Source organism: Panthera tigris, chromosome A3, assembly GCF_018350195.1.
Source record: "Panthera tigris isolate Pti1 chromosome A3, P.tigris_Pti1_mat1.1, whole genome shotgun sequence".
Classification (NCBI taxonomy): Eukaryota; Metazoa; Chordata; class Mammalia; order Carnivora; family Felidae; genus Panthera; species Panthera tigris.
Genome location: NC_056662.1, coordinates 42,644,764 through 42,788,942, shown reverse-complemented (window position 1 = coordinate 42,788,942; position 144,179 = coordinate 42,644,764). Strand labels below are relative to the sequence as shown.

Genomic DNA, 144,179 nt, shown 5'->3' with positions numbered 1-144,179 from the left:
AAAAGCACAGTCAGGTAGGCAGCCCCGGGCTCCGACCAGGGATGAAGGTGGTCCAGGCTGGGGAAAGAGAAAGGAAGGAGGGGTGGAGCAGGGGTGCAGGGAAGCCCACATGTCCAAGAAGAAGAAACGGAAGGGAGAGTCTTGGAGACAAAGGGAGCGCGGGGGTGGGGGTCAGGGGACCAGCTGATTCTGCGCTGAAGGAGCGCCTGTGTTTCTCCTTCTAATTGTGCCAGGTGCCAGGATACCTAGTCCCCACTGCCGGCTCCTCTGGGCTCTGGAGGGCTGCCTTTGGCAGCGCAGTGTATTTTTAGCCCTCCAGTAAGTGGAACAAAGCGCTCTGAGAGGCAGTGCTGCGCTCTTGGCTCTGGGCTCCAGGCAACACTCAGCAGCTTTCTGAGGAAGCGCAGGACACCCTCTCCAGCTGCAGTGGGGATGTGGGTCCAGCTCCCTCCAAGTCTCTTTCCCTCGGGGGTGGGGGGGCCTGGGAGAGGGACGTCCTCACCAGAAGGAGGACAGTCAGGGCTGTGTGGCTGGGCAGCTTAGGGGAGAGCAGGTGAGTGGGCCTTTCACTGGGAAGGACACAGCCTGGCGCCAAATGCTGGTCTCTTCTGGCCGCTGGCCCTGGGGGAGATGACTGGTCCTGGGACTACCAGGGTTAGGTGGGCAAAGCAGGGCACGCTAGGCTCGGGGCGGGGATGGTGGGCGAGCCCCTGGCCCACGCCAGAGCAGCCTGTCCCTGAAGGCGGCGAAGACCGCGGTGAAGGGAAGTGTGGGGGAGAGTCTCTGGAAGCCACTTTCTGACATCCCAGGTGGTGAACTGTCAAGGTCAACCTTGAGCATCGATCTGCCAAATATTTGCTTGGATCGCTGACGCAGCAGACCTCTCACCCCAACCTGCTCCCTGCTTGTACCGGGGCCTTGTCTCAACCAGACTGCCTTACCCCTTGACCCTCGAGGAGATGGGACTGTTTCCCAAAGAGTCCTTTCCAGACAGATGTGTCTGGTCTAGTCCTCTCACGGGGGCATAGGCTGTGGGTGAAGGTGGGCAGACTAGAGGCTGGAGGCTGGGGCCAGGCGTCCCCACGGACGCTTTGTTTGAAATGGCTACCTCTGACAAACTAGACTGAAGTGATCAAGGTTCAGCACAGCTGCCCACGTAGAACCAAACTCCACAAGGCCGGGCCCTTAGGGCCTTGTCCCCACCACAGCCTTCCCACCCACCAAGCCCGGGAAGAAGAGAGACCTCACTTCCTAGGCCAGACAGAGAGAAGCCGAGAGCAGGGCTTGGCTGAAGCCAAACCTAGTCTCCACCTCCCCGGGGGACTCTGAGTCCCTTTCGCTCCAAGCCCCCAGCCTCTCAGTTTGCTTCCTGTACGGCACTCATCGCATGCTGACTCGTGTGTTCTAATCCTCCTTTGCTGCGTATCCACCCACCTGACTCATGAGATCGGAAGAGAGTGGGTTTGTTTGGTGTAGATATGGCAGCTCCCTGGGAAGAATAGTGCTCCGATTTGTGGGGCGTACCTATTCCTGTGCTGTCGAAATACTCCCATTATGGCCAACTTCAAGCTATGATTGTTTCACAATGGGCTCATGTTTCTAAATATCTAGCAGTTGGCTGTGGTGAACCAGTCTTCATGGGTATGAGCTCACCACTGCTGGAGGGTGCCCCACTGCCGAAACTTAAGGCTTGCACTCAGCAGGTGCACCCAAGGCTGATGCCACAGAATCCTTGCTTGGATGGACTGTTCTAGTCAGTACATGTTTTGTTTTTGTTTTGTTTTGTTTTGCTTTCTTCTGGAGCACCTACTCTGTTCCAAAAGAGTGTAGAATGAATTCCTGGGGGGAGGATCACTTGTGAACAAGGTAACAGTCCTTCTCTCCTCCCTATATCTTGGCCCCTTTGCAATGTGACCTTGCAGTTTCTACCATCAAGAGCTAGCACCAGTTTCTTAACCCTTGATTCAGGCCTATCCTTGTGACTTGACTTAGCCACTGGAATATGGTGAAAATGACTTCGACGATTCTAAGCTTGGGTCTCAAGAGGCCTTGAGTACCTCCTCTCTTGTCTTGGGATCCTGCCAGCCAGCACATATAAAGCCCAGGCTATTCTGCTGAGCAGTCGAGAGGTCATATGGAGCAGACACCCACCATCTCAGCCAAACCATCCTTGATCAGCCAGGCTCAGCAAACCCAGCAGCTGGCCAAAGGTGTAGGAACAAGCCCAGCTGAGACCAAAGGTGTCAGCCAGCTGAGCCCAGCCTAGATGGCTAAACTGCAGACTCATGAGCTGAATAATGGTTGTTGTTTTAAACCACTAAGCTTTGGAGTGGTTTGTTATCCGCCAAAAGCTAACCAACAGAACACCATGCTTGCGTTCAGAAGTAGCTTGGCTCGGGGCACCTGGGTGGCTAAGTCGCTTAAGCATCTGACTTCGGCTCAGGTCATGATCTCACAGTTTGTGGGTTCGAGCTCTGCAATGGGCTCTGTGCTGACAGCTCAGAGCCTGGAGCCTGCTTCGGATTCTGTGTCTCCCTCTTTCTCTATCCCTCCCCTGCTTGTGCTCTCTCTCTCTCTCTTTCTCTCTCAAAAATAAAATAAACATTAAAAATTTTTAAAAAGTAGAAAAACAAAAGCAAAAATGAACTACTGGGACCTCATCAAAATAAAAACCTTCTGCACAGCGAAGGAAACAATCAGCAAAACTAAAAGGCAACCAACAGAATGGGAGAAGACATTTGCAAATGACATATCAGATAAAGGATTAGTATCCAAAACCTATAAAGAACTTATCAAACTCAACACCCAAAAAACAAATAATCCAGTGAAGAAATGGGCAAAAGACATGAATAGACACTTCTTCAAGGAAGACACCCAGATGGCCAACCGACACATGAAAAAATGCTCAACGTCACTCATCATCAGGGAAATACAAATCAAAACCACAATGAGATACCACCTCACACCTGTCAGAGTGGCTAACATTAACAACTCAGGCAACAACAGATGGTGGCAAGGATGCGGAGAAAGAGGATCTCTTTTGCATTGTTGGTGGCAATGTAGGCAGGTGTAGCCACTCTGGAAAACAGTATGGAGGTTCCTCAAAAAACTAAAAATAGAACTACCCTACGACCCAGCAATTGCACTACTAGGCATTTATCCACAGGATACAGCTGTGCTGTTTTGAAGGGACACATGCACCCCCATGTTTATAGCAGAACTATCAACAATAGCCAAAGCATGGAAAGAGCCCAAATGTCCATCGGTGGATGAATGGATAAAGAAGATGTGGTATATATACACAATGGAGTATTACTCGGCAATCAAAAGAATGAAATCTTGCCATTTGCAACTACATGGATGGAACTGGAGGGTATTATGCTAAGTGAAATTAGTCAGTCAGAGAAAGACAAAAATCATATGACTTCACTCATATAAGGACTTTAGGAGATAAAACAGATGAACATAAGGGAAGGGAAACAACAATAATAGAAAAACAGGGAGGGGGACAAAACAGAAGAGACTCATGTTCTCAGTTTGGAGAACAAACTGAGGGTTGCTGGAGGGGTTGTGGGACGGGGGATGGGTTAAATTGGTAAGGGGCCCTAAGGAATCTACTCCTGAAATCATGGCTTCACTATATGCTGACTAATTTGGATGTAATTTTAAAAAAATAAAAAATAAAATTAAAAAAAATTTTTTTTAAAGTAGAAGTAGCTTAGCTCTCGGCTGGATTGTCCATCTCTGAATGAGGTAGAATTAGTCTCCTGTCCCCTACAGCTCATTAGCTATGAGCCAGAACTCTAGGTATCAGCACCACTGACCACTGCGGTACCTGAGTTGTGGCAGAGTATTAATAGTATTAATCCTCCCCTAACACAGCCTATTCCTATAGGCTGTGGGAAGGAGTCCCACAGCTCCCTGATGGGAGAGCCCGAAAAGAGGCCTACAGTAGGAGACCGCAGACCCCAACTGGGATGAGCCCTTCTCCGCTTTGACTTTGCCTGGCCCATGCAGCCCCACGGCTGGAGCTGCCCTTTTCCCCCTGAGCAGTGAAGACTTCACTGCCCTTCCCAGGAAATGTCTCACCAGGGATGGGGACACTCGCAAATTCCTGTCTTCTGGCCATAGAATATAAACATATTTTGGGGGAGGTGAAAAAGAAGAAATCCACATATTTGGAGTGGGGAGGAGGGAGAGAGCCAGGTCTTAAAACTTAATCGATTTCTTTTTTAAACTGAAAACTTTCAGTTCACAAGTAAAAGCTTGCTTGTAACCTACGAAGGAGTATGTGAAGAACCAGACCTTGCCCTCTGGGCCCTCTAGGTTTGACTGTCAAAACTCGGTAGTAGCAAAGAGGCTTTCTGGAGAAAGAGAGAGGAAGCAGGCCCTGAAACAGATTTGCAGCTGTGTGCGGTGGCGTTCTGTGGTTTTCCTCTCCCCAGCTGTGTGACCTTGGGCCTGTGTATAACCAGGGAGACTGGAGAGCTCCACGGTTCCTTTATGAGGTGGTCTTTTTCTTGGTTTAAAGGGAAAAGCCAGGGAGAGCTGGAGAGGTTTCTGACAGTTGACTGTTCACTATACCACCGGAGGTATATACTCACCCTGTTTTGTTAGCACACGGCATACTTCTTGTGCTGACGTGAGCGCGTTGATGTCACCACACTCTCCCAGTTTGTATCTGGCTCAGGATGCTGCCAGAACATACACATCCAACATCGTCCCCCTTCCCCACCCACCTCAGCTCAGGGAGCAGGAGCTTTGAACCTGACTGGTCAGGTGGGGAAATGTCAATGATAGGTAGAGAGTTAATTAGCAATCACTCCGCCGAGGGATATGATGTCTCTCACTGACAAGCTGTGTGACCCTGGGCAGGTTACTCTACCTGTCTCCGATCTTCCATTTCTTCCTCCATATTTTCCATTTCCTTCTCCATATTTTATATTGTGTCATGTGAAACTTTTCCAATGGTGAATCACATTCAATATTAACTAACTATTCAATGAAAACATATAGAGTGACAACGGATGCTTTATTGTATAGAACATACCCATGGAGCGCCTGGGTGGCTCAGTTGGTTGAGCAACCAACTTCAGCTCAGGTCATGAACTCACAACTTGTGAGTTCGAGCCCCAGGTCGGGCTCTGTGCTCGGAGCCTGGAGCCTGCTTCAGATTCTGTGTCTCCCTCTCTCTGACCCAACCCACTCACATTCTGTCTCTGTCTCTCTCAAAAATAAATAACCATGAAAAAAAAATTTTTTTTTTAAAGAAAGAAAGAAGAAAAAAAGAACATACCCAGAAGTTAAGTTTTTTCTTTGTACTTAATAAAAAACTATGTTGACCTGAAGGTCTCATTTGGTCTCAAGCAGCCACACTGCATACTCAGAACTTCTGGGATGTTCTCATTTTTCAGTTTCAGGACTTTGACTTTGTTCAGTTATTCGTGGACACCTGGGACACATTTTTTTTCTATAATTTTTTTCAGTGTTTTATGGGGACACCCTTGTTGCTTATCTTAAAGGGTTGTTAAAAGAATAAAAGGAGGGGTGCCTGGGTGGCTCGGTCGGTTAAGCGTCCAACTCTTGATTTCAGCTTAGGTTATGATCTCACGGTTTGCGCATTTGAACACACATTAGGTTCTGTGCTGGCAGCATGGAGCCTGCTTGGGATTCTCTGTCTCTCTCTCTCTGCCCCTCCCCTGTTCTTTTTCTCTCAAAAGAAATAAAGAAAGAAAAAGCATTAATAAAAAAAAAGAATTAAACAAAATAATCCACCTATGGCATGAAGCTTAGCACCTAGACTAATAGATTCTTCATCAAGAGCAACTGCTGCCGTTATTTGCCCCAAATGCTGGCTATCCACTCCTGCTGATGTGGAGCTAGAGTTTCAGCCCTGATGGCAGGGCCATTCAAGAACCACTGTGCAAGGAACGTCAAGTGTTAGGAGTCCATATATCCTTGTTCTCCAGGCCACAGATTGAGTGACTTCCAATTCTCCCTCCTGCTTACCCTCTCTGTTGCTGTATGGCTCAAAAGAGACTCAAAGATGTCAGCTGAGGCAATCTCCTGCCCTCGAGTAAGGCCTGAGAGACTTTTTCACCCCCATCATAAAATGAAGGCAGTAGAGCCTGTCATTTTCCCATATGCCACTCTATCCATTCCTTATCTTTTCCTGCTCTGTGTTGCAGAAGCCTGGCCCTGTGGACTACATTTCCCAGGCTCCCTTGCACCCCAATGTCCTGTAGGTTCAGCCAATGGGAGGTCGTGGTGAGATACTGGTGGTCGGAAGATGGGAGAGGGGTAAAGCTCCCTTCAGCCCTCTCTGCTTCCGGGGGTGTCTCCAGTAATGGCTGTGTTTTCTCCACAGTTCTAGCTCCTGCTGGACATGGTTCCAGCTCCTGCAGGTCATGGTTCCAGCCTCTAATAATCCTCTCCCTTCCTTTGTCCCTTGAGCCCTGGGAAAGTAGCATTTTCTTGCTACTTCTAATCTCTGGGTTGCTTTGCCCTTCCCTGTTTAGGTTTTCAGCTCTTTTGTCACTTTTGTAACTCTCCCCCCACACACCCTTTTTTTTTTTTTTAAGTTTATTTATTTATTTTGGAGAGAGGGGAGAGGCAGAGAAAGAGGGAGAGAGAGAATCCCAAGCAGGCTCCGCACTATGTGGGGCTCAATCCCATGAACCTGGGAGATCATGATCTGAGCCAAAATCGAATCTGGGGCTCAACTCACTGAGCCACCCTGACCTGACACTCCTGTAACTCCTTTCTTGTGTTAATTCACTTTTTTAAAAAGTTTATTTTAATTCATTTTGGGAGAGAGAACAAGCAGGGGAGGTACACAGAGAGAGGGAGACAGAATCCCAAGCAGGCTCCACACTGTCAGCTCAGAGCCCAATGAGAGACTCGAACCCATGAAACGTGAGATCATGACTTGAGCCGAAATCAAGAGTTGGACACTTAACTGACTGAGCCACTCAGGCACCTCTGTATTAATTCACGATTAAACCCCTTGGCCTGGGCTCTGTTTTCCTAGTGGACCCTGACTACTGCAGCTACCATGGTAAACATCTTGCAGACATTCCACTCCTCAGGCCTACAGATGCTCCCTGAGGAGAAGGAGGTATGTGAGATCATCCAGCTGTACGTGTCCTCTTGGCCTAACCGATTCTTTACCCTGTGGGGAGGAACGTGGCCTTGGAGAACCAGCATGGCTCTCAGAGCCCACTCCTTACTCCTTAGACTGTAGGGGGTTCATTCTCCACTTCTAGGGGATGCCAAGTTCAGGTCATTTCAAGCTGATTTCCTGTCCTCACTCATCCTGTAATGTAATGGACAAGGTCTTTGTCTAAGGACCAAAACTTCTAAATTCAATCTTTGCTCTGGAATCCCCTTTGGAAGGTTACCTTGCTACAGAGGAGCATCTTAGCCCGCCCTGAGTGGGTCCCTCACCTTGGTGCTCAGGAGCTTCAGGCCCATGACTCACACATGGGACCCTGTCCCAACACCTGCAGGTGCAATGCCTACCACCCTCTTCCTGTTCTAGATCACCCTGGAGGCCCTTACCTTGCAGCTGTCCCTTCCCGTCCTGGGCCCTTTGCCGCTCAATATTTCATCCAGGAAACATGTGGGCAGATGTTTTTGGCAAGCCACTTGGTGGTGGTTAACCTGTGGGGTGCCAGAAGGGGTAAATGCCCTGTTTGGGGGATTCCCCACCCCCTGTCCTGCCCCCAGGCCATCTGGGCTTTCTGGTGGAGTAAGCTACATACATATTTATAGTGGCAGTGACTGTGGGAGCCTGGGGAATACATAATGGCAGCTGCAGCTTTGGGTGTGCTCCATCCTCTGAATTAAATCCCTCTCCCACTGCCTGTAAGTCAGGAGGCCCAGCCTGTAGCATGAGCTACAAGCCCGTGATGAAGCACCCAAGGAGCATGCCGTGTTGGGGCGTCAGAGCTGAGAAGCCCTTTCCACTACAGATGAGCAAACTGAAACCCTTGACCCATGCGTTCTGACTCGTAGGGTCTTTCTGTAGACCCAGGTGGGTCTGGCCTCATAGGCTTCTCCCGGGCAAGTGTGGACTCTTCAAACTTTAGCCACTCCTTAGAGTGTGGGGCTGCCTAGGAAGCCGGGGGTCGAGGGCAGCCCTTCTGGGTGTGAGCACCCAGGTCCTGATGGGCTGCTCCACGCTCAAGGGCACAGGCAGAGCCTCCAGCCGTGGTCACGGAGGGAAGTGCTCTCTGGAGCCCATCCTTGAGATTGCACCTGTTCTGGGCCTGAAATGTGAAGGCATCCCCACTCCTGGGACGTGTCACCAGGAGCTGCTTGGAAGAATCCTGAGAAGCCTTGTGAGATGGTTGTGCCGGGAAAATTTTGCCAACCACAGTTTAAAAGTGAAACAGAATGAGCATATGGGTGTGTGATGTGTATACATGTGTGATGGGCATACATGTACATGTGTGATATACGAGAGACTACTGGTTGGCATATGTACATGGACACGTGTGTGTATGCATGTGTGGGTATTATATGTGCATGTGCGAGAAAACGCATGTATGCACATGTGTATATAAGATCATGTGCGTGCATGTACATTTATGTGTGTCACATATGTAAGTGTTGTGTGTGTGTTTGTGAAGAACGGTCTAGACCGCGGCATGTTACTGGCTCCTGGTTTTGTCCCCTCCTAGGGGAGGAGGCTGCAGGATGGTGACAAGCCATCTGTGCTGGGCAGTCTGCCCTCCCATGACCATCTTTTGCCCCAAACTTTTTACCTGTTTAAGGCTTCAACTGGAGCCTGCTACCAGTTTGGTGTCGTCTGAAGATTTTCTGTCCTTTCCATTGATGAAGATGTGCATGTCCCTTGAGGAATTGGAAAATATAGAAGAGCACGAAGAAGAAGATAAAAATCACCCTTAGTCCCAACACCAGAGTCCTGGCTGTGGCTTCATCTGACTTTCCTGTCCAGCTACAACTGGGACTTGGTGGGCAGAAAGGGAAGCAGACATGAGTGACACTGTCACCCCAGTGCCCTTGATCCCTGACCACACACTGGTCAAGGCTTTGGAAGCTCCTAAACTGCCATATTTTGTTGTTGAATTCATCATGGTTTGCAAAGTTCCTAAGGTGACTGGTTTGACCTGAGCTATGAAGACAGACATACTGACCTGGGTTTCAACAAGGGTTTCACTGACCTAAAAGTTGCTTCATTCTGCTTGGGTCAGTTTTTTGCTTCTTCATCTCTAAAATGGGGTGAAGGTAAGTACCTTGAGGGGTAGTTGTCAGGGTTAGAAATCTGGTGGTGTCTCTGGCAGTGGCTACATCTCCTGCTGGGTGGCCCAAACTATGGGCTCCAGTAACCCTACCTTCTCCTTTTGTCCCTTCCTGTCATGGCCCTAGTGGTGGCAGCAACAATGTCCTGCTGTTACTAACCTCTGGGTCACCTTGCCGCCCATTTGGCTCTTAAGCAAGTCAAAGCTGCAAAATAAATCCCCTATATTAAATTCCCTTGGTTTAAACACCTCATGAGGCTTTGGTTTTGTGCTGGAATTGTAAGTGATACAGATATGACACAGGGCAGTGTCTGGTGCTTGGATGATGCTCAATGTGTGACAGGTCTGTGGCTGTGGCCCCTTATGGGCTTGTGACAGCCTCACCAGCTAACCCCTTTCCCACATGATGACATCAGGAACTGTGCCTTCTCTGTACTCTTGATCCAAACCCTCGCTAGGCTTATTTAGCTTCTTAAATCGCATGGCCCAGTGGTACCAGCATGAGTTCTGGAGTAAGGTGGCCCTGGGTTTGAATCTCAGATTCACCATTACTAGCTGGGTGGCCTTGAGCAAATCACTTTCACTCAGCTTCATTATCTAAAATGAGTGGACAGGAACAGTATTTTGTAGCAATGGTGTATGCAAAGTGCTTGAGGGAGAGGAAGCTATCATATTTGTTAGCTTGTATTATTAATATGGTCACCACAGCCCCTTCTTTCAAGAACTTGGGAAGTTTTTCACTTGGATTTGCATCAGTGGACATAACAATGGCTCACCCCTATTCCTCCCAGCATCTCTTGATATAAAGAGCTCCAAGGTTGCTGTGACAGGTATGGGCAAATTTGTAATAGGCTGAGAATCATTGCAGGAAGAAAAAGGTAAAGACTTGGAACCTTCCTTTTTGATATTGGCCTCAAAGCATCCCGCATGGACTGAGGAGGTCACCAAAAGGATGCGGGCCTCACCACGACTGGAGGGTGCCCCTGGCGGGGTCTTAAGTGTGCCAAGCCAAGGTCTAGATGGTCACAGCATGTGGGCCAGCCTGTGACTGAGGACAGGTGTGCAGAAGTAAAGAGTGGCAATCCCGGACACTACTCTGATTCTCCACAAGACACTTAGAAGAAGTCCTTCCTATAATTCACCCTGCCCCTTCTCTCCTCCCCTCCTGGCCCACCTGTGTGTTTGCACCTACCTGGAATGCCTTTTCCCCTCTTGTCCATCCAGCAAACCTCTACACATCCTTCAAGACCCAGCTAAGCGAGCACCTTGGGGGTCTGCAGGCAGAACGAGACACAACATTCTCTGTTCTCAGAGCTTGCACATACTTCTTTTGTGGCACTTAGCGCCTTCTCGTCTGTGCACCCCTAATAGCTTATGTGTTCTTTTATTACAGGACTTAGCACGACCTCCTCCACGATTGTATTATGGTTTGTACATTCTTCTATTATGGCACCGGTCACATTTCTGCAGTAACAGCAACAACAACAGCTGTAACTGTTGAGAGCTTTAGCGACCTGCCAGGCACCGTGCCACTGGCCTCACGTGCATTGCCTGATTGATTCCTCACTTTCCCGAGGCGGCACCACAGATGAGGGGACACACCCGTGTTCAAACCCACTGTTACCTGGTTGGGGAGTCCGTGCTCCGAAGTGCCATCATTTTGCCTGAGAACCCGGGGAGAATGGGTGGGGGGATGGACCGACTTAGACCCACCTCGGTTTACCTAGTAGCTGTCAGGGCACCTGTCGCCTAGTGAGCACTTAATGAATGTTGGAAGAAATTTTTAAAAATTCCGTTGTGCCGATGTACCAAGATTTTTTTTTTTTTTTTTTTTTGAACCCTTTCCCTATGCTGCTGTGAATATATCCGGACACATCCCTCTTTCTTGGTCTGGATTATTTTCTTCCAGGCAGCTCCTGGGACTGAAAGTCTGGGCGCGAGGATGTGCCGCTTCAAGCGCTGCTAGGTCACCTTCCACGTCCCCGCGACGCCAGCCTCTCAGAAGCGCACCCAGTTCTTGGCAGCCCCGCCGGGGCTCTTCTCACTTTGACGTGGCTGTAAACGTGACCTTGGCTGCCGCGCGGGTGCAGGCTGAGCCGCTGGAGTTTCCAGCTGCACGCTCCGCGCCCTGCCCGCCGCCCCTCGGCAGCCGGGTCCCCCTGGAAGAGGGGAGCCGCCGCACGGCAAGCACCCGTCTAACCACTCCTCTGCCTCCAGCTTCCGATCTGGGGCGGGGAAGGGGGGGGCGGGCAACAGGAGGTGGGGAGACAGAAGGGTGGATGGAGGCAGCACTGGGGGAAAGTGTAGGGCACTGGGTGGGAGGGGGCAGGGACATGGAGAAGGGGTGGTCCTGAGGGTAGGGGGGCGGCGTGAGGGGGGAGTGGTTGAGCCCTCTTCCCACCGCTGCAGGGCTGGGGTGCTGCAGCTCCCCGATTTCTTGGCTTACAGAAGGAAGGCAAATTCTCACCCTGCACAGGGACGGAGCTCTTCTCAGTCTTGTGCAGCACGAGGTGGTGTGGGGGGAGACCTGGGGTGGGCGAGGGAGCAGGCACAGGGAAGCTGGCAGCATCGCTCCCAACTTGGACGCCCTCCTTTCTTTCCATCGCTTTTCAGCTATTTCCGCACCTTTCCCTCCACCTACAGGTAGGTGGAACTTCTTTCACTGCTACAGATAGAAGGCCAGAGACACCCGGGTGAGACCAGAGACATAGTTAAGCACAGAGATACTCAGTTTAACTCAGACATCGAAGTTAAGGGTGCCCTAGCCAGTTGAGATCAGTCTATTTGTGAGTTTTGGGGTTGCCAAATAAAACCCAGGGTGCCCACTTCAATTTGAATTTCAGATAGACAATGAATAATATTTTTGGTGTAAGCATGCCCCCGTGCAATATTTAATGTAAGTATGCCCCGAATATTGCACGGGGCACACCATACAGTAAGAAAAAAATTTAAAAAAATCATTGTTCATCCGAAATTCAAGCTGAACTAGTTATCCTGGGCTTTTATTTGCTAAATCTGGCAACCCTAGTGTATTTCCCTTCTTTTCCCGAATTTTAAACTCCGAATTCTGCCCCGCCCCCAACAAGCTTCCCTCTTTCACTTTCCTGGAAGAAGTTTGGCTTCTCCAAGACCCGTGTTTTATTTACTTTAGCAGAGTCACACTGGGTCTCAGTTTCAAAGTCTTTGATGTTATTACCAGAGACTGGGGTTGAGGAAGGTTTCTTCAGGACACTGGAAGGAAATTAAACCTCGGAAAATATGCCTGACATTTTTTTTTTTTTTCTTTCTGCAAAGAAAATCTGCGGGTCGGGCTTCGTTATGGTCACGGGAGCAGGAACAGAGGAGTTAAGGCCAAAAACCTCATTTCTCAAGCCACCACCAGCTGCAACCCCAGCCAACAAGTGATTTATCTCCAGCTGCACTGGTGACCTTCTCAGGGTTTCCATCCTCAGCTGAACTTGTTCAGGGAGGCCCCAAACTTGTAGGCTCAGAGGAATCTGGGAGGTCAGCTGGAGCAGGGCTTCTGGAACTACACAAGTTCATCCCCTTGGGAGATTTTACCAGTCTCAGAGCTCAGGCCCTAGCCCCAGTCCCTTAACTCAGGATCTGTGGAGGGGGGACCCGGGCATCACCATTTAACAAAAACCTCCCAGATGATTCTAGTTGGAGTTGCAGTAAATCACAGTAATGCTTCTCAGTGGCTGGCAGGAGCTGGTGGGTAGATACCCAGCTCCCTCTCCCTTGGTCAGGCGAACTCTGAGGCATGTGACCCTCTCCTGTTGGGCATCTCTATCCTTGGTTGCCCAGTTGCCCACAGAAGTAACTGGCTTGATAAAACACCCTCTGTTGGTTACCTTCACCTCCTGGGAAGTACCAGGAGGCTTTTGTTTGCAACCAACAGAAACCACGTCTGGGCTCTGGCTTCCTTTCCCTTCGATCTGCAGACCAACTTTTTTTTCTCAGTGGCTTCCTTCGTACTCCAAGCCTGCACGTTGTCTAGATGGTATCTGTGTTCCAGAATTTCTAGCTTCCAGATAACTGGATCGCCTCTGCACCACTCCCTGCAGCATTCCTTGGGAATTCCTTTCACTAGGTGACTGGTGGCCTGGGTTCCTCTTCCCAGCGGCCATGCAAACTACCCGATACTGGTCAAATCTTACCCTGGGCCTAGGGCAGGGTCAGATACACAGTATCTGCACAGTTGCTCTGTGGTGGGGGAGGGGGGTGTTTGGGAGCAACCACGAGTCTAAAGAGTGATAAGCAGAGGAAGGGGTGGGGTGGGAGAGCAGGGAGGCTGTAGGAGGGGCTGAACTTCCTACGTTAATTCTCAGACAAGACAATATCCTTTTACAGCCAAGACCTCTGAGCCTCTCAAACTGTTGTAATAGCCCCTGGCAAAGGTATTCTTTCTCCACCACAGGAGGGGGAGTGGCGGGGGGGGGGGGGGGGGGGGGGGGGGGGGGGGGGGGGGGGGGAGGGGGTGGAGAGGGGGGTGGGTGGTTCCTTTGGAATAGATCCTGGGGCCAGGGCTCCTGTGCCTGCGATTTATTAAGGAAGTTCTCTCAGGAGAAACTGAAGGTCAGGGTAGGAAGGAGGTCGAGCCAGGGAGGGTCTCAGGCAAAGCCCTGCAAAGGGTAGCTTCCGCCTGCTCCTTGATCAGTGTTATCTTGATCCAAGAGAGGAGAGCTGGACTCCCACCCTCTTGGTGCCATTAGTCCTTCAACTCTGTTGGTGGGCAGGCGTGGGAGGAGCATGGAAAATTCTAGGCACCTCTGGCTCAAGGTCTGGCAAGGAGGCTCCAGTAGCCTGAGGGAAGCCTTCAAGGAGGAGCACCGGGTACACACTTCAGAGCTGAGAAGGGTCAGGGTCGTAAATAGGTAGAAGGAGACCTGAGGGAAGGGTGGAGTGCTGATGTTGCCCACTCCAGGATGCCACGGTCTGGGGTCCCCACGTGTAAGTACACACCCATAACCCAGAGATCCCAAGCTCTGACCTGCAGGCCAGGCTCCACCCACAGATTCATTCTGCTTAATGATATGCTGCCTCGCCAGTGCCTTGAATTCTTCCGAATTAGTTGCCAACGTTTGAATCGCAGGCTATTTTTACACAAACATCCAGATCTCTAGGTCAGATTTGGTATCAGAGGCCCACATCTCCACATGGCCGCCATTGGTGGGTGTCATAGAGTCTGCCCAGCCTGAGCAATTTTACCTGGTAGCCTTGATGCCACAGTCCCCACCACTCTCTATTGTGTCCCAAACATATGCACGATTTTCCTCATCAGAGAGCTAAGAGGAATGAAGTATTTTTTGGCCCACCTCTCTGAAGTGGAGGAAAATCCATGGCCCGAGGATGACTAATATGGATACAGGATGTGTCTGTGTATGAAGAATGAAGCCCAAGACGCCATTAGGAGCCTCCCTGGTGGTGCCCACTGGGACCACTGGGCATCTGAGTTTGCCCCCTCCTGCTTCGAGCTTTGTGCCCCCACTAGACTCTTGCTCTTCCACCGAGATCCAGTGGCTCTGCTTCCCCTCCCCCATCCCATTTTGTTAAAAGCAGCTGTTTTTCCCCTTCCAGGTCTCCAAGTGCTGATTTCATTTCTTTCCCGACAAAAGTTTGAAGCCAGGAGGGAAATGGTTTGGCAGGAAATCAACACGCAAGGGGAGGAAGTAGGCAGTGGAGACAGCAGATGCTGTGTCGGGGTCTGAGACGGGGTGTCCGCACCAAGACTGGACCCAGGCCCTGAAGACCCCAAGAGGCAGGACGACCCCAGAGGCCTGGTGGGGCATCGGCCCCTGTGGTATTTGCTCAGTGCCTCAGAGTTTTCTCTCAACAACTATAGCTGGGGTGGACTGCAGGGAGTTCTCCCTCCCGGTCATTCTCTCCAGTGTAGGTAGGGAGAGGCTGGGACCAGGAGAAATGGAGGGGAGACGGCAGAGGCCCACCGCAGAGGCCTCAACTCCTGTCCCCTCAGCTTTAGGGGGGACTTTTGAGCACTTCCGTTGCCCAGAGGTGGGGGGTGGGGAAGGAGATCTGACGGATAATGAGATGCTTAGCACGTGACCAAAGATGAAAGCGGGACAGCAGGCAACCCTGGCTCAGGACCCATGGGCCCTGGGCAGGGTGGCCCGGGGCAGGAGCCCTGTCCGCTCCCCGGGGCTCTCACAGCAGCTCCCCTCGTTCTTCTCCCTGAAATCACCCTCCCCTCCCGACCCAGCTACGCCAACATCTTTGACAGAGCTCTGGAAAAATTCTTCTCCTTAATGATGCCAAGGAAGGGCTGCAGATTTCCAAGAGGAACACTTCACTGAGACCCGGAGGGAAAAACCCAGGGGCAGAGAAACGGGCGGGTTTACAGAGTGCAGACAATCTGACCACACGTCTGGTGGCGGAGCACTTGGTGGGCACGGTGGAGGAGGCAGCCGTTCCTTGGAATTCCTTGGCTCAGCCGGGCCTGGCGGGAGGCTTGCTTCCAGCCTGGCGGGGCCGGCCCGTCGTCCCGAAGAACTGGGATCTTTTGAATGATCCATCTTTCCTCCACGGCTATGAATTATGAAACTCCTTTCTCTGGCGTATATTTAGCAGGGAGGCTGAGGGGAGGCGGGCCGCTGGTGCTGACTTTGCCTCAGTTCTGTTTTCTCAAATAGTTCAGTTCAGGATCCAAACTTGTAAATTCCACACAGGGAAGCAGAAGCTTTGCAGTTAATGAGGCTTCTCTACCTGGGGCGCAGCGATGCCCAGCACTGCTCAGTCCCACCTCCCGGGTCCCTCCCCAGGCACCACGTGCACCTTCTGGTTGCCCCCTGTGCCCCTCCCCCTCTGGGAATGTGGTTTTTTCCATCTCTCCGTGCTTCCAGGTCACCACCCAGGTCCACGACCCTGATCCACTCTGACCTGAGCCCCATGGGCTGCCGCGTGTGGGATTCCCACTCGGTGCTCATCGGCGCTGAGGGTTTAAGGGGCTTCAGCGCATTTCATCATCAGATCACACTTTAAGGCGGGTTCTCACACTACCTCCCCCATTTTAGGGATGAAGAAAAGGAGACTTGGAGAGATTCAGCCACTTATGGATGGCAGGACTTGAACCCAGCTCTGACTCCAGAGTCTGAACTCTTAGCTATTTAGGACGTTGCCACGAGAGAGCTGTAACCTGCAGGCCGCAAAGATGCTCTGGCTGCATGAAGGGTGGTCCAGGCCGTCCTGAGGGAGTGGGGTCAAGCTCAAGAGCGTTGTCTTTGACATCCCCGGGATTCCCCACCGCAGGCCCCGCCCAGCCAACCAGAACTTCATTCCCCGGGATTCTCAGCGGTACCGTCGAAACTCGCCAGAGACTCGCCAGCCGGGCCCGCTGGCTGCTGGCAGCCATGGATGGTAATGAATTTGATCGATCACTATCTCCAGCTTTTATGGTACAGACAGCACAGTGGCCAGTCCAGGCTCTGGATTCCCTGGCGACATCCACCACTACCTTCGTGTGAGGGGAGGGGCCTCACTGGGGCTCATCTGCCCCAAGCCACCAGCCCTCACCCCCGCCCTCCTGCACCACCAGGACTGGGAATTCCCATCACAACATTCACTCGCCAAAGGCCACCTGGATAAGTGTTTCTCTTTCTAAATCTGAGCTTATTCAAAGAAAAATGACTTGAGCTTGGCACGGGAAAAAGGTCAGGACGTTGTGCTGTTGGAAATGTTTACGAGCTTGAAGAGAACTGAGAATTCTTTCGATATGTAGCATCCTCACCCCCTGCACGGTGAGGTGTTTCACCCATTTGGTGGCAATCGGAAGCAAGGGTTTCCTAAAGGGTGTCGGGAAGCATGGGCGTTTTAACTGGGGGTGTCATCCAGAGGATGACGTAGCAAATGGCCACCACCATGGGGAGGAGGGACTCATTTCGGATTGAAATATGAAAGCGGCAACACTCATTCCGTGTGTGTCTTTTTAAAGTTTATTTATTTATTTTGAGGGAGACAGAAACAACATGAGTGGGGAGGGGTGGAGAGAGGGGGAGAGACAATCCGAAGCAGGCTCCCTACTGCCGGCACAGGGCCCAACACAGAACCGTGAGATCATGACCTGAGCCGAAACCAAGAGTTGGACCCTCAACTGACTGAGCCACCCAGGCTCCCCTGTTGTTGTTGTTTTTAAATCAACAATCATTTCAGTGTATTTTCAATTTCATGTTCACCTTAATTTTCCCTGACTTTTCATTAGAAAAATTTTATATCATAGAAATCTGTAAGAATAATAACTATGAGATTTGCCAACAAGTTAATGTTTTGCTGCATTTGCTTTCTCCCTCTCAAAACAGATACATTGGTCCAAAACAAATATCAATATTTCTCTCCTTTCTCCCTTCCTCTTTTTTTTTTTTTTTCCTGAAATATTCAAGAATAAGTTGCAGGCCTCCTGATATTTTACTCAGACATGTCTGCTAAGATGATGAGCATTCTCCTTCATAAGAACAAAACCATTATTATCACACCCAATGAATTTAACACAGATACAAATCCACCCTCTCTCTATGGTCTGTCTTCCAATTTTTCCAGCCATCCTGATTATGTCCTTTCCTGCTTTGATCCCGGACCCGACCAAGGCCCATCACCTTCTGTTGGGTTTCCTCAATCTCCTCCGATCTGGAACTTTCTCCCAGCCTGCCTTGTCTTTTGTGACACTGATATTTATTCATTCATTTGGCAGAATGCCCCTCACTTTGGATTTGACTGATTGTTCCTCATGAAGAGATTCAGGTTAAATGTGGGGCATTTTTATGCTATTTTCGAATAACTGACATACTGACATGAATAAAACCCAGAAGGCGTGAAAGAATACACACTGAAGAGTGTCCCTCTTTCCCCCGTCCCCAGCCACCCATTTCCCTTCCTGGGAGGCAAACTGGGTTCCAGGTTTCTGCATCTCCTTCAAAGGTAACCCGAAGGAAATGTCTAGTGGTGGCTCCCACACCTCGAACCGGGTGGTTCAACGGGTGTGTGTGTCTGTCTGATTGTGTTCTTTCTTGCCTAGAAACCTTGGAAGGTCTCTGGAAGGCTGTCTAAGACCCTGATGTGGCCACAGGATCTGGTGCTCTGGCCCCTGCCCCCCCCCCCCCCCGGGGCCACTTTACTCCACTCTTGCCCGGAAGGGCCCTGTCACAATGGCCTCCCCTTCACCCTTCCTGTCTGCCACACGCTGTTCCTCCTCTCTAGAACACTCCTGCTCCACTTCACCTAACCAGCTTCTCATTATCCTGCATGTCTTATCTACCAGCCCCTTCCTCCAAGAAGCCATCCCTAAATCTCGGGCAGTATTACATCTCCTCGTAAGGCTTTCTCAGGACACCCTGTTCCCTCTCCGTGCTCCAGGAGGGAGGAACCAGTTCTAATTTGGGCACCCGGCTCAGTGCCTCACGCATAACAAGCTTTCAGTAAATATTTGTGGAGAGCGGATGCGCCCGTGAATCTTTCACATCATGCAGGAGGCACCGGAGCCAGGCTTGGGAGGGAGAGGGGGGACTTCCAGGGCTGGTCCGACCCAGAGCCGAGCTGAAGAAGTCAAATATCCCAATGTAGACGGGGGTCAGCAATGAGGCCAGCAGGTAACTGGCTCCTACTCTATCTGTCCTGAGGGTAGGAGTTCCCGGGAAGAGCAAGCAAGTTCCCAGTGGGCCTTAGATCCAGAATCAGGGACCCAGCAATCAGGGAGGGAGACCTGAGGTCCTGGGGCTGCCAGAGGGCCTGGGCCCTGGGTGAGGCTGGGCGTTCCGGAGGATTATTAAATGGATACATGAAGGCTCAAGAATCATGCAGGGCCCTACCGCTATGCTGCCAGGAGCCATCAGAGACGATGTGTGCCAGCCTCTCACAGGAGGGCAGCGAGGCCCAGCAAAGTTAATAAAAGCCTCCCTCCAAAGTCTGGAGCAGAAAGCATGAGGTATGGCCTTTGATCCCTGGGTTCTACAGGGTCCCTTGAGCTCAGAAACAGGGAAGGAGTTGCTGAGAAAATCTCTGTAAAGAGGTTTCACACTTTAGCCCACTGGAGAGAAAGCTTAGCTCACACACAGGACCCCACTCTCCTTCCCCACTTCTCCTTTGAAGAGAGAAGCAGAATGACTTCTAAGAACCTTGAACGCCCTGCATGACTTGGTGGGAAAATATATTCACAGAAAAAAGAAATCCCAAGAGGGTAATAGTACACCGAGGTGGGTTTGTTTTGTTTTGTCTTTTATGGTCTTTTCTGCTGCTTTCAATTTTTTTTTTTCTGCAATGAATTCCAATTATTATGTACTTCTGCAAAAGTAAAAAACAAAATCTTTTCAAAGATTCTGTACACGTTCCTCGAGAATGCTGGTTCTAAACTTCCACTGTGCACCGGAATCACCTAAGGCTCTAGAAATATTGATGGCTGTGGGGGGAGGGGTGCGCGAATGGCTCAGTTAGTCAAGCGTCAGACTCTTGATTTCCACTCGGGTCGTGATCCCAGGGTTGTGGGATTGAGCCATGCATCAGGCTCGGTGCCGAGCATGGAGCCTACTTAACATTCTCTCTCTCTGCCCCTCTACCCCGCTTGTACTCTCTCTCTAAAAAAAAAAAAAAATTTGATGCCCAGGTCCTACCCCTAATCGATTCAGATTTCATTGGTTGAAGGTGTGGCCTACCCAGGTGATTATAATGTACAGCCGTGTTGGGAGCCCCTGATCTAAAAGGAGTATGCATTAGAGAGGCCGAATGAAAGATACACTGTCACGGAATATCCATATCCAGGGCGGCCACGTTCAGGCGTATGAGCTGAGTATTGCATAACCTCAGGGGACCCCGTTTCCAGAGCCTACAGTGTGAAGGGGGCCTCCCTGGAGTTGCACAAGGCCTGGTAAATATGGATATATAATTATATATTCATAGGTACATAATTAAACACTGATTACATTTGTTAACTACAACCCTCCTGGGTCAAGGGGCGGGGAGGGGGGCGGGGAGAGCAAAGTGACTTTCACTAAGTTGTGCAGAGCGTTTTCAAAGACTTAGTTTGTGCCTTCTGGGAGTGTGAAATCTGAAGACCAAGAGAGGAAGAAGAATCAAGAGCCAAGGTGAGCACAGCAGTCTGGCACCCTGGGCTGCACCGCACACGGGACGGGAAGGACATGCCTGAGAGAGCCGGGACGTGTGCCAGGGGCAGGTAGGAAGTCACCAGCAGATGGTCAAGATGTGGTTGGTGGAAGCACTGTTGGGGCGATGGGACAGCAGTCATGTGGGGGTCGTCAGCTTTTGCCATGAAGCTTTTTGGTTTCTGGCTGTTGGGGTGACCACAATTCATGGATGGGATCTAATTCCCTGCCCTTGAATCTGGGCTGGACTTTGATTTGTTCTGATGAATAGAAGGCAATTTTGATGAATGGGAGGCAGTGTGAGTGAGGCTAGGGAAGTCGTGAGGCTGCAGAGATATGCACCTTCCGCCCTGGCCTCTTGAATCGCTCACTCAGCCATGTAAGCGAGGCTATCTGTCCCTTCCAGCCGTCCCCGGTCCCAGCTGACACCGCACCAAGCAGAAAACCCACCTGGTCAACAAACAGAATTGTGAGAAATACCTTGCTGTTGTTTTGAGTCACCACGTTTTAGGGGTTTTTGGGACCCAGAAGTAGGTAGCTGGAGCAGGGCCATTTCTGGGCTGAACTGCTTCCAGGGCCTTCTAAGGCTAGAGATAAGGGCAGGTCCCAATACAGCAAGGTTGTTGTTTTTAATATTTACATTCATCAAAGTAATGGTACATGGCAAGCACATTACTGGCCACAGCTTGGAGACATCAGAGAAACCTACAATGAAAGCAATTTCATGTTACTCACCTTACTTCCGCCTACTCACCTCCAGTTTTGAGCCCCAGAGACGACGTCTTTCAGCCGTTCCTATTGACCGGCTTTCTCCACGCTCCAAATCACAAACTTAGGCCTCCATTCCTCTGTTACCCTCTTTAGACAGTAGCTGCCCACTCCATGCTGGCTTAGATAAGGGTTTAGCTCACTCCTCCCAGCGTGTGAACTTTGTTACTATTTTTGGTTCCTCTGGGAACAGCTCCTACTCCAATACTAGTTGCTGATTCCCAACTTTGGGGATCTCTCAATTCCCAACATGAAGAGATGGGCACCCCTCCCTTTCTTCATGCTTTGTCCCCTCTCCGATAACCCGCGTTTCGTGGCTTCGCTTTGGAGCACTGAGCTCTTTAACATTGCGTTCCGGTGCCTCCCTGGAGGAGCATCCATGGGGTCCTCAAAACTAGGCACAAAATACCTTCCATTTCCTGGGGGAGTTCAGAACTTCCATCAGATTCTGGAAGGGGTGAAGTGTAGGACCCTACACTGGGTGTCTTGTGTCTGCTGCCCAGACCCACCCTCACCGTCGCCACCCACTGTGCCCTGGGGACTGACCCACACATCATATGCATCAGCAGTGCTTACCACCCAGGTAGCTTCTGGCTGGGGTCAGCCAGTGGGGAGCTCTGGTAGGAGCCAGGGGAAAGGAGGAGTGTGAAGGGCGTTTATTCCCGTGGCTCCCCTCCAGCGGGGCCATCTTAGACTATCTGTGTCTCACTGAAGGACCCGCTCCATTCAGGGTGGTCCTTCTTCCAACAACCCTTCCCTTCAGTTCCAGGAACCACCCTGTCTCCCGGAACTTAGGGCAAGGGGGTGATAACAGCTTAGTTGCTCCTAGCCTCAGGTCACTACGCTGTCCCTCATGGTCCCACCACCCCTCTCCTACATCTTTCTAAATAGGCCCTTTCATCACCCACCTGAATAATCCTAATCTGACTATGGCATTGGTTCCTGTTGGGCCTGTGTCATCGATCAGGTTTCTTGGACACGAACTAGGAGATGGGGATTGTGTGTGGAGGTTTTGGAGGAGAGATTTGGGCACAAGGAGAAACTGGTCTTCGATGATGTCTCAGGTGGCGGGACGGGGGGAGGGGGTCCAAGCTGCAAAGGCCTGAGGTGGGACAGCCTTTAGAGTTATCCTGGGGGTTCTTGGGTGGCTCTGTAGGTTGACCGTCTGACTTTGGCTCAGATCATGATATCATGGTTCGTGAGTTGGAGCCCCGCTTTGGATCCTCTGTCCCAATCTCTCTCTGCCCCTCCCCCGCTCATGCTCGCTCTCTCCCTCAAAAATAATCACTTAAAAAAAAAAAAAGAGTAATCCTGAATCCAGGCAAGGGGCCAGGTCTGTAACCATACCCCCAGATGACCAGGCGTTAAATGCAGCACCGGCTGTAATGTCAGGTGAGGTAGGTTTCTCTGGTGAGGGCAGTTCCCAGGAAGGGCCCATGGACAGCAGGCTCCAGACCCCATCCAGGGCCACAAGAGCCCTGGTGTGGGATGGGGGAGCTCGTGCATGGAGCCTACTTCACACCTGGCCCTTGTCCCACCTTTTGAGACTGGGTCCTTCTTTCCCTGCATCCCACCTCCTAGCATCAGACTTTTTGTTTTGAAATACTTTCACCAAAAACTTACAAAAACAGGACAAAAATCATCCAGATGTCCCAATTGTTAATATTTTGCCCTCTCCTTTCTCTCCATATATATATATATATATATATATATATATATAACATACATAATATTTATAATACACATACGTATTTACACTCGTGCTGTTATTATTAATTTCTGAAGCGTCTGAACGAGCTGTAGACCTCCTGCCACTGTGGTCTGACTATTTCAGTGTGAAAGTCATGCACACGAGGGCATCATCTTACGTTCTCTCCATGCAGTTGATCAAATTCAAGAGGTACAATACGACTCGAAGCTATTATGGAATGCTGGATCCATGTACACACGCCCCGGCCGTCCCTCTAATGTCCTTTACAGAAACCCCCCCTCCGGTCCCCGAGATGGACTCCAGATCACACACTGGATTCATTTGTCACCTCTCTCTAGTTCCCGGTCTTTGTCCACAATGACACTGGCACTTTTGAGGACTGCAGACTGACTGTTTTGGGAATTGTTCTCCCGGTTGGGTCTGGCGGCTTCCTCCTGATGAGATTCAGATTGTGACTTTTCTCAGGACTCCAATGCTCCGGTCACCCCTCCTCTCCAGAGCTAGCAGAGCAGCAGACCTACTCAGGTCTCATCCGTCATGAGTGACCAAGCGAGCTGAGACAACATCCAGGTATTCTTAGCTGCAGCCAAGGATGGTATATTTTCCCTAGTACCTGGTAAAAGAAGTGACAGTGACAAACACATTTTTATTCACAGCCTTTCTGCCTAGGACTAGGCTGGGGCTCCCTTAACCCTGCCCCCTGTTGTGTTAATTGAGGTAATGAATGGGTGGGGGAGGAAGCCGGAAGACCCCAGACCCGGTGGACCTGGGAATCCAAATCGATTTTCAAAAGGATGCCCTTGGAGCTCTTCTCGGAAGAAAAATCTCTTGGAGAGGGAGCAGGGAGGAGGAGGGGGAGGCTAGTGATCCAAAAAGCAGGCAGCGGCTGGGAGCTTGACCGCCAGCGAAGGAAGGCTGGGTAGGCATCGCCTGTGGCATGGGACTTTGGAGAGAGCGTGAGAAGGTAAAGGCATTTTTAGAAAGTTTGTAGTGTGTTTGGAATACGGTTCTCCCACCCCTCACTCCTTCCTCCCCTCTGGTGTTTGCTTCTTCAAAAGACTTCAGGAAAAAAAAAAAAAATCAAGGCTTTGAGAGAGGGCTGTGTTTTATTTGAATTCACCTCCGTGTTCAGACTGGCCTCCAGGTGGCCCAGTTATATTCTGGTTACATATGAATGGAGGTGATTTCATCTAGGTCAACAGTAAGGGCTGCTTTTGTGGAATAAACACAGGTGAGGCAGGTGGTCCAGCCAGGCACCCCCCACCCCCACCCCAGGCCTTCACCAGACCGGGGTCATCATGGTTGCTGAGTAGGAGACCACAGACGCTGCTCTTTACTTCCTTCTGATTATTTCACGAGCGCGAGTTTTGCGACCCCAAGTAAGTTGGACATTCCAAGGCAAAAGCAGTGGGTGGGAATGTGCACTTGCTCTGCCGCATCCTGTCCACGCAGTCCCTCACTTCTTTGGGCCTCCACTTCACCTATAAAATGGGGCTATTAATACTCTCAGACAGGGTGCGTGTATGATTAAACAGGATATACCATGTGAAAGCCCTCGGCAGGCCACGGAGCATGACATGTATGTATGGGGCCCAGGTACCTTCAGGGCCTCTGTGTTCCACCCTCATTTAGGAAGACCCCAGGGTTGACTGAGCACTACAGCACTATAGGGATGAACCACTGACCTGACAGCCCCAGACACCTCAGGTTCAAAGCACACTCTTGGCATTCCCTATCCTGGCTTCCCTTTGTCACTGTGGAGACAGGTGACCAAAAGAGACCTGAGGCCTCAGAGGGTCTGTGAGGGATGCTGGGCCCTGAGCGTTCTTCTGAGAGGCTGCTTACCAGGAGGCCCTGTACTTTAGAGGGCTCTGCTCTGCCCCTTGTCTGGCTGTGCTCCTCCCCATAAGGTGAGGAGTCTGGGGGCTCTGTGACATGACTACTCAGAGCCTGCGAGACCTTTCTGGACCAAACCCCATGGAACTGGGGCCCTGGATTTCCTGCCCAAATGGCACGAGGCCTCCTCCCAGGGCCCATGTGGTTCTCCCCTCTGGGTTGTCTCCTAAAGGCATCCTGTGACTGGAACATGCAGGCAGGTGCAGGGCTGGCCAAGGGGTGGCTCTTTGTGGATGTGTGGGTGGAACCTGGACCCCAGGCTGTGTGACCCTGCGCAGGCACAGGAGGCCTTCCCGGTACCAGATGGAGTCGTTGGGGCCACTCAAGGGCCCATGTCTTGGCCTAGGTCAGTTCTCCCCACCCTGAGGTATTTAGGGATGCAGCTCCATGGAGCCCCAGAATTCTGAATTCAAACCTGGCCCCCCAGGTCTTCTGAAAGTCAAGGTAGGAGCATGGAGGATATTTTACTGAATAGCTCATTTGCTTGCTTTATAACACAGTAAATATTCAGAGACATGGTATGTGGGCTTTCGTCTGGCCTGTGACTCAGGCCTGCAAGTGAGGGGCGGGCCTGCCCACAGAGCTGACCGTGCCTGAGCCAGGGCCGGCTCAAGCCAGGACCGCCATGTGGCATTCCTCTGGGCTGTCCCCCATAGAAGAGTGGACGTCAGGGGAGGGACTCTCTCAGAGCAGAAGCAAAATGTTGGTGCTTTTAGGAGCGTAGCTAATAGCATCGGACCATCTTAAACTCATTCCCGGCTTGGACTAAATGCGGGTGGCTGCAGAGTTGGGCAGATTGCCAGGATGCTGGATTTAGGGAGTCCTGCTTGAGGAGCAGGTGGCAGGACGTTTTAGGAGGGAAAGGAAGTGCCTTGGGAGTTTCATCCTGACCTTTCGCCAGAAGCTAAGGGCTGAGGCCCACCTGTCTGTGAGCTCGCCCTTGACCTCCACCCCAGGATCACAGCCCACACCGCCAGCTGCAGCTTCACCTCCAAACTTTGGGGGTCTCCTGGCCCACTGACAGGGGGCTTGGATAGCACGGGCTGAGGCCCAGGCCAGTGGGGCGGGTGTTGCCGGCTGCTGGTCGAGGAAGCATGTGTCTCTCGGCCAAAGGAAAAATTCAAAAGATATTTGGCTATGGATCTAAAGAAAGAATCAAAGAGAGACAGAAGCTCTGGAGATGGGAAATTCTTCTCAAAACCAATCTTGTGGGGGCAGGGGGCACGAACTTGGAGCTCCCACTTTTTCCAGAGCCACGTGGCAGTGAGTCTTGTCCTCCTAGACCGTTGCCTCTCTCTGGCCAGAGACAGTGTTTCCCAGGATGGACTCGAGATCATTTTTTTTCCTCTCTTCATAGGAAATTCTGAGCGCATGAGGTAAACCACGTCTGGGAGAGAAGGAATTCGCAGAGTGGAGCTGCCAGGGCATCGGCTCTTGCAGGGGGGTGTGGGGAGGAGCCTGCTGCTTGCACATGGGCTTTGCTGACTCAGCCTCCCCCTCGGAGAGCGGAGAGCGGGACATTCTCAAGAGGTTTTGAGTTAATCCTTCCTGATTTGCTGGTCACTGTGACTCAGTTCGACATGGGGACTGGAGTCCCTCCTAACTCCGGTGTGGGGGTTGGGGGGGGGGGCGCGGTGGGAGGCGGTAGCCAGGCCTGGATAAGCAGAGGGAACACCAATGTTACATTGGCTGGGCTGTAGAGACCCTAGTTCGTGCGCTGGGGAGGGCAGAGACCAGATTGGATGGTGGGGAGGCTGGCTTTTGGCAGCAGCAAAGAACAGCTGGGGAGAAATCTTTCTGTTTCTCAGCCTTGGAGAGAAGCCTCTGTGGAACCCAAACCAGCAAAGGCAGGGCCAGGCATCTGGGGAGAAGCCACCCGGGGGCGAGCCCTGTTGCCTGCAGGGAAGCTGGAGTGTCCCTTGTGGATGGCACTTGGCTTCCATTTGGGTTGGATGGGCCAGCAGAGCAGGACCTCCACCCTCCAACCCCCTGCGATTGTGCGGGGATTCTCTGTGGTTTGCTGCTCATTTTTCTATGGGGGCTGCAGAGCCTGCCCAGGGAATGCTGCTTGGAAATTCCAGCTGCGGCCTTCTGAGGGGCTGGGAGGCTGTGTGGCAGCTGCTCAGAAGGAATTGTGCTCCTGTTGGGTTTTCCCCGAGCCGGGGGACAGTCGAGTCAGGCGATTTGGAGAAGGCTGAGGTCAGGGCTTTTCACACAGGAGTGACCACCCCACTGATATTGACGGGTCTGGCTTGGGTTTGAGAAGTGCAGACTTAGCTCAAAGCTTTTCCTTCCAATCCGCTTCTCCTCCTCCTTCACTTTTGCCGCTGAGTTTATAGAGGGCACATTCGTTACCCAGGGCTGCTATAACAAAGTGTCACAAGCTGGGTGGCTTACGACAAGGGACATTCATTTTCTCACAGTTCTGGAGGCCAGAAGTTCAAAATCAAGGTGTTGGCAAGGCTGTGCCCTCCCTGCAGGCTTCGCGGGGAATCCTTCCCTGCCTCTTCCAGTTTCCGGTGGAAAGTGTTCCTTGGTTTTTGGCTGCATCCATCTATTTTCTGCCTCTGGGTTCTCATGGCCTCCTCTCATGTCTGTGTCTCTCCTCTGGCTGTCTCTCGTAAGTGTCCAGTGACACTTGTCACTGGATTTAGGGCCCACCTGGAGAATCCAGGATGATCTCATCCTGACATCCTTAATTACATCTGCAAAGACCTTCTTTATGAAATAAGGCCACATTCACAGGTTCCAGAGATTAGGATGTGAACATCTTTCTGGAGACCACTGTTCAGCCCACTACAGAGGGTTTCTGTAAACCAGGCCCTTTTACCCATTTAAAAAAAAATTTTTTTTTAACGTTTATTCATTTTTGAGAGAGAGAGAGAGACAGAGTATGAGCGGGGAAGGGGCAGAGAGAGGGAGACACAGAATCTGAAGCAGGCTCCAGGCTCTGAGCTGTCAGCACAGAGCCCAACGCGGGGCTCGAACCCACGAACTGGGAGATCATGACCTGAGCTAAAGTCGAATGCTCAACCGACTGAGCCACCCAGGAGCCCCCCCATTTTTAAAAAATTTTTTTAAAGTAAGCTCCATGCCCAATGTCTCACGACCTCGAGATCAAGAGTCACGCATTCCACCAATGAAGCCTGCCAGGCACGACTTACCCATTTTTAAATGGCTTTAAGCACACTCACGTCGTTGTGCGACTGTCAGAGGTAAAATAGAAAGTCTCATTCATGGGTGAAGCTTCTTACAAGAGATGCCTTCACCACACAAACCACAATTCACGCTTCTTTGGGGAGCTATGATGAACAAAGTCTCAGGATGGGAGGCAGATAGGACTGAGAACGGGGGTGACCCCACAGCAATAGTCCAGGACCGGGGTGACTCAGTGACTCAAAGAAGATGACCACCCACTGAATGTTCTATCCTGTCTTGTGGCCATGCCATCCATACTCTGCATACCCACGTTGGCTTTTTCCCTCCAGACCGATGGTTCTCAAAGTCTGGCCCCTGGCCCAGCAGCAGCGGCATCACCGGGGCACTTGTTAGAAATACAAATTCTCAGTCTCCACTCTACATTCCCTGGGTCAGAAACGAGGTGGGCTCAGCCTCTGTGGTGTAATAAGCCTTTCGGGTGATTCTGAACCACACGAATGGATGAGAAGCACTGCTCTGGATTTTCAGAGACAATCCTACCTTGAAAGAACTCACCGTCTCCTCTACAAAGCTACAACGTTTATTGCTAGAAGCTTCATGAATAGAGGGAACAAGGAGGCTGACAGATTCGGGAAGATTTCAAATGGGTTGCCAGAGGGCACATCTTCTTCTTGGACTTGTTTGGCCTGCACATATTTCAAACAATTTAATTAGTTGCCAGCATTAAAGGAAAAGAACATTTCCCATAGAAATCCACCTTTTTCAATATTTCTTGAAAAAGTTGGTACATCTGGCACTCCTGATATACTGGGTTCCCATGTGACAGTGGATTGGGGCAAAGCAGGGGGCCACCTGTCTCATCTGAGATGTGGGCTTTCCAGTCAGCTACAGTCCCCACTCCTCCTCAAGACAAGGAAGTGAGCCCCACCTGATAAGCCCCCTCACTTATGTCACTGCACTGGCTGTTGTGGGGATTCTGAGCTTTCAAAACCTATGTGTGAACGGAGGCTTCAAACCAAAGCCCACTGTGATGGTTAATTGTATGTGTCAACTTGGTTAGGCCATAGAACCCAGATGTTTGGTCAAACACTCGTCTGGATGTTGCTATGAAGTCATTTTTTAAAGATGACATTGACATTTAAATCAGTAGACTTTGAGTAAACCAAACTGCCTTTTTCAACATGGGTGGGCCTCATCCAATCAGTTGAAGGCCCTAAGAGAAAACCCCGAGGAAGAGGGAATTCCGCTGCAGTCCACCTTTGGAACCCAGCTACAGCATCAACTCATCCCCGAGTCTCCAGCCTGCTGGCCTATCCTGCAGATTTGGGACTTGTCAGTCTCCACAGTCATGTGAGTCAATTCCTTAAAATAACTCTCTCACACCCATCCTGTGAGTACTGTTATTTGTTGATGACCCAGGACCATTCAGGGACAAAGAGCCATAGGAATTCTGTTTGCTGGAAACTCCTGGGGATACGTTCGCATTCAAACCACACCCTCAAAGATGGAGCCTAGTGAATAATAAAAATCAACCATGATGTATTATCAATAACAGTAATTGTTTAACTATAACAGTATATGTGTTTATTATATGCCAGACACCCTGGTAAAGGCCTTCTTGTAATCAAATCTCACCTCATTTTTGGCACAGCCTTATGGGACGAGTCCTAGCATCATTACACCATTTCACTGATGGAACAGTGACAGTAAGGAAGTACTTGCTCAAGGTTACTCAGCCCATGAGTGGCAAAAACAAGATTTGAACTTGGAGTAAGATTTCAAAGCTTGTAGGCATAACCACTATGCCATACTGCCATGCACCCTGAGTTTCCCAGATGAGACTGGCAGTAGAACACCTTGGACTAAAGAAATCTGACATGCTGGATTGTGATTCAGGTAGTCCTTGGGTCATAGATTGCCACATCCAGCTGCACAGGTTGTGTGCTGTACAACTGTATTCAACACTACCAACATAAGTATTGCCGCAGGCAACAAAGAAGGAGACACCTGGTATTTCCCACTTCTCCCAGGGGTAGAGAGAGGTGGTGGTGTATTCATATAATGGAACACTCTACGGCAATGAAATAGAACAAATAATACATGCAATAAAATGGATGAATCCCCAAAACTTGATATGGAGGGGGGACAAGCCAGACCCAGAGAATGTATATTATATAATTGCATTTATAGTGGAGAAACCTCCTAGACACCAAGTTAGCCAAGTGATCAAAGTTAGCCTCACCAGGAATAAGGCGTACTGATGTCTTGAACCCTTTGATATGACGAGGGCACAACACAATTAACGGAATTCTTGCCAAAAATGCAAACCTCACTCCAATATGAGAAAACATTGAACAAAACCACATTGAGGGATATTCTACAAAATAACTGACCAGTACTCTTCCAACATGTCAAGGTCACGACACGGAAACACTGTGGAACCGTACGGACCCGAGGAGACTCAGAAGAAATACCCACTAAATGCACTGTGGGATCATGGATAAAATTCTGCAACAGAAAAAGGACATTATTGGCAAAGTTGGTGACATTTGAATTAGGTCTGCAGTTTCGTTAACGGATGTTAGCTTAAATTCACCAATGCTAATTTTCTGTTCTTGGTAATTGCGCTGTGATTATATAAGATGTTAACATGAGGGGAAGTGGGATGAGGAGGACAAGGCAACTCTCTGCAGCACGTGTGCAACTTTTCTCTAAGTCTAAAATTAGTTTAAAATTACATGTTAGAAACCGAAACAGCCCTAGGAGCCAGGCAATGTGCGGCCGGTGCCGTTGACCCGGCTGTCTCCTGCGGGCCCCGCTGGAACGAGCAGGGTCACACGGCTGTCTGGTAAAGTCCACTGGGAATCAGACATAACAGTTTGGTTCTGCTACCTGAGGAAGCCCTTGGTTTTAGGTTCTTACTCTTCTGGCAGAGTTTGGCTGGTCTTGGCCCTGTGGATGTGCTGGGCGCCGCGACCTTTCTTAGAGTCCTCAGCTAGGTGTGCTGTAGGGTGAGGAACCAGGGAGGGGGGCTCTGACCCAGTCCAGGGAAGGTGTCAGCCTGCTGGGTAGAGGGAGAAGGCAGCAAGGGGGCTTCTCTCTGTGGCAAGGAGGCCTCCTGGTCCCTCCTGCATGGGGACCAAAGGCAGGACCTGGCCTTTCTCCTTTCCTGTGACATCACTGCCCCCAGGCCCACACCAGTCTTTCATCTGGTGCCTGCCCTCTCTGGTTTCCGGTGAGCTCTGGGTGTTCCGTGAGGCTGTTGAGCGACTGATGAGACCAGGACTGTCTGAGGACTGGTGAGACCAGGATGAGGGCGTTGAAACGGATCTTCCGGGGTGTTTCAATTTTGACCTTTCTCACTCCCTCCAACCCCTGGATGGTTATTCAGATGAAACATGGGCAGGTTCCACGGCACCGATTTCAGTCTGACTGTCTAGAAGTACATATTTGAGCCATGAAGGACCCCTGGATGATTGGCTCCAGACCCCACAGAGAAGCACATGGGCTCCTTCACTGAGAAATTGCTCAGATCTCCTCTGGGGATTTTGAAAGATGTCCCCTCCCCATCTCATTCATACATTTCTCACTTGATTCGAGAACTTTCTTCTGCTGCTTTTGAACCGTTTGGGGATTTATTTAGTCTTTATCTCAGGTTGGGTTCTCCTAGGAGCAGACCCCAAAGCAAGCATTTTGAGGGTAAAAATACTGGTGGGAATATGGGGAAGGAGACAGGGCAGGGAGGGAGGAAGGGAGTGGGGTCTGTTAGGCATGCTGAGGCATGCCGCGGGGTGCCCCCTATGGGATGAGGGAGCGGGGGGCAGGGGGGGGATCTGTACCATTGTACATGGTGGAACACTGCTGGCCCACTTCTGGACGGTCATGCCCGTGCGTGGGTGAGGTTGCCTCTTCAAGCCAGAGATGCTGCCCAGGCAGAGACGCTGGTGCTGGCAGCTGGGGTTAGCCGGAGCTCCTGGCGGTGGCGAGGCCTGGGGGTGCCAAAAAGACGTGCGTGTCCTGAGGGAAGAACAAAACCTACCTGAGGTCAGGATCGGTTGTTTAAACTGCTTCATGGGGGTGGGAGCCAGAGTTACGTAGAAAGAAAAGATTCCCAAAGACCCTCTAGAGAAGGTTGGGGAAGCAGGTCTGGATCCATCCTGCAAAGAAAGGTCATCCTGCCATCCAGGGGAGCCTTGGCATGTCCCCGGTACTGCTGAGAACCTGGGGCTAGAGCCGAGGGAATGTGGAGCCCCAGGTAGGATCTGGGGAGTCCTGAGTCCATTTTGGACCCCACAGAGCCGTGAGGTGGCTCCAGAGGGCCTCAGTGCTGAAAGCTGTCCTTTCTCTTTCCATCCCGTGAATAGCATCAAGCTGTTTTGAAGCCAGTCTTCCTTAAAATAGTTCTGTTTAAAAAAAAAAAAAAACAAGAAGTACCACCTCTTTATCGGCTATTTTTTGAAGAGCAGCCAACCAGTGAGCAGAAGCTGCTTTCAGCTTTAGGGTCTGAAGCCTGCAGGGGCCAGTAGACCTCCCCCACCCAGGGGTCTGCTTTCTCATAAGTGCATCCCCCAAATATGCCAGATACTAGATCTAGATGATATTTCTGTAGAGTTTTGAGTAGGGAAGTTGTTATTGCAGAAATGAAAGGGTGTTTTTACAAATGGCCGCCAGAATTCCTCGCTGTCCAGGGCTGTCCCCCGGAGTCCCACTGAACCTCTAGAACAGCGCTGTCTGATAGAACCTTCTGGGATGATGGCAGGGTTCTGAATCTCCACAGTCCACGGCCGCAGCCACATGTGGCTACGGAACACTTGGCATGTGTTTTGTGCAACCGATGAATGGAATTTTAAACTTCGTTTAAATCGGATTAGTCTAAATAGCTATCCGTGGCTGCCAAATTGGATCGTGCAGATTTCGAGCAAAGGAAATCCTGAACCTAGGCAGTCTTCATGGTGGCCTGTGGGCTGGGGCTGAGGTTGGAATACAGGTAGGCGCAAACGTATGCACTCAGAGGTAGGGCTGGAGCCCAGAAAGAAAACATCTGATGGCTTCTTCTCAACTCATGTCTTCTTTAGGAGACAAAAAGGCTATCAATATGTCAGTTCACGTCCTGCCTTTAGCCTGTGATAATGAGTGTGACCTGGGTGGGCAGAGCAGGCAGGAAAAGCTAGCATCTCAGAGCCTGCCTGTGTCAGAAACTTTCATATGTTCATGACACCCTTCCCTCTTCATGACGCCCTTCCAAGGGCAGGGTGGTGGTGGGGGCTGCATTTATCCCCATTATCCTGGGGTGGGGGAGGGAAATAAGGCTCAGCAAAACGTGTGCATGGGCTTCACAGTAAAAAAGTGCTGAGTCAGGATTTGAACCCCGGTCCACGGAGGCCCGTGATCCCTGGGCACTCGGAATGTGTTTTTTCTCCCTAGAAGGAGGCGGTGTTGCCTTGAAGTTTCTCCCACACTCTTCCTCGGAGTCCCTGAGTGACCATGACACTCCCTGGGGAGAGTCCCGCGAAGGCCGCAGAGCTGAGACTGTCCATGTAGGGGCGCTCTGCTCCCTCGGGTCTGGTGGTGGACTCGTGCGAGGGCAGCATCTCCAGCCCCCGCCACTCCCCCCACCCCCATCCTAGCCATAAGTCACATGTTCACAATAACAAAGAATGACCAGAACTGGGGCCTGGCAGTCCAAGGGACAGCACATGCTTTTCCATTTTCTTCTTTCTCTTCCCTGATTCTCTAGAAGTGAATTAAATATAAAACAGAACTTCCTGACCAAAGGGTTAAGAGACGCTGGGAAAGGGTTGTCCAGTGGAGAAATTATTCTCCTGAGAATCTTTTTAAAGCTACTTCTTCTTAAAAAAAAATTTTTTTTTTATGTCTTTATTTTATTTTTGAGAGACAGAGTGTGAGTGGGGTGAGGGGCAGAGAGAAAGAGGGAGATGCAGAATCCGAAGCAGATTCCAGGCTCTGAGCTGTCAGCACAGAGCCTGACGCGGGGCTCGAACTCACAGACTGTGAGATCATGACCTGAGCCAAAGTCAGATGCTTAACTGAGCCACCCAAGTGACCCTTCAAGCTACTTCTTAAAAAAAGGGGTGGGGGTGGGGAGCGGTGCCTGGGTGGCTCAGTCAGTTAACAGTCTGACTTTGGATCAGGTCATGATCTCACAGTCCGTGAGTTCACAGCCCACGTCGGGCTCTGTGCTGACAGCTCAGAGCCTGGAGCCTGCTTCAGATTCTGCGTCCCCCTCTCTCTCTGCCCCTTCCCCATTTGCACTCTGTGTGTCTCTCTCTCAAAGATAAATAAACATTAAAAAAATTTAAATACTCTCAACTTCTTTTTTTTGTTTTTAATTTTTTATTTATTTATTTATCACTTATTTCGTGATAGTAGCACTGGTCTGGAGTGGAAGTCTGCAAACTGTGGCCTTTGGGCCAAGTCCCACCCACCACTTGATTTGAACAAAGAATGGTATTTATGTCTTAAATGACTTGGGGAAGGGGGGGCATCATGAGAATGATATTTCATGACATGTAAAAGGCCTATGAAATTCACATTACAGGGTCCATAAGTAAGGTTTTACTCAAACATCCCCCATGTTCTTTCATTTATGCATCATCTATGGCTGCTTTTGCGATCCAATGCCGTGGAAGCGAGTAGTTACGAAAGAGACCCATTGACCCATGAAGCTTAGTAATATTTAGGGTCTGGCACTTTACAGAAAAAAAAGTTTGCTGACTTTTCTAAGTTTGCTGCCTCTTAGAATCCCTAAGGAACTTAAAAAGTATATATATAGCTCACCAGGGCCTCCTCCAGCCCCGTGGAATCAGAATCTCCAGGATGGGGCCTGGGAATCTATTTTTTGAAATTCTACCCCCACCCAATGTCCCCAGGTGGTTCTGATGACCAATGGCTCTGGAAGCACCCACCAGGCGATATGCTTCTCAGAGCATACAGACTGAGTCCTGCTTCTCTGCTCAGAGCCTCTCTCTGGGACAAAACCTCTTGTGTCCAGAGCTATTGGAGGTGTGGGCTCTGCAGCGACATTCCTGGTGGGTCCAGCCTTTCCCAGGCACACAGCTGGGATTCACTCCTGCCACAATTCAGCCCCTGCCTGCCTGCCTTCTCCTGCTGCCCACAGGCGTCCCTGATGTCACCCCAGTCTGGGCCCCCTGGGCTTCTCGTGGGCCTCGGGTGTCTGGAATTTTTGGCTTGTCTCAGGGTGGCCTGGAGGAGCTTTGTGGCTCTGTGTCCTGTTCACTGGGCGACTCTGCTCACCTCAGCCAGGCCCCACGCCTCTCCTACCCTCTGGTTTATGTTTCTGGCACCAGAACCCGGAGTCCCGAGCCAAGTGCACACGTGGCCTGAGCCAGCTCTACGGGGGAGTTGAGAGTTGGAAGGGAGACTGACCATGAAGCAGGCCTCTCTCCTCCCTGGTCTCTTCTATCTGCCTGAATTGCCTCATGACTCCCATCTTTGTGTTTTCGACCTCTTTCCTGTTGCCCCTCAGCTCCCAACCTGTTAGACTCAGCTCTGCCTTCTTCCTATTTTCCTTCTCGCCCCACCTCCTCTCTCTTTCCTTCCTTTTCCCCCCTCCTACCTCTCTGCTTTTTCTCACTCCCTGGCATTCTTTCCCTATGCCTTGAATGTTCTAGTCAGACCACTGTTTCTGGCAGAGCTAGGCCACCCACCTCAGAGAGCTGGCCCCTCCTCCAGCATGATATGACATTGGACCAGCTCCTTTGCTGACAGTAGCTCAGGACTGTGGGCTGGACACGTATACAGAGTTTTCTATGGGAAAATATATTTAGGTCCTGCCCTCATGGAGTTCACAGTTTAGGGAGAGCTGGACAAGACACTGGCAATTTTGATAGTGTCCTAGAGGACACCCTGGGGGTCAGGACAAGGGTGCTGGGTAGGGCAGTGCCCAGCAAGACACTGAGCCTGGTTGCGGTGGGGGGAAGGGGGTTGGGAGCTCTGTCTGAGAGGACATCACCAGCTCAACATGCAGGAGCTGGAGCCAAATTAGGTTCAAGGTGGAGAATGTCCCCAGGAGAAGGAATGGTGTGCACATACAGAAGGTCCTGATGAAAATCCGTGGAAAGGTCTTACGTGAGGGAGGGCTGATTTACACTTCTGAAAACTCACTCTCATCTGGAAAGAGTGGACTTGAGTGGGCCAGTCTAAAGTCAGGAAGACCACTGGGAAGCCACTCTAACCCAGAGATGTGAGACATGTACTAAGGCAGAAGCAGAGAGGTTGAGTGGATGGGACAGCTTTGAGGAATATTTGGGGCTTGGGGTGTGAGACATGAAGGAGAGGTGAGAGTGAAGGGTGACATTCAGGTTTCTAGCATGGCTATCTGAATGGGTGGTTGTATTGGTCAGTTACTTTTGTGATGATGCTACATAACAAGCACTCCCACGATCAACAAACTATTTCATACTAATAAGACTGTAGGTCTGCTGCTGTCGCCTGATTTTGAGTGGACTTGGCTGGGCTTGGCTGAGCCCGGCTTCTGGTTGGGTTCATAATGACTTAGTTCCACAGCCTAAGCCAAAGGGCAGTAACTACCTGGTATAGGTTTTTGTCTGGAAAATCATAGGAATGCAGATCACACAAACATCTTTAAATTCTTCACTAGTATCACATCAACTGCAGAAGTAAACTGAAGGTCACCAGGGGAGACAGGAGCTAAAGCCCCTGGGGACTGAGGGCTGGGGCTGATCTTCCCTGGAAAATGTAGCTGAGTCTCCTGCTCTCCCTGGACCAACACAGGTCACTTTTGTGATGTATTTCTCAAGTCCTTAAAAGGATACTAGAGAACAGAGGTGTGGTAACAAGAAATGGGTATGACTGGTGTCTACAAAAGTCTTGGTCCATCCAACAAATATCTATTGCACATTTGCTTTATGGCAGATTCATCACCTCCTCCTGTGAGGTACACATGCCTGCTGGAATCACAGCCTTAGGTTAAAGCCACTGTTCCCCTAGCATGAAAAATAGGCTTTTGGTGTTCTAATGGGTAGTTGAGCCATCAAATTGTAACTTCAGCTAGAATTTCAGAATAGTCAATTATGTAAACTTAACGAATTTAAAATTATTATTGGCTGTAAAAGATCTGAAAGAGTGACCTAAATCCCCAGACATTTATTCTTTCACTTATTAAGAAGTTTAGAGGTAGGCAATCCAGGGCAGAACCCACGCTTGTTACATCTTTCTGCTCCATTGTCTGCAGTAAGTAGTTTCTACCCTCAGAGTGTCCTCATGGTGCAATATGGCTACTGGAGCTCCAGCCATTGTATGAAGTGCAGTCTGGAAGAAGGAGGAAAGGGAAAGGGATATTTGTCTCTGTTGAGACAGGTGCCTTTGAAGCAGGTTTCCTGGAAGCCCCACCAACACTAAGGCTTACAACCCACTTAGTCACACGTCCACACCTCACTACAGGAGAGACTGAAATGTAGGTTTAGCTGAATACATTCCTTCCCTGGATAATGTCAGGGTTCTATTACCAAGCCAGAGAGGAAGAGTAGATATTGAGTGGCATACAGAATTTTCTCCCACACCTTCCACATGCCCTCCGCCCCAAAACAGACAGGCAGTGGAGTATAGCAGGAAAAAAACAAAACAAAACAAAAAACACAAAAACACCCTGGTTTGGACTCCAGTTCAGTCCAAGACTTAACTCCCAATTCCAGTCTTTACTGCCAAGGCATCTGGGGAACATCACATAACCTCTCTGGGCTTTCTGGTCCCTCTTCTGCAAAATGAATTGTTGACAATATTTGCCTTCCAGCATCCAAGTGGGACCAGGAAGTCTATGAATTGTAATACACTGTACAAAAGTTAATGACATAGAAAAATTGAAAATAGAGCAAATACCTCTTTCCACTAGAAGGGAACACCTGATGGCCAGCTTCTCCCTAGACAGAAGGGATTCTCCTTTGTTCCCATTGCTTTTCCCCCGCCTCCAGGCTGTCATGCTTATAACAGGCATAGCTGGGGGTGACGCAGGACTGAGAGTGGAAGGAGCTAGGGCCCTGCAGACACGCCTGGTATTCCCATGCCCTGGAGACAGTAGATACCTCAGGAAGGTGTCTACCTGCGGATGGCTCTCCTAGATTCAGTGCTTCTCAGCTGTTCCAGTTGGGCTGACTTGACCCCACCTTCACTGCGTTTCTCTATGTGGCTTGGGTTTCTCACAGCATGGCAGCTGGGGTCTGAGTGGGAACATCCCAAGAACAAATGTTGCAAGAGGAAGAAAGCAGAGACTGCCACTTCCCTTATAAGCTAGACTGGAAGTGACATGCATCATTTCCACCCAGGTTCAGGGGGTGGGGGAACAGGTGCCCCGTCTCTATGGAGGAACTGCATTTATATGAGGAAGCGTGAGGATTGATGCAGCAGCATCAGTCTTCTTAGAGAGCAGCCACCACAGCCCCCCTGGCTGTATGTTAGAACCACTCAGGTGATTTTGCCTGCATGATAAAACATGGAGTCCTGAGTGTACCTCAGAGACTGCAGCGACTGGTAGTCTGCAGTGTGGGTGTGACCGTATTTCAAAGCTCTGAAGGTGATTCTAATGTACAGCAAGGTTGAAAACCATTGGCTTAATCCAACCCTGAAAAAAGTCCAAAAGACCCAGGGAAGGAAAGAACCCAAGGCTTGGACCTTGGGAAGGTCCTAATCAGACTCCAGGAGGCTCTACTACCCCACCCCCACCCCCACCCCCACCCCTCCATTGCCTGGGTTAGTTTAGGTCCCATAGGACTTTCTTGTCTATTTTTTTTAATGTTCACTTATTTTTGAGAGAGAGAGAGAGCAGGGGAGGGGCAGAGAGAGAGGGGGAGACACAGAATCTGAAACAGGCTCCAGACTCTGAGCTGTCAGCACAGAGCCTGATGTGGGGCTTGAACTCGAGAACGGCGGGAACATGACCTGAACTTAATGGTCAGATGCTTAACCTACTGAGCTACCCAGGCACCCTCTTTTTTTTTAATGTTCACTTATTTATTTTTGAGACAGAGAGAGAGAGCACACGCACAAGTTAGGAAAGGCAGAGAGAGAGGGAGACACAGAATCCGAAGCAGGCTCCAGGCTCTGAGCTGTCTACACAGAGCCTGACATGGGGCTTGAACTCATGAGCCATGAAATCATGACCTGAGCTGAAGTCAGATGCTCAGCTGACTGAGCCAGCCAGGCACTACCCATGGGACTTTCTGCATGTAGTTGCCCATCTGATGGGGGAATAGGGAAACAACATGGAAGCCAAGGTGGAAAGCCTAGTGGGGGTAGGGCCAGTAGAGTTTATAAAACTACCTGGGAGTCTCATTGTTCCTAGACCTTTTATTTGAAATTGGCGGGTTGGCCAGTTTTTTTTCCATTGTCTTTGCCAGGAATTAACTTGTGTCAGAACGTGGTGTAAGCTCTAATGAAAATGTCGGAAATCCCATTTTTAGAGCGTTTTGGGGCCATCAGCCTGCTAGTAGTTAATATCCCTTTCCCCCAAATGGCAATACCTAAAAAGATGTTTTCCAACACCTTCATTTCAGGATGGAAAGGCAGGGAGTATGCTCATGAATATTCATGGTTCTGCCTACTGGCCTTACATATTAGAAACTACTCTATTCCTAAGGCTAATGAGCTCTTAAATTTCTTTTGTGCTAGAGAATGAGGTTTTATTTTTCTGAATAATTTATTTTGGTGCCTGTCCATTTTCTGAAAGGGATCTTTCCTTTAAGACCCTGGGCACATTTCAAGAGCAAAGAGGAGTTTTAAATAAACCCCCCACGCAGAGAAGCCCGTGAGCCTAGTGATAACATTGATGAAGGCAGCACCAAGGGGCCGTGAGGCAAAGGGTGAGACGTTTGCTGTGAGCCCAGTTCCCAGGGAGATCAATGTCTAATGGGAACCACATAATCAACACCCCTGCGAAGTGCATAAAACCATGCAATGGAAGACACGGAAATGTGAATGTAGACAGTACATAATTGGAATTGGAGACTCCTGGGCCTTTAAGGGACCTTATAAGACATTTTGTCCAATGACCTGTGAGGCACTGGAACCCCCATTATATTATTGCTGAAGCAGCACAGAGAGGATGGTTGTGTTCTCTCTCTCCCTGTCTCTTCTCCTCCCCTCCCCTCCCCTCCCCTCCCCTCCCCTCCCCTCTCCTCTCCTCTCCCTCTGCTTCAGTTGTCCAGTTCTGGCTGTTAGGCTTTCTTTACATCCATCCACACGTCATTCTGTCCGCACCCTCCACTTGCTCTGTGAACCGCTCAGCTGCTCCTGTTCAGTTCCTGTCCTCTGCACACTGTTCTATGTCACAGGGGCTGGAACCCTACAAGTGGCATTTCCCAGACTCTCTTGCCTGCACACAAGCCCTATCCACAGGGCAGATGAAATCCCAGACGTTCTCAAACCCAGATGCACCCTCCGCTTACAATCTTGGTTTACAAGCCTCCTCTACTGTCTTTCTCAGGATCCCCTGTCAATCTCGGGGAGGATTCCGATTGGACTTGCCTGAGCCAATCAGAGGGCCCAGGAGGATGAACTATTCTGATTGGCTAGCCTGGGTCACATGCCCACTGTAGGGGTGTGAAGTTGGGGCTGGGCTTCGTGGTTGTCAGCCCCACCAGGCCCAAGTGCTGAATGGGAGCTCCCCAGGGTAATCGGCAGAAGGGAAATAGGAAAGCAGGCAGGACAGACAAATGCTGTGGCCGCTACCGGCCACTTCAGCTCCTCACTCCTCATTTTGATAGCTCCTATGTTGCACTGCCACATGCCCCAGTGGCACTGGCCAGGTTGTGACCCTCTCATACCCTTCCCTGGTGTTGGGAGGTGGGAAGCACACATATTCTCCTGCCAGCCTAAGTATAAATGTATCTCGGTTTGGGCTGCCCCTGAGACAAGTACTTGGGTACGGGTAGTTTATCTGAGAAATGACCCAGGGTGCACCGGGAGGGAGAGAGTAAGACAAGGGAAAGAAGAAAAACCAATAATGGGTGGGCTCATGAGAGGAGGAAATAGGACTCAAGTGCCTTTGGGGACTTTTTGAGAGATTGTCTAGTTTTCACTTCAAACAATCCCTCAGCATTGGGCACACGGGCACGAGGATTCAAGCGTTCCTTGCAGCACTTGCCATCATCGCTCACTGCTTGGTCACTGCTCCCGGGAGCCGTCTCTCCCTAGCTCTTCTGGCCAGACCTGCTGGGGTGGGGGAAGGGGGAGGAGGGATGGAGGACACTCTCGGGCAGAGGGACACAGATGCTCGAGGGAGGAAGCCCTTGGCATGGCCCCGAACTGTCCCCTGAAGCTGTGAGTGACTTCCAGAGGGGATTTGGCTGCCATCTGTTACTTTGACCATTTCAGTGGCCCCATGAGGTTAGTATTACTCCATTTGCTAGCCAAGGGCGCTGAGGTCCAAACAATTTCAAAGCTCTGATACTAGACATGCTCTAATAGCAGCCAATCTGACTTTTAAAATAGAATGACCTAGTTTACAGAGTTCAGGGTTTTAAAAGTTTCTTCCAAAAGTTTGACCTGCATCCTGTTTTGTGAGTTTGTTACTACAGTGGCTTATTAATTGGCATTAATAAAGACTCTGGCAGTTACTATCTGATAAGCATTTCAAAGCATAGGAAATAGACACATGGGTGAGACATAGTAGAGCTTCATGCTTCAGAATGTTGATGCGGCTCGAGATTGACTTTAGCTCTACAGGGTTCACGAGATAGGGGGCCGTGGCACTTGTGGAGCATTTCCTGCTACAAAGGGAAACCACAGCTTATCTCCACGGCTACTTCATGCCCTACCACGAACAAGGTTCTGGCCGGCAGCACTCCCTGTGAGTCAACCTCCCAATTTTTCAGACATCATAAACATGAGATAGTTTAGAATTTTTTAAAAAATGTTTTTAATTTATTTTTGAGAGAGAGAGAAGTGAGTGAACACGAGCAGGGGAGGGGCAGAGGTGGGGGGGACAGAGGATCCAAAGCGGGCTCCGCACTGACAGCAGACAGCCCCATGCGGGGCTCGAACTCACAAACTGTAAAACCATGACCTGAGCTGAAGTCGGACGCTCAACCGACTGAGCCACCGGGAGCCCCGTGGTATGTTTTTATGGTTGTGAAAGCCCCTCCAAACATCATTTCTCACAAATCAAGGACTAGATGGGATCCTGGACTCTGTCACTTTGTTCTTGAGATCCCAGGCCAGGAAACTTGGCACAAAGGGGACATGGGGATCTCTTTGGCTTAGATGTGGTAATGAGACATTAGGATAAATGCAACTTTCCATTTTGCCTCAGTAACCTGAAGAAGGCAGTTGACGAGCTCCCAGACCAAAGCTGTGTGGCATTGGGCATGTCACTTAACCTCTCTGGAATCTAGCTATTCGTATAGAAAATGAGGGAGTTTGGTGAATTGAATGGCCAATATGAGCACCACGGGTGCTGGTGCCACTGCCCCCTCCCTGCCCGTGGCATAGAGTGCTGTTCTCTTATGACACCAAGCTAGGTGTTGGCCTCAGAATCCTTCTCAACACAGCAAACCAGGAAGCCACTACCAAGCAATCAGATCTGGCAGGTAGGTTGAAACCCATTTGTCATTCCTGGACAGGATGGTCTCTAAAGTTCCTTCTAATTTTATTTTGTTGGATTCTGTGAACATGTAAACCAGGGGTCAGCAAACTGCCTGCAGGCCAAATCCGGGCCATTGCTGGTTTGTGTTATAAAAGTTCTATTAGAACACAGCCAGACCCACCGGTTTCTGGATTGCCTGTGGCTGCTTTTGTGCTACAGCGGCACAATTAGGTAGTTGTGATAGAGACTGTGTGGCCTGCAAAGTCTAAAATATTTACTATCGGGTCCTTTACAGAAAAAGTTTGCCACCCTCTGATTGGAAACTTTCCTTCCCTCCAATATTTTCTTTCTTTCTTTTTTTAATGTTTTATTTATTTTTGAGAGAGAGAGAGAGGGAGCACAAGCTGGGAAGGACAGAGAGAGAGGGGGACAGAGGATCTGAAGCAGGTTCTGCACTAACATCAGTGAGGCCGATGTGGGGCTCGAACTCACGAACTAGGAGATCATGACCTGAGCCAAAGTCAGACGCTCAACTGACTGAGCCACCGAGGTGCCCCCCTCCAATATTTTCTTCCATGAGTGAAGCTCCCCTTTGTAGGGTCCTGTATGGCTGAGCAATACTCCAAGTGCCTGTGGGACTTTGGCATTCCTAAGTCAAGAGAGAAGGAGACAAGCCAGTGGGAAGCTATAGGGAAGGGAATTTTCTGGTGGGGTGGATGGAGGCAGGTGGGGAGATGGGATTAGAGAAAAGGTAAAGGTGTATCCAGACAAGAGGGGCAGAGTCCCTTCCTCGTGCTGTCGCTGAAGGGCCACTTTGGGCAGCCTGCCTGGCATCCAGGTTGGAGGCCAAGCCAGCTTCTGCAGCTCTGAGCTCAAAGAACGCAGGGATGGCCAGCTGCCTACTGGCTTCCGTGAGTAGTTTGGCATGAAAAGTGCAGGCTTGGGCCCTTGTATTGTTTCCTGAAGGGAAACAACCACCTTTTCTTGGTCTGTGGACGGCCACCACTGCCCGCCCGGATGTTGGCAGGAGTGTTAAATGGCACCCTTGAAGGCTGCCTCAGGAGCTGGGACCTGGGTGGTGCTCCTACAGCTATGGGAGAGAGACTGCCGTATCCAGGCTTGGTCTGTGGGGTCAAAATCCATCGCCCCGGCAACGAACGCCATGATGGGTTGTACATGATTCTTGGTGGGTATAGCAAACTCCATAGTCCCTTCTCTTCTTCCCCACCCTGGTCTGCTGGGATCCCTTTGCCAACTTCTGTGTGCTGTGCTGCCAACGGCTCACACCTGGAGCCTCTGGGGGCCTGCCCTTTGGCACAGGGCCTCTTGCTCCTGCTGAGAGCCTGAAGTGGCTGGACGTCTCAGTCTCCCTGCGGGGCAGCCTGTAGCCAGTGACTGCTGCAGAGGACAAAACCCAGCTCCTGGGCTTCCAGGTATAATTTCTGCCCCAGCTCCCTATGGGATCAGGCTGAGGCTGGGACTCTGTCAAGCCCACGCACGTTCAGGTCAGGCCAACACCAGGCCCTGAGTGATCGGGCTAATGAACACAGACAAACCACTTTTAGATTCAGACAGTTTGTCACTCACGTAGACAGTGAAAGGGAGCATTAGCCAAAGGTGCCAGCTCCCCAGCTTCTTGGCCTGCACACCAAAAAAAGGATGACGCCCACACGAAGGAGACCAGATGATCACAAGGTGACTCGGGGTTACCCGGTTGCTGAGGAGCCAATTCTAAGCTGCAGCTTTAGGGTGGCAGGGCAGGAGCTCCCATCCCTCATCGGAACCCTGCCTCAGGACAGCCTCCACTGGGATAGCGAGGCGAGTGGGGACCAGCCTGCCTGGGGACCCGCCAGGGCCCGGTGTGCCCGATTCCTGTTGCTGCTGTAATTCATCACAAACTTGAGGGCTTAAACAACATAATTGTGGCGTCCAGCTCTGGAGGCCAGAAGTCTGAAGTAGGTTTCTCTGGCCTAGTGTTGAGGCGTAGCCAGCCTGCACACCTTCCAAAGGCTCTAGGGGAGAATCACTGTGCTCACCTTTTCCAGCTTCTAGAGGCCTGTGTCTCCCAGTTGGTGGCCCTGGCCAGCCATCACACCAGCCCAGCCTCTCGTCACATCTCTCTCCCTTTTACAAGGGCCCTTGTGATTATGCTGGGCCAACCCAGATAATCCAAGATCACCTCCCCAGCTCTAGATCCTGAACTTAATCCCTGCTGCAGTCCTTTTCACCGTGAAGTTAGCACAATCACTGGTTCTATGGAGTAGGACGGACGTCTTTGCGGGGCGTTATTCTGACCACCACGTTCAGATTAGCTGGGCTTCAAGCCTTTGCCTCCACGGCCTGGATGCATGCAAGATGGCCAGGGTGCCATGATGGGCTGGCTCTGCCTGGCTTCTTCCTCTTCCCCCTCCGGTCCCTCTCACACCTTACTAGTTCATCCTGGGAACACCCCCTTAATAAATTACTTGTCCCAGGTCGTTGGCACAGGGGACGCTGCCCTGAGACAGTAGGTCACTCCCTGTGTAGAAAGAAGTACTAGGTAGGGTACTGAGACTTGCTTTCTTAGCTCCTTTTCAAGATTATAGACCAGGGGACCCAGCTCCTCAGTTACTTGGAGAAGTTGGCTGGAATTCTTGAGGGATTATGTAAACTTGACCCCCCCCCCCCTACCCTGCCCAGGGAGGGAAGATCTGAAGGGAGTGTCCTAGACCCCTTGCAGTCTCAGGAAGTTTCAGCAAGGCCTTTAGGGGGCCATGGAGCCAAAGTGGCTCATGAGAAAGCCCTGTGTCACCCAGGAATGGGCCACCCTAGTGCCTCTGCCGTGCTCGCTCATTGGCTGGGGGCAGCTGGTGGGAGGCGTGGCCTCCATGCAGCAAGTGGCCATGGCTTCAGAGCCCAACAGCTGGGACCCTCTGCCAATTGTCCCCCGGCCTTGACACCCTCTGCACTTGGCATCTCCTCCTAGAAGGGCGCGGCCAACTAGAGAGAGAATTTGAACTTTATCCCAGGCACGTTGGGGAAACTCTCGGGATGATTTAAACCAGGGGAGGGACACGGCCTGGCTGACAGTTTTGAACAGCCGCTGTGGCTGCCAAGTAGAAAAGGGATGGTGGTGGGGCAGAGGGGGAGGCAGGGAGGCTGCACCCTTGTCCAAGGAAAGATGGTGTGGCTGACCTACTCAGCACAGTCCTCAGGAACACTCAGAGAACAAGGCAAAGTGGACCTCAGCTCGGTCTCCTGCCTCATCTCAGCAAAGTCCACACCTTCTTTTCACCTCTGGCTGCTCACGGGTCTGCACTTTCAGCCCCACCCACCCCCTTCCAGCTCTCCCTTCTGCCAGTTCCTTTCAGGCTTCACCTCAGGCACCTCCTTCCCCTGCCTGTCCCCAGTACTGTCCTTCTCCTCATCCCCTGCAGTCCTGCTACCAACTCTCTGCCCTGGGAAGATGTGGACCCTGTTCCTTGAGAGTCTTCTGCACCCCGCGAGCCGTGCAGATCCTAGGGCCCCACGGCAGACCTGCTGAATGGGAAACTCTGGCCCAGAAATCTGTTCTAGCAAGTCTTCTAGGATAGGTGGTGCTGATGCCCTGGGAGCCACTGTGGCACACCTGTTGCAGTCACCTTTGGAATTGTTAAAACAATCCTGATCTCAGACCAATCAGGATCTCTCGGGGTGGAGGTGGGGTGGGGGAACCTGACTTCAGTACCTTTTCAAGTTTCTCAGATGATTCCAATGTGCAGCCAAGACTGAGGACTGCTGTGTGTGTGTTTGTGTGTATGTGCACATGTTCATACATGTGTGGCGTACGTGCAATTCATTCAACATTCACTGTGCCCCAGCAACACACACTGCACAATGTTAGGTGATCCCCAAGACTGTAGAGCTGGTGTCTTACAGGGTTACAGCGAGTAAACAAAGGGTTGCAGTTCTGCATGTGTATTCCCATATGTGTGGAGGGGGGGAAGGGGTCAGGGAAGGTGGAAAAAACAAGACCTGGGGAAAAAGGCAAGATCCAAGACAGGTTTTTAAAATAAGCCATTCAGGGGTGCCTGAGTGCCTTGGTCGGTTAAGTGTCCAACTTCGGCTCAGGTCATGATCTTGCGGTTCGTGAGTTTGAGCCCCACATCAGGGCTGTCATCTGTTGTCAGCACAGACCCTGCTTCAGATCCTCTGTCTCCCCCTCTCTCTCTACCTGTCTCTCTCTCTCTAAAAATGAATACATTTGAGAAAAAATAAAAATGAAAATAAAAGAAGCCATTCAATATTGGGGAAGTGGATGCTTTTGTGAGGTCAAGCCCTCCCATCCTGACCCCCTCTGCCATCTGACCCTGGGGGGTAGCAATGGGTCCATTAAATATCTGGACAACCCCAGACCATGAAGCTGGATGTGGCTCTCTGATTCCTAGCCCACAATCACACTGTCCCAGCAGCTTGTGGGTTGGCGGGGGGTGGGTGGGGGAGGGCTGGAAAATGACAGCCTTCAAACAGTGGTGAAGTCTGAGATAGGAGATGGGGCAGGATTTTGTTGGTATGCTGGGCGGCGGGAGAGGAAGGCAGGGGAGCCCCTGGCAGAGAGGGAGGCAGGCATCAGAGCCTGCAGGGGATTTGAGGCTGTGGCCATTCACATCTCCAGGCTGTTGGGACTCTTCTGGTTTCTGGAGCTGAGTTCAGGGTAGTCTCTTGGTTCAAGTCCCTCTATTAGGAAAGTTCATCTGTACCTATAAGTTACAAATGAGAATAAGTAAAACTCTGGAGCAAAATAGTACAGGCCCTGTGGCACTTGCCTTTTCCCCAGTTCCTCCTGCAGGGACATTGTCTATACAGGCGAGGTCCGCCCAGGGAGTGGAGAAAGACTTGGCTACTGGAGAGCTATGATTCTGTGGGGAGGCTCCACTGCCCATGTATTCTTGGAAAAAGAAGTGCCTTGAGGCAGACTTCTTGTCTGGGTTTCAGCAGCATCAATATGAACATAGGCGACTCACTGTCTCTCTTGTCGATGCGCTCAGAGCAGCAGTAACATTCACCCCTCCTTGCCTCCAGGTTGGATATTGGGTCAGCAGGTGCTGTGACCTGGTCTGGACCATGTGGGCCTGGGTCTGGGCTTGCAGTGTCTGAAGGGAGGGAAGTTGGTGGGGGCAGGAAGTCCCCTGCTAAGAACTCTGATGGGCGTCTTGGCTGGGTTCCTCAAGAGCAGAGCTGAGCAAGGACTGGTGCAGGTGGTTTCTCTCGTGGTGATCCTAGAAGGTAGGGGTGCAGTGTGCTTCACTGGGTATCTCTGTGAAACATGCACTCAGTATCAATCCACTGAGTAACCCTTTGGAATTCACTTCAACTAAACCCCCGGAAGAGTGTTACCTCCTAGAGTCGTGCCCGTGTGTGAACCTCATTGCCTCTCAGGGCTTCAGAAAAAGCCCTAAGATGGCAAAGTGGAGAAGCACTCCAGCACAATTGAGATATGATGCTGGCAACATGCGTGGACCGTCCATCACAGCCACTCTGAAATCAGAGGGACTGAGGGGAGGTGGCCCAGGCACTGGAGGCATTGGCCACGATGTGCACTAGTTCTCAGATCAAATCACAGTCCTGCCATTTGCTATCTGTGTGGTTTTGGGCCACTTTTCACCTCTTGAAACCTCAGTTTCCCTATCTGTAAAATGGAATTGATAACACTGCTTCTGTCATGGGATTAATATGAGGAGTCAAACAGAGGTTCTAGACAACTGTGTATTGACATGCAAAAGAATGAAGTTGGATCCCTACCTCACACCATATTGACAAAACTGACTCAAATGGACCAACCACAAGACAGAAGAAAACACAGAGGTAGACCTTTATGACCTCGGATTTGGCACCGGGTTCTTAGATACAACACCAAAAGTGAGACTAGATAAATTGACTTTTATCAAAATTAAAAACTTTTGTGCATCAAAGGACATTATCAAGAAAATGAAAAGACAGCCTGCAGAATGGGAGAAAGTGTTTGCAAATCATATATCTGGTAAGGACCTAGTATCCAGAATGTATTAAAAACTCCTACAACTCAACAAAAAGACACCATTAAAGAAAGGACTTGGGCAAAGGACTCGAATGGACGTTTCTCCAAGAAAGACATATAGATGGTCAATAAACACATAAAAAGATGCTCAGCATTATTAGTCTTCAGGGAAATGCAAATCCAAACCACAATGAGATACCACTTCATACCTACTAAAATGGCTATAATAAAAAAAGAAAACAACAAAATGACACATGTTGGCAAGAATGTGGAGAAATTGTACCCCTCAGACATTGCTGGTGAGAATGCAAAGTAGTTCAGCCTCAGTGGAAAGAGTTCAATAGTCCTCCAGAAGTTAAATGTAGAATTTAACCCAGTGATTCCATTCATAGATGTATATCCAAAAGAATCAAAAACTGGTTCTCCAACAGATACATGTACACACATGTTCACGGCAGCTCTATTTTCAATCGCCAAAAAGTGGTAACAGCCCAAATGTCTACCAGTGGATAAACTGATAAATAAACTGTGATCTAACAGTAGAATATTATTCAATCACAAAAATAATGAAGTACGGATACATGCCACAGCCTGGATGAACCTTAGAAACATTATGGTAAGTGAAAGAAGCCAGACACAGAATGTCACATGTTGTATGACTCCGTTTATACAAAATATCCAGAATAGGTAAATCCATAGAGACAGAATGCAGACCAGCGGTTTCCAGGGGCTGGGAGAGATGGGAAATGGGGAACAACTGCTTAGTGGGGATGGGTGTCCTTTCTGGGGGTATGAAAATGTTTCAGAACCAGACAGAGGTGCTGGTTGTGTAACATTGTGAGTGTACTAAATGTTGCTGAATTGTTCACAGTTAAAAATTGGTTGATTTTTAAAAAAATGTTTATTTACCTATTTTTGAGAGAGAAGGAGAGAAGGAGACAGAGAATACCAAGTCGGTTCCACACTGTCAGCGCAGAGCCTGATGCGGGGCTTGAACCCGTGAACCGTGAGCTGAAATCAAGAGTCAGACACCTAACAGACTGAGCCACCCAGGCACCCCTAAAATGGTTAATTTTATGTTATATGAATTTCACTTCAATTTAAAAAATAAAAATATTTTTAAAAGAGAGTACACAGGTAGATGATGGTACCCTAGCATCGTGCTGACTCAGCAAGTCATGGTGTGACAAGAGGTAGCTGTCAATATCTCTGTCCCCATAACTGGAACCAGTGTGATCCCAACAGTGCTCTTGTTACCTTGGACCCATCCCATACACTCCCATCAGGCCAATTCTTCCTTGACCCCAGGAAGGTAACTCTAACTGTCACTGCTCCTCTGCTCAGTCTTAGGTCATAAAAGGTCCTCAGACCCAGGACACCTGGGTGGCTCAGTTGATTAAGTGGCCAACTCTTGGTTTTGGCTCAGGTCATGGTCTCACAGTTTGTGGGTTCGAGCCCCACATCAGGCTCTGTGCTGCAGGTGTGGAGCCTGCTTGGGATTCTCTCTTTCTTTCCTTCTCTCTGCCCTTCACCCCTCTAAATAAATAAATAAAGTTAAAATGTCCTCAGACCCTTTTTCAAATACAAGACTTGACACATTAATATGCACAGTTCAGTGTAATCACCCAAGCTCCGATGTGACAGTCCTGCCCAGCTCAGGTTCGCTCCACTTGCAGTGGGCAAGTGGGACCAGCCCTCTTGCTATTTCTCTGACCTGGGCTCCTACTCCTCCTTGACATTCACTTGGCCATTGGCTCTTCCTGGGAGCAAGTTGAGGGGGAATGGTGAGGGTCAGGGAAGAGCCACGTCCCAATAGGACTTGAAATGTTCTTTTCAGTGCCACCCTCTCTCACACTCGTCTGATACTCGACAAGACTGCAGGCACCCTTGCCCTGTCACTTCCATCCACAGAGGCCTGGCTGGCTCCAGCGCAGCCACCCCACCCTCACCTCCCTGCTCAGGCTGATGGCCACAGCCTCTAGACTTCACGTTCCTAGGCCCCTAAACTGCAAGGTCTCCCTGATTCCCTTTGCTCCAGTTTTGAGGTGAGACGGCAGCATTCCCGCCTGTTCCCCAGAGAGTGGGCCTCACACTCGCTGACCACTTTCCTCAGAGAACTCTCTGGTCACTTTGGGTTCAACCCTCTGACACCTTGAGGTGGCTGGGAGACAAAGAGTCCCACGCCTGGTTTCCAAGCACCTCCTTTACGAATCTGGCCCGGGTTTCCTTTGGCCTGATGGAATCTTCCTTCCATTTCCTCATTCCTGGCCTTTGGGCCTCAGTAAAAATGAAGATGGGAAGAGGCCCTTTTAAAAGATCCTGTTACATTTTTACGTCACAGTATGCATTCATTTCCTGGAGCTGTTGTGACCAATTACCACAAACTGGTGACTCAAAACAGCAGAAATATGTCATCTCCCAGATCTTCCAGCTGGAAGTCCAAAATCAAGGCGTTGCCAGTGCTGTGCTCCCGGGAGAATCTGTCCTTGCTCTTTCCAGGCTTGGGCAGCTCCAAGCATGCCGTGGCTGGTGGTACAGAGTTCCATCTCTGCCTCTTCCTCACATAGTCTCCCCCACTGTGTGTCCTCCTTTCCTGTCACCTAATCTCCTGCTGCCTCCCTCTTATAAGGTCACCTGCACTGGAGTTAGGGCCCATCCAGTTAATCCAGGATGATCCCATCTTAGGATCCCTAAGTTAATTTCCTCTGTAAAGATCCTTGTTCCAAATAAGGTTAGACGCGTAGGCTCTTGAGTAGGACATGTTGAATGGAGCCACCATTCCACATAGAATTTCTTATTCATTTATTTTACTTTAGCCTCATTCTCTGCTCCTATATTCCTCCCTACCACAGGCAACAGAGGAGGTTTTTTAATGAGCAGAAATTCTTTGAAAGCTCTCCCAATAAGAAGCAGAGTCTATGTCCCTTTTCTTGCATCTGAGTGGGCTTGTGACTGCTTCCACCAGTGGAGTGTGGTAGAAGTGATGCTGTGTGCCTTCCATGCAGCCTCCTTCTTGCTTCCTGGCACTCTGAGCCTCCATGTAAGAACTCCAGCTACCCTGACACCATCATCCTAGTGCCAATGCTGCTTCCTGGAGGTGATCTGGCTGACAGCCCCAGCTGAACCCCTGCCAAAATGCCAGACATGTCAGCAAGCTCCTTGAGCCCTGCAGACCAGCCCAGACTCCCACAGATACCACCTAGTGACCCCAGTCAATGCCGTGTGGAGCAGAAGCATCTCCTGACAACCCTGCCCAAGGTCCTGACCTAAGGAACCCATGCACTACTATAGAATGGTTGCTTTAAGTCACTAAGTTTTGGGATAATCTGTCACAGGACCATAGTAACTGGACTATCACCCTTCTGTCTATTCCTTTAGCTTTTCTTTACTTGTATGTGTTTTTTACTTGTATGTGTTCTTTGTATGTGTTCTTTACTTGTATGTGTTCTTTACTTGTATGTATGTTTTCTTTAGCTTGTATGTGTTCTTGAAAATATGTTTTGTTATTTTGGGTGCCAGCATTTAAATTTATATGAATGCTGTCATATCATGGATCTCATTCTGCTTTTTTCCCCCCTTTCACTCAGCACCGTTATAAAGCCCCTGCCATGCCAATATGTGATACCTGTTTTGTTACTTCAAACTGTTGGCTGGGCTTCCCAGCTACACGTGGTCTGCATAATGTCTCCACTCCAAGTGAAGGACATTCACCTTGCTTCTGGCCCCTGCCATCACCACCACCAACATGATCCACTGCTCTATCCTTGGCCTATTACAGGTTTGTAAGAGCAAATCTGGGGATTGACTCAGGGACAGAATATCTGGTTCACAGGATGAGTGACTCCTTTTTAGAGTAAGGAGTGTGTTGGCCATGCCAGTTTACATTCATGTGCACCGATAGGGTGGAAGGTCCTAGTGTTCCAAATCATTATCTCGTTGTTGTTTTGATTTTACAATTTCTGTGATTACTAACTACTTTAAGTATTTCTTTAAATAGTTGTTAGCTTTTGTAGGTTTCCTCTTATGTTGGTTGCCTGTTCATGCCCTTTACCCATATTTTGGTTGGGTTTGCTGTTTTTTTTCTCATTGATTTGCAAAAGGTATGAAAATAACTTATTTTTTAATTTTATTTTTTAAATTTTATTTGAGAGAGAGAGAGAACAAGTGTGAGTGGGGAGAGGCAGAGGGAAAAAGAGAGAATCTCAAGCAAGCTCTATGCTCAGTGCAGAGCCCTACTCGGGTCTTGATCCCACACCCTGGGATCATTACCTGAGCTAAAATCAAGAGTTGAATGCTTAACTAACTGAGCCACCCAGATGTCCCAGGTATGCAAATATTTCAAATATTACTTTGTCAGTTTTAGACATTGCAAATATTTTCCCTCATTTTGTTATCTGCCTGTGAACTTTGTGGAGTAGAGATCCTTGGTTTTGATAAAACCAATTCACCAATATTTTACGTTATCATTTGTGCATTTAAAAGTGTGTTTAACAAGTCCTTTTCTATCTTTGGGCCATAAAGGTGTTCTTCTACCATGTCTTCTTTTAACTTGACAGCATGTTATTTTAGGTCTTTAACCCCAGCTAGAGTTCACTTTTGTGTGAAGTGATAGGTGGGGATCCAATTTCATTTTTCTTCATCTGTTTCATCAGCACCATTTACTAAACAACCTGCTCTTTTCCAATTGATTGTGGAAACATGAACATTTCTCAGCAGGGGAGTCTGTGTTCTCAGTCTTGCCTCCACCACCTAGATTATAAACTCCTTAAAGACAGAGGTGTCCTCTGCTTCTTCCCTTCTTCTTCCTCATCCATTTTCTTCTTCTTGCAACTCAGTGCCTTGCATGGTCCTGTGCATGGAGTGGCTGCTCATCTACTGGTTAATTGGAGTCTCCAACCCTCATTTGTTTATAATAAGCCCCATATTTCTTGGAATGCACATAGAATTGTTAAGTTCACCAAGCCTTGTGAAACAGGTAGGGGACATGATGGATGGAGAAGTTCTGGAGCAGGCGACTTTCAAGGTAGCATACCAGAGAGGCAACCCACCTATGAGGTTGGCAACTCCCACCATCCTGGGGCCCTGCTTCCTCCAGAAAGTAAAGAAAATAGAAACTAGCAAGCAACCTTCATGTTAGATCTTAAGGATTGGGACCTTCCATAACAACGCCATTATCAGGGAATTATAACATGATTCCATAACATTGCCATTAGTAGGGGGAAGAGGAGAGGAGCTACATTCTTTTGAGCACCTCCTATGTGCCCAACACTGTGCATTGGGCAACAGGCTACCAGAAGTCCTATTCCTGCCTTTAAGAAGTTGCTTGGAGGAGGATGAAATTACAAACAGAAAAGTGTGCTTAGTGCATTGATGGAGATAAGCCGAAGGCATTGGATGAGGAAGGGACTGGCAAGAGGGCAGGTGTCTGCAAAGGAATGCAGTTGGTTGAGGAGCCTGTGAGGGGTGGGACAGAATGAAGAGGATTCTGGAAACAGACGGAGAGGGTGTGGTAACAGGGCAAGAGGAGAATCACAGGAGTGAGCAGCCATGGAGGCCAAGTCTAGGAGACATATGGTACCCTCAAAGTCATCCCTCAGTCCATCACTGACTGGGGCTACAGCAGGGACAGTTCCTGTGCATGCAGATGGCTCCCCACCTCCAGCACCCATCATGGCTCTCTGCTTTCTTTCCTCAGGGATTTAATGCCCTTGATGAATGACCCTTAACCAGTAGGCTCCAAGAGTCCAGCTAAATGTTCCTGTGTTTCATCCTTGGCGGAAGCAATTCTAAGGAGCATACTACACAGTTCTTCAAAGGACCCAGGAAAGATGAAGTTCCAGGTTCTCACAGCAAGAGCCTAAAACATATGCTCTTTCCTTGTCCCACTTTCCCCACATTTCACTCCTGCCTCCTAGAACCACCTCCCAAATAAACTACCTGTACCCACATCCTTGTCTTGGGTTCCACTTTGAGTGAGACTGATAAGACAGGAGAGTAGAGAGTTTTAAGAAAGAGAGTAAAGAATTGTTCCAAATGGGACAAAGTGGGTGGTGATATTGGTTATGAAGACTGGTCATTGGGTTAGCAATGAAGAGCCACTGACATCCTTGGTGCCAATTTGGTGGCATGGTGGAGGAGGCAGTCCTGGGGGCTGAGGAGGCAGAGACAGTGAGTGCTGCTTTGAGAAGTTTAGAGAAGAGTGGGGAGAGGTTCCCTTTAATATTCAGCTGTCCCCTTCCCCCACTCCCACCCAGTTCCCATCACACTCTGCTTTTTCCCCTCCAAGAGTTCTCTAGCCTCCTTTGGGGGATGACATTGCTTTGTATACATTTTTTTTCTGGAATTTTCCATGATGTATTCTCTAGCACCCCAGGGTCTGTCATCTGTGGAAACAGGGTCTCTGCCCCTGTTTCAATGGCATGGAACTGTAGTCCATGTACCAGCTCTGTGTTTGGAACTATTGTCTGCTTTTTTCGAGGCTGCCTCAGACATCTACCCAGCCATCCCCAGCAATGAGGTAAGCAGCAGCTGATGGCGGAAAAATAGGCCCAGACAAAACATAACCATCTGTCCAAGGTCAGCCAGGAAGCCTGCGGCAGCCTCAAGTCTGAGACGCAGAAAACAGATCTCCCAGACCTAGCCCCAGTGTGATGAACTAAACCCACACACTTCCGAAGCAGGAGGAGGAGAAGGAGGAGGAGGAGGAGGAGGAGGAGGAGGAGGAGGAGGAGGAAAAGGAAGTTCTCATTCCTTTTTGTCTGCAGGGAAATAACCCGTGGACGCTGGCAGCATTTTTAGGGCCACCAGCAAGGAGTCACACAGCTGCGGTGTCACAAAAGGGTGGGGAATGTGTGCTTGGCCAGGCCTGGGCCCAGAGTCAAGAGCAGACACTGGCCAGCTTCTGTGGTGAGCCCCAGGGCACAAATGCACTTGTGAATGGGCTACCAGGGCTTGCTTTCTCCTCCCCAGTGCCCAAGTTCAAAACCAAGTCAGGGAAGGTCTTGGGTTTGAAAGAAAAAAGAGAAAAAGGAGGAAGAGAGCCACAATGAGGGGAAGTCCTTGCCCTTGGAGGGATTGAATAATTCCAACCTTGACCACAGGGCAGCACTTAGCCAGGGAGGAACACGTGTGAGTGTGTGTGTGAGTGTGTGTGTGTGTGTGATGTAAAAAATCCACAGGATTACCATCATGCATCTTTCTGAAGTTAGGAAAATGAAAGTTTATATTTTCAAGTATGTGAAGAAACAAGCACACATACATCTGGGGATAGAATGTAAAATTGTGAATTTAAAAATGACAATAGGAGACTTTAACCAAAGGCTTGAGAAGCACTTATTTAATCCAGCGGTGTGCTAGTATGTGTTGAACAACCAGCTCTCAAAACAATGGCAAACAGTCCCATCTGCAGCATTTGCCAACTTCCATGGTGTGGAAAGTCCCTCCATGGCCGATTGCAGCCTACCCGAGTGACATCACTGAGTGTGGAAGTAGGCAGAGACGCGCACAGTCTACTCTCACAAGCTGGTAGGAGCTGGCTCCAGCCTACTGCCGACGCTCGTGCACTCCTCGTTTCAGAGCAAGCAAAACAGAGGCCCAGAGAGAGACAAAGACCCCCTCAAGGTCATGAGGGGAATTCGTGAGAAAGCTAGTTCTCACGTCCTAACTGATGCCTTTCCCTTTGTTCCATGCTGTCGTTTCTTTGTTTTAGTGACTCTTCTCCAGCAGAAGTGAGGCTTCCATCAACGTGAGTCTTCCTTTTCTGGTTTTAGAATTGTCTGTGTGTGTATATGTCTTTTGTAGCTATTTCATTTGGCTGTTCCCTCTGCCAGAATACAGCTTTTCACTTGCCCAGAGATGGCATCCTTTTTATCCTTCAGGTTTCAAAGGCCGTCCACTTAGAGAGGGCTTGCTTGACCTCCATATCACAGCCAGTTCCCTCCCTGTCACATGGCCCTGCTCATTTTCTTCACTCCAGTTAGTGTCTAAAATCATCTTATTATTGCTGTCTCCTACCTAAAGAGCAGTCTGTATGCGGGCAGGAGCTGTGTCTTGTTCACTGTTATGGTAGCTATTAGAATGGGCCTGGAGCCTCTTCCTTCATTTGCCAGATATTTATTGAGCACCTACTGTGTGTCAGGCACCATGTTGGCACATGGCTTTCAGACGGAGGCTGGATCCTGATGCTCTAGAAAGTAGTGTGTTCAGAGCTTCTCTCTGGGGCTGTGTCTGGAGGCTTGGACCCACAATGCCTTATTTAGGAACAAAGCAGAACAGAGAGGCAACCGATCTGGGATTCAGGGAGCGAGCGATGGCTGTGGAGATGCCTTGGGCTTATTACCTAGTGTTCCAATTATCTACTGCTGCACAGCAAATCACCTCCCAAACCAAGTAGCTTAAAACACAGTGTTTTACTATTTTATTGTAATTTTTTTTTTTTTTACATTATCTCTTGCTGTCTGGAAAATGCAATCTGCTGCAATTAGCTTGTTGAGTTTCAGCTTCTCCATAGAATTATATGTGTATATATGTGTGTGTGTATATATATATATATATATGAATTTTATGAATTATATATATATGATGAATCATATATATATATACACACACATATATATATATATATATATATATATATATATATGACTTTTAATAGGTGAACTGAAACAACTAGCAGATTATCTTACATACAGAAGGCCCTCAGTGGGGGGGTCATCCCCTTTCTTATCCTTTAGACTCAGAGGCTGTTACTTTTTCCTTCATTTTTAAATTGTTCATGAAGACATTAGAATGAAAGCTTTCTAGGGCAGGGATCTCCAATTGTTTCTAAAGCCACTTTTTAAAGTTTATTTATTTATTTTTTTGAGAGAGCTAGCGAGTGATCGGCAGAGGGGAGACAGAGAATCCCAAGCAGGCTCCACACTGTCAGTGCAGAGCCTGATGCAGGGCTCGAACTCATAAACCGGGAGATCACGACCTGAGCAGAAACCAAGAGTTGGACGCTTAACCAACCGAGCCCCCCAGGCACCCCTACTAATTTTTGTTCAAGTCAGGTTTATTGAGGTATTGTTTACGTACAATAATGTTCACCCTTTTTAGCAAACAAGTTGTGACTTCCGACAAATGCATATAATGAGCAGCCATCACCGCTATCGAGATATGGAATGTTCCCGTGAACCCAAGATCGCTGTGACCTTTTCCAGTCAATCTTGCCTTCCCCAGCTCCTAGCAATCACTGATCTGTTTTCTGTCCCAGCCCTTTTACCTTCTTTAGAATGTCATGTAAGTGGAATCGTAGAGTGCATAACCTTTTGAATGTGGCTTCTTTCATCCAGTGTAATGCCCTTGAGATACATCCATGGTGGTGAATGTATCAGTAGTCCATGGCTTTGTGACGCCGAGCCGTATTGACTGACGGCACCGCAGTTGTTTTTCTATTCCAAGCCTGTTTTTCAGATAAGGAACTCCTTAAATGAAGTCCAACGTGGGAACTCAAAGTATGGAGCAGATGAGAACAGAGATCTTCTGGCACAGTGCAGGCGGTGGGGGTGGGGTGGGGAGCCACACCCGTGTCACAGCACCAGAAGCCCCTACAAGGAGTCCAGGGGCTCCTCGGAATGCAGTTTGAAGACCCCTGGTTGAGACGCTTATTAACGAACCTGTCTGTTCTCTGGCTTCTCTCAAGTCTTGAAGCCTCCGTGAGTTTTATTTTTCTGGAAGTAGTTTTCTGTTTTTCCAAGGAGGTGGACCTCAGCGAGAGAGAGGATATGGGCCAGGATGGGGGCATGAGCTTAGAAGTCAGCTCTGTCTTGACCTCAGCACAGTCTTGGGCAGAATCTGGCCCCCTCTGGATGGGTCTATTTTCCTATCTGCAAAATGGGGATTGTATTAAAATGGATGCCAGAGAGACCCCCTTGTAGGGAATGCGGAGAGGGCAAGGATGCTGGCTCTTGACCCCAGGGCCACCATCTTGCTCAGTTCTTTCTCCTCTATCCCAGTCAAGAGTGGGGCTCTCCTCCAGAGCCACCACCCTGTCGAGCAAACTGGACTGAGTGGAGGAGGACAGATAGCATGGAGGGTGTGGGCCATGGGGTGGGAGGAGAGTCTGTTCTTGCCTTCTCTGCCAAGAAATGAAACTGCTTCTTGGCCCTGCCCCTTCTGGCCAGGACGGCCGGAGCCCTAGGAATCACCATTCTTTCATGTGGCTGACATGCCACCACTCTGATGATGCCTGTGGGGACACTGGGCTTTCTGGCTTTCTGTTATTTGCCTTGGCCAGGGAAGCATGGTTGATATGCCACAAGGGTGTCTCGTAAGAGTACTGGTGTTCTTACTGGAATAAATAATTAATAGTGAAACCGTACAATCAAACATCCAAGAGTACTGTCCCCTCCAAAGCCCAGGGGCTATCAGAGTCACACCCTGTTCTCAGAGAAGGGATATTTAACTTTATCTCAGACTCTTCTTCTCGGGACACCTTCCAAAAACACTCCCCACACGACTCTTCACACACTTGGGGCTAGACTGCCTTAAACAAATAATCTTCACCGATATCACCCCACCGCTGATAGTGACACAGGTGGCATTATATCTGCAGGAGAGTAAAGTGCAAATGGCACATTCTGGGCAAGTAAAATGTTCTCTCTGGCTCCTGTCCCCGGCCCAGGCCCTCCTGCAGACTCTGGGACAGCAGCCTGTGTAACCCCATTCAGCAGGGGATGGTCTTCTACTTGTCCACCCTGGACTCCCAGAATCTGTGCGGACCAGCTGCCCCGGACTGTCCTTGGTGGGTGGACATCTGACGTCCTTGTGCACCAGGCTTTCCTGTGGCTGCGTTGTCCACCTGTGCAGGGCAACCCCGGGTGAGCCTTCTAAGGGTCTTCTCCTACGGGGGCCTTGTGGTCAAGGCTGGTCAAGGCTCATGAAGAGGTGAGAAGAAAACATTCAAAATGAGCAGCAGAAGCACCAAGAACCCACCTGGTAGGTGCGTCATTTCCCCTTGATTGTGTCTCAAGTCTGCACACAGTCATTTTGCACCAGCTGTCCCATATGCCTGGGACACGCTTCCCACAGAGATCAGCATGGTTTAGTTCCTAAGCTCCTTCATGTCTTTGCTGAAATCTTGCCTTTTCAGGAGGCCCCACCTGACCCTCTAATACTGCACACTGGCCGCCACCCTGCTCCCGCCCCCGCCCCCAGCTCCCTTACCCTGTCCTAGTTACTTCCTCATAGCATTTACCTCTGATACGATAAATAGTTTCTGTATTCATTATGTTTATTATTTAATGTCTGTCTCTCCCTGCTACTGTGTAAGCACAAGGAGACAAGGCTCTTTGCTTTGTTCCTTAATCTATCTCGAGTGCCTAGAATGGTGTCTGGCAAATCGTAGGTGCTCAATAAACAGTGCAGGATGAACAGATGAGTATCTCTGGTCAGCAATGGAAAGAGCACTGAGTTCTGAAGACAGGGGTCTGAAGTCTGTGTCTGTTGTTTAGTAGCTCTGGCAACTTTGCACGTGCTGTTTGGCTTCCCTGGGCCTCCATTTTCTCATCTGGAAAATGGAAACAGTAGTATGTCCCCTTCACAAGAGTTTAGTCGACACATGAAAATAAATAAAAAGAGATGCATTCGTTTTCTACAGGTGCTGTAACAAAGTACCAGAAACTAGACAGCTTAGAACAACAGAAACTTACTGCCCCACAGTTCTGGGGGTAGGAAGTCCAAAATCAAGGTGTGGGCAGGGTCGTACTCCCTCCAATACCTGTAGAGGAAGCTTCTTGCCTCTTGTTTGCTGACAATTCCTGGTGTTCCTTGGCTTGTAGACATATCACTGTGTCTCTTCTCTTCTTAGAAGGACATCAATCACCTCACTTCTACAGGATGACCTCATTTGAGTTGATTACATCTGCAACCCTATTTCCAAATAAGATAACATTCTGTGGTTAGGACTCTAACACATCTTTGGGAGACATACAATTCAACCTGTAACAAGAGAGATGAACTTTAATAAGATATTTTATTTAACTCAATATATAAATAGAGCATCGCTTGAATATGTAGTCAGTATAAAACATTATTAATGAGTACTTCATCTTATTTTCTTGAAATCAGTCTTTTTCTTGAGATCAGTGCATGGTTGATGCTGACAACACATGCTAGTTAGACCAGCTGTGTTTCCCTTTTTTTTTTTTTTTAAGTTTATTTATATTTATTTTGAGAAAGAGAGAGAGGGTAAGGGACGGAGAGAGAGGAAGAGAGAGAGAGAATCCCAAGCAGGCTCTGTGCCATCAGTACAGAGCCCAATGTGGGGCTCGAACTCATAGACTGTGAGATCATGACCTGAACTGAAATCAAGAGTTGGATGCTTAACCAACTGAGCCACCCAGGTACCCCGGCTTCATTTCCAATGCTCTATCAGTGTGCTTGGCTGGAGGCCACCATACTGTACAGCACAGGGGTAGATGGAGTTAATATGGCTATGCAAACAAAGACAAGCCTAAGTCCAGTTAACAGCAGCCCAAGGAGTTAACTCAAAATAGAGGTTTCATAATTTAGGCTGTAGGCACCCTTGTCTTGCTCTTGATAGGGTTTCTCTGCCCACTGCCATCCTATACCTGGGCATTTCTTTTTGTGTCCTGGGCAGTGTAAATATCCTTTCAATTAGATGTGACCTGTAGTTAGTGTTTTAGAAACATATCTGGGAGGCACCTGGGTGGCTCAGTCAGTTGAGTGTCTGACTTCAGCTCAGGTCATGATCTCGCGGTTTGTGGGTTCCAGCCCTGCATTGGGCTCTGTGCTGACAGCTCGGAGCCTGGAGCCTGCTTCGGATTCTGTGTCTCCCCTTCTCTCTGCCCCTCCCATGCTTATGCTCTGTATCTCTCTGTCTCTCAATAATAAATAAACATTAAAAAAAAATTAAAAAGAAAAACAGGGGCATGTGGGTGGCTCAATCAGTTAAGCGTCTGACTTCGGCTCAGGTCATGATCTCATGGTTCATGAGTTCGAGCCCCGCATGGGACTCTGTGCTGACAGCTCGGAGCCTGGAGCCTGCTTCAGATTCTGTGTCTCCCCTCTCTCTTTGTTTCTCCCCTACTGCACTCTGTCTCTCTCTCTCTCTCTCTCAAAAATAAATAAAGATTAAAAAAAAATTTTAATAAAACAAAAAGAAACATACCTGGAAGCCCAACTGAAGGACTGGCAGACTTAGGACTCAATGTGGAACACTCACGGGGGTGCGCATACCCCACCCACCTCCTAGTTGAGGCTGAATACAGTAGTCCTGCGGGTGTGGGGAGGGCACGCTGTGCTCACAGCGAGGCCAATGCTTTCCAGACTCCCAGCTTCCCTTCCCAGCTCCCACTGCTCCACGCATGGTGTCCGCAACTTGTCCTCAGCAGCCAGACATGCCCATCCCATTTTCCTCTGAAGTCAGGGAGCCATCTTTAACTCCGGATCCCAGATATACAAGTTCAAGACCACCAAGGGAGCTTAGTCACACCCTCAGAAAGGAGCTGTGAGCCCCAGGCAGTCAGAGGCATGGATTCCCCAGCAGGGGACCTGGGAATGTGCATTCAGACTCCACTTTTATCCCTTACACATCTCTGCCAAGTCAAACATAGCTCCTGGCACTGTCCAGACGTGAGTGCATGCTCTGTGCTGGTCATCATGGAACTCCTGGGCCTTCCAGGGCTGGAACAGGATGTGGCAAACAGGCTTGTGTGGCATCCCATAAGTTTGAGCAGTGAACTTCCCTCCCCCTACCACTGCGGCTGGCTTCACAAGCCAGAACAGAGGGAGGGACAGAGTCCCCCTCCAGGCATCTGGCACAGTTCCGTAGAGGTCTTTTCATTTCCAACTTTAATTTCTGCTTTTGTCACTCTTTACTGTGTCCCTGTGGCCTCATATTTTCCTTTACCCCTGGAATCCTGGCTGCTTCTCTCAGTTTGGCAGTCACAGCCCTTCTGTTTGTGAATCTTCGCCGGCTCTGTCCTTTCCGACACCCGCCTGCTGTGTGCTCTGTGGACATCTGGGCACGGGTCCAGGGCCTGGTGTTGGAGGCCCAAATTCAGCTTTATGCAGCGTTGGGGGCTGTATGTCCGAGAGAAGTCCTGCTATTGGAGCCTGGGACAAGGATTTAACGGTAAGTCGTTTATTTGGGAGGTGCTCCGTGAGACTCTGACACTGGGGAGGCCCCGGGGGAGTGGACAGGGAAGGGAAGGGGCCAGTACAGGTATGTCACAGAGTAGGTTAGCTCTGGGGGCAATCAGAGCTCAATGGAGTGGGAAACTCTGGCGGGGGGCGGGGGGCAGGGGTGCTCACAGGCAGGGCAGCTTTCTGAGGCTTTAGAAAAAGCTTTTGTGTAAAAAGAGACAGACACTGGCAGATGGAATTGGTAAAGCCCTACAAATAAGGGTGGGGCGTCCAGGTTTGCTACAACAACCTTCCAGATAGGTCCATCCATCCATCCATTCATCACATATCATCGGGCATCTACTTGCATCAGACCAAGTGCTAGGGGCTGGGAATAAATGGTGAACACGCGAATGGAGGAAGGAATGGTTCAGGGGGATCAGGGGGGTTGGAGGTGTGTTAGGGACAAGGGCATGGTGCTGGCTTCCAGCTGCACAGTTGCCAGCTGGGTTGCTAGGCTGAGGCGTGAGTATGCAGACAGACCAGATGCTCTTTGGGGGTGACAGCAGCAGCAGTCACCCCCACGGCCCGGCTCCTCCTCAGGCCTGTGTGTTGTCTTGACCAACACATAGATCTTGGCCGCCTTGGGGACTCATGTGTCTTGGGGACTTTAGCCTCTTTGGGAGGCTCACCCAACTTGAGACTCTCAACTACCTTCTGAGTTGTTTCCACCCCCTTCAACACATTTTTCTTGGAGTCAGTGTATTCCAAGATAGTTGACTTGGATTTGTATTTTCAGAAGAAAATCTAAGAACACAGACAGGGAGAGGAGAGACAGAAGAAAGGAGAAGGGCAGGAATAAGTTGTCAGAAAGTAAAGGCATCAAGGGGATGGGGCAGCGACTGGAGTGGCCTCCTTCCCACTGCCTTATCCCTCACCTCTTCCCTCCCTGTCTTATTTGGCCATCAGAGGCCAGGAGGGGAGGGGAGCTAGAGGCCACTGACCAGCATCTCCCACCTTGGCATGTCACAAGGAAGGGGCAGTCTCTGAAACTCATCCAGTAAGTAATCTTTTGCCAAATCCACCAGAAGAATCTCAAGAGCACAGCCATCTGTCCCAATGTGATGAGCCCCAAGTAGGGGCACAGCCAGCATTTGGTACGGTGAGGGTGGGTGGGGCACAGGCTGAAGGCCAGTGGCCACCACGTAAAGGGGCTTGTGGGCACTTGAAGCACAGCAGTGAAGAAAGACATAAAGAATCCTCCCAAAGCTCCCCCCAGTGACTCATTCTAGGCCTTTCTTCTTCTCCCTGGGACAGGGAGAGAAGTCTAAGTGGATGAGAACCCAAAGGGAGAGAGGCTTACAGCCCATCCCAAAAGCCTGCCTGGCCCTCACCTCAGCCCCCCAAGCCCTTCCACGATCCCCAGAGCCAATCCCTACACCCTCAGCCCTTCCCTGCACTCCCATCCCGATCCAGGGCAGGGAAATTAACATTTATCAAGTTAAATGTTAATTTCACTGGGTACTCACTAGGCGTTTCCCACGCATTATGGCATGCATGACAGCAGCCCTTCCAGGTGGGTCCCTGCCCTCCTGGGGCTTCATCTGACAGGAGATATAGACCCCCGGACAGGTGGTTGTACACTGGTACCATGAACACTCTAAGGCTGTGGCCCCAGGAGGGTAAGAGGTGCTGACAGAGCTGCAGGACCAGCAGAGGAGCACTGGGGCAGTTGCTGAGGCTGGTGCAGCATGGGGAAAGTGGGAGCAAGCTCCTGTGACCTGGTTAGGGACCTGATGTCCATTCTGTCAGGGAGAGGGTGGTGGGATAGGAGGAGGGGGGCCTCTGGTCGGACCTGGAAGGGCCTGTAAACCATATTAAGGAGTTGAGATTTTATCCTGAGGACAAAGGCAAGTCATTGAGGAGAGTCAACCACAGGAGTGGCCTGCCCAGATTCATGTTTTGGGAAGCCACCCCACCATCCCTACACCCCATCTCCCTCTCCCCTACGGAGTCTGTTTCAGGTCCCTAAGTAGGTCGCATGTGATCTCTGATGGCCCTGTAAACAATGGGTGGGGTGGGTGCCAGAGGGATGGTGGAGGGACCCACTGGGGGCTGGAGGTGGCCGTGGGCTGGGCTGGGCTGAAGCGGGGGGCGGGGTGGGTGGAGAGAAAAGGGACCCCCTCCCCTGCAAGTCTTTTAGGGAATCCCTAGTAGTTCAAGAAAGGCAGGCAGCTCTGGGCTACCTCTTCCCCCTTTTCTGTCTGTATTTTTATGCTTTTTTTTAATCTTTATTTATTTTTGAGAGAGAGAGAGAGACAGAGTGGGAGCAGGGGAGGCACAGAGAGAGAGGGAGACACAGAATCCGAAGAAGGTTCCAGGCTCTGAGCTGTCAGCACAGAGCCGGATGCAGGGCTTGAACCCACGAACTGTGAGATCATGACCTGAGCCGAAGTCAGCCGCTTAACCAACTGAGCCACTCAGGCGCCCCTATTTTTATGTTTTTACTCTTTGTTTTGCTTTTGGCTTTTTCATTGGCCCTTACTGTAGAGAGTACGTGCAAGAATTGAAGTGGGCTGCTCACTGGATGTTACATGTGTGCCCAGCTGTATGGCCCAGATCAAAGTATGGGGCGCCCCAGTTCCCAGGGCTTCCCTCACACTCCTTTCAAGTCAGTCACCCTCACCCCCCCCAGTTAGCCACCACTCTGGACCTCTGTCACCATTGGTCAGTTTTGCCTGCCATTGACCTTCATGTAAATGGAATCATACATCGCTGTATGTCGTTTATTTTTTTCTTGCTGAGTTGTGTTCCGTTGTGTGAACGTACGCATGTTATTTATATATCCTCTTGCTGGAGGGAGTCTGGTTCCCGTCTGGGGCTGTTGTGAACAGTGCCACTATGAATATTCTGGCACATGCCTTCAGGTGCTCATGCCCACGCAAGCACTCATTTATGCTGGGCGTTTCCCCAAGTGTGGAGTTTCTAGGCAGCATTCTTAGGAAGTCCCCTTGCACCTGCCCCCCATCTTTTGGCAAAGGGAAAGGTTTTAAGGGGACTGGGAGGAGGGATTTCCTTACACTGAATGTACCCCCACAGATGGGTGCTTACCTTGACACCAACACACTTGTCTGTCCAGGGGGCTCAGATGTTCCCCCCAGCCCCCACCGCCCACTGAACAAAGTGAGACAGGTTTTCTTACTTTGGTGAATCTTAAGAGCCCCCCTACATCCCTTTCCTCCCAGTGGATTATTTTTTCAAATTTTTTATTCTTGAATTCTTTGAGAGAGAGAGAGAGGATCCCAAGAGGCTTTGCACTGCCAGCACAGAGCCCAATGCAGGGCTCGAACTCATGAACTGTGAGATCATGACCCAAGCTGAAACCAATAGTCAGACGCTTAACAGACTGAGCCACCGTGGCAGGGGCGGGGGGGGAGGGGCGGCTCACAGTGGATTATTTTGCAGGCTGAATGACCTGAAGACCCCACACTGGGAACGTCTGTGTGGAGGGATATTGAGGACAAAGCATTCTCAGAATATTTATTTTTGTTTTGGTCCCCAGAGCTTGTTTGGTCTAAATCTGGAGGCAGAGGTCAGTGGCAGCAGGACATCCGTCCCCCCTTGGGACAGCCCAGGTGAGCAACACAGCCCTCCATCCTCGCTGGCTTTTGGCTGCATCCAGCTCTGAGTACAGGGGTTGACTTGTCCAATTCCGTTCCAGTACTATGTGCACAAAGCAGGGGAGGAAGCAGGCCTCTGGGGCGCTCCCAGGTGCCCAGGCCACACAGACCCTTCCACAAATGAGGGCTTTGTCCCCTCTCAAGCCAGTAGGGTCTCTGCACCTGCTGTCCCCTCTGGCTCCCTCCCCCCCCCCCCAGATATTGCAGACCCCACTGCCTTCCCTTCTCAGGCCTTGACCTTCTCAGTGATGATTTCAACCCCTCACTTCCTATCCACTTTCCCGCCATTTCCTCTCCTTAGCCACACCGCCTCTATTCAGCTGGGGGATCATCTGTCCTCCTTCCTCCTCTGTTAGAATACAAGCCCTGTGAGGGCAGAGAGTTTTATCTGTCTTGTTCCGCTGTAACCCCAGAGCCCAGGACCCTGCCTGACACACAGTAGGCACTTAGCAAATAGGTCCCGAATGAATGAAGGGGTGTCTGCTGTGTCCTGTCTGGAACTCTTTTTTCTGATTGTTGTTGCTTCTGCCTGGAGGAGGCAAAGTTATCAGTCTCATTTAGAGAGACGGGGGGGCCACACATAGGACCACACTGGCTTTATTCAAGAGGGACCTATGCGTTACTGCTTGGAGCCAGACACTGGACAGGGAGCTGACACAGGATTCTGAAACCATCGTGACACTGCACACCAAGGTTAGTAGATTCAGACTAGGGGACAGGGCTCCTCTCTGTTTTTATTGATGTTCCATTAAATGTGTGTGTGTGTGTGTGCACAGACACACACATATATGTATCATGCAAAGTGAAGTTTCTTTCTCCCCTCTGTCCCCTGTGTTTTATTTCTCCCCAGAGGCAACCCCGGGTGGCCGTTTCTTGTTTATCCTTCCAGAGACATTGCATGCCTTTATAGGTACCCCCCACCCTTTTCCCACAAGTCACAGTGCACACTTTTCTTTCACTTAACACTACGTTTGGAGGTACTTCCAGCTCGGAGCATTAAGCTCCCTCTGAAAAGGCCACTGAGTATCCCATTAGGTGGAGAGAACTTAATGGAATTAACCCTCCCATGCCCAGGGACACAAAGGCCGGTTTCAGTCTTTGCCCATCACAAGCAATGGCACCGCATGGCGCGTATGCCTTGAGAGAGAGGGGAGGAAGGAAGGAAAGAGGGCAAGAAAGAAGAAAGGGGGGGGAGAGGAAGGGAGGGAGGAAGAGAGAGAAGGAAAGAAGGAAGGAAAAGGGATCCACCTGTATGGCTTCAGAATGTATTTGACAAATATTTATTGGTGCATATTTTAAAGCTTCAGACATGTTGTTATAAACCCTAGGAGGCTCTTGCCCTTGGAGCCAATCTAACAATGAATCTCAACTCCCTGGAGGGAGGGCGGGGAGTAGGGGCTCTGCTCCCTGCACTTTGAACTTCCCACAGTGGCTGGGTTTTACTTAGAGGCACTCAACCACAGGCTTGGGCGACTCACAAATATGCATTTGGGCCAATGAGCGTTGTGAGTTAGTCGTGATATATTTAGAATGAGCCCTTTAGTGGTGCCCAGGGCCAGAGAGTAAATAGCTGCTTGCAGGGGCATTTAAAGTGAGCAGAGAAAGAGGCTGTAATTGCAGAGCTCAGGGAATGCTGTACTTGAGAGCTTTTCTGAAATGACATGCTATTTGACCCAATATTTTCCCCAAATGCAGAGGCCGCTTTGATCTCTGAGGCTAGCTGCGCTTTTGCACAATGACTGGCTGGTGGTGGTGCTCCGCCCTCAGAGGAACTGGCCCCAGAGGGCTAGAGGCTGATAAGCTAGGAGGCCTGGGCTGGGTGGAAGGCGTCTTGGGATTGAATTCTCCCACACCAGACAAGGATTGAGTGCGGATTGAGTGCAAGCAGATGATTTGTGAGAAGTTTCCTGGAAGCAGGAGGAGAGGAGTGGGGAAGGGAGAGAGAGGCATGGGAAGGAAGCCCAGTCGGGGTGTACCTGGGTGGGTACAGCTGGGACTCAGGCCGCCGGAGACCCCGTGGGCTGGCCCAGAACATGCTGTAGAGGCTGCTTACCTACGTGTGAGGAAGATGAGGTATTTATTCCACCAATATCCGTCCATCACTGGCTCCCTGGGAGAGGTGGGGGCTCGAGTTCCCCAGCCTGCCTTGCATGAGGCTGGGTTGAAAAGCTGTTGGGATGTCCTCTAAGAGTTTTATGGAAAACCTCCCAATTGATAAGTATTGGCAAAAGATCCCCATGTCTTTTAAATAAATGCTATAAGAGCCACACAAAACAAGTTGAACTCCGGGATGTGGCTTTGTGGACCTCCAGACTGTCACCACTCCTGGGTAGAGGGCAGTACCCCACTGCCCTCCCTCCAAGGGGCTGCATCCCAGACTGGGAGACCTCCAGACACACCAGAGTCAGAGGAATCAGAGAGCTCTGAGTGGCTGGCCATTTTCCTAACTTTGCAGCTCTTCATCTGCCCCTCTCCACCCCACTTAAAAACATTCTAATGAATCAGTCTGAACTGGAACAAGATCTGGATACTTGAGACTTACAGGGCTGGAACAGAATGGGAGCATTCTTTGGATTGAACTCAAATATCCTTTTGTGCGAGCCTCTGATTGAGGGTGGTGACAAGAATTACCCTGCAAGCAGCCGGGACAGTAGTTGTTTACAGGTTGTAATTTAGGTCCCATTAACAGCTCCTCACCCCCAAAAGCTTCACCCCCCACTTCCCCACTGGGGAAATAATGCACTATCACGACATCATTCTTCAGCCTATGACCCAGTGAGAAATTCCACCAAGTCAGAGCAGGCTGATAGTTTAGACCCTCCTCAGTTGCTAACACCTCAGTTTCAATGAGTTTTCCAGATTAAAACGGTATTGCTTTCTACTAACATCCTTGCAGATAAATGAGATGATGTTTGGGATTTGTTTCCGAGTAATACAAGAGGTGCAGAATGGGTCAGGTGTAGACAGAACAAGATTGGTCATGAACCGACCATAATTGAAGTCAGGTCACCATGGTCATATACTACCTTGGCATTTATTTACCATTTCCAATAATGAAATTGGGGGGGGGGGACTTTAAAACTTATTGTTTTGTTGGTGAGTGGATTAAATGCAAACACCACAGAATAAGAGCAGAACTGAATGATATGCTGAAGGCATTCAATACCTCAGAGTAGGTTTTATGGAATGAAGTCAGCCGACACCCCTCACTGCACATTTTGCTTTGGAGCCTAAAGTAACATTGACTATGATTTGGGAAGTAGCAAACTTCTAGAAGAGAACTTAGGTTTCTGTATTGGAGGATAAGCAAATATTCTTGGGAGACTCTTGGTGAAACGTAGCCTCAAAGTCAATTCTCACATGGTTCTAGAATCCCTTGGGAAACACAACACCCTCTAGGGCTGTGGGGTGCCGCAGCTAGCTCACGTCAACACTCGAGAGCTGATTGTCAACATCCCTTCTGAGTTCTATTTTCAGTAGCTTCAGTTTGGAAGGTTGAAATTGGTTACAGTGGGAGAATTTATGCCATAGTAGTTGGCAAATGCTACATCTTGGGACCTCTCTTTTGGGGAGCTAGTTGTTGGATGCATATCAGCACACCTCTGCTGTGGGGTCTCTTGTCTTGGGATGGCTTCACATATAGAGCTACCATCTTAAAGGTCTGTGGACACTTTCTGGAAATAGATTGATGTCAACACTCATTGGAGCTTTGGCAAAGGGAAGACTGACAGGAAAGGGGACACAGCAGATTGCCTTCATTTAACAAGGTGATGTGTTCAAATGAGCCCAACCCATGGTAGATACCTACTTCATGTCAACATACTTCTGTTGAGCAATACCAAAGAGCTGGGGCAGGTTCTGAAGGAAGTGATGTACATATTTGAAAAGGATGGTGATTAGTTTCATCTGGAGTGTTGTGTTAAGAAGGATTCTGAGGCCAGTCCGAGCTCAACAGGAAAGAGAAGAGTCATCTCTTGGTGATGCCAGGCATTTGCCACCCTTGACCTACTACTATGTGCCCTGTCCTCAGCTAGGTCTTTGCTCTCAAGTAGCTTAAATTCTTGCAACTAGTAAATATTTGTTCCTGTGTGCATTTGTTCATTTATCCATCCTTCCACCCATCCATCTACCCACCCATCTATCCACCCATCCATCCACCCACCCATATATCCACCCATCCATCCACCCATCCACCCATCCATCCACCCACTCATCTACCCACCCATCCATCCATCCATCCATTCACCCACCCATCCATTCTTCTCAGGCTACCTGGAATGAGTTTATCAGCAACTTCCTAAGAGGAAAGTGCAGGTATTTGAAGCAACCAGATACAATTAAAAAAATTCTTTTTGGGGCACCTGGGTGGCTCATTCAGTTAGGCATCCGACTTCAGCTCAGGTCTGATCTCGCTGTCTGTGGGTTTGAGCCCCGCATCAGGGTCTGTGCTGACAGCTCAGAGCCTGGAGCCTGCTTTAGATTCTGTGTCCCCCTGCCACCTCTCTGCCCCTCCCCCGCTTGTGCTCTGTCTTGTTTTGTCCGGAGACACAGAATCCAAAACAGGCTCCAGGCTCTGAACTGTCAGCACAGAGTCCAATGTGGGGCTCGAACTCACGAACTGTGAGATCATGACCTGAGCCGAAGTCGGAAGTGTAACCAACTAAGCCACCCATGCACCCTGCAACCAGATACAATTTTAAAATCTGCTTTTTGATGGTTGTTCATCATCTACTTTCCCTTTTCCTGCAAATAATACATACCCACTTTTCTTTGGAGGGCCCCCTCCTTACCTCTCAGTGCACCTCTGATTCCAGGATGGTCAATCAGCACATCAAGGCTCTTGACCACAGTGATTGGTTCAAGTTAAACACCTGACCCAGGTTAGTCTAAGGAAAGCCCACCCTGGAAAACTACATTGGTAAAGAGGCCCACTTTTTTGGCTGAGATTGACTTGTTCTATCGGTGGCCATGTTTTTCTATTACATGAAGAGAACTAGCTTGAAAGTGCAGAGATAAAGGCAAAGATGAAAAATGAAGAGAATTGGAGCCTCATAATATTTTTGAGCACCCAGAACCTACTATTCCTGAAACCAATACCTCTAGATTTCTCAGGTGCACAAATCAATGAATTTGTTGTGTTGTTATTAAAGCTACTTAGAATTGGATTTCTGTATTGTTCTCAAAGAGTCCTAGTGATACCCTGCATTGATACCTCCAGAGGACCCAAAGCCATGTAGATGGTCATCACCCCTACCTAGTGAGTAATAAAGGTGGTTCGTCTCCAATTAGCCTGCTGTCTAGATAGTAGAGAAATTTTCACCAGTCCCTACAGGAAGACCATACATTGTGGGATTTCCTGGCTCTGATTTTTATAGGTGGAGGAGGCCTGCCATGCCCCAGATTCAGTGCTGGCTTTGTATGGGTGCAACACTAGCCACAACCACTGGCTGCCCAAAGGAAGTGTGCCAAGGAAGTGAGCTTCCTAGTCTGTAGCATATGTCCCTGGGGTAGAGTGTGAACAAGGCTTGAGAAAGCTCTCAGTGTTTGCTACTGGGTTTCCAACCCCAGAGAGATTCCAGGGAACAGACAAGGAGATGGGGTGTTTGGGAAGCTGAACAGGGGCCATAAATAAATGAGCAAAACAACATGATTTCAAGTGACTTCTAGGCCGGGTGGGAAAGCTAATTGTTTGCTTATCCCTAGCAGGTCTATTTGCTCTCTGAAATTTCCCATACCAGCTTCATTGCCCTTGGGGCCACACGATGCACAGTTCAAAGAGAGATGGGGTGCTGAGCCGAGAGGGACTCTGCGGGGCTGAGTTAGAATCTCTGGGTTTAAGGACTGATTCTATGTTGTGTGGCTTTGGCCAGCGAGCTTGCTGTGTCCTTCTCATTGAGGTGGGAGAGTGTTTTCCTCATTCCCATTGCTACCAGTCACACCTGCGCCTCATCCTTGCTTACCTGGATCATTCCATCACCCCCTAACTGGTTTCCTCCCCTCCACTCTGATCCCTTAGGGCTCTTCACACAGCAGCTGACCTGATCTTTCCTATATACACAGCCTGTTGTGCCAGGCTCCCATGGGAAGCCCTTCATCAGACTCTCAAACCACTTTGAAGAACTCCTTGATGGGACCTACAAAGGGCAACACAGACCTACCTTACGACCTAGTGGTTCCACTCCTGGGCGTACGCTGTAGAGTGGTGCCACTCCCGGGCAACTCCCCCAACTGGAGCCACCCAACTGTCCATCCACAGGAGAATAGATAGGCATGTCACAGTAAGCTTACACAGTAGAATACTACATGGCCACACATGTATGACCTGCCCTACATGTGGCAAAATGAGTGAATCTTACAGAGACAATGTGGAGTGAATGAAGTCAGACGTAAGTGAGCCCGGAGTCCTATGACCTCATTTATTTGAAGATCAAAATTAGGCAAAGCAATCTTTGGCAATGTAAGCCAGACAGTAGTTATTTTCAGGGGCTATTGACTGGGAAGGGCACAGGGGAGCTCTCTAGGACACTGGAAATGTTCTGTGTCTTGCTCTGCTGGTGTTTTCATGAATGTATGCATATATAAAATATGTCGACCTGTACACTTTTGATGGTGCATTTTATTACGTGTCAATTATACCTCAATACAAAAGAAATAAAGATCCCTCCCATGGCTCCCGTGGCCCTGAGAATAAAACCCTCATTTCTCTGCATGGTCTGCCCCACACAGCTCCCCCCGCTCTAGGTGCCTTGGCCTTCTTTCTGTGAACTCCGTCCTGCCTCCTCCCACAATGCTTTCTGGGGCTTTGCACAACCGGCACCCACATGGCACCTCCTCTCCCCCAAGTGGCTCCTACCCCAGTTAATATGACCAGTTCTGCCATTTGAACCAAGTGAACAGGCACCCTCCCCTCTCCATGGTCCTCCCTGCAAGGCAAGGAGTGGATGGGGCCAAAGGAGGGCCCTCGTCCAGAGCCCAGGAGTGTATATAACTCTACGCACAAGGCCCCCCTGCCTGCTGCCAGGGCTGCACAGGGCTCTCTTCCTTGGGTGTCTTCTCCTGCACCTATGGAGAGGACAGGGTGGAAGGTAAGTGTACATCTGGGTTGTTCACGTGGCTGAAGGCCCCTTCAGAAGCAGGATAGAGCCTAGAGCAGGAAAGGAAAGGAGTGGGCTTAGGCCAGTGGCCCCCACTTGAACTCTTGTCTGGGGCCCATAAATATTAGGGGTGGGTCTCCTCTCTGTTGTCACAATTAGCAATCACCTTGTTTATTTCGTACTTGCTTTTTATCTGTCAGGGTTGTGAGGACAAGAGTGGGTTGCCAGCATCTAGCACAGTGCCTGACACATAGTGAATGTTCAATACGCACTCACTGACTGTGTCACTGAAAGCTGTCCCTCAACCCAGTGGCCTCTCTTGATGCTGTGAGGAGCACGGTGTGGTCATAGGGGGCTGAGCTGAACTAGTCTGAAGGGTGTCGTTGGCCTGGAGCATGGCAGCTCTGGCAGGCATATGAGAGCCAGCCCTGTCTTAGCGTTGCTTCACAGGGGCTCATGTCCCCCTTTCCTGGAGAGGCACGGCTCACCCACCCAGCACTGACTGGGGTGCACTGAGCTTCAACTGAGCATGTGCCTTGGCTTGACTGGAGGCTGGGGAGTTGAGTTCTGGGGTCATGAGTGGAGCTCCACGTGACTATCCTGGGGCAGGACACGTGTGGGAGGCAGCCCAGCTTTCAGGGTGGTTGCCTTACAGGGGGGCATTCAGGAGGCCTGCAGACAGTCTGCCCTCCTCCCCTCTCACACCTCCTCACCACTCATAAAGTCCAAGAGGCTAGCTGGGCCTGCTTTTGGCTTATTTAAAAATAGCAGATATATAACAACATGCATGTGGCCTAAGTGTGCAGCTTGCCACATTTTCACAAACTGCACACCCCCAGATCAAGAGCCATCACAATATTAGCCCCAGAGCCCTCCACGCCCTCAGAGCCTCTACCTTGTAAGGCAGCCACCATCATCAGACAGCAAGGATTCACTTTGCCCTCTTGTGCTTACATACTTGGGGTCACCCAGCATGTGCTCTGTGTTTAGCTTCTTTTGCTCAACATAGTGTCTGTGTGTATACTTGTAGATTCTTTATTCTTGCCGCTGTAGAGTATTCCATTGGATGGCATTTATTTGTTTACCCATCTGTTTACTTAGGATTATGATTATTATTTATTCAATTTATTTATCCATTTTACTGTTGATGGACATTTGGGTAGTTTCCAGTTTGGGGTGATTATGGCGCATGCTACTGTGGACCATCATTTATTTGTTTGTTTATTAATTAATTAATTAATTTAGAGGGAGAGAGAGAGTGAGAAAGAAAAAGAGAATCCCAAGTAGGCTCCACGCTGAGTGTCATAAGGCTCAATCCCATGACCCCAGGACCATGACCTGAGCCAAAATCAAGAGCTGGATGCTCAACCAATGGGGCCACCCAGGTGCCCCTGCTGTGAACCTTCTTGAACATGGCTCTTGCTTTTCTCTTCGGCATGTGGGAGACAACTGCAGGGCCATAGGATGAATGTGTGTCATAGGTCAACTTCCATAAATTCATAGAACCTGTTTTCTTGGGGGAGGGGTAACATGGTTTTCCCAAGCTTTGGTCCTTCTCATGCAGGATGCAAGGTGTCTGACTTGGTTGTGAAACAGTCTCATTTTCATTTTAAAGGAAGCTGCCACCTCCCCCCATACCATGATCACCAAAGAAACTGCCAGAGCCTGGATCACACATGAAGACATTCCTTTTTCCTCCCAACCCAGCCCCAGGCAGCACCTACTCCAAGGCTGGAGGGGATGGAAATCAGTGATAGGGGAGGAGATCACCAAAGAAGGAGAGGAAAGGAGAGGGGGAGGGAGAATCAGCTGCAAAATAAAAAGGAGCAAAACCTGGGGGCTGTGAAGTGAAATCAAATAACTCTGGAAAAGTCTATAGCTTCAAACTGGTGACAGTTGTATCTCTCTACCAAATTGTTATGAGATATGGCTTCAATTTGAAAGCTTTCAGGACTCACCTCAAAATGACACCAGGGAAATGAGATAAGCAGGGTCCCAGGGCCATCTTCAGAGGAAGCAGGAGCTTTGTAGAGGAGGGAGGCCTTCTGGGGACTCACCAGGCCCTTCGCACCACCTACAGTGGGCCTCCAGCAGCAGCGGGAGACTCCAGTGCTTCAGGGCAGGTGGGGTGGAAAGAGTGTGGCACGCTTCTTCAGGACACAGCAGAGGGACCCTCCTCCTTCTCTCTCAATGTCAGTCTTACCTGGGGCTGGGCACAGTCCCAGATGCTAGGCTTTTCAGAGAGGGAAGGACCATGACAGGCAGGTGAGTGATGCACTTGGCTTGGGTGCAACATTTAAAGAAACACCAAGAAACTCAGTAATTGGGATCAAAAATACTTTAACATGCTATTCTTTTTAAAGTTTATTTATTTATTTTGAGTCAGAGACAAGGAGAAGGAGAAAGAGAGAGAGAGAGAGAGAGAGAGAGAGAACAAGTGGAGAAGGGCCAGAGAGAGAGGGAGAGACAGAGAGAATCCCAAGCAGACTCTGCACTGACAGCATGGAGCCCGAAGCGGGGCTCGATCTCCCAAACCATGAGATCACCATCCAAGCTGAAACCAAGAGTCAGACGCTTAACCAATTGTGCCACCCAGACATCCCTAACATGCTACTTTTTATTAAAAAACAAAAGTAACTCCAAAAATCCATGATGAACAAATTGTCAAAATTTCAAATGAAGATATGACCTAATCTTCTGTTGCCTGACCCCGTCTCACTTACCTGTCCCTAGTCCTTACCCTGGTTCCAATAAAGCATCATTTACAAAGCCAGGCAACTGGCAGGAAGACCACAGTTTGCCAATTTGCTTTTAGAAAATTATTGGGTGAGGCTGACCATCTCCTTTCATGAATCCATCAGTCTGTTGGGTCTCTGGGTGTGACAAGAGACCAGGGCTCCAGGTGTTGTGGACTTTGAGATTAGCAGACAGGAAACAGAGGACAATGAGGCACTCATCTATGGGTGGCTGACTGCCTAGGTTGGGGGTGGTGGCAAGATGACCAACGGTCTGCCAAAACACACACATACCTCATTTTATTGTGCTTCACAGATACTGTGTTTTTTGTTTTTTTTTTTACAAATTGAAAGTCTGTGGCAATCCTGTGTCGAGCAAGTATTTTAGCGCCATTTTTTCCAACAGCATTTGCTCACGTGGTGTCTCTTTGTCACTTTTTTGGTAATTCTTGCAATATTTTAAACTTTTTCATTGTTGTTGTATTTGTTGTGGTGATTTGCTACCAGTGATTACAACTCACTGAAAGCTCTGTTGATGGTTAGCATTTTTAGTAATAAAATACTTTTTAATTGAGGCATGTACATTGTTTTTTAGATACAACGCTATTGCACACTTAATATTTTGCACACTTTACACAGTAGAGTGTAAACATAACTTTTATATGTGCTAGGAAACCCCAAAATTCATTTGACTCACTTTACTGTGACATTCATTTTTTGAGGTGGTCTGGAGCCAAACCAGCATTAATCTCTGAGGTATATTCCCTATGTTCTTCCTTACATAGTATAAAGTCATGGCTGAGAAGCAGTTATCCAGCCAGGGACTTCATTTCCCACAACCCCTTATATTCTGGAAGGGTCATGTGAGCAGTCCCCACCAATGAGAATGCGACTAGAAGTGAGGTGGCTAAGAAGTGGGTGTGTTTTCTCTCTCTCTTTCCCATCTTCCTGGCTGAATGTCAAGGACTCTGAGGCAGGGAGAGGTGGAGCCACAAGATGGAAAGAGGATTTAGATCCCCAAATTAACATGTGGAAAGCAACCTCAACTTCAAACACACACATTGCACTTTCAAGTGAGCCAGAAAAATCTTGTACTGTGTAACCTACTGTGTTGCAGGGGTTTATTTGTTATGGCAGCTAGCATGACCCTAACTTGCAGAAGAAGTCATCCTAACCCCAGGAAGGAGGTCACAGAGGAGGCTGGCTGAACAGGCTCCCAGGCTTGGGTGGGATTTGGGTTGGAGTCCAGCAGATATTACAGGTTGGGAGGTGAGAAGAGCAAAGGAAAGCAGGAGCTTTGTGGGCCTTTCAATGGTCTCATTTGAACCCTCAAAGTTGGCAGTAAACTTGGAGGGGGCATCTAATGATTGAGTCTACAAATCCTTCCCACTTTGATAAAATTTCCCTTCTCTACTGCCAGTCATGATGGCCCACCTCCTGGTCCCCACTGAGTCCACCATTACCTTCCTCCAGGACTTTATAAACTACAACTAGGGGCACCTGGGTGGCTCAGTCAGTTAAGCATCTGACCCTTGATTTCGGTTCAAGTCATGATCTTAGGGTGTGTGAAATCCACATGATCAGTGTGGAGCCTGCTTGGGATTCTCTATGCATCCCCTTCCCTGCTCGTGCATGTCCTGCCCTGTCTCTCTCTCTCTAAATAAACATAAAAAACCAACCCTGCAACTTAAAGATCAGACCCTCTGTTTCTGGATGCCATGGGCGTAAGGGCTAGAGGCAACCATGTTCCCCACATTGTGAAAGTTGAAGTCTGTGTTCAGAGGGAATAAAGCTGCTAGGCAGAGAGAGAGACAGAGACAGAGACAGAGAGACAGAGACAGAGAGAGAGTAGTGATGGATTGGATTATGGATTCCAGCTGCCTGAGACCCAGACTCTTTCCTGCTCTTCCTGCACTAACTTGAGACACCTCAGAAATGACTCCTTCCAACAAATTCCTGCTCTGGGCCAGGCAAGCTCTAACTGGGTTTCCTGTCATGTGCACACCATCGATTCCAATGAGACCAAATCCACCAAGCCCAAATATTTATGCAGCACCTACTAGGTACAACACAGTGTGATCAGCTTTTTGTGGCTTTGAGAGAGGCTGTGAGAGGGGATGCCTCAGGAAGATATAGAAGGGATGGGACTCTGAGAAGTGGGTCAGGACCCTCTGCTCTGGTTAGAAAAAAAGAGAGATGAAGAGAGAGAGAAAGAATCCCATCCATAGTTCTCTCTTTAAGGACACCACAAATTTGGCTTTCTCCCTCCTTTCTCCCCGATCTCCTCTCTGATCTGATGGGTGATTTACACCCATGATCATCTTCTGAACCCTAGAAGCAACAATGCCCTGCTATGCCAGCCTCAGCTGATGGAAGATGGGGCACCTGAAAATGTGGAGCCTTGCAGGGAACACAAATATTAGAATTACACGTGTTGCTTTCCTTTCCAAAAGATTAAGCTCAGAAATGAACAGACATTTAACCAAAGAGGATACACAGATGGCAAATAAACACATGAAAAGATGCTCAATATCTTTAGCCATTAGGGAAATGCAAGTTAAAATCACAATGAGATATCATTATATACCTATCAGAATGACTAAAATAAGAAATTGTAATGAGGCCAAATGCTGGTGAGGCTACAGAGTAACTGGATCCCTCATTCACAGCTAGTGGGATGTGTTATGGTGCAGCCATGCTAGACGAGAGTTTGTCAGTTCTGTTTCTTTCTTTCTTTCTTTCTTTCTTTCTTTCTTTCTTTCTTTCTTTCTTTCTCTTTCTTTCTTTTCTTTCTTTTTCCTTCCTTCTTTCTTTCTCTCTTTTTTTTTTTTGAGAGAAAGAGAGAGAGAGAGAGAGAGAACACAAGCACAAGCAGGGGAGAGGCAGAGAGAGAGGGGGGAGAGAGAATCCCAAGCAGACTCCATGCCCAGCAGGGTGCCCAATGCAGGGCTCCATCTCATGACCTGAGCTGAAAAAAACGTTGAGCTGAAATCCAGAGTTGGAGGTTCAACCAACTGAGCAACCCAGGAACCCTTGGCAGTTTCTTTTAAAAGCTAAACGTGAGGGGTGTCTGGGTGCCTCAGTCTGTTAGGCAACTGACTTTGATTAAGGTCATGATCTTGTGGTTTGTGAGTTCAAGCCCCGCCTCAGGCTCTGTGCTGACAGCTCAGAGCCTGGATCCTGCTTCAGATTCTGTGTCTCTCTCTCTACTCCTTCCCTGCTCACACTCTGTCTCTCTCTCTCAAAAATAATAAACATAAACATTTTTAAAAATAAACAAATAAAAGTGAAACATGTAACTACCATACATCCCAGCAATGCACTCCTAGGCATTTATCCCAGGGAAATGAATACTTTTGTCCACACAAAAACCTATATATAAATAGTCATAGCAGCTTTATTTATAATAGCCAAAAACTGGAATCAGCCCAGGTATCCTTCAATAGGTGAATGGTCAAAAACAAAACAAAACAAACAAACAAAAAAAACAACTATGATACATCTCTGCCATGGAATAAAGGGATGAACTATTGATACGTGCAATTTGGATGATCTCCAGGAAATTATGTTGGGCAAAAACAAAACAAAAACAAACACAAAAATTCCCCAAAAGGTTATATACTGTATGATTCCATTTATATAACATTTTTGAAATGATGAAATTTTAGAAATGAACAACTAATAAGTGGTGACCAGGAGCTAAGGAAGGGATGTAGGTGGGAGGGCAGGGAGTATGGCTATACAAGGACGATGACGAAGGACCCTTGTAGTGATGGAAATGTTATGTATCTTGACTATCTCAATGTCAATATTTTGGTTGTGCTATTGCACTGTTTTACAAGATGTTGCCATTGGGGGAAACTGAGTAAAGGGTACAAAGGATATCTCTGTTACTTCTTACAACTTTATATGGTTTTAAAATCATCTCAAAATGTGGTGTATACATACATATATATATCTTATTTATATATATATATATATATATATATATATGCGCACACACACACACACACACAATGGAGTATTACTTGGCAATCAAAAAGAATGAAATCTTGCCATTTGAAACTACGTGGATGGAACTAGAGGGTATTATCCTAAGCAAAGTTAGTCAGTCAGGAAAAGACAAATATCATATGACTTCACTCATATGAGGACTTTAAGATGCAAAACATAAGGAAGGGAAGCAAAAATAATATAAAAATATAAAAATATAAAAAAGTATATAATATACATAAATATATATATAATATAATATAAAATAATTAAAAAACAGGGAGGGGGACAAAACATAAGAGATTCTTAAATATGGAGAACAAACAGAGGGTTACTGGAGGGGTTGTGGGGGAGGATGGGCTAAATGGGTAAGGGGCCCTAAAGAATCTACTCCTGAAATCACTGTTGCACTATATGCCAACTAACTTGGATGTAAATTAAAAAATAAATAAATTATTAAATGTGAAAAAAATAAAATCATCTCAAAATATAAAGTTTAATTTTAAAAAACCCTACCTGAATGTATTGGAGAGTGAACAAAAGCAGGCAGATACAGGAAGGGGCTATGCACTTGGAATAAAGGAATGGCATTTCTTATTTCTATTTTTTATTTCTATGGCTTTCACCTGAAGGCAGTTCCCAGCCTGAACTACATAGGGTAGCTAAAACTCCAGTAGAAAATCTGCAGTCTTTCTGGCTGAAAGAACCAGAAGACAGGGTCTGGGCAAGTATAGCTGTTAAGAGGGAGAGGAGAACCCCAGAAAAGAGAGGATTGGCCCCATATTCTGTGTACTAACTCTGTCCACATCTCTGGCTGATCCCTGAACCATGCATGTATGGAAAAGACTTCCAACAGCCCAGCCAAAGCCAGGAGAACTGAACTGAGATTTGAATAACTTCCCAAAAGGCAGAGTCTGCAGTTTGAGTCTGGGCAAGTTTACTGCTTTATAAAACAAGTAAGCAAACAGACAAATAAGCATCAATATTCTTCAGAGGAATATAACAGAATCCAGAATCTCCACAAAACAGCATCCACAATACCTAGAACAGAATCCAAGATGGACATAGGGAATCCAGGAATTGTCCTTGATTCTTCCCTGTCTCTTGCTTTCTATAATCAACCCATTAGTGAGAGCTGTCTGCTCTACCTCAGAAACACAGCCTCGTTTCATCTGCTTCTCACCATCTCCAATATGACCTCCTTGTCCCAGCCACCATCATCTCTGACCTGGATTACTACCATGGCTCCTCACTGGTGTTCCTGCTTCCTCTCTTGTTCCTCTGTAATTCATTCCTTACACAGCAGTCAGAACCAACTTTTTAATGTATAGATCATGTCACTTACTCTTAGGATGTAATCCAGCCTCCTCATCATGGTCCATAACGTCCTGCTGGACTGACCCAACCTATCTCTTTGGCCTCGGCTCCTCCATTCATATCCTTCCTTAACCACATTCCACTTTCACTGGCTTCTGTCTGCTCTTTTAGTATCCTTAGCACCTTTTTACTTGCTGTTCCTGTTCTTTCTGTTATCATTCAACTTTCAGTCCAAATATCAGCTCCTATGATAGACCTTCCCTGGACCTATCACCCCCCAATGTAGCCTGACAATCACTGTTATATTCCGTGGTTTTATTTTTCTGAATCTTTGAGTCACTGACTATTTGTTTACATTATCTGTCTTTCCCAGGTGGCACGTTAGCCCCACATAGGACTTTGCCTATCTTGTTTATTGCTTATCTGCAGTGCCTGGAATAGCACCTAATACACAATAGGTTCTTATTCCAGATAATTCTTATCCATTATGCAGAATGGCCTTCCCATAAACAATGCCATTTAATTATGCCCACAGAATCAGACAGGACCCCTCAGGGACAGCTTGTCTCTGTGTCACAATGTCTGGGGCCTCAGCAGGGAAGACTAGAGTGGCTGGGAGTATCTCAAAAGGCTGAGATGGGGTTAGACAATCTACTTCCAAGAGGTCATCCTCAGTCATGTACCTGATGCCTGGGTTGGAATAGTTGGGAGGTGGGGCTCACCCGAGAAGGTTTGGTGGAGCCCCGCCTGGTAATCTCAGGGTCATCAGATTCTTTATATGGTGGTTTAGCTTTACGTGAACTGGGCTAAAGCTTTGTAGCCTCAGAAGTCACAAAGCAGAGCTTCTACCACATTCTGTTGGTCAAAGCTGTTAAATATGGGACTCTACATGCCTATGTTAATGGGAAGAATGTAAAATAATTTGTAGCTGTTAAACAAAACTACAACAGTTCTTAATAAATATTTGTTGGCTGAATGAATGAATGAATGAATGAATCTTTATTAGGATATCCCTAGGTGATTGGTCTCATGTATCAGCCATTGAAGTCAAAGCCAATACTGAAGTATCTCTCCAAAGGATGACACTTAGATAAATGCATTTTCCCCCATGTCAACTCAATTAGAGGGTCCTTTCTGTTGCCTGCTCTGCTTCTTGCCTGCATTCACAAATTGGTGAGTGAGGACATGCGTCACTGAGTTGAATTTTCTAACACCTTGCCTTCCTTCTCAAGCCACTGACGGCAGGTGCTGGACCTGACAGGAGCAATGCAGTGCACGGTGGCTCTCCCAGGCTGGATGTGGACATGCCATTCTAGATCACTTCACGTGATGTGAAGAGTTGAAAGGTATGGATCCTGCCCACCCCTGCCCACCATCATAAGAGTTTAAAACCAGAAGAACTTTGAGCCTGGAATTGGACCGAGAGATGGTGTGCATGATCATATGCAATGTAAGCAGTTGCGAGCACTCTTCCAGAAGATGGTAAAAGAACAGAGAGAAGGCTTCCTCCCAAAAGCTAGTTAAACGATGGAGGTCGATACACAAACACATGTGTATTAATAAAACCCATCAAACATGGCTTCGAACTGAAAGATGAAGGGCCTCCAGCATCAAAGCTTCCCAAGGGGCCCTGGGTGAGGCAAGCTTCTGGTCTGTGTGCTTCTTAATCATTTCCCTCTCCTTCACCTCCTCTTCCCTCCCTAGGGCACCCCAATCTTCCTGTGGGAGTCCCCAATGAAGAGACCCCACTAAGATTACCAGTGGTGTCCTTGTGACCATACCTCATGGGCACTTGTTGGTAATTTTCTTGCTTGGCCTCTGAAGAATTGATGCTGCCTTTTGGACCTTCTCTCCTCTCTCGATGGCCTATGGAACTATTCTTGCAATGTCCCCACCATACCTCTGACTGCTCCTTCTTGGTTGTCTGAGTGTGTCCCTCTACACCCTCTTGCTCTTAAACCCTTGCAGTTCCCCCCACTTATGTCCCACCTTCTATTCTTTTCTCGCCATCCTCTCCTCCACCTGTGCCTTCAACCTGTATCCTGGTGACCCCCAAGGCTCATCTCTTGCCCCAGTTTTCTTCCTGACTCCAGAACCACAGGGCCATTAGCTTATGAGACTTTGGCCCTCAGACACTGCACAGACACCTCCAGTTCAATGTGTCCAGAATAGAACTTGTCAGCTTCTCCTACAAACCTGTTTCTTGCTCCACTCCACTCCTCCACCTCCAATCAGTCCCCAAGTCCTGGGAAGGAGGGCAGTGGCTTACAGAATATCTCCTAAATCTCTCTCCTAGGTTTCATGCCCTAACACTGTCCTAGCTGAGACCTTGCCATTTCTTACCTGGATTCCTGCAATCACCTCCGATCCCACCTTCCCTCTCTCTGCCTTCTCTGTGCCGTGGTCATAGTGACATGGCCTCCCTGCTTAAACCTTCCAGAGTCTCCCATCAAGGTCAGAATAAATTCAAAGATGCAGGAGTAACACATGAGGTATTGCCTGATTTGGCCCCACCTCACCTTAGCTGCAATGAGGCTCCATGTCCAAGCTCCTCCACTTACTGGCTGTGTGACTTTGGGCAAATAACTTAACCTCTCTGTGTCTTATTCTCTCCATATACAAAGCAAACAATGATTCTAACGTCTGTTATGACAATGCAATGAAAAATGCACATGGGTGCTTAATACTGTGCCTGGCATATAGTGGACTGTCATTGACACTCTCATCTTTGCGGAGAAGTCGCCATCCCCACACTCCAGATACACCATGGCCCCAAACTCCAAGGATCTCTTGTTATTCCCCCCGCATGGGTCAGCCTGTTACCTCTTCCTCTGCCTGAAATTCCCTTCCTCTTCTTTCCCCACCTTCTTCCCAGGCTTCTCCTTCTTGAGACCCCACTCAGGGATCACACTTTTCTGAAACCTTCCTCCCCTTCCTTCATCCTCCGATCGTGGCTGGGCTCTCTAAGCATTGTTTAGCTCACCAGCGGTAGCAAATTCCTCACTGGAAGGCAGATTACAGTTACCAACATGCTTTGCCCTGCACAGTGTCTTTCAAACTCTTTGAATTTGTTACAACATTAAAAAGTTGGGAGACCTCACGTGAAAATCTAGATTTCTGGCAACTCCTGAAAAGACATGTACAAGAATGTTCTCAGTAGTATTATTTGCAATAGTTAATAAACAAATTAGTCTATTTGTACAATGAAGTACTACACAGCAGCCATTGCTGTGTAGCTGCAATATTATACGTGAACCATACATGAATAGCACACGTGAATCCCACGTAGCACGGAAAGAGCTGGGCACAGAAGTGTACATATGGCAGATACCCATTATATCAAGTTCAAGAATAGCCTAAACAACGTCTGCACTTGATGTCAGCACGACAGATATAGGGGAGGTAAACCTGCTTAAAAGGGGCATGAGGGGCCTCTGAGCTGGTGGCAATATTCTGTTGTTGATCTGGGCGGTGGTCACCTGGTGGTATTCTATTTCTGAAAACTCTCCGAGCGGCTAGTTTATGACTTGTGCACCTCTCTGTGTGTCTATTACACTTGACCAAAAAATTCTGTAAAAGATCATGTTGCATAACTTGATCACCCATCATATTCATAAGACTTTGCTCTAAATAACTTCATTCTTCCTAAAATTCAAACGGACTTTCAGAAGACAGAGATTCGCCATGTTGAGAACAAGAAAACATTTTGGGCATTGGTAGCCTTTCTGATGGACGAATCCAGAAATGCTCTGAGCCAGTAGTGGGTGCCCCCCTCCCCCCCAGTGGCTGTGTCCCCAGGGGCCTGGGGAGGGCGAATTAGGAGGGAAAGCTCTTTGGGCCTTGAGGTGGGCCTGCCTGCTGGTGGAGGTGACTTAGGAAGGGCTCTGGTTCTGAATTTGCTTCCTTGACGCAGGCCTAACTCTAAGACTATTAAATATGGGTCATTTGTCCATTAACTTATGGACCCTTTAAAAACACTGCTGTGTGGGTTTGAGAATTTTGATCTTCTGCCTTACAGTGCAAACCCCAGGAGGCTGGCCGGAAATGTCCCATGATGGGAGGCTCCTGAGGACTCCCTGCTGCTTGGCCAGACAGGGCCAGAGAAGGGATTTCCCAGCTTCTTGGCTTCCCGTGGGTTTTCCCCTCCTGACCCCCACTGTGGCAGTGTGGGCTGTGCAGAAACCGCCCTCTCTGTGGAGGCCTGTGGCCACCCTCCCTCCTTGGCACGGAAAGCCTGCTCCCTGGGAAATGCTAGTGCAGTCCCAGTGCTCCGTGTGTCCCAGAAGCAGCTCAGGGGCCACAGGCTGGCTGGGCCACTGGTGGGCTCTTTGCTGGGTGGGCCCTGAGAAGGTCTGCCCTCCTTCCGGAAACAAATCTTTGTTCTGCCCAGTCACAAGCGGGCTTATCTATCAGGGTCAACCTCTTCCAGGTTTCACTGTAGGGCGGAACAAACCGTCTTGGAGGCAGCCACCTGTCGAGTTTGCTCCAGAGCTGAGTCAAGGAGGAACCGCCAACTAGGACTTGGTTCAAAGACCAGAGCCTGCAGCTGCCTCCAGCGAGAAGGGCTGGGTGGGCCACAGGGTTTGTAAGGAGGGCTCTTAGGGCGAGCCATCAGCACAAGCCAACGCAGATTTATTGAGGCCTACCTCACCGTTAGTGAAAGGCCCGGCACCAGGCCAGGTTCTAACGGTTGATTCTGTGGGTTGGAATAATGAATGAGGGGCACCTGGGTGGCTCAGTCGGTTGAGCATACGACTTCAGCTCAGGGCATGATCTCACAGTTTGCAAGTTCGAGCCCCACATCGGCCTCTGTGCTGACAGCTCAGAGCCTGGAGCCTGCGTCCAATTCTGTGTCTCCTGCTCTCTCTGTCCCTCTCCCCCTCACGCTCTCTTTCTCTCAAAATTAAATAAACGTTAAAAAAAATTTTAAAAAAAGAAATAACGAATGAAATAACGAAATTATGCAGTATAATAAAAGGCAATGAATGCTACTGAGAAAAATTAAAGCTGGTAGAGGAGATAGGGAATGCTGAGGGTGGCATTTTTTTTATGTTTGTTTATTTTGAGAGAGAAGGAGACAGAATCACAAGCAGGCTCTGTGCTGTCAGTGCAGAGCCCAATGTGGGGCCCGATCTCATAAACCATGAGATGGTGACCTGAACCAAAATCAAAAGTCTGATGCTTAACTGACTGAGCCACTCAGGCACCCAGGGGGTAGCATGTGTAACGAGAGAGTCTGGCTGAGAAAGTGTTTTGTAAGCAGAGCCTTGAAGTAGGTGAGTGAGCTATGCAGAGACCAGGGAAGGGTATTCCAGGCACAGGGAACAGCCATTGCAAGGTCACTGAGCTCCCTGCTAGGAAGTGGGTCTGGGTGTTTACGGGCCAACAAGGAGGCCAGAGTGGCTGGAGTAGAGAGAGCCAGTGGGCAGAGAAGAAGCAGTCAGGGAGGGCTGTGTAGGGTCTCCTGGGCCACTGTGAAGAATTTGCTTTTACTCTGAGTGAGATGTGGTCAAACTAACTCAAAGCCACATTTAGCAGATTGATTTAGCCTTCTAGAAACTAGCATTTGCATTAAGAATCAAAAGTCCTAAAAACCTCCCTGTTTTTTCACCCATTTAGACTTGTTTCTAAGCATCTTCCTTAAGGGAAGAATGAGAAATATTATCCATATTTACAGTTACAGCTCCATTCATTCATTCAGTAAAAAGTATATAGTTACCCATAAAAGCTTTGTTTATAATGCTGAAAAAATCCAGCAAACACCTGAAAGTCCAAAACTAGGGACACAATTCAACACATTATTGCACATAAATTTGATGAATTGCTATAGAACTGGTAAAAACTATTTTTCAAAGACTGATGGGGGAAAACAAGACATATAAAAGAAACAGGGTAACTGATGTTTGATAGGATCTCAATTCGTTTTTTAAAATGTACACATGTACATGGTAAACACAGACTCATGGACACAGTAACTATGGACACATGTACATGTTGCAACACGGATGAGCCTTGAACACATTATGCTAAGTGAAAGAAGCTAGTCGCCAAAGACTGCATATTGTATGATTCCATTTACTTGAAATGTTCAGAATAGGCAAGTCCATAGAGACAGAAAGTAAACTAATGATTTCCAGGGGCTGGGCAGGAGGGGCTGGGGGTGATGGTCAATTACTAACAGGGCTTCTTTTGAGGGGGTGATAAAAATATTCTGAAATTAAATAGTGGTGATGGTTTGCACAATTCTGTGAGTATACTAAAAACCCCTGAATTGTACACTTTAAAAGGGCGAATTTTATGATATGTGAAATATATTTCAATAAAGCTGTTATTAACAAATGTATACCTACGCCATTGGAGAAAGACTGGAAGGAAATAAAATATTGGATGGTAGTTTTTTTGCAGGGAAGTTATCACTTTTCTCCTATATCTCAGTGATGGTAGCAAGTTTGCAGAATGACAAAGAAAAGGGACAAGTATGGCACGGAACAGAGCCTATTTGGGGACTTTCTGCAAGTCTCACCCACCTCCTGACAAGGATTCCTATGGCAGTGATGTGTGATGTTTGCCCCACTTTTCCACTGTCCCCTCTTCTAGCAGACAGCGCTGCTGGCCCCTTTGGGATTGGGCGGGACTACATGACTAGTTCTGGCCAACGACTGTTAGTGAAAGTGACATGTCACTTCTGAGCTGGAGCATGTAATTGCCCGCGTGAGCCATCCCCAGGGCTCCTTCTGCTGAAGCAAACTTTGAACGTTCAGGATGGGGGCTGCTCTGTCAGCCTGGCTCCTAGTCATGATAACACGGAGCGCTCCCAGCAGACCCGAGATGGGCATGCGAGGTGAGTGGGACCTTCCTTTGGGAAGCTTTGTGGTGTTTTTTGTTTTTTGTTTTTTGTTTTTTTGTCACAGCACAACCTAGCTGGTACCGACGAATGTGTGTAAACCATGTGATCTGAAGAGACGCCGCTGCCATTAGCCCTCTGCAGCTGCTGTCCAGACCGAAACAATGCAATGACTACCCATCACACTGCAGTCCAGTGTCCTACCTTCTTTTATGTTCAAAATGCCTTTATGTTTATTTTTGAGCTCTCTTTATAGCCAAGATGGGAGATAGGAGAATCATATATTCTCACTGCACAGGCAAGTCAAGTGATTTGTCTCTGGTTCCCAGACTCATTCAGTGGCACTGTCCAGTGCGCCGGCCGCAGCGGCCCCTCAGTCTGGTCCAAAAAGATCCAGTTACTGGGCCAGGTTAAGCAATACAACAGCATAGCTTGTTCAATAAAGTTTGTCTTTAAAACAAACCAGAGACTTGACTGTAGAGGAAAAACCACAGCACAGCAAAGAAGCGTCTGGGAGAAATAGGCAAGAATGGGTCTATGAAGATAACTACTTACTTATATTTCTCCAAGGTGAACTTGATCTTAGGAAAGAAGGGAGAGAATTAGAAAATAGGGGGGTTGAGAAAGGGGGTCTCCAAGTCTCCAAGCCAAAGAATTTGAAGAGGAGTTTCCCCCCTGCCTAGAGCGACAGCTCGTGACGTGAGGCCAGTGACATGGGAGGCTCCAGGGGTGGTAGTGGCCGCACAGAATGTGTCCCAAGGCCCTCAGCCCACGCTTCTCTCCTCAGTTTCCCTCATCCCTTCTAATGCCCATCTGTCCCTGGCACCCAGTCCCCAAGGGTGGCTCAGCAGGCAGCCGGCACAGTTTTAACATCACGCAGACCTGGACTGAAACAACTTGCAGCATCAATGTGGCCATGGCACTCGAATCCTTTGATCCTCAGTTTTCTCATCTGTAAGACAGAGAAAGTACCTGGCTCACCCCAGGAGGACTTGGGGTACTACAGCAAAGTAGCTGGTACAGTGTGTTCGGTCAATCATTCTTATTTCTGCATTTCTGTATTTAGAGCAGCAAACATTAAAAATTATATATATATATATACACACACACACACACACACACATATATACACTCATGTATATACACATATATGCATATACACTCACATATATACAGATACATGTATACACACATTTATATACACAAACACACATATACACATGTGTACATGTATGTATATAGATACATATACACATATGTGTGTAGATACACATACATATATGTGTGTGTACACATATATACATACATGTATATACACATATACTTATGTATATAGATATATACTCACATATATACATACATATGCATGTATAAACACATATACACACACACATATATACACACATACATATATATACCCATATTTCCCAAAACACTTGCTAAAAGGTTTATCTCCACGAGTCAGCATTCTTCCAGAAGTTTCCCAGAGTAAATCACCCTGGCCTCCCACAACTGGTCACACGATTGACAACTCTTGTCTTGCCCTCTGAGATTGTCATAGTTTCATCTTACATTCTTCCACACCGAGCCATACTCTTTACCAAATACTCTGTTCAAAGTTTAGCTTCCATTATTTCCCCACTCTGCCCCCACCACAGTTGCTTGGCTTTTGGTATGAGCCATGGGATCCCTCTCATCACCATTACCAGGATATCACTCAGGGTGCCCTCTAAAAAATAAGTGGGGCTTCCCACTTTATACCTGGAGGTGCTCCACACTGAAGCTTCACGTGGGAATTCTAGCAGTTAGCTATAGCTGCATACACAAAACATAGTGGCTTAAAACAATAGGGTTTATTTATATGAGTTTGTGGGGTAGTTAGGTGCTTTTCCAGCTCTGGGCCAGGCATGGCCAATCTCAGCTGGACTCACTCATGGATCTGAGGTCAGCTGATGGGTTGGCTGGTCCAGGATGGCCTCACTCCTATGGCTGGCTCTTGGCCAGCTGTTGGCCGAGGCAATGGAGACAGCTGGGCCATGTGTGTCTCATCCTCTAGCAAGCTAGCACAGGCTTGTTCACATGGTCGTCGCAGGCATAAAAGAGAGCAAGCAGAAACCTAGGCTCACAACTGTCACGGTGTCACATCCGCCATATTCTTTTGGCCAAAGCAAGTCATGAGGTTAGTCCAGATCCAATAGGAAGGGAGGGAGACTGCCTCTTGGCAGGAGGAGCTGCAAAGTTGTGTGAAGGGTGTGGATATGAGGAAGAGTAAAGTGTTGTTGGTTGTAGTAACCAGTTACTACAGGATCTTTCTCAGGTGCAGGGAGCAGGGCTGCCCTATTCTGAGTTAAGCACCAATGGGGTTCCAGTCCCCAATGGCTGCTGCTGAGCACTAACTTTCCTAGGACAGAGAGCCTGCAGTGACTCTACAGGTTACCACAACTCACTCTGTCTGGGCCAGTTGGGTTTGTGTTTCCCCTCATAGCTCTTTCTCCCTCACCTTCTTCCCCCTGCACACTCCCCACCGCCTTCCCTGTCCATAGATTATTCAATCCGGACCTCCCCCTTTAACACTAAAGCTCAAATGTCACCTCTTCCTGGAAGACTTCCCTGACTACTCTCATCCATCCCTTCCTCTCCTTTGTCCACACACAGTCAGTGCTGCACATTTTAAACCTTAGGTTTTTAGAGCCACCATGCATGAAGCTCTAATCAGGTGCCAGGAATGTTGATCTTCCTGGTGCTTGAGTAGATACTATTATTATCATCATTTTACAGATGGGTAGCTAGGATGACAGGGCGACTTTCCAAAGGACTTCCAAGAGGTGGTGAGGGATGGATTCTGTTTTCAAAGTCAGGCCTGTCCTACTCCACCACCTAGCAGAAGCTACGGGTGCCCTGCTCCCTGTGTGCCCTCACCTTCACCACTTCAGTGCACACAGTGGCCCAGCTTCCAGCTGCCAGTGCCTGCATCTCTGCCTGACCTCCTTCTCATGAGGTTCACTTTCCCCACATGGGAGGTTCAAGAGCTGAGGGATTAACTTCCTGCAGGAGCAGTCCTCAACAAATGGCTAATAGGAGCAGGTGTTTAGCTACCCCAGGGTGGGGTGACTGAATGTATGTCCTATGCTGGCTCCCGGGCAGGACTGAGGTCCCATTGTCCACAGTGCTAGAGATGGAGCACCTTTCTTGGCTTCTTTCCCCTTCCTGCCACACTGCCCACTGCCCTACTGACATTTCCTGGGAACATTCGTGAACACACTACTTTCCCTAAGACCCTTGTATCAGGGGATACTTCCGGGATGGTGCAAGCTAAGATATACCTGCTAACACCTTAGCTGTTTTCTCCCCCTTCTCTTAATCATCTCTTGTTAAGCTGTAAGCTACTTGAAGCCAGAGAAACTTGTGCTTATTCCCTTGGCCTTTCCTCAGCACCTAACCATGCTCAGAGCCTTAGACGCTCTGCAAATACTAACTGAAATCATTTATTGATTCACAGATACCCTCAGACTACAGATTTGGGGACAAGAGTCAATATCTGACCCCTCTTCCTTGCAGATGGTTTGGCTTCTGTTTAAGATGCTGGTCAAATCCATCATAATTGGTAAATGTTCTTAGGTATGAATCTTCTCCCAAATCTTTGGAACAACTGTCCTGCCAAGTAGAAGATGAGCCTTTGACGTGGCTGAGGACATACACGCATGCTCACCTCTCTTGAGTGTCCTTGAACATGCCTTTGGGGATCAGTGGGCTGATGTGACCCTATAAGATTGCAGTCAAAATCTGAAATAATCTGATTTGTCCTTTCTTACCCACTCATTAAAGAGTGTGTGGTCCCTAAAGAGTGTATGGTATACAGTGTCCTGTACTTGTCTACTGGAACAGAATTAGATAAGCTGGTAGCTGGGCTCCCTCCCACCTCATAGCTATGAATTCTGTCCCAAGTATCATAATGACCAAGCACTCAGAACATCAGACTCAGAGGAGAACCCTAAGAACAGAGCCAGAGCTTCTATTAAGAACCATGTACCTAACCTACACTATTTCAATTAATCCAGCCTTTGAAGCAAGGTAATTACCTTCCTGCCCTTATTTTACAGATGAAGAAACCAAGGCTCAGAGAGGTTAAGTAGCTCACCCAGGATAAGGTGCTGATTGGCAGAGCTGGAATTCACACCCATGTCTGGCTGTCTTCAGAGACAATATTCTTTTGCCCACCCTGGACTCCATCTAAAGCACCCTTTGGCAGGGTAAGGACACATTAGACTGGAAGGAATGTATCAGTTAGATACTTCTGCATAGCAAACTTTCTCAAATATTAGTGGCTTTGAACAGCAATCCTTTATTTTCGCTCACACACTTGAGTTGGCTAAGGGTTGGCTGATCCAGGGTGGGTTCTGATGGGCAGCTTTGCATCAAGCTGGAGGTCTGGCTGGCCTCAGGTCCTCGCTGCAAGTTGGGCTCAGATCAGCTTCACTGGGGTTCATTCTAGGATGCAGGCAGCAGTTATCCAAGGAGATAGCTCTTCTCTTGGTGTTGACAGAGGCATGCGAGAGCACGTGGAAATGCACAGTGAATCTCAGAACTGGCATGCTGTCATTCCAGACTCATACCATTGGCCAGAGTAAGTCACATGGCCAAGTCTAAGTCAAGAGTCTGGGAGTTACTTTGCCTCTAGTGAGAGGCACCGTAAAATCATCTGACAAAGGTGGAAAATTGCAGAGAGAAGTGAAGAATTGAAGGCAGTAATTTTATCTGTGAGAAAGACTAAAATCAACACAAGGGAATGAGTGGCTGTAGAGAAAATTGTGGGGAGCAGGGTTCATCCTCAGTGTCCCTCCAGTTACATTACACAGAGAACAACTACTCTGAATTTCAATATCTGTGCTAGGGTCCCTTTGTAGAGGCTGCTTAGTCTTGGAAGACCATCTCCTCAGGTTTCTCAGCTCCCTAATTCTCCTACATGATCCCAGACATCAACCTGATTAAAGGGACAAATTTCAGCAATATGGGAAGTGTGTGAAAATAGAATGAAGGACAAGACTACTTCCCATTTTCCTTTCCCTAGAGCCACCCAGCTCTTGTCTTAGAAAATGAGTGACTTCTGGGGCGCCTGGGTGGCGCAGTCGGTTAAGCGTCCGACTTCAGCCAGGTCACGATCTCGCGGTCCGTGAGTTCAAGCCCCGCGTCAGGCTCTGGGCTGATGGCTCGGAGCCTGGAGCCTGTTTCCGATTCTGCGTCGCCCTCTCTCTCTGCCTCTCCCCCGTTCATGCTCTGTCTCTCTCTGTCCCAAAAATAAATAAATAAAAAAAAAAACGTTGAAAAAAAAGAAAATGAGTGACTTCTAAATCCCATGACTATTTCAGTAGAGAATTAATCCAATGGTGGGCTGTGCAGGAGGGAGCAAGGGAAGGGCTCTGGATAGTCAGAACCTGAGGTCTTAGAAGAGGAAGATATTTATTTATTTATTTAAATGTTTATTTATTTATTTTTGAGAGAGGGAGGAGGGGCAGAGAGAGAGGGAGAGAGACAATCCCAAGCAGACTCTATGATGTCAGCGCAGAGCCTGGTGCAGGACTCGATCTCACAAACCGAGATCATGATCTGAGCTGAAATCAAGACTTGGGTACTTAGCCAACTGAACCACCCATGCACTCCAAGATGGAGTTGTTTAAGTCTTTGGGCCAGCCAGCTGGCTCACCTGGAATTCTTCTTGACCTCTTCTTGGGGATAGCTAGAGAAGCAGAGCTAGAAAGAGCTAAACAGACCTCAGTGGAAATATCCCAATCATATTATGAACTTAGGAAATGTAACACCTGTGAGGCACCCACGGAAAAAGTATTGAACCCAACTGATGACTGTGTTCTTGATTAGTGCTGTCACCAAATCTGCTCCTGAGTTCAGAAGAGTCCATGACCCTTTGGAGTTAGGTATGACCATGTGATTTGTTTTGACCAATGAAATGTGAACATAAGTGGAATAGATCACACTAGGTAGAGGATATGAAATACAGTGTGTAATCCACCATGGTAACTTCCCGATGCTGTGATACTCATGGAAGCATGTATTGAAAGAGAATCTCCATCTACCTAACTCTTACAGTGATTATAACAGACAGAGCCCTTGTTATGGCATATACTGGATATGAAGCCTAAAAGAATTATCAAGATTTGTTGACTAAATCACTGAGCTTTGGGGGATTGTTTGTTACAGCAGCATAATCTAACCTCTTCTGACTAATATAATCATCCAACTCAACCAACAGAGAGATGTTTCAGAACAAAGAATTCAGGAGTGACAAAGTTATGATTTTTAAAGGTTTTTTTTTAATTTTTATTTTGAGAGAGAGAGAGAGCAAGCAGATGAGGGACAGAGAGAGAGGGAGAGAGAGAATCCCAAGCAGGCTGTCAGCACAGAACATGATGCGGTCATCAATCTTACAAACTGTGAGATCATGACCTGAGCCAAGGTCAAGGGTTGGATGCTAAACTGACTGAGCCAACCAGGTGCTCCAAAAGTTATAATTCTTAAAATAATTATACCAACAAGGATTTATAACCTCTTAAATATACAACTAAGACTAAGCAACTGCAGGGATTATGCTTATGGGAAGAATGTAAATGCTATAGACCTTGACAAGTTAAAAATAATACTAAAACCTATTTTTAAAAATGAGAGGGAAGAAATAAGAGTGCTAATTTCTTTTTACTTTTATTACTTTTTAAATGAGAATTCACACCATCTAACATAGAAAATTAAAGTTTAAAATAAACTTAATGATACTAACCTCCCTGTTACTGTTTCTCCCATATTATTCTTTATGCTCAGAAGAAATTGATTTAGAAATGATGTCTAGTAATGAAGAAAAAAATGCAGTGCGGTTCAAGAATTCTTTCAGTTCCATTTTTTTTTTCTTCTGTCCAAGTAAAATTAAATTCTAGCACTTTTGTCTTAAGTTGGGTTCTTCCAGAAGAAGACTGATACTAAAATTTAAATATTTCATGAGGGGTGATCCCAAGGAACCCCGGCAGTAGAGTGGGAAAGCAATATAGGGAAGAAAAGAAAGCAAATGCCAGAGGTGTTAAAGGGCAGGGGGCCGCTGTGAGCAACTGGCTGAGTCCCACTGGGGAGCTGGGGGATACCACCTCAGAGCTGTCCCATCCAAAGGGCAAGGAAGCCGAGGCATTTAACTGCCGCTTCCACCCATGAGTGGGTGTTAACTCCCTGGCACTCCCTCCCTGCCCTGTGCATGGGTAGACCCTACTCCTGCAGCTAGAGATACCCTCTGGCAAAGGGTACTCAGGTGCTTACTGAAGGAAGTTACTGGACCGTACTAGAACAGTGAATGCCAACAGCATATGGGGCCAGGCTCCAATACCACCTGCCAACATTTTCTTGAATTTAAAAGGCCTGTTTAATGGGTTCATCTCAACTGAATTATTCCAAGTGAAAGAAGCCAGTCACACAAAAGGTACATATTATGTGATTACATTTATTTGGCTTTCTGGAAATGTCAAAACTATGAGGACAAAAACCAGATCATTTGTTGGCAGGGGCTGGGGAGGGCCACAGGGATGACTATGGGGAGGTACCAGGGAACTCTTTGGGGTGATGAAAGTGCTCTCCATCTTGATTCTGGTAGTGGTTTGGGGACAACGCATTTGTCAAAAGTCACAGAACTACACACCTAAAAAGGGCAAGTTTTCCTGAATATAAATTATACCTCAGAAATCGGACTACAATGCTCTTAAAAATATGTCTGCATATTAGTTGGTGTTTCAAGAAAGTTTAATTCTCTTCTCTTGAGGACTTAATGACTTGCTTCTAAAAATAGAATAAGACAGAAGTGACATAGTGTGAATCAGAGACAAGGTCATAAAAGGCATTGCACTTCCTGCTTGCCCTCTTACTCCCTCTTGAGTCAGCTGCTTTGGAGGAAGTTAGATGCCACTCCATGAGTAGCCCCATAGAGAGGCCTATTTAAAGAGCAACTGAGGACTCCAGTTGACAGCCACATGAGTACAACATCTTAGAAGTGGATTCTCCAGCCCCAGTCAAGCCCTCAGTTGACTGCAGCCCAGCTGACGGTTTTCACCCTCATGGAAGACCCAGAGACAGAAACATCCAGCCAAACAACTGCGTGAGATAAAATGGCTTGTTTTAAGCTGCTATGCTTTGGGTTCCTCTGCTATGTAGCAATAGATAATCAATACACTGGCTTCAAACTTAAAGTAACGTAAAATAATCCATATGCTGAAATATTTGGTATGATATTCATGTAAGGTGAATGACCATTGTTTTTAGGTGGTCAATTTGAGGATCACTTGTCTTTCGTTTGTTCTCTTTTATATATTCTTGTACTGCTTGGTATAATGACTGTGTATCCTTAAAGTTAAAAACAAAAGTAGGGCACCTGGGTGGCTCAGCTGGTTGAGCATCAACTCTCAATTTTGGCTCAGGTCATGATCCCAGGGTCGTGGGATCGAGCCCCGCATCAGGCTCTGCGTTGAGCAGGGAGCCTGCTTAGGATTCTCTCTCTCCCTCTGCCCCTGTCCCCTACTTGCGCTCTCTCTCTAAAGTAAAAACTAACAAAAAAGAACAAAAAATAATGACCCCAAGCCTGGGTATCAGTTCAGAACATGTTGTTTACCCAGGCATCAGAGCAAGGGGACGTGTGTTCACAGGAAGCAGGAACACCACTCCTTCAGACAGTTAGAACTCTCCTGGGCCTCATACTCGGTGGCGCCGCAACAGCAAATGAGCCACTTCTGAAACTCGGCTTCGTTCTTGTGCATCAGAAGGAACTGTCCCAACAGGATGTAGGCCTGTGGGGAGTGGGGGAGGCATGGAGAAAAATGGGAAAGGTTATAATAAGCCGGCCCAGATGTGCTCTTCTCCAACACTAGGAATCGCGTGAAAATCAAAGGAAGGGGCACAGGTCAGATGTGGGGGAGAATGACGGCAGGCCCTGAACCCCTGACCAGGGTGATGGGGATTCTGGGACTGGCCCCTGGTGAGATGTGAGGCCGAGATAAATGCACATCTCTCGGGATGGGATTGAGGGCTGTCTAGCCTGGGGTGAACCAGAACTTTCCTTTCTCAACTTTAATGAGCCCATAAATCACCTGGGACGTTGTTAAAAGGGAGGTTCTGACACAATTAAGTCTGGAGTGGGGCCTGAGAGTCTGCATTTCTTTTTTTTAAGTTTATTTATTTTTGACAGAGACAGAGTGCGAGCATGAGCTGGGGAGGGGCAGAGAGAGAGGGAGACACAGAATCCGAAGCAGGCTCCAGGCTCCAAGCTGTCAGCACAGAGCCCTACGCAGGGCTCGAACCCACAAACTGAGATCGTGACCTGGGCCGAAGTCAGACGCTTAACCAACTGAGCCACCCAGGCCCCCCAAGAGTCTGCATTTCTAACATGCTCCCAGCTGAGGTGGTCCAGGGACAACATTTTGAGTAGCAAGAGCTTAGCATACTTCTAATGCTCCCTTCTGGCCTCTGATCTAGTATTTCTCTCTCTCTCTCTCTCTCTCTCTCTTTAAAGATATTAAGTAATCTCTACATACAACGTGGGGCTCAAACTTACAACCCCACGATCAAGAGTCACTGGCTCTACCAACTGGTGCCAGCCAGGCACCCCTAGTATTTCTTTTTAACATACCCCCACACACAAACACACACACATGCACGCGTGTGTGCACACACAGAGGAGTCAGAGAGGCTCCCCACCCCATCACTTTCTCTATTGACCTTGCAGAGTTTCTAACTCTCTTCACTTGACATTGTGGGTAATTCTGTGCTGTCGTGGTGGAGCGGAGACCGTCTTGAGCATTGCAGGAAGTTCAGCAGCGTCTCTGGCCTCTACCCACCAGATGCCAGTAGCGCTCTCCCATCCCTCCAGACTGTGACAATCATAACCATCCCCACACATTGCCACGTGTTCCCTTGGGGACAAAATCTCCCTGGATCAAGAATCACTGCCCGTGGCGTTGGCAGATGAGGGGCATCTTAGTATCAATTTGTTCTTGCAAACCAGCTCTGTGACCTTGGGCAACTCACTTACCCCGTAGTGAAGACCCCAAGAACCCGGTCTCAGTTTCTACATCACCTGAAGGCACACAACATGCCCCCCCCCCCACCTTGCAAATGGAATTAAGTGGATCTAGAGCAAGAACATTAGGAAAATTCTAATGCCTTGCTTGGCCCGGAATATGTGGGGGGAGCACGGAATATATAAAACTCCATAAACCTTGCCCACCTTTCCCTTCTGAAGAGTCTGTGTGCATGAAAAACACATGTAATTAACATTAAGTACACCGGGACAGATAGCTCTATGGCATTCTCTCATTCTCTAACTACTGCGCCACAGCCTTCCACTTCTCTCTTACAATTTTATCACATGATTATTGACAAGGAGCAAGCTCTCCGTGGAGAAAGTGGTGCCCGAGACTGCACGGCCAGGATTGACTGAGTCACTAAATGGTGAAGCCTGGAGATTTAAGGTCACATAAACGCCTGCCTCTCGAGGCTGGTTTGGGGGCCTCCAGCCTGGAGTGAATGGGAACCAGCATCCACGCTTGCCGTCCTGGGTCCTCTCCAGGAAAACCAGCTGGTGTCTGTTTGCTTTCAGTTACATAAAACAAAGCAAACTTCACCCTAACCAAAGGGAGCATTTTTTTTTTTTTTAAGAAATTAAATAGTAGCTGAGTCCCAGCTGTAAAATGTGCCCAAGCCTTGGAGCTTGGGGTCTCTTCTTTTGAGTCATGGTCCAGTTGTTGAAAAGATTGAAAAAACAGCCAGGATGTCATGGTCATGTTAACCTGCTACCTTCATCATCTTTTTAGAAAAGCCATATAGATGCTTAGAACGATCTCATTTTACTTTATCAGTATAGTTGTACTTTTGCTGATGATTTTATGGAGATGTTTTGTAATTCAACATTTAAAAAAAAGAACATTTATTGAATGTTCATTGAGCCAGTAGCTTCAGTGGATGTGGGAGGCGCAGAAGTGAATAACAGAATCAAGGAGAGCCTTGGCTCTGCCCAAGGAGAGGGAACATTAGTGATGATAAATGATAATGACGGTAATAGCAAGTGTCACTTGGGTACCTTCAATGGGCTCCAGACCCCTGGCATGTTTTAACCCAGTTTCAATCTCCAGATGGAATCACCAAGAATCTGAGAAGTTGACTCCTGTTTTCCCGAGCCCCATTCCTGCACATCTCGACTGACAGAATCTGGCCGGGCACCTGTGGCAGGCTCTGCCGTTTCGGAGGCCTCGCTGCTGGTCATCAGCCGGTGGTGATTGGAGCCTCCACATCCCCACCAGCCTCAGCAGCCAGGAAGCCAGGGAATGTGTGGCATGCAGGACCAGAGGCAAATTTTCCAGGAATGCCATAGGAAGAAGGGCCTCTTCTTGTGGCCTCCGGAGCCAAGTTGCAACCTGTCTCTTGTCCTCTCACCCTGCCACCTTCCAGTGGTGGGGAGGGAAAGTCAGCCCACGTCACCCTGCTCCCAAGGGAAGCCGGAGTCGTGGGCCCCCATCACGGCCCTGCCCAAAGCCTGCTCGGTTTCTCCGCTGGTTCCAGAAAGCGAGGCCTTCACCAAGGAGAAGAAAATCTCTCGCCTCTCTCTCGGACCAAAGCTCACGAATTTCTGGCTGCGGGGAGGGAGATACAGACACACAGCAACGCCGAGCAGGCAGCGTGCCCCCACCACCCCGGACAGAGCCCCCCTTGGTTTAGTGTTCTGCTGCTGCATCTTGAAGTCCTCAGTATATGTGAACGAGGGGTCTCGTATCTTCATTTTGCACTAGGTGGCTGGTCCTGGTCAATGCCAATTAAAACTTTTCATCTTCACGGTAACACCTGGACTTTTCTTTCTTTCTTTTTTTCTTAACTTTTAAAAAATTTGAACAAAGTTGGCGCCCATTAGTTTTAGGTGGACAACAGAGGTCCGCCATCTTGCCCTCTCTGATTCTCAGGCTTGTCTGACGCCTCTGCCAGGAGCTGCCACTGCTTGGAGCCTACACCGAATGCTCTTACGTGGCCACAAGGCTTCGTTGTGTGATCAACAACTCTCTTTTCCTCTCACCGGCTCTTCAGCCTTCATGGCCACTGGTAGCCATTGACAATCTTGAAAATCCAGTACCTCTTGGTCATATCTGGCTTAAAACTCCTTGCCTCTAGTGCAAATGCTCGATCCAATGCAGGGCTTGCCCCTTTTTCTTTCTTCTCCATGTCTCCCTGGGATATCCTTTTTTCTTTTCTTTTTTAAGTTTACTTACTTATTTTGAGAGAGACAGAGACAGCGTGTGTGGGGGAGGGGTAGAGAGAGAGGGAGAGAGACAGAGAGAGAGACAGAGAGAGAGAGAGAATCCCAAGCAGGCTCCATGCTGCCAACAGAGAGCCTGACATGGGGCTCAAACTCAAGAAACCATGAGATCATGGCCTGAGCCAAAATTAAGAGTCAGACCCTTAACTGACTAAGCCACCCAGGTGCCCTTTGGGGATATACTTATACTAAAAAAGTATTTGTTTAACTGACATTCAGATTTAACTGAATGGGTCCCTGCATTTTTTCTGGCAACTCTATGCAGGGTAACCCCAAACTTGTGTGACTGACTTCTTGTAGGGTCCAGATGTCTGGTAGTGGGGTCCTCTGAATTACCAGCCCCCCACCCCTGGGACTGTCTGCCCAGATTCAAATTTCACCTTCCTCATCCTGAGTGACTTTGGAGCAGTCACGTGGCTATTGTGTGCCTCTGTTTCCCAATCGGTAAAATGGAGGTGAAATCGTATACCTTATAGGATTTTTTGATGATTAAATGAGATATATGTCACACACTGAGGCCAGTCAGTGGCTGACATGTAGCAAACATCACACACAAGTTCTGCTATTAGGAGAGCTTTAGGCAGCAGGTGGGCACTCAGAACATACACCCCTTCCTGACCTTCCAAGTATCTTTCAGGAGGAAGATTTAGTCTCAAGGATATGACTTTATAGTGTCTTCAAAGAGCATTGAACCAAACTAGAGTCTCTGGGATGGAAACGTCCTTCCTCCCTGTTGGATGACTTCAGGGTTATCCCCACAGTAATGCACCCGCCCCACAGGGCACTGCTCAAAGTCCCTGGATTTACTGAGTGCCTGGAAATTCACTTGCCCCTGGGCAGGGCTTTCATAGGGAAAGGAGGAGTACAAAGATCATAGAACTATGATCATAGAACATAGAGGAGACGTGGGAGAGCCCCAAAGGCAAGCTGTGCCTCTCTAGCATAATGAGTGTGGGTTCTCAGGCCATGTGTGCAAAAAATAGTCAACAGTACAAATGTCACAGCAAGGGGTCCTATTGAATACTCAGTGTTCAGAAACACAAGCTCGTTAGGCTGGGGTGGGCAGGCAGAAGGAAGCCTTTCTTCCCAGAGAAGGTCAGTTGTGAATGGCGTCCTGAAGCAGGTGAATGTCCATTTCAAGAAAAGCCTGCAAGGCGGGTGGTCCTGTATGTGTTTGTGATTCATGGACAGTCTGGCTTGGGTATGGTGTGGATGAGGGTGGGGAATATAAGACAGAGCTAGAGCTGGGCTATGGAAAGCCTTCAGCGCCTTATGCACAACGTATTTCCCCTTCCTGGTCATTCCTTTGTCCTTTGCAGCCCTTTCACTGTTAAATCTAGACCAGCACTATCCAGTAGAAATTTACTTTTTAACGTGTATTTATTTATTTCGAGAGACAGAAAGTGAGAGAGAGTGGGGGAGGAGAAGAGAGAGCAGGCTCTGCACCATCAGTGGAGAGCCCCATGGGGGCTCAAACCCATGAACCGTGAGATCATGACCTGAGCCGAAGTCAAGAGTCGGACGCTCAACCAGCTGAGCCACCCAGGTGCCCTTATCCAGTAGAAATTTAATGTGAGCCAGCCACATATATAACTTTTAATTTTCTAGTAGCCACAGGAAAAGGGGGGGACTAAACAGGTGAAATGAGTTCTGATAATATGCTTTATTTTCTATTTCAAAAATATTATCATTTCAACATGCAATCAATAAAAAATTATTGATGAGATCCTTACATTTGGGGGGGTACTTTAAAATCTTAAATCTTTAAAATCAACCTCGTGTATTTTACATGCAGCGCACATCTTTATTCAGACAGGTGCTCAAAACGTACAAATGGCCAGCGGCCAGCGGTATCAGACAGCAGAGGTCTAGATTCTCAGAGATCTAGATCTGCCAAAGCTGACTGGCTCGGGAAAGGGCAGGCACAAAATAACCCAGGAAGGGTGCAGCCAAATTTTTGACTGTCGAGGTCCTGAAGAGATTTGGGTGAATCCATAGAGGAATCAATAGTTTTAGTTAAAAGTCATGCCGTAGCTGAGGGAGGGGACAGCCACCCCCCAGCAGAGGCCAGCAAAGACCAACGTTAGCGTGAGGCCCAGAAAGGTGTCTCTCCCTAAGGTCTCCTGCAGGCAGGGTATAAAAAGCCCGGAGCTCAGAAGAAGTCACATCTCTGCACGTTACTATAAAGATGGATATATGTGTCATTACGCATGTGTCCAAACCCAGAGAAACTCTGCAAGTGAACCCTAATGTAAACTGTGGAGCCTGGGTGATTATGACGTGCCAGTGTCATTTCTGCAATGGTTACAAACGCACCGCTCTGGTGGCGGTGTGGCTAATGAGAGAGGCTATACACGTGTGGGGGCAGGGGGTACGTGGGAAATCTCTGCATCTTCTGCTCAATTTTGCGTGAACCCAGAAGTGCCCTAAAAAGAAAAGCTTTAAAAATCTATAGGAGCCTGCATTTTTATCTGCTAAATCTGAGACCCCTTCCCTGGACCAGGCTCTTACTGCTGTCCCTAACCACTGACTGGTCCTCACCCAGAAACACTTGTTCACCTACAAAGTGTCTTGTGGATCCTTTCACACACCCAGCCAGGCTCCAGCCCTGGTGTCTCATCACCAAATCCCAGTGGAAGACCCTTTCATACTGCAGTAGCCACTTGGACCCTGATCCTCCTGCGTGGCCATTCTCACCCTCATTTGGGCCCCTGATCAAGGCATTAACTCCCTGGAGCCTCTGTCTTCTCCTCTGTAAAGTGGACATAGAGGCCCTCCTCCCATTTGCGGGTCAGTGAGTCAAAGCCGGTGGGTCAAAGCAAAGGAGAAAGGCGAAATCCCTGCGTCAGTGCTTGGAATCAGCAACCCTGGGAATGAGTAGCGCCTGGAAGTAGCGTGCTGATCTCCATGCTCACCAGGAGGTTGTGAACACAAGAGGGGCCTGGTCATACACAGCCAAACAGTTCCTTCTTCTCTACAGCCCTTCATCTGTGTAACAGGTTCCAGGATGCCTGAAAATTTCCCATTATACATTCATCCCCTTATCTTTTTTAAAAATCTTTATTTTTTTTTTTTAACATTTATTCATTTTTGAGAGAGAGAGAGAGAGAGAGAGCGTGAGTTGGGGAGGGGCAGAGAGAGAGGGAGAGAGGGAGACACAGAATCCGAAACAGGCTCCAGGCTCCGAGCTGTCAGCACAGAGCCCGAAGTGGGGCTCAAACTCACAAACCGTGAGATCACGACCTGAGCCGGAGTCAGATGCTTAACTGATTGAGACACCCAGGCGCCCCGATTCGTTCGTTTATCTTAAATATGCCAACTGGTCAGTTAGGCTGGAAACACAGGCTGGAAAAGGTAAAACTAGGGGGATAGGAAACAAATCAGTGGTTGCTAGGGGCTGAGGGTGGGGGATATGAAACACAGGGGGACATTTGGGAGTGATGGGATTGTCCTAGGTCTCGATTGTGGTAGTGGCTTCATGACTGCATGCATTTGTCAAACATTGTGGAACTGTGTACTAAAAAAGGTGATATTTGCTATATGTAAATAAAAATATTTTTTTTAATGCCGAGTATGTCTGAACAACAGCAAAAAACATTAAATCAAAGGTGTTAGAAGCCAGAATAATGGTTACCTCTGAGAGTGGGGGGATGACACAGGCCAGGGAGAGACACAAGGGAATCATATGGCATTCCGGAGGTGTCCAATCACTGGATCTGGGGCGGGGGGGGGCATGAGCATATATACATGTAAAAATTCACTGAGCTGAACCCTTCCTATCAATGCAGGCATACCACAATAGAAAAGAAAAAGAGACAATCATTTCTTTTAAAGAGGAATTTTCCATGGAAACTGTCTCCCTAGCAGGCTTGCTTACTTCACTACCTGCTTGGTCCCATCTTTTATCCTGGAGGAAAGAATCAAATCTACCTCAGTCCCGGATCGCCAGCTTCCTAACAATATCACCTATTGGATGTTAAACTGGTAAATATTCAGAATATTTAGCAGCTGGTGCAGGCAAGGTGTTAACCAGAAAACCACAGGCCCAGTAGTTCAGATGCCCCCTGGGAGCAGCCGTGCATTGCCCACTGAAGGCACACCACGCTGATTATCAGTTGTGCACGCCACAGTTCCCAGCCTCTTTGGGTGTTTCTGTAACATCTTCCTGCGTAGTGGTGCAGACTGACATTAAAAACTAAGGGGATGGGGGCTCCCGGGTGGCTCAGTTGGTTAAGTGTCTGATTTTGGCTCAGGTCATGATCTTGTGGTCTGTGAGTTTGAGCCCCATGTCAGGCTCTGTGCTGACAGCTCAGAGCCTGGAGCCTGCTCGGGATTCTGTGTCTCCCTCTCTCTCTGCCCCTCCACACTCACACTCTTGTCTCTCTCAGTCTCTCTCAAAAATAAATAAACATTAAAAAAAACTGAAGGAAATGAACAGCCATAACTGTGTGTGAAATCTCTCCACTGAGTGTGCAATGTTCTGCGTGAATTCCCATTTGCTTCTGCCTGTGCTCACTTTCTTTGGGTTCTCTTGGGATCGTCTCCTATTCTCCCCTAAAGTTCCAAGCAGCTTTACCAGCACCCTAAAACCAAATCATTACATAGAAAAAGAATGTTCGGATTCCACTGGATGCCCTTGAGGCCATTCGTGGGTTGTGAGCGACATCTTGGAAGCTCGTATCTTACTCTGGTGTAGCCCCCAGTCTGCTGTTACTCCACCTGCCGCTCTCAGGGCGGTGCCCTGGTGGGGCAAGTGAGACCCCGCAAGTCTCTTCATGGAGATGAAAGTGTGTCCAAATCATCCGTCCTGACAGCTCAGTCCCAGGCTCGGGCGGCCGGCTCACTTCTGTTGACCTCTGGGTGTTGGAACACCCAGTGAATCATGCCTGGCCCAGCTGCTCTGAGCCAAAGCCATTCAATTTGCCCATCATCTGCTGGCCCTTGAGGCTGCCCAAGCATGAGGGGTCAGCAGCACTGAAGACTGTGGCACCCTGCCAAGTGGCAGCTTTCCTCTCTGATGGCGCCTTGCAGGGACACAGAGCAGCGGCTGCCATCTGGCAGGACTAGGGGAAGAGACATTGGGGAGAGAAGTTGGGGAAATAGGAAAAACAATGAATTACCTTGTTGAAACCTTTGGTGACCAAATTGATTGCAAGCTCATGGCTGATCCCGTCCACCCAGGCAACATCCTTTTCTCCGATGGGTTCAGAGAGAAAGGCTCTCAGCCTGGGAGACATGTGATTCATCTTCTGTAACAGCAGTGGGAGGAACACAGTTAGAAAGTGGCCGGCTGCTCACAGCGAGAGGGGACAATGGGGGACTGCCCTGCCGAAGGATGGGGACAACAGATGATGGCAGGCTTCCTTCCAGCACCCAATAGTTATTGGGGACTTTCAGATAGCAGGGGTAGTGCCCTGCACTGAAGGCCTCAACACATCCATTGCCACCTGGATGGGATGAGAGATGTGTTATGATGGCTGTGGATGAGTTCAGCAAATTCCACCAAAAGAGTGTGTTTAACACTAAGAACTGCAACAGGTTCTCCTCTCCTCCTCTTCCCTCCTCAAGTGCTTAAAGGAACATTGCTTTTTGAGACTAAGCTTGCAGTTGGGGCAATGGGAATATGTGGGTCATAGGTGCAAATGTTTAGTTATGTGGGATGAATAAATTCTGGGCAGCTAATATACAGCATGGTAATAATGGTTAACGATAATGTATTGTATACTTGCAAATTTCTAAGAGGATAGATCTTAAGTTAAATCTCACCATACACACACACAGAGAAGGATATCTATATGGAACTCATGGAAAAGTTGTTTAGCTTGATCGTGGTGATCTTTGCACCAAGTATATACATTGATCAAATTATACACCTTTTAAAAAAACTTTTTCCTGGAGTGTTTTTTTTAATGTTTATTTATTTTGCAGAGTGGGGGGTGGCAAGCAGGGGAGAGGCAGAGAGGGAGGGAGAGAAAGAATCTCAACTAGGCTCCACGCTGTTAGCACAGAGCCTGGCATGGGGCTCAGTCTCATGAACCATGAGATCATGACCTGAGCCGAGATCAAGAGTCAGACTCTTAACAGACTGAGACATCCAGATGCCCCTGTACACCTTAATATAAACAATTTCTATAAGTCCAGGATATCTCAATAAAGTTGTCTTAAAGAAAAAAAAACATTGCTTCTCTTAGCTAATTAACCTACCTTCTCCACCACCAACACTTTTATCACAATCTGTAATAGTTGGTTGTTTGGTGGCAAGTAACAGAAATCTCTTAAGCTGGATCAAATATTAAAGAAAATATTATAGAACTCAAAAGCCCAAGGATAAGGACAGGGATGGTGCAATTGGGGCCACAGCTCCATTTTCTCTGATTCTTTCAAATTTTTCTCCCTGTTTTGGTTTCAGTCTTGATTGGTTCCCCTCATAGCAGTGAAATGGCTGCTTTAGGATTCACATTCCTCAACACTCCACCCCGGAAGAAAAAGGAAACAGAGAGAACGTATCTCTGAGGAGTTCCAAGCAGAGCCCATCCAGTCTTGAAGGTCTACACAGGGCCGCCAGTGTGAGCTTAGTGTTGGCCATATGCCCTAGTCCTAGATTTGGAGTGGAGTTAGCTTTCTCTGAACCATACAAGCTGTGAGATGAAGCAAAGTTTACCTGAACAAAATTAAGATTATTACCCAGAGAGGGTAATAGGATATATTAGGATTATTAGGATAATTTATTTATTTATTATTTATTAGGATAAATTAGGATTATTGCCCAGGGTGGGGGGGATGAGTGTTAAATAGTAACCATAATATCCCACTATAGTCCACCCCTTTGGTGCCCCAACATCGGTACATTCTCATTCCCTTACATTGTCATCAGAAATACCCACACTGGGCAAACGTAGACTCACCTCCTCCCTCAAAGGTTGAAGCCCTATGACTCATCTAGTTACTGGATTCAGATTCAAGTTTGTATTTTCTGGAAGATGCATCATAATCTCCATCATGTCTGGAAGTAACAACTCATGGGATGGTAACCTATAAATTAAATTCTGAACTTCACTACCATCAACATAGTCAGTGCTAGGGGGAGAAAAAACCCGTGTATCTGCAATAAAATTTTCCAGAAGGGCAATTCTCCATTTGAAGAAGGGGACAATGGGAAACACATTCAGATGTCATTGCCCTATAGTATATACAATATTGAGGAAATATTGGGGGAATTCCTTGCCATGATGGTAAAGCAAGTTCCTCAGTTGGCAGAGATAGTTGCCCCCAGTTCTGGGTTCAGGTGTATCTGCCCCCTCCACTGCCTTGCTAAAATCTGAGTGGGCATAGGGTTGATGTCTTTGGAGGAGTATCACTGCTTTAACAACACACTTCTTGTGGGTACAGGTTCGGGGATTGCCCTGAGGAACAGGCAATTTCAGGCATTAGTTGGCCACTTGCTTTGGCAAGTCAGTACCCTAAAGAATTTACTGGGTTTCTTCTATTCAAGTCCATGGGCCAGTAGTTCAAGCTGGATTTTGTTTCAGGTCAGAATCCTTGAACTGGCAACTGGGTTCTGTGTCTTGCCCACTGCCTTGCTCCTCAGATTCGTGGCATCTTCCTTTACCTCTGATGTGAAGGTACCCCAAGTCTGCTCCTGCCCCCAGATATATCCTAGCTGCATGTTCACAGTGAGTTGTCCCTGTCATCAAGCTAGATGTATCTAAGATCAGATGCTCCATAGAGACCTGAGAACTGGGGGCACTGCTTTTCCAGGGCCCCAATCTTTTGTTAAGTCACCCTACTTGCTGCCCGTGTTCTAACTTTAGCTCGATACATTAGCTTTGCCGACCCAGTGGAGCTTGCTTATCGAAGTCCAGTCACTTTGGATTGCAGGCCACTGGCAGAAAGACCCTCTCTCAGCAAAGCTGGGTTTTTATCCCTCCCCATTTTCAAATGGGCACCCCTCCTTCTAAATTGGAGTCTTCTAGGACCTTAACAAAGACTGCCAGAGGTAGCCAACATCCTGAGTATTTCCCTCCAGATCTCCAAATGTCACATCTCCCTACACATAGGGTCTCTATCACAGGGTAAAACAGGAATAAGCAGCCATTTTGCTAAACCACGATCACCGTCTTTCTAGTTCTGGGTAGAGACACCCTGCTGCTCTCTGTGCAAATATGTCTTCTTGGCTGAGCCACTTTTGAGGTTTCGTTATTGTAGAATCCCTTTCTTGGTACCAAACTCTGGGTCAGTTTGGACAGTTCATAATTCAAGTAACAGAAAAATCCAATTCAAACTGGCTTGCACAGTAAGAAGGTTTTATTAACATATGCCACCTAAAAGCCCAGAGGTGGATCACAAGCCTTCAGCTTGAGTTCCCTGCAAATCTCTTGGCTCAGCTTTCCTTTATATGTCGGCTCAGTCCTCAGCTTGACTCCTTTTTGGAAATAATCGGGCTGTAGCCGGACCTGGTGTCCCTTTTGCAAGATGCAACCCCCTCCCCCAGAGGAAAACTGTTTTTCCCTCGAAGCTGCCAATGGATGCCTTCTCCAGTCCAAACTGTCACATGCCAAGCCCTGATGTGTGTCCTTCCTCTGGTTCAGAAGGCAAGTCAGTGACCTACAAAGCACATAGGCTGCAGGGGTGGGGGTGGGGCACAAAATCGGGGTAGCTGCCATGTTAGTGGGGGTAGTCATCCCCTACCACCATACGGGACAAGGTCAGGAGAGCATACCAGTGTCCACACATGGTCCTCAGTAGATTGTGAGGGCCACGGCTACCTCTTAATGCCCTTTGCTGCCCACCCCAGTCCCAGCCCCAGTGCCTGGTATGCAGTAAGTGCTCAGTGACCTAAGTGACTGATCCATCCACTGTTTGCAAACACTTCCAGCACTGGTCCCCTTGCCTGTTCTTATGCTCCCAATTCCCCACATTTAACGTCCAGCTCCCCTTGTAAGCCTTCCTGCTCCAGGAGACATTTGTGACACTTTAGAGACACAAATTCTCTAAGAAGCGATGAATCCGAAGGCACTGATTGTAACAGCCAGGGGACTCCTAAGGACAGAGGCCTTGATGTGTGGTGGGTTCAAGGAAGGATAGCGGGAGCCAAGACTGGTTGTCCAGGGGCCCCTGACGCTGTGGGCCTCAAATACACAGATGTGTAAGCTGGGAATACACTATTATGTGGAGGGCATCGATCTCTTCAGCAGCTCAATATGAAGATCTCTCTTAATCGGTGCAAATGCATTAAAGGGTGAGCTTTACAGCCCCCATCCTTGGATGATGAGTCGGGATCAGGGGTCCAGCTCAGGTCTGGGCTATAGGAGATTAGAGTTTCTAAGCAGGAGGAAGAGCCCCAGAGAGTTCTGGCGGGGTTTACCAGGTTTGCCCAGGGAAAATTCCATTCACTATCCACGTTGGCCATCTGGTAAGTTAAACAGTTCTGCCCATTAAAAGAATAAATGGAAACTACAACATTGCTATCAATGCAGCAGCAGCATCAAAGACAGGTAATGATTAGCAACACCTTGTGTGTATTTGCTTTTCTCACACACCTCATCTCACTTTGATCCTTGAAACACTCTGGGGCATAGGCAGCAGCGATTTTGATCCTCCTGAGGACCCACTAAATAGAAGGCCCTCACATTCATTAGGATGTTTTTATCTGCGACAGTGGTTCTTAACTGGGTGCAAATTGTTTCCCCCTCTAAACCCCAAACATTTGGCAATCCGTCTGGAGACACTCTGGGGTGTCAAAGCTGAGGGAGAGGGTAGTGCTATTACCATCTAATGTGTAGAAGTCAGGGCACCACCGAACGTCCCGTAATGCACACAACAGACCTCCCACAACAAAGAATTATCCAGCCCCAAATGTCAATAGTTTCAAGGATGAGAAACCCTTGGCTAAAAGTAACAGAAAACCCTGACTCAAATGGTCTTAAACAAGAAATACTTTTCTTTTTTTTAACGTTTATTTATTTTTGAGACAGAGAGAGAGACAGAGCATGAATGGGGGAGGGGCAGAGAGAGAGGGAGACACAGAATCGGAAGCAGGCTCCAGGCTCCAAGCCGTCAGCCCAGAGCCCGACGTGGGGCTCAAACTCACAGACCGCGAGATCGTGACCTGAGCTGAAGTCGGACGCTTAACCGACTGAGCCACCCAGGCGCCCCAAGAAATTCTTTTCTAATCTCACATAATCAGAAATCCATGGGTGAAGTGGACCCCAGGATTTTGTCCGTTAGTGGCCGTGTCAAGAACCAGACTAGCAGCGTCCAAGGTCCCAAGGTGCATACAGAATTTGTGTGGATCCTGTCCTGACATGGAAACTTCCAAAGGAAGGACAGACCATTTCTTCTTAAGTGTCTCCAGAACCTCTTCAGTAGAACTTGCCTTAGTTTCATCGGCCAGAACCAGACAACATGTCTGCCTGTAAGCCAGTCACTGGCCAGGGGAGTGATCTGTGTGGAGGTGTGGATGAGATCAGCCCCCTGAACATAAATAAGGCAGCTCAGAGAATGCCAGGTTCTGGAACAAGTAGGGAGAGGCGGTGGATACTGGGTAGCAAAGGCCCTTGTCCACCACATCTTTCAAACTAGTCAAAGGATAGGGCCATCACAAGTAGCGCTTCTCAAAGTTTAATGTGCACACAGATCACCTGTGGCAGGGGTGGGGAGTCTTGTCTAAAAATGGGGGTTCTGATGCAACAGGTCTGGGGTATGACCCGAGGTGCTGCATTCCTAACCAGCTCTCAAGAAGATGCCCAATCTGGGGGCCCACAGATCACACTTTGAGTGGCAGGGAATTACATGATGCTATTCCCCCGCCACCTTTTTTACATTTTATATTGAATTGTGGTAAAATACACATAGCAGAAAATTTATGTCTTAACTATTCTTAAGTGTCTAGTTAGGTGGTGTTGAGTATATTCACACTGCTGTGCAACCAACCTCCAGAAGTCTTTTCATCTTGCAAAACTGAAAACTAAGTCAAATTTAGAATTGACTACTCCAGATTGCTCATATAAGTAGAATCATCAGTATTTGTCTTTTTGTGGCTGGCTTATTTCACTTAGCATGATGTCTTCAAGGTTCAACCATGTTGTATCATGCACGGGTCAGAATCTTCTTCTTTAAGTTCATTTATTTATTTTGAGAGAGAGAGAGAGAGAGAGGGAGAGAGGCAGGGTGTGTGTGTGGGGGGGGGGAGCATAAAGGGAAAAAGAGAGAGAATCCCAAGTAGGCTCCACACTGTCAGCAGTGTGAGCCTGACATGGGGCTTGAACTCATGAACCCTGAGATCAAGACCTGAGCTGAAATCAAGAGTTGGACGCTTAACCGACTGAGCCACCCAGGCACCTCAGAATCATCATCTTTTTTAAGAATGAATAATATTCTACTGTATGGATACATCACATCTTGTTTATTTACTCGCCCATCAGTGGACATTTGGCTTGCTTCTACCTTTGGCTATTGGATAATGCAGCTATCAACATAGGTGGGCAAATATCTCTTCAAGATCCTGCTTTCAGTTCTTTTGGATTGAGTGGAATCGCTGGATTATATGGTAATTCTAAGTTTCATCTTTGGAGGACCACTGCACAGTTTTCCACAGTGACTGTACCAATGCCGTGTATTCTTAAACTTTACCACACATTAGGCTCATGCTGGGAGACACAACCCATGCTTGGGTCCCTCCTCTACCATTGGACTTAATTAGCACAGGCCGTAGGCCGGACATTGGAACTTTTAAAAACTCTCAGGTGAGTCCAATATACTGCCAAGTTTGAGAACCACTGTTTCTCTGTCATTTGCTTTTTTCTCATAAAGTAATGAGCAGGTTTTCTAGGATGATGGGATTTCAACTAAATGGGACTTTATAGTGGGTTGTCTAATGTCCATGTTTCCAGATGGCTGATGCTCACCAACTAGCAGGCAGTGTCTGTCCCCCTTCCCCAGGCACATCAAATCCTCATTAGCCATCGATAGGAAGATTTAACTATGACCCCTGACGGCTTTGAAGTCAGAGAACTTCAGAGCAGACAGACCTCAATAGCGGCCTACTCCTTTTTTTTTTTTTTTAATTAAAAAAAGGGATCTTCACTTCAAAGGAAATTTTACCTGGAATCCCTTTATATAAAATAGATCAAAGAAGAATTACTCTATTGACTTTTGAACGAGGGGAGGGCACTAGAGCCTACCCTGGATATGTGGCGCCATCCCTATGCCCCCCCACCCCTTAGGTCCCCTTCAGACCTCTGTCTGATCCAGCCTAAAACCCTCATTTCACCCTAAGAAAACCAAGGCCCCAGAATTTCAGCGGCCTGCTCAACATCCTGCACCTAGCACAATATGGTTGGCTCTGTTTCCCAGAGGAGTACTCCTTCTAAGTCCCTGGTCAGCTCCTGGGTGGGATTCAGGGTGGGCTACATTATGGTCAGATCAATCACTTGACCACCCTATGACAATACTACCACAGATGCCTTAACATGGTCCTGCCCCATGAAAGAGTCTTATATTACAAGGTGTTCTCTCAATGACACCATTTTTAACCACAAAGTACTGTTTGGGGAGGATACATTGGCAGGAAATGACTTTAACCAAGTCTGGTTTTAGAGGCTCAGAAAGTCACTTACCTGTTTAAATAAGGAGTAAAAGGGTCAATGGAATTTAATCATGATTCCCAAAGGAATGACCTTCTAGTTGCAAATGTTTGGCATCCTTTAAAGATCATTTTAAAAATCTATACAATAAGTCTTTGTGAAGAGGCAATCACAAGTGCCCCATCAGATTAATGGAGTGGTGGGGGCGGGGGGAGGGTACTGCTCTAATGTCATACAAATTGGAACTGGGAGCTTGGGATACAATTTCTGGTGGGGACATCATTGTACACGAATTCAAAAAGTGAACATCTCAACAACCATTAGCTGGCAGTGAAGTTCATTATTCTCTGGAGCCCAAGTAAGATGACTCAGGGAGTGACCCCAGTGATAGAGACACAGGTGTGGACCATACATGAATATAGTTAGAATACGATAGTTTCTTTGAAATCTAAATGGAAAAGTGTAATATTTCTAAATATATTACTTTGCATAATATGTGATTTTAAATGTATATAATTAAATTATGAAATGAAAAGGTGTAAGTAAACTATTTTATCTACATCCCTATGAGTTCGTATATTCAAATGGCCAAAAAAACCATTCGGGGGTGGGGAGGGGTCTTCTTGTTGAGTAAATGAGAGATTATCTTATTTTTGTGTTTGCTTTTTTTTTTTTTAACGTTTATTTTTGAGACAGAGAGAGACAGAGCATGAACGGGGGAGGGTCAGAGAGAGGGAGACACAGAATCTGAAACAGGCTCCAGGCTCTGAGCTGTCAGCACAGAGCCTGACACAGGGCTCAAACTCACAGACCACGAGATCATGACCTGAGCTGAAGTCGGCCACTTAACCAGCTGAGCCACCCAGGCGCCCCATATGTTTGCTTTATATTTGGGCATATGTGGCACTGCCTACTCTAGGGAACTGAGGATTTTTTTTTTTTTAAGTTTATTTATTTATTTTCAAGAGGTAGAGAGAGAGAGCCGGCAGGAGAGGGGCAGCCCAAGCAGGCTGTGCACTGTCAGCATGGAGTCTGAGTGGGGCTCAAACTCACAGACTGTAAGATCATGACCTGAGCCAAAACCAAGAGTCAGACACTTAACTGACTGAGCCACCCAGGAGCCCTGGGAACTGAGATGTTAATACTACCTAAGCTTTATGTTTTGCTCTCACGTTTTATTGAAGGGATATGGAACAGAAATCTGCATGGGCAGTAACATTGTTGAGAATGCTGCTACCCACATTTTGTTCTAGAAAATGCCCCCGTGGTGAATGTTTTTTTAATGTGAAGAAAAAAGTATACCTTTCAAATCTAGTATATTTCTACCTTGATGAAGAAACAGAATTTGTAAACATATTTCTCTTTTTACTCAGCCTGCTGGGAAGCTTTGAGCTAAACCAAATGGCCACATAGAGAAATTAGCATGGATAAAACCTCTCTCCCCTCCTAGTCACCATATATGCTTCGTCTGCTCAATGCCCTCATTTTCTTTCTAATTTTGCTTTAAAACTTACATTCATGTGCTCAGAGTACACACACACTATTTAAATTATGCTGCTTTACTTTGTGCTCAAAGCCTCAAAGATACGGAGAATAAAAATTAAGGAAAAATTAAGGTCCATCCCTATGGCCTCAAAACACTGCAGCCTTGTAGTACCAAGAGAGGGCAAGAGAATGAGGGTTAGAATAATCTCAGGATTGTCCCTACAGAGGCCTTTGGCCTGCAGTGTGGATGGGGAGACAATGGAGTTGGACCAGAAGGGAATGAAGACAGTAGACACTTCTCACCATCAGGATCCAAGGGAATGTTGTTTGTCAAATACCACTCCTGGCTCTATATACCTCTGCCCCGCTCTTCTAAGCTACATCTTCTCTCTTCAAATGAACCAGTCTGCCTCTCCCTCCCAGTCATTCACAAAGAATAAAAAGAAGGGTGGTAATATTCCTTGGACAATGAAGTCTGACCCTGCGGGGCTCTCTCCCTCTTAGCCGTTAAAGTTCTGAGGAGACACTGTAAGGTTGCCTCCCTTTTTGGATGGACGCTCATGGCCTCAAGACATAGGGCTCCACTTTGTACCATCAACTCAGGAATTACTTTCCGGGGCCTACCATGCTCACCACAGTGTCATGGGATTGGCCCATGGACACACCTCACCTTCTCAGACTACATGCTGGAGCACCTATGAATGCTTCTCTGTGAGGATGGCTCAGTTGATGGGCTCTAAGCCTGCTGGCGGCCCTCTTTGCCACCACATATGGAGAGCCTGCCTGAAAAGGAAGCAACATGGACAAAAGCAGATCTGAGAGACAGAAGCCCCCGGCATTGCAGATGGGCAGAAGAAACGCCCAATATAGGGAGTCAGAGATAAGTGGGTGCAAATATCTGCCCCTTCACTTACTAGCTGGGAGACTTGAGAGGATTTCTGAACCAAAGGCTCGATTTCCTCATCTGTAAGGTGAGCATAATGAATGTCACCCAACCACAAGGTGGCTGTGCAGATCAGATGAGTTAACTGAATGTCAAACGTGCAGTACTCTGTCTGGAAGAGAGTAAGGACTGCTGCAGGACAGCCAATTCAATGGGGTTGTATTACATCACGACTTCCCAAGCCTATTATTACACAGATCTCTATGGTTATATGATCAAGTGGATTTCTATTGCTTCTAAGCACTATCTTCTTGTTTAAGTTTTTATTTAAATTCCAGATAGATAAAATACACTGTAATATTAGTTGCAGGTGTACAACACAGTGATTCATCACTTCCATACAATACCCAGTGCTCATCACTACAAGGGGTCTCCTTAATCTCCATCATCTATTTCACCAACCCTTCTACCTCCCCTCCAGCAACCCTCAGTTTGTTCTTTACAGTTTGCTTTCTGGTTTGCCTCTTTTTTCCCTTGCTATGTTCATCTGTTTCATTTCTTTTTTTTTTTTTAATGTTTGTTTATTTTAGAGACAGAGAGGCGAAGCACAAGCTGGGGAGGGGCAGAGAGAGCTGGAGACAGAATCTGAAGCAGGCTGCAAGGCTCCGAGCTGTCAGCACAGAGCCCAACATGGAGCTTGAACCCACGAACCATGACATTATGACCTGAGCTGAAGTCAGACACTCAACCGACTGAGCCACCCAGGTGCCCCTGTTTCATTTCTTAAATCCCACATATGAGTGAAATCATATCTGTCTTTCTCTGAATGACTGACTTGGCTTAGCATAATACACCATAGCTATATCCGTGTCATTGCAAATGGCAAGATTTCGTTCTTTTTGATGGCTGAGTAATATTCCATCGTATATAAACACCACATCTTCTTTATCCATTCATCAGTCGATGGATATTTGGGCTCTTTCCATAATTTGGCTATTATTGATAATGAACATTGGGGTGTGCATATCCTTTCGAATCAGTATTTTTGTATCCTTTGGATAAATACCCAGTAGCACAATTGCTGGATCATAAGGTAGTACTACTTTTAACTTTTTGCAGAACCTCCATACTGTTCTCCAGAGTGGCTGCACCAGTTTGCATTCCCATCAACAGTCTAAGAGGGTTCTCCTTTCTTCGTACCCTCGCCAACACCTGTTGTTTCCTGTGTTGTTGGTTTTAGCCATTCTGACAGGTGTGAGGTGATATCTCATTGTAGTTTTGAGTTGTAGTTCCCTGATGATGAGTGAGCACTAACTCCTAAAACATGAGCTTGTGTGTCCTTCACATCCCATGGAAAGAGCCTCTGGCAACTGCCCCTATAAGGGGTTACCTATTGTCTACCTCTGTTCAGCACAGGCTGTCTCTAATTCTGGGACCAGCACCTCTACTTCCCTGTGGGCATTCACTCTTTTCCAAACCTCAGTCTCTATCTTCCCAATACCCTGGTGTCAGGGGGCAACCATGTTTAGGCCTAGACAGTGAAACTCGTATATCATTTTGGCCACCGCAAATGGTTCTGAGACGGGTGCATTCTCTAGCCCAGCCCAAGCTCAGTTGGTAGGATAGGAGTACAAAACTGCTGGTGACGACCTCTGCCATCACCCGTATCTGAGAACCTGCCTAGGAAGGAAGCAACATGTAGGAAAGCAGATCTGTGAGAAGGAAAGAGACAGAGTCCCAGTACTCATTTGCAAACCTGGATCTAGCTGTGCCTGAAGGCACCTACTTCTGGACTTTTCAGTGGTATCAGGCAATATTTCTCACTTTTGTTTAATGCAATTTAAGTGGGGATTGTGCGATTTATGACTAATATACCCCCAATGTTCATTCACTCATTCAGTCACTCGTTCAACAAGTGTTGGTCGTATACCTTCCATGCACCGAGTACAACGCAAGGTACAGAAGTATTCTCATTCCACCCAGAGGCCTGGGGCAGGATTAGTCTCACAGCTAGGCATCAGGGGTGGAAAAAAATCATTTTTCAATGACCATTAATGCTCACCACTCACAAATAAAAGCAATATTTGCCTTCCTTGCCCTTAACTCCATTAACTCCAATTCTACAATGGCAAACAAGATTCCTCTGCTCCTTGGTGGCTGTCTTACACATGACCCTTTAATTGTAAATCTTTCTCCTGATGCATGCAATGAATACCCAAATAAATGCAAGGATTCCTCAGAAATTTACTGAGCACCATCTGTTACAAGGCCTTGAGTTAAGTCTGTGAACATGTAGGACAAAGATTTCTGTGTGCCTGTCAGAGAAAACCTCAGTGATGAGGGGGAACGTTCCCAGAAGCAAGAGGTCACCTCTTCAGGAACTGTAAAGGAGAGGGACGACTGTCTTCACAGGCTCCAGACTTGAAAGGTCAGTGTAGGTCTCCTAGAGCCCTCTGGGGTGTGCTGGATTGAGGGTAGGAGACCTGAGTCTCATCTCAGCTCTGCCCATGAACTTGGGCATGTGACCTTGGTCAAGTCACTTCCATTTCATGTGTATAAAGTCAGAATGTTGATTAGCTGGACCTAATCGTTCTTATCCCTCCCAACATTGTGTGTCTATGTTAACTTATGCCTTTTTGGTGGTACAAAATTCGTACAGGTTTGTCATCCCTTTTCTGCCATTTTCAGGTCCAAAAAGCTCTGAAAACCAGAAGATTGTTTTGTTTAAAAAAAAAAAAAAAACGTATTTGGCAGCAAAACCTGGCCTGGACCAACATAAAGCTATTTATAGTCTTTATTATCCCTCTTAGTGTGAATATTTATACATTTCACCACAAGAATATTAATGGGTTTGTTTACAGCATACTGAGCCAGACTCTACCAGGAATGTTCTATAACACACAGAACCAGCACCATATTGCCTTTTCTAAAATTAAAAAAAAAATCTGAATTCTCCAAAACTTCTAGCCCCAGTGGTTTAGACGTAGGTTTTATAGACGTAGGCTAAGATCACTATGCCTGCAGCCAAAACACCATGCAACAATCTCTTGCAGAAGGCACTTGTCTCCCCGGCTTGTCCACACTCCTTCTTTCTTGTCCATGTCACTAAGGCTCTCAACCCCCTCTCCCTGAATATCCTGTCTGCGCTGGATAGCCTCTGTCTGGATGGTAGTTCTAACTGGGACCATTGCTGGTTACATCTTTGCTTCATGAAAACATTTTCTGTACTTTGGAGCCTTGTTCTCTGCAAAGGACCGGAGTCTGAGCTAAGAAAATAAGTCACCTAAGGAATGGTTGAGTGTATTAGCTACCCTCTGTGGACAAGACATCTGCATTTGTAACGGATTTGGGGGGCTTATTTTTATCTTTTTTTATTTTTATTTTTTTAAATTTTCTTGTGCATTTATTTTGAGAGAGAGACAGAGAGAGCAAGCAGAGAAAGGGTAGAGAGAGATGGAGAGACAGACCATCCTAAGCAGGCTCTGCATTGTCAGCACAGAGCCCGATGCAGGGCTCGAACTTGCGAACTGTGGGACCTCGACCTGAGCCAAAACCAAGAGTCGGACACTTAACTGCCTGAGCCATCCAGGCGGCCCTGTATTTTTATTTTTAATTGTGAGAAAATCCTCATCACACAAAATTTACCATCTTAATAATTTTTAAGTGTACATTTCATAGTGTAAAGTCTATCCATATAGTTGTGTAAGCAATCTCCAGAACTTCATACGCATTAAATTCTAACTGCACCCCCCCCCCCATTCCCCACACCCCCAGCCCCTGGAAACCACCATTCTTTCTGTTTCTATGAATTTGATACCTCGTGTAAGTGGAATCATACATTTGTCTCTTTGTGACTGGCTTTTCCCATTTAGCATAATGTCCTCAAGTTTCACCCACTTTGTGTCATGTGTCAGGATTTTCTTTTTAAGGTTGAAAATTAAACCTTAATTTTTGTGAGTATATACCATTGTGAGTTTATACCAAATTTTATCATCATTCATTCATTGAGGGACATTTGGGTTGCCTCCACCATTTGGCTATAATGAGTAAATCTGCTATGAATATGCCTCTCTCTGCTATTACAGCCCCAGAGAGATGGGGAAAGCAATGTCATCTTGGGAAGGGAGAGGATTTTCCCCTAGAGAGAAGAAAAAAGAAAGGGACAGCCTATCTCTTCTGCCTGTTTCTGGAGAAAGCTTGTTCCATGATCCACAAGAGAGAAGACAATGTCTGGGAAGTCGGTAATAGGGGCAGGGGACTTGGTCTTCCCTCTCTGGGACACAAATCCCAAAGTGGGCAGACATGCTGGATTCTAGAGGGTAACATCTGGGATACCAGCTCGGCTGTGAAAAGGGTGTCTGAGACCTAGTGGCCTCCTTCCTTGGGCGTACCCAGAGATGACAGGAACAGGCACTTTCAGAACGTTTGGGGCAGTGGTGCAGCACTGTGAACAATGGCTAGATAGATGAGCCTGCGCACAAGGCAGAAGATACTGCGAGGGCTGATGGGCTAGCCGAAGCCTGGAGTCAGAAAGAAGAGGCCCCATGAGCGGAGACCTTACAACCAGGGCAAAGGTTCACGTCACAGACTCCAGAAGTGGGTGCCAAGATACCCCTAAAAGACCAGAAGGGGCTAATCACTTGTGTGGACCAGAGCGGCCACACTGCCACAGGATCAGACTATTGCCCTGCAGATCCCATGAGTATTCAAAGCCCTGGGCCCCATAAGGATCGATCAGCACCTCTCCCCACCCCCACAGCACAAATCCCCTTAGGGAAGGCAGGGAGGGGCAGAGGGGTCCCTGAGGAAACACACTTTCCAACACAGACTCTTTAAGGTTTGCAACTGAAAAGACAGAGCAGTAGGTCCAGAGACCATGGACCAGCTGATATGCCCATCCCCCAGCTGCTTGTGCTGCTGTTTATGCTTCCAGGGGTGGCTCTCTCCAGAGCAGGGTCTCAGCAATGGAAGCCACCACGCCTGGAGACACCTGGGAGGTTAGAAGGCCCAAGCCTTGCCTGAGGGAGGCCAGTGACCTCGGACCTTGAAGTAGAAAAACCCAATCCCCTCTTCTCAAGGTGGGACCAACTCTCCGGCACCACTCTTGTTCCAGAACGCTCATGGCGCCAGGTGGAAGCTGATTCCAGCCGGCACCACAGCTTATGGAGCTCCTGCTCGTTTCTCTGCCCTGAGGGTTTATCATGAGGGTAGCCAGATTTAGGAAATAAAAATACAAAATGCTCAGTTAGGTTTGAATTTCAAATAAATAATAATAATAAAAAAACTTATAGGATAAGTACGATCCCCAAGGATTTCATAAGACAGACGTACCAGGGGCGCCTGGGTGGCTCAGTCGGTTAAGCATCTGACTCTTGGTTTCGGCTCAGGTCATGATCTCATGGTTCATGGGCTGAAGCCCTGTGTCGGGCTCCATGCTGACAGCATGGGGCCTGCTTGGGGTTCTCTCTCCCTCCCTCTTTGCCTCTGCCTCTCCCTCTCAAAGTAAATAAACTTTAAACAAAAAAAGAGACAGACATACCAAAGAGGTTATTCATTGATTATCTGAAATTCAAATTTCACAGGGAATCCTGCATTTTTTTTCAGGCAGCTCTCTCCTACACCTCCGACTCAGCAGAAGCCCCTAAATCTGCCCACACTCCCGACCCTGGGCTGCCAGGTGAACTACAGGAATCAGAAATTCTTTCTGTTGGGCTTTCCCTCCTGGATCTTATTCCACTTATGCCTCCCCGTCTGGATCTGATGAAAGCCGCAGACTCACAAAGCTTGTAGCTAAGGGGGAAATGGCATGATAATACATGGCTAGGGAGATAATTGCTGTAGGACAACACATCACTCAGAAGTCGCCTCGAGGCAAACACTAGTTTGGACATCAGGGCGCCCCTGCTCATCTGGAAAGAACGTCTGGTGCCAGCAGGGCTCACCTTGGGTCTGGGAACCGAAACAAGGATTGTGGGCAAGTGGGAGAAATGGAACCAAACAGATGTGGTTCGGGCAGGGACACCTGCTACCATCGCTGCTGTCGGCCTTCTGAGGCCTCTCCTGGAGAGGAAAGAGCGTGGGCTTTGGAGCCCCCCGGATCTGAGCGACATCCCAACATTGCCTCTTACTAGATATGGGGCCCTCTTTGCCCTGCGGGCCTTACTGTCTCCACCCACTACGTGCTTGCCTCTTTCTGGCCGTAGTCCCACAGAATCCTCAAAATTCATTTGGCAGCACTGGAAAATTATTTCTGTTTTGAGACATGGAGAAACTAAGGCCCAGAGGGGCAAAGAGGGTCCCATTATCTAGTAAGAGGCAATGTTGGGATTTCGCTCAGATCTGGGGGGCTCCAAAGCCCACGCTCTTTCCTCTCCACAAGAGGCCTCAGAAGGCCAACAGCAGCAACAGTAGCAGGTGTCCTTGCCTGCCCACATCCTCTTGGGGGTTCACGGTTCCCTCAGCCGGCACCTGTGGCTTTCCCGGCAGCTGACGCGTGCCAGCAGATGGATAAATGCTCAGTGCCGGCAGGGCTCAGATGGGACAACTCGGAGGCGTGTTCCAGGTCACCTCCAAGATGTCCCCAGAGGGGTCGAGTTCCGATGGCTTGTGAGCAGAGTTAGTGGCCTCTCCCTTCCTGTTTCAGCTCCTCACTCTCCTGTTTGTATGACCTGAACCCCTCCCGAATGAACTAACTGCACTTCGACTAGGTTCTCAGGGTTGGTGACTGGGAAAGCCAGCCTAAGAGAGCAGTTAGTGCCTCTCTAGGTTCCCCAAGGCATCATGGGAAGTTCTTTCCCATGTATTACCTCATTCACCCTGCCCTCCCTGTGAGGACGTGGGTTCTGTGATTGCCCCCATTTTACAGATAAAATGCTTTCGCCGACCCAAGGCATTGCCGGGCCTCAAACCCAAGTGAGCCTCAGACTAAAATCTGCATTCCCAAGTGCTGAGTCGTCAGGAGAGGCTTCTGCTGGGTTTCTGGGCCATCATTTTCTCTCCTTCCAGCTCTACACTGCATTCTTTCACTTGGGTGCAAATACGAACTGGGGCGGCTGGCCGATGGCCAGCACGGGGACGTCTCGTGGTATAGGGGGAACGGTGCAGTTGTATACTATCGTAAGCACTGCACTGGTCCCACCCTAAGATACGTGAGGTCACCATGCTATGTGTCTTCCGCCTGTGCTTTGTCAGACAGCACGCTTTAGACCTAGATTCAGCTTTCCTTGATTCCTTTTGCTCACATTTTACGTACCTGTCCTTGTTTCCTGGTCCTCAGCCTAGTGGTCCTTCTTCTAAGGACCCCTCCCATTCTGCATGTCTCTGGTTGCGAGGGCGTGTGTCTATGTTCTAGCAGTTTCAGTTCAGAAAATGGCCCTTACCCATTTTCCCAAGTGCAAAAAGGTTGGGTGACTTACCCAACCTTCCCAAGTGCAAAAAGTCTTCCCCAAAAAATCACTAGCCTTCTAGGCTCTGGCTTCAGATAGAGGGCCCCTGCCAGACAGTGGTGTTCTTCTCTTTCTGATTTGTTTCCATTCAAAGCCAGGTTCTCATGGCCATAAAGAAAGGATTTCCCAAAGATTGCCATTAATTTCATTTATTGCATTATTTATGTGAGCAGATAATGAACTGTTTTGTATTGCAAACAGGACTTTTGCAGAGATTACACAAAGGAGTTTCAGTAATTCCTGGAGACCTTTTGGTGTATTGTAGCCATCAAACGATAAGCCTGCCCATTTGTAAACACGCTCTTGGACATGCACCATAGCCACATTGCTTAGGGGGAGGAGACTCAGTTCCCTGGCCTGGGCAGGGTGGTGCCCCTCTCCTGCTAAGGACCAGTCTCAACCCTGGATTGTCAGGGAAGAGTTTAGGCTGAAAGAACCTCAATGACTCTTTTGAAATCAGACACTGTTTTGAGCGTCTATTAAAAGTTCAGATGAGAGGTGACAGACAGAAATGCAAAGGGTCCAAGTAAGTGAAAAAATAAATAAACGAGTGAGGAAAAACAGTGCAAGGGCAAAGATAAACAAGGACTGACATTTGGCATTCATCAGAGAGGCCACAAAATGTGGGGGCTGTGGCTGAGTGCGGTCCCACATCCCACGAAAAGGAGGTAGTCCCCTTTCAGGAACATGGGTCCCGGGTGACCGGATCTTGCGAGTTATTTCAAAAGAATCTAAAAATGTAGAGTTTTATGTGAAAGCTCCCATTTTCTAAACGTTGGGCAATACTTCAAATATCTATAACACGATGTGGGCCCAACCACACAAAGCCATACCACCAGTTTCTTCCAGAAAAATATCCAGCTTGCACACATAAATACAACTTGACGTCAAATTTCGGAAGTCTGTGAACCTCTGCCTTCAAGTTTCAAGTGGATGAGTGGTTCTCATCTTTAAACTTGCACATAGTTTGGGGCACCTGGGTGGCTCAGTCGGTTGAACATCAGACTCTTGATTTCAGCTCAGATCACGATCCCAGGGTCATGGGACTGAGTTCCGCATCGGGCTCCACGCTGAGTGTGGAGCTTGCTTAAGATTCTCTCTCTCTGCCTTTCTCCCCTCCGTGCACTCTCTCTCAAACAAACAGACTTGGACACGGTTTCTTGGGAACATGTTCAGACTGTCCCCCATGAAGGTTATCTACAAACAGGCAACCAACATCCTTACTTCCACTCCCATCTTTCCACTCGGTGGCCAGACGCTACTCCCAGCATCTTCCCTTAAGTCCTCCATGGGGATTTTCATCTAAAAAGCATCTGATGATGGTCAATCCTCAGGAAAATGCAAATCAACACCACAATAAGGTATCACCTCACTCCTGTTAGAATGGCTATTATCTAAAAGACTGGACACGCGAGTGCTGTAAAAAGGGAACCCTTGTGCACTGCTGGTGGGAATGTAAACTGGTGCAGCCACTATGGAAAACAGGATGGAAGTTCCTCAAAAAATTAAAAATAGAACTACCAGATGATTCAGCAATTCCACTTCTGGGTATTTATCTAAAGAAAGCGAAAATGCTAATTCAAAAAGATACATGCACCCTCATGTTCATTGAAACATTATTTACAGCAGCCGAGACATGGAAACAACCTAAGTGTCCATGGATGGATGAATGGACAAAGAAATTGTGGCATACACATAAAATGGAATATTACTCAGCAACAAAAGCAAATCTTGCCACGTGCAACATAAATGGAACTTGAGGACATCATGCTAAGTGAAATACGATGGAGAAAGACAAATATCATATGACCTCACTTATATGTCAAATCTAAAAAACAAATGAATAAAAACAAACTGAGCTCATAGATACAGAGAACGGATTGGTGGTTGCCAGAGGTGAGGGGTGGGAGTGGAGGAAATGGATGAAAGGGGTCAAGTGGCTCAGTCAGTTAAGCACCCAACTCTTGATTTCGGCTCAGGTCATGATCTCGCGGTTTGTGAGTTCAAGGCCTGTGCCGGGCTTTGTGCTGACAGCGCAGAGTCTGCTTAGGATGCTGTCTTCTTTTCTGTCTGCCTCTCCCTCTCTATCTTTCTCTCTCCAAATAAATAAAAATAAACTTAAAAAAAGATCTTGTATTGTGTATTTGAAAGTTGCTTAGACAGTAGATCTTCAAAGTTCCCATCACAAGAACAAAATTTGTTACTATGTGTGATGTTGGATGCTAACTAGACTTACTGTGGTGATAGTTTCACAATATAAACAATTATTAAATCATTACGTTGTGCACCTGAAACTAACATGATGTATATGTCCATTTATACCTCAATTTAAGGCGGTGGGGGGGGAAGGATCCACTGGTGGAGACATGATTTCCAGTCCATGTAAACCTGGCTGAAAATGTTAGGGTGTGGTCCCCAGTCTCTTCCCTTCTGGAACTTGATTGCTGATGGCAGATGTGCAACCAAGTCATGCTTGGTGCTGGTCCTGCTCGCGTGAGTCAGATACACACAGCCCACCCTGCTCACGACATCTACTTCTCCACCTGGCCTTTGGATAGAGTCCCCTGGAAGTGACCAAAGAGACACATCTGCCACCCTGCTCTGACACAAAGGAAGACTTGAAAAGCCCTTTGCACATCTTGGGTTCTGAGCCATTGCCGTATGCTCAGTGCTGCTGCCCTGAGTGGTGGCACAGGGGCAGGAAAGAGTCAAGCCAGGGCATTGGCTGGACCTGTGTTTGATGTTGGCTTTGCCCCTGACTAGCCAGGAACCTGGACCTGAACCCACCTGTCCATTACCACCACCACATAAGTTCTCACTATGGATAGACAAGCACATTGAATCCTCAAATGTGTATGTGTATGTGTGTGTGTGTGTGTGTGTGTGTGTGTGTGTGTGTCTACATACTCTGGAACTCATTTTTGGCCCACTTAACGGATGACAAAACTGAAGCTCTTAATAACACATCCGTGACTGTGTACTTGGCAAGGAGAGGAGCTTGAATCCTTCATGTTGAGGTTACTGCCAAGTAACCAATGGCCGCTCTCTATGCTTTGCAACTGTGGGCCATCGAGTGGCTTAGAAGCACCACACATGAAGGGCTCAGACCAGAGAGGTCCTCAGAGATGTTGTTGTTATAACCAGCACCTCACCCCACAGCTCTGACGCACAATCTCTGTCTGGATTTACAGAGCACACTTGGCCCCAGGAACCTCATTTCCCCCAGCCCCTCCTGCCCGGCACTCGCAGGGCCCTGGCTGTTGCTCTCTTCCACGTTTGGCCAACCTTCAAGCCTCTTCAACCTCAAAATGCTGCCATCTTGCCAGTTGGGTGGCTATGTTTTTCCAAGTCCAGACCCACAGGGCTTTCTGCCCCATCAGTGGATCCCATCGGCCCGACAGCCCCAAGGGAAAGGTCCCAGGCAGGGGTCTGTGGCCCCTTACAGAAGCCAAGAGCCATTGCAGGGGGTGTCTGAGGGAGAGGAAAGCAAACACCCTCCAGAGGGAAGGAAAACAACCAGTGCTGGGAGACAGGCCGCCCTGAGCTACAAGGCAACGCTTCCATGCAGGATCAGATTTGTCACTGTCACGGCAGCTAGGGAGAAGCTCCATATTAACTAGTTACGTTAACTTGCCTAAAGCACTTTCCCCTCCTCTGCCTTAGCTGTTTCATCTATAAAATGGGTGAGGTGGAGTTAGGTTGATAATTTTCTAAAGTGTGCTCAAAAGAACATTAGCCTCTCATCTTCCCCTCACTCTTGAAGATTTGTAGCATAGTCCAGCTTAGTCAAGGCCCTGACAAGTCCTGTGCAGCAAGGAACTGCTGTCTTGGCTTAATGCACCATCTTCTAAGCTTCCTGGACCAGAAAGCTTTTTAGGTGACATCAATTAACATCCCTTTGGCCAGTGTTCTGCGGAACATGCCTTGGCTAATTCCCAAGTCCTTTCTGGTAGTCTCAGCTCCTGAGTCTGTGCTGGGGTCCGGAGGGCCTGGTTGGCTACGGGCCGCCTGAAATTGATAAGGCCCCTGCCCTCTGCTTCCCCGGCCATCACAGAACATCTGTTTTGCATGGCCAACTGTGGCGAGTTCTTGACTTCTCAAGACCTCTCTCTCCTTTCTGATTTCTGCACCTTTCCTGACCGCCTTCCACGTGGCTTGGGTGGGGCTGGCCTCACCACCTGGCTCCAGGAACATACCTGTGACCTAGGCCTGGCTGTTGAGGTAAAACATCCTCCTGGCCATTGTGATTGGTTTGTTACAGGCATGGCACTCCAGTGGGACGAACCAGAGAACTCCGGCACTTTTGCTGGGAAGGTTTGGAAAGAACTGGTGCCTTCTTCCTGGCATGGTTGCAAAACAGGGCATTGTCTCTTCCTCTACTGTGGAAGGGCCTGCCAGAGAGATCCCTAGGGGAGGCAGAGCTGATGACGGGGGCAAATAATGCCTTGACAAGATCACCAACGGGCTGGATCCAGGCTTTCCTGAAGCCATGGCACACTCACCCATCCTTTTCCACTAAACTATTTTGAGTTTGGTTCTAACCTTGTAACCAAAAGAGCCCTACCCCACCAATTTTACAAGCTGTGTGGTGGGAATCCAATATTAGCGGAAAGGGGGAAGGGACTGTAGAGCTTGGCGAAGCAGTGTGAGGGAAGCACCTGGGAAATGGAGTGGGATGGTTCCCGTGGCATCGTGTGGGACCAGGCAAGAAAGGACTGATCCCAGGGACCCTGGCAACAGTGGGTAATGCTGAACCCAATGGAATGATGCACCAGCGGTAGTGTTCCAGGCCAAACCTAAACATGGGCCGGCCCTGACAGAACACACACCAACACAGCCTTGGCCGTGATTCTGACGGTCACAGACCCTCGGGCGTGGCATCTCCTGGGAGCTTGTTAGGAATGAAGAGTCTCAGGCCACACCTCAGACTTACTAAATCAGGATCTGCATGTTAACAAGGAGCCCAGGGGTGCGTGTGCACAGCCCCGTTTGAGAAGCACCACTATGGGGTTATTGGTAGTGACTGTGGTAGCATGCCAAGATGGCCACCATCAGCTCCTTCCTTCCTGTTTGCCCACCCACTGGGGGGTGGGCAGTGTCTTCATGCCTTTTATCTGGGCTTGCCCAGGAGTTGCTTGGAGCAACAGAATGCGGTGCCCTGGTGGTGCCAGTACTATGTTTCACCCCCCAAAAGCCTAGCAATTCTGCATCATCCCTCAGAAGCCAGCTGTCATAAAGTCTGACTACCCTGAGACTTCCATGCTAACCACATGGAGATGCCATATGGAGGCCCTGTGAGTTCCAGAAAGGTGAGGGAGTGACCTTCGCCAATGCCATGCAGAGCTGAGTCCTGCCCAAATTCCTGACTCATGGGATTGGGAGAAATAATTGATCATTGCTGTATTAAGCCATTAAGTTTTGGGTTACACAGCAAAAGCCTACTGAAGTAGCGACTATCTTTCCTCTTGCAGGGTGTTCACTTGCTCTAGACACTGCTGAGCACATTCCACCTGCCAGATGCTGTTCCAGGCACTGTTCCAGGTCCAGGGTGAGTGATCGTGAGATAGACAGCACCCCTGTCTTGCAGGACTGAAGTTTTTGTCCAGGAAGATGGCAATAGGCAAGAGAACACCCAAATACAATGCAACAGAGGAATGTTTGTCCCCTCCCCTCCCCCTGCCCCAGTATTCATACGTTGAAATCCTAACCCCAAGGAGTGACAGTAAGAAGACAGGGCCTTTGGGAGGTGATTAGGTCATCAAATGATTAGGGTGGAAGAGTCACGAATGGGATTAGTGCCCTTATAAAAGGAACCTTAGAGAGGCTCCTGGGTGGCTCAGTTGGCGAAGTGTCCTACTCTTGATTTCAACTCCGGTCATGATCTCATGGTTTGTGAGATCAAGCCCCATATCAGGCTCTGTGCTGGGCATGGAACCTGCTTAAGGTTCTCTCCCCTCCCTCTGTCCTTCCCTCCTCTCTCACTCTCTCAATAACTGACTAACTAACCAAGTGACTAAATAAATAAAAGGAGCCTCAGAAAGCTCTCTTTCCACCACATGAGGTGACAAGGAAATGGCTGTCCACAACTTGGAAGCAGATGATCACCAGAACCCTCCACTCCTGGCCCCCTGATCTCAGACTTCTAGCCTCTAGAACTGTGAGATAAGCCCCCAGTCTATGGTGCTTTGTTACAGCAGCCTGAACTAAGACACACGATAATGTCTGAATTTAGGAGCAGTTTGGAGTGGGGCTGGGGACAATATTAGACAACACAAGGAAGGCTGCTCTGAGGGGATGCACCTGATCCGGGCGGTGACGTTGAACAGGGGCAAACCATGCAATGACCAGAGGGAAGGGTGATGTCGCCAAAGCCCTGAGGGAGCAATGTGGCTTGTTGGAGGCATAGGCGGTGGTCTGTGGGGGGCGTTTGGGGGGAGGGGGGAGAATGAGGTCAAGAGACGAAGTCCTAAAAGTTGGCGGGGCTATAGCTACACTGACCGGTTCAGTGGCCACGAGCCACACAAGGCTATTTAGGCCAAACGTAACATAAAATTACAATTTAGAACTCAGTTCCTCCGTCCCACTAGCCACATTTCGAGCCCTTGAGAGCCATACATGGCTCGTGACTAGCATATGGGACACTACAGATGAGAATATTTCCCTCAGTGAGGAAAGTTCTATCAGCCAGCGCTGGCTGTAGAACAAACCAGGAGTCGACCAAGGTTCAAGGTCAGACCACGTGCCCTGGAGCTTGGCACCTCATTAAATCCCTGGAGGTGCTGGTTTTCCCCAGGATGAAATGAGGCTCCCGCAGCCCAACAGTGGGGCTGAATTATCCACAGCAAGATATCAAGTCCACAAACAGTTGAACTGAGGTCTTACTGGGAGAGCATGTTCAAGGCTTCATCCACGGTAAACTGGCAGCAAAAAGGCCTGTTTAACTGACTTCTTTGCAACCTCATTTAGGCTGCCAATTTGGGGCTCCCTGATGTGAAAAAAAGAACAGAGCGTGGCTACTATTTCAGAGCAATGCGCAGAAGGGAAATTGCTACAATTAGCCAAAGCTGATTTTGATTAGCATATTTTCTTCCTCGGCGCATAACATCTGTTGGTGTGGAAACAGTCACTCCATCTTGTCCCGTCAGAGCGAGAGGCACGGGCAGTGAATGAGGCAGGCCCACGGGGAGCCCGACAGCAACCGGGACGAATGTGAAGAGGGGGGTAAAAGAGCCCCTGAGGAGGGGCACCTGGGCGGCTGTCGTTTGAGCATCTCTTGATTTGGGCTCAGGTCATAATCTCAGTTTGTGGGTTCGAGCCCCGCAATGGGCTCTGTGCTGATGGTGTGAAGCCTGCTTGGGATTCTCTCTCTCTCTCCCTCCCTCCCCCACCCCGCCTCTCTCTCTCTCTCTCCCTTGCTTGCTGCCCTCTTTCCCTCTCTCAGAATAAATAAATAAACTTGAAAAAAAATTTTTTTTAAGGAGGTAAAATAGCCCCTGAGGAACTGGGCAAGTTACCAGAAGTTTGTCCTTAGGAAGGATAAATAGGAAAGTGTTCCCCTCTCCCACCGCCCTCCCCGACCCTGCTCAGGCTGGGGGGCGGCAGCTGGAGGCCGCACGCTCTCCTTAGAGTCGGCCACACCGGCATTGTCATTTGCTGTTGGTGGCGGCTCCACAAGTTCTCTACCCCTTGGGGCGGTTACCCAAACATCCTCATCTGAGAAATGCAGACGATGACACCCACGTGATGGGTGAGGGGCGGATTACGGAAAATAACCTCTGTGACCACATTCAGCATACAGCAGGTGCTCCATAAATGCTGGCTGAATCATAATCTTCATGGGAAAGAGTTTTGGGAGAGGAAGAGAGATGGGCTGAGGGGTGTGTGATTAGCACTCAGGCTGGTTCCAATCCTGTCGCCCCTCATTCATCCATTCAACAAACATTCATTCTGGGAATTGGTCTGTGGCCTCACACCAACCCCCTAGAACCAGCCTGACCACCGCTTTCCTATCTGGGACCCAGCAGACTGCTGGTCTCTATGGTCCCTTTAGGCTTTCCCCCCTAACAAAGTTTGTAGCCGTCCTGGAAGGCCTGACCCATTTGGGTTCAAACATGGGAGCTTAGCAAGGTTTCAAGACCCAGATCCTGCAATCTGGGATTTGGAACAGCTTTTAAAGATCTTTTGGTTCAGCTCCTGACTGATCACAAGGATCCTGTCCCAGCCCTGCTGACGGAAGGTACTCGGTTTGCCTGGATGCTTCCAAAGGCATTCTTACTGCCTCGCAAAGCAGCCCATTCTATTTTCAGTGCGCTCTAATCTACAGATACGCTTGCCTGTATATGGAGTGTATAGAAATTCTAGGTTAATGTCCCTCTTAGAACACGGCACCCAGCACAGAACATAGTTCTCAGTTTCCATATCTGTAAGATGAGCACAAAAATACCTACTTCATCTTCCTGGTGGCAGGAACTCAGAGCAATAACAGAGATAGGGGGTCTGATACTAGTAGGCGCTTGTTTGTTCCTTCCCTTTCCAAACGAGGGCTGTTGCAAGTGGAGGATGCGGACCCCTCTGGCTCCAGCCTCTAGACCGTTCTTTTCCTTCAGTGGGGCCTGGGATGAGACACAATGTTCCCAGCAGGCCCGATGGACCACTACAACTTGGATTCCCACGTGTGAGGGAGAGGATGGCAGTCAGCTCTCACAAGAAGACAAACCACCCCGGGGTGCGAGGCGTTCTGCGCCCTCTGGTCTCTCTGGTGAATGGTCCCTCTGGATGCAGGGAGCCAACGGACAGACAGACAAGGCAGCGGGGAAAGCTGGCTCTGCCTCCTGGTGCCCCTGCTCCGGTCCCCACTGTTGGCTGTTGAAGGCCTGGGTGCTGGTGTCCCAGCTGGGAAGAGCCAGCGTCCTCCCAGAGAGAGGGCCCTGCACCCCACCCCCGCCCTCCTCTCGGTTGCCTACTCTTCCGGTGTGCGAACCCATCTACCAATTTCCCAGGATGGTCTCAAATCTCTCACTGTCCCAAGAGGGAAGGAAGAGACTTGAGACGTCCGGCGCCACTGGCAGTGGGATTTCAAAACAGCCAAGGAGGGAAGGCACAGCGTACAGAGAGGAAAGTCGTCATGCATATGGTCGGGGGCGGTGGGGGCGGTGGGGGGTGGGTCTCGCATCCCTCCCATCGCCAGTGAAGCTACACCTGTTCCCTCTGCTGTAAGGGTGTCGCTGGGCCGATGGCTGCCTTTGTCCCCAGTTGGGACCCAGAGCGATCCTCTAGTGGATGTGCCATCTGGGAGCCTGGCCTCCCTGCTCCGAGCCTCTATCGAGCACCGAGATGACCTTTGCCCAGGCAGCAGGGGCAGGTGGCCGACTGGGGCTGGGTGGCGATTAGAATACCACTTCCTCCATTTGGCAACCCTGCCCGGAGAGGTCTGGAAAGGGGTGTCTGAGTCAGGTGAACTAGCTTCCCCAGACAGGCTCGGGCTTGTCCCGGCACACTCCCGGTCGCCAGATCGGATGAGCCGCTGTGAGTATGAGACCCTGGGGGGCTAGCCCGGCCAGCCATGGGCTGGGTCTCTTTCCATGGTTCTCAGGAAGTGTGAATACTCACCAAGAGCGCCTGGCGCGTCCGTGCCACAGGTCGACTTGTCTCTGTTGCCCTGGCCCTGTTAAGTGCAGGTCAGCCCTGGGAGGGTAAACTCACATATCCTGGGCCCAGGGGCAAGTGAGGCCTGAGATCCTGAATGGGCCACATTGTGATGTCACAGCACTGGGGTCCCCCACAAGGCCTGCTGTCCCTGATGGTATCAGGGGACAGGGAGCTGTTCCTGAAGAAGTAACACATCTGATTGGCACTGTTGAAAAAAAAAAAAGCAACCGCCCTGCTAGGGCTCATCAGCCTGGGAGGCTCATATCCCTAACCCTAACCCTGCCTGGTTGGGTCAACATAAGTAACCCAAGTGCCTCTTTTCATTTTTCCCACACATTGACTTACAGAGGTACCCCCAACCCTTAGCTATTCCTTTGCACATTTTCTATGATTGATTTGAAAGTCCAAGGCAGACCCAGGACTTTTCCCCCACCGCCCACCTGTGTGTTCATGGTGTGTTCAGAGTGCAAGCAGAAGAATTTCAATATTAGCTCAGAAAACAAACAGGAACATGTAAATCTCCCCCACCCTCTCTCTTGAGTCAAACCTGTCCCATGCCTTTCAGGGTATCTTCTATAGTTTATATGCTCGCGCTGCTCTCCTCGGCAGGTGATTGGTAATTAGGTACAACTTCCAGTGAATAAGCCCCCAAAGGGAAGAAAAACCCACAAAAGGGGCCAAAGTCTAAAAGGTTTCTAGAAGTTCTGTCCCCTTGCTTCCCTGGTGCTTCAGGTTGGGAACAGGAAGTATTCTAACCAAAGAGAAAATGGCCTTGCCTTGGAGACGATCCTAAATTTTCGAGTCTGAAACAGTGGTTTTCAAGCTTTGGGGGTACATTTGAATCACCTGGAGGGCTTGTTAGAAACACAGATTCTTGGGTCCTACACCCGATGTACTGAATCAGGAAATCTGGGGCGGGGGGGGGGGGGAATCTGTAAGTTCCCAGGTGCTGCTGCTACTGGTCCAGGGAGTACCTTTTTTCTTTTTAACATTTATTTATCTTCGAGAGAGAGAGACAGACAGAGCGTGAGCAGGGGAGGGGCAGGGAGAGGGAGACACAGAATCCGAAGCAGGCTCCAGGCTCTGAACTGTCAGCACAGAGCCCGATGCCGGGCTTGAACCCACAAACTGTGATATGACCTGAGCCGAAGTCGGATGCTTCACCGACTGAGCCACCCAGGCGCCCCCAGGGAGTACACTTTAAAAAGTATTGCTTGGAAACATAATGCTGCTGGTCTTCTGGGTTTGATCCTAAAATAACACTGCCAGCTGATGGCAGTATTCAGGGCTGGCTGGGGAACAGAAAGAAGTCCTAGCTTTGGGGCCAAACTCGCTGAGTCCTAGGTTCAACCAGCCTGCTGTATTGAGGGTCTACCTGTTCACGGCCAGTGCTGAGCCATGTTGGGAAGGCACGGCTCATGTCTGTGCCCTGCCCATAGCCTCTTGGCTTTACCATTTCTGTGCACAAAGGTAGCCTGACTTCCAGCCGCCAGCGCCTGTGTCCCTTTGTCCGGGGGCTCTCCTCAGCTTCTGGAGCCCATCCTGTCTACAGGCAGTGCAGCTATGAGCCCAGGAATCAAAATCTCCCCAGGAACCTCCTCAGCCAGTGACGTTTAGGGATTGGTGGGTAAATGCCCCAGCTCCTTCCTGCTCAGGTGGAGTCACTGGGAAGCACCCTCTACGCCATCTCCCAGGGGTCGCCACAGGACAGAGCCTCCATTGCCCAGTGGTAACTGGCTTGAAAATACCCGATCTTGCTGCCCCTCCCTCTCCTGGCCCACCTCCCCACCTCTCTGCCAGAGTTTCCCGGAATTGCCTCTAAATAAGCAACTTGCCCTTGAATCTTGCTTTCAAGGTCTGCTTCTGGGGGAACCCAGATCAAGACATCATGGATAAGGAATGGTTTTTGTCCTTGATAAGTTCACATTTACAGGGAGAAAGACACATAGTGTGGCTTAGTAAAATCAGGAATTTCTGGGAATTGCTGGTGTGTGTCGGGTCTCCAGGCAGATGAGGCATTCTGCTGGTTGCCCTTAGGAGTGTCATCAAGGGCGTCTTAACACAGTGTAGGAGCTCAGATGACACTATCAGGGGGAGGCCAGGGGGAAGAAGGGGCCTGGCAACCTGGCCCAAAGGCCTTTTCTTCCACACAGGCAGGCCTGAATGGGGTACCTGCAGGAGACTGATTTGCTATGCAAATTCCTCTTGCTTCTACCTCCCTGGACAATTTCTCTTAAAATAGGAATACGGAGGTGCACCTGCACCATATAAAATATGACTCTTGTTAGGTTTGGGGGGCTGTCAGAATCTGGGGGAGGGGTTGGTAAGGGTCTCTGCTGGCCTGATAGGATTAACACGCTGTCCTAGGTGCCCACCCCCATGCCATGGCTGTGTCTAGCCTCACACCTGCGTTGTAGCAGGATTGATCCAACTCATCCCTTGCCTTTGCAGTGGGCGTGGCCCCCCAACTCATCCCACATACCCCTCCTCATCATCAGTGTCTGTCCTCCAGAGAACCCCCACATACAAACATACAATCCAAATGAAATCACTCCACGTGGCATCAAAACACCCTTCAAATCAAGTCCCTGGCCCCTTCAGTCCGACACTTACATATAGAAGTTATGGAACGACCAGTGAATGGCCCCAGTTGCTCCTTGGCCAGGCACCTTCACAGATCATTCTCAGGGGACCAGGCACCCCAGAGTTCTTTCTCCACATTTCAACTTGGCTAGAGGGAGAATAAAGCCTATCAACCTGGAACATTGTGTTAATGATATTATCAACCTTTTCGGCATTACCCAAGACTCAGAAAATAATGGCTACCAAAGAACCATGAGCCTGGCCTCTAGACAAAAGGATCATGTACACGAAGGGCCCCAATTCCGAGACCTCAGCACAGAGCTAAGAGATGAAAATGGGGGGCTCAGCTTGTGCCTTCAAAGACAACAGTCTCGACATCCATCTCCTATTTTACACTCCCAAAGCCACAAAAATGCCTTCGACCTCATCGTTTTATTTTGTGATTAATTTGTGACATAATTTAAAATATGGGAGAAACATGTGCATTCATGTGTTAATTTCAGTGCCTTTTTTTTAGAAATGTGGGAAATTGGAAATCATGTAAATGTCTAAAAGAGGAATGATTGAATAAATTGTAGAGAATCCCCATGTTAGAGTATTAAGACCATTAATAAAATGATCATTAGGACCATGGGGAAACAGAAAAGAACGGTATTATTAAGTATAAATTTAAAAGGCAGAGTCTACAAACAATTACAACTATGGAAACACTTGCCTGTGAAAAAATACTCAACATCACTAATGACCAGGGAAATGCAAAAAAACTAGAGCACACTCACAAGCATGGCTATAATCAAAAAGAATAGCAATACTAAGTGTTGGTAAGAACGTGAACTTGAACTTCCATACGTTGTAAAATAGTACAACCACCTTGGAAAAGTGCTTGGTAGTTTGCTCTAAACATACAGATCTACGAAATGACCCCGCAAATCCACTCCCAGGTATTTACTCAAGAGAAATGAAAACCCCTCCAACAGTAGTACAAAAGTGTTCATAACTGCTTTATTCACAATGTCCCCCAACCAAAAACAACGCAAATGTTCAATAACAAGTGAATAACAAATTCTTGTAAATGTTTATAATGGAACATTAGTCAGCAATGAACACAAAGTCCTAGCGCCTACATGATCATGTGATAAACCTCAAAGACACCCTGAACAGCAGAGGCCAGAGACAAAGGGGACATACTTGATTCCACGAAGTTCTGGAACAGGTAGAACTAGTCTAAGGCAGCAGAAATGTTTAGTGATTGCCTGGAAGTGAGAGTGGGGTGGGGTGGGGTGGGGGATGGACTAAAGGGATAAGGGAACTTCGTGGTGTAAAGGAAATGTTCTAGATCTTTAGTATAGTGGCATTACTCAGGTGCATATATTTGCCAAAACTTGTCAACCTGCACAGTTAAAATGTGTGAATTTTAAAGCACGTAAATTATACCTCAATAAAGGTAAGAATGTGTGTGTGTGTGTGTGTGTGTGTGTGTGTGTGTGTGGTATGTGTAATATGACATATATTACATATCCATACATTCACATACGTAGTCATGTCAATACACACACACACACACACACACACACACACACACACACACACACTGCTTGCCTGGGAGTAAAACCCAAAAGGAAATACACTAAAATATAAAACAGTTGTGTTTCATTAATGACATTATAGATGATTTCTTTTTCTTTTTCACTTCTTAGAGTTGCCATAATTTAACCTGTGTGGTTCTATGATAGAATAATAAATGTTCATTTTTTTTTCATCACAAATTTCTGGAAGCAAGCACTTACGGTGATGTATATGACACACTAGGTTTTTATTGAATATGTGTCCGATGACTCCTATGGATTTCTTTTCCTGTATGTCCACCAATCTAAATCTTCAAGCCAATATCAAATCTCACATCCCCTACTAAACCATTCATAATATCCTTGTCAGAAACAAAAACTGTCTTATATCATCCACCATCTCTTCATATATTGTTTCTCTTTAACCACATTGTCTGCTCACCAAGGGCTGGAATAATATCTTTATTCTTTGTATTCCCAACAATCCCTAGCACAGAAAAAGCACAGAAATTTGGAGAAAATAGATCTGAGCCAGCACAGCGTCACTATGTACAGTGGCACAGGCTGTGCACTGCACAAACTCTGAGCAATGACACAAATGGCTCCCCCTGCTGCATGAATAATGCCCTCTGGAGTTGTGCAAACAAAGTTCTTGGTCAGAGTCCCTGTCTAGTTTTGTGACCCTGAGGAAGTTACCTCCTGAGCTTTGGTTTCTTTATCTGTGCAATGGGAATGTTGAGATGATTGAATCGAGATAGTGTGTGTTCAAAGCCCTGTGCAAACTATGTGTTATCTCTACAATGTTAGATGTGATGATTCTCATAATAAATCTGGTCACTGCCTTTACAGCTTGCTCATTACCACCACTTCCTCATCAGCTTTTCCTCAATTCCCTGAAATTGTCAAACATGTTCCTGTTTCAGGGCCTTTGCACATGCTGTTCTCTCTCCCTAGAAGACTTTTGTGCCCACATCTTCTGGCAGATGGTTCCTTTGGGTGATTCAGATTTCGGCTGCAACGTCACCTGAGGCTTTACCTAAGCTTCCTAAAATAGCCTCCTCCCCGCTGTCATTTACTATCTTGTCACCCTGTGGTATTAATATCTGAAATTATTTTATTTGTTTAAGGCTGATTGTCCACCTCCCATCCCAAACCTTGTTGTGTAGAGGGTCTATGTCTGTTTTGTTCATGCCCTATCTCAAAAATCATTTACTGAATGAATGAACAAATACTTATTGGTAAGTAGGCGACATGCCGTATTTATTCAGTTCAGTCTGCCAACTGTTTTCCAAAAACCAGAGACTGTGAGGCAAACACGGCTTGTTCCCACCTCTGCTGAGAGTGGAAACCCACCCTAGTGGCTGAGGGAATCTGGCTAAGATGCGCCCGGCAGCCGCAGGTCTGAACATTTGCCGCTGACGCTGTGCCGGGTAAGGCTCCAAGTCAGCCACCGTGTCGTGAGGACACGGGGAATAAGGAGGGCATTGTGCTGCCCACGGAGACGGATGCTTCCGAGAACAGCTTGGGAAAGCACCTCCCTCCGACTGGACACACCTCTCCCAGCCAGGTACTTTGTTCCTTTCTCTCTTCCCTTTTTCTTTCCCCGACTGTGAGTAAGGATTTCAGGCCAATCAGCCTTACCTTTGTTCCTCCTAGCTCTCATTGTGGGGTTTCTTTAAAGTTCTGTGTTGGCATAAGCTCCGTCAGCGCCACGGTGGAATTTTCTGATCCATGCCAAAGATGGAGCTCATTAGTTTCCTTGCCTGGAAGAAAGAAAACACTTCTTTAGGAATTGGCGTGTTTAGCGTTCCGCTGAAGGAGGGTGAGGCCCACTTGCAAGGAAGTTTAATGTAGGTTTGTAGGTGGGTCATTTAGGAAAAACCAGTGCACTGCAAGGTGCTCACGGGCCTGCAGAGACCCCTGCGTGTTGCCCACACCGATGGCTACCCACTGTCCACTGGCTGAGTGCAGGGCAGGGCCCTGGCAGACTTAACCAGAGGCAGGAATGCACCCCCACTCCCCTTAAAGTGCCCACCCAGCACTTTCTAGAAAGTTCTTCTACCATCTCCTTCCCTCCTCTTCTGCAAGTGTGCATGATTCCTGGAGAGGTGACTCCTGAGGTCCTGCTTTCCAAACTGGAAAACAGGTGGGTTATCCCCAGTGCCGGGAACTGATGCCACCAGATAAAGAGCCAGAATCTTTTCATTTTATTTTTAGTTTTTTTAATGTTTATTCATTTCTGAGAGAGAGAGACAGAGCATGAGCAGGGGAGGAGCAGAGAGAGAGATGGAGACACAGAATCCAAAGTGGGTTCCAGGCTCTGAGCCAGCAGCACAGACCCTGACGTGGGGCTCGAACTCACGAGCTGTGAGATGATGATCTGAACCAAAGTCAGACGCTTAACCGACTGAGCCACCCAGGCACCCCATAGAATCTTTTTATATAATGGTAGATAATTTAAAAGCTTATATTAAAATGAACTTTGTGTATTTATGAATAGAAAATGGTGTAGAAGGAAAAAAGTAAGAAATATTACCTTACGGGGTTGGAACTTCAGGTGATTTTTAAATATTTTTCATGATATTTTTCCTATATTATCTGCACTATGTATAGTATTCATATATACTGCTCTGATAAAACTAACAGTAAAATTATTTTCATTTTTAGAAAATCTGCTTTTGTGGATATATTTTGGAGAAGAATGCAAAAATATATACATGGCTATTTGTGTATACCTGAATGACATCCTAATACAGATGATTTAGAGCCCGGAATCCCCACTCCCCGCCCATCCTCAATATCTACCTTCACCCTCCCCTGTCTTTAGAGTCAGTTTGGTGCAAATATTTAATAAGAGATATTGCATGGAGGGGCCTGGGTGGCTCAGTGGGTTAAGCGTTCAACTTTAGCTCCGATAGTGGTCTCGAGGTTCATAAGTTTGAGCCCCACGTCGGGCCCTGTGGTGACAGCTTGGGGCCTGGAGCCTGCTTTGGATTCTGTGTCTCCCTCTCCCTCTCTCTGCCCCTGCCCTGTTCATGCTCTCTTTCTCTCTCTCTCTCAAAAATAAACCTTAAAAATAAAAAGAGACATTGCATGGTAAGTCAGTAAGACTTTAGCGTGATTTAGTCTGAGTTCATCTCCCTCTCCCTCTCTCTCTCCCTCACACACACACACACACACACACACACAACACAGATAGTTCCTAGAACTCTGAAAGAATCCATGGACTCCCAGTATAATGACACTGGAAGAAGAAACCAAAGTTGCCTAAATTAAACCAGCTAACTGATTTCTGCCCAGGCCTGGATTTTTTCTGACGACAGTGACCATTAGCAGTCTGAAGAGGAATGTCAACGGCGTTACAGGCAATGTTCTCATCCCACCAAATCTAATTTTTCTGCAGTGCACATTCAGATCAGTGGAGACTGGGCGGTCGTGCTGAGCCAAGACAGGCGGCTTGATGTATGAGCTGGTTGGGGGGCCTGCCAAACCGAAGCAGAGAGCTCAACTCAACCGCCCTAGCAGGCTCTTTCTGAATTTCTCATACTTCTTTTTTTTTTTTTCTGCTTCTGGTTAAAGACCTTCTTCAAAATTCTCACTAATGATTTTAAAAAAGAAATCTGATTAACAGAGTTTGAGAAGAGCCATGCGATGATTAAGTGGTTGGGAAAAGACGTGGAAGAAAGGCTCAAGGACCCACACTTTTAAAGTCTGGAGGGGAGAACCTGGAGGAGGGTATAGAATAATGATTTTTAAGTGCCAGGCACTTACTAATCAACTGACATGCACTCTGTGAACACTTAGCAGATGCCAGGTCTTGAGCGGGGTGCCTTAGCTCTGCCCTAGAGCTGGGAAGAGTAAGGGTTTAAAAAGTAAGTACACAGTGACGTGGGAGTGATTTAAGATCGACAAAAGAGGGATGCCTGGGTGGCTCAGTCAGTTAAGCATCTGACTTTGGCTCAGGTCACGATCTTGCAGTTCTTGGGTTCGAGCCCTGCATCTGGCTCTGTGCTGACAGCTCAGAGTCTGGGGCCTGCTTCAGATTCTGTGTCTCCCTCCCTCTCCACCCCTCCCCTACTTACTCTCTCTCAAAAAATGGATAAATATTAAAAAAAGTTTTTTCTTAAGACCAAAGAAAGGACTTCCCCAACCTGAAGCAGCTCGTTGCAGAACTGAAATCCCAGGGAATCCAGAAGGAAAAACGTACGACATAGGCCTTTTCTAAGTTTTTATCATTGTCAAAGAGTCGTGATTCCTGCACATAGACTCTGCCAGTGAACTCTGGTAACCAGTTGTGTCAGAGCGGCCTCGACATGAGGGTGGGGAGGAGGACTGTAGCCAGAGATTTTGTGGAGGAAACGGTTCTGTGGGTTCTGGAAGGGCAGAGAGAAACCAGGTTCGCTCCAAACTTGCACCTCCAGCAAGAGGAGGCCTGGCAAGCTTAGCACCTGATTCTGGAATGAGGGGCCACAGGCAGTTCTTGAAAGGTGGGAGCGAGAGATACTAATCAGAAGTGGGGAGAGCCTGCTGGGGGCTGAGGCACAGGGTGGGCGCAGATAGGAATAGCCACAGCTTGGCAAAGGTCGCAGCCAGCGGGCTACGGCATTCCACGAAAGTCTGGCAGAGAAACAACGATTTGATGTGGTGCCTCCTGAGGGGGCGAAGGCAGGATGGAAGCAGTAGTTTGGGAAAGTTACGTTTGCTAAAACTGAGAAGCATGGATGGGAAAGAGAAAGAAAAAAAAAAAGACAATCCAGGTCTTCTCACGGTTCCTCTGTACCATTTCACTCTGTTTACTTTGGAGCATTTACCACAAGCTGAACGTTAGTCTAATGAATTATTGATTGCCTGCCCCCCTCTCTACCAGACTCTAAGCTCAGGGAGCATAGGGTGTTATTGGTCTGGTTCTCTGCTGAATTCTTAGCACCTAGCAGAGACTCTCGTGTGCAGTAATGCTCCGTAAGTATTTATTGAATGAATGAAGTAAATCAGGAATGGGGTGGGGGGCAAAATTCTGGACTCCTGAGGTCTCACTGCTGGTAATCACAGAGAAGAGGCAAGATGTCTAACCAGCTAGGCTGGTGAAGGATGCTTTGTGTACACGGCTGGAAAAATGAGGCCCCATCGTGTGTCTAACTCAGTGGCTCTCAGGCTTTGTCCCAGGATGTCCAGTGAGAGGCATCTAGCCCTGCCAAGCTGACCTCAGGGCCACGAAACATTACCCACGACTGGTACTTCCCATCGCAGACCAAGGAGGGTGATTCCAGACCCCAGAGGGGTGTGTTACGGAAAGATGCCATTTCTGGAGTCTCCGAGGCTTATTCAACTTTGTCATAAGTGCGAAGTCTTGAAGAGCTACTGCACTTCTCTGAAGTCACCTGCCACGCATGCTACTGAGGGGAACAATAACACCACGTCTCTCCTGTGGTTCGAGTCAGGATCATTTGCAAAGCATTTTAGAAACAGGCAAGTGCCAGATAAACATCATCCATCTATTCCGCAACCCCCCCCCGCCCCGCCTCCTTGCTTTCTTTGGGTGCTCACAACCAGCCAGTGGGTTAGTCCTCATTTTTGCAAAACTCCTAACTCCAAGCTCCCTTCCAATGTCACCCACACAAAACCAAACACTCTTACCAGAGTTAACTGTTACTACCACTAGCAACCGTAAAAATGGGTGATTTAGGTTCACACTTACCATCTAATTTCTTTGTGTAAGTTCTATTTTTTCTTTTGACAGTTATTCTAGTCCATCTATAGAGATTTTTCTTTAAGTGCATAATAAAATTCCTCTGACTTTAAGTAACACTACTGCAAAACTTAAATCGTCTGGGGTATCATAGGTCTTCCGCTCTAGTTTTTGCAAAAGTTGAAATGTGCTGCTTATGGAGTGGAAGGAGCTGCGTTCTCTTTTAAGACTTCTGAATCTTAAATTTGTGTTTAAAAGCACCCAAAGGGCCCTACCTTCATTCATTCGCTCGTTTGTTCATTCGTTCAAGAAATGTTTAGGAGTTCCTGACCGACACGGTTGGTGGCTTCTCACATCCGGTCCGCCATTCCTGTGCATCTCAACAGCCTCTGATCGCAAACACCAGCAACCTTCTTCTCAGGGCTTCATCCATGGTGTGGGCTGGAAATAGGAGTAGCCTTCAACCAGTGGTGGATAGGAGCTGGTAAATAAGTACCCAAGCTTCCTTGCTTCTCAGTTTGGGTGACTCTGAGGCATAGTCCACACTGTCTCCCAGAGTTCCCTGCTGGAATTAAGGCTTCAGCTGCCTACAGAGGAAATGTGCTGACCACGCACTGCTCTTTGGCCATCTTCCCTTCCTGTCTCACTTCTCCACTTCCTTCCTGGTGATTCCTAGGATCACCTTCCAAATAAACTGCCTTCACTCAAATCTTTTCCTCAATGTCTTCTGGGGAGACCCAACCTAGGGTGAGTTTGTGCAGAATCAAGGCATTGGGCTAGGTGTTCAAGGAGCATCGTGATGCATCAGATTGAGCTACTGACCCCAACGAGTTCAAAGTTCACACAAGGAATGAGATGTGTGCAGAAATGTCAACATGAGCATGTACAATATCTCATTGTTCTAATATTTTCAAATCTCGTTGGGTCTCTCTCTCTGTCTCCCTCTCTCTCTTACACACACACACACACACACACACACCCTCTACTCTGGTCCAGATGACAGTGTGGAGAAGCCAACTGGCTCACGACAGCTGATTGTTACATTTTCAAGAATTTTTCAAGCAGTTCATTAAACACAGCCATTATTAAAAATTTTAATGATAAAGGGCGCCTGGGTGGCTCAGTCGGTTAAGCATTTGACTCTTTATTTTGGCTCATCATGATCTTGTGGTTCGTGAGATAGAGGCCCGCATCAGTCTCTGTGCTGCCTGCTTGGGATTCTCTCTCTTCCTCTCTCTCTGTCTCTTCCTGGCTCTCTCTCTCTCTATAAATAAATAAACTTAAGAAAAAGCTTGTTACAAAATTTTAATGATATAAACTTACAATGAAATAGATTATGTGAAAAACAAAAGTAATAAATACTAAACATCATCACTTCCCAAATATTTCACTACATTTTACTATTGGGTATGTCTTTGAGATAATTTATGAGATTATCTCTGTGATATATGAAGGCATATTGTTGCAAATTCCTTCCCACCTTTGTGTTCAGTGACTCAGTAGCTTGAAATCAGCTATGATGGGAGTAGTGACACCATTGAAATTGCCAATTGCTGCAAATTAGAAATGCCCCTTCTAGCCCCTACCTCCATAGCCAGTTGTTAAATATTTACCAGCGTAACATTCTTATCTTGCCTGGAATTTTGCAAAAGCCTACCAGCTGGTCTGGGGATCCCTCATTCCCACTAACTTAACTAA

At 48.2% G+C, this 144,179-nt stretch overlaps 1 protein-coding gene across 2 annotated transcripts; it reads right to left on the bottom strand.

The window, feature by feature from the left end:
• Window positions 1-96,890: 96,890 nt before the first annotated feature.
• On the bottom strand, window positions 96,891-132,736 carry BANF2 (BANF family member 2). 2 transcript variants are annotated; one of them, XM_042980948.1, is made up of 4 exons: window positions 132,609-132,736; window positions 131,447-131,611; window positions 105,723-105,851; window positions 96,891-97,090 (listed from the first exon to the last, which is right to left on the bottom strand). In XM_042980948.1, the coding sequence occupies exons 3-4, from the start codon at window positions 105,846-105,848 to the stop codon at window positions 96,944-96,946; spliced, it is 273 nt and encodes a 90-aa protein (XP_042836882.1). In that variant the 5' UTR covers window positions 105,849-105,851; window positions 131,447-131,611; window positions 132,609-132,736; the 3' UTR covers window positions 96,891-96,943. The 2 variants fall into 2 exon arrangements, with proteins under 2 accessions (XP_042836882.1, XP_007096597.1); XM_007096535.3 differs by lacking the exon at window positions 131,447-131,611 and having other exon boundaries at window positions 132,609-132,735.
• Window positions 132,737-144,179: the final 11,443 nt, after the last annotated feature.

What these genes read in the sequence shown, in the direction of transcription:
- BANF2 (XM_042980948.1), bottom strand. Translation starts at nt 105,848, where the DNA reads ATGAATCACATGTCTCCCAGGCTGAGAGCCTTTCTCTCTGAACCCATC. An exon ending in TCACCAAAGGTTTCAACAAG is followed by an intron (nt 97,091 to 105,722) that starts GTAATTCATTGT and finishes CACTCCCCACAG; the next exon opens with GCCTACATCCTGTTGGGACA.